The following is a 144,179-nucleotide window of genomic DNA, read 5'->3' as shown; positions in this document are numbered from 1 at the left end:
TCAGTTTTCGCACCACTTCTTTAGGCGCAACGAGCTCCATGGAGAAATAAACGGCAAGGTGTGCTGCGGCGAAGCCGCTCAATCTCCCTACGCGATATCGCTCCGGCAGACCAAAAAAGACAGGTGCAGCATCTTTTTCATTTTACATGAACGCTGACCATTACAACTACCACTACTACGGCGCCACGGCTACACGGTTCGGTAGTATTTGATCTTCAGGCAGGTTTCGACTAGACCTAATATAAGATGGACGCGCAGTGCAGGCGCAATTCCCGCCTTCGAAGTCGCCTTAACAAATGCCTAACAAAGGTGTTCCTAGCGCATGGTGAAATCACGCGCGCGGCATTTTCGTGTATATAACAGAAATACCATGCGCCGGGCGGTTTCCAAAAAAAAAAAAAAAAAAAACACGCACGCCCTGCCGAGAGCGGCTCTCCCACGGACGCACCACTTGAAGTAAAACTGGAAGGGCAAAACATCCCAGAACAGAAGATGATTAGAATTCTCGGCATGTGGCTGCAAAGGAGCCGAAGAAGCAGCCACACACTCAGCCTGTTGAATAATGCGGCAGGGCAGGTAGGCCGAATTATCAGCAGAATAGCACACAGGAGATATGGCATGAAGGAGAAAGACACGCTCAGACTGGTAAACAGCCTGGTGGTCAGCCGAGTGACGTATTCACTGCCGTATCACGTAATTACCAAGGCAGAAAAGGAACAGGCAGAAGCGATTCTAAGAAAAGCATACAAGACGGCGCTTCACCTCCCAAGGAACACATCCAACGAAAAACTCATGCAACTTGGTGTCAGCAACACCTTTGAAGAATTAAGAGAGAGCCAACTTAAGGCCCAAGAGAAAAGACTGAGCAGTACGAAGACCGGAAGAACGCTCCTGACAAGACTAGGTCGCAAGCTAGAAGAACCACAGAGCAGCCGAGTGACAGTACCGGATCTGCTACGAAGAAAGGTAAGCACACAACCCATACCCCGAAACATGGATCCAAATCTCCACGCTCGCAGAAGGGCAGCTAGGGCAGAGCATTACGAGAAAAACATGGGATACAGGGAAGACGCAGTCTACACAGACGCCTCTAGATATCCACAAACACACAAAGGAAACGCAGTAGCGGTGGTAGTTAACCACGAAGGGGAACACATCGCAAGTGTCACGACCAGGGTGTCTGACATAACAGAAGCAGAAGAGATAGCCATTGCTCTGGCTGTAAGAGAAGGATATAGGACAGGGAGACCTCTCCACATCCTAACAGACTCACAAGAGGCGTGCCGGAATTACACTAGGGGCAGGATTAGCAGTGCGGCACTCAAGATCCTCTAAGAGGGTGCGCCCTCGGTGGAGACACCAAAGCAAAACATAATCTGGATACCGAGCCACGCGGGAATCAGGGGCAACGAGGAGGCAGACAACCTAGCTCGAGGGATGACCAGCCGAGCGGGAGCGTCGCACACCCAGGAGGACCCCCAGATCAGATGCGGAGAGAGATATTCAGACCTACTAATCCTATATAAGGGGCTGATGTTCCACTACCCCCGCCACACAAACAACTAACCAAGGAAGAAGCCACGGAATGGAGGAGACTACAAACGGGCTCCTTCCCAAACCTACACATACTAAACAAGATTTTTCCAACACAATATAGCGCCAGCTGCCCATGGTGCGGATCAAAACCAACGCTATATCACATCACGTGTGAATGCAAGAGAAATCATGCATTTCACAAACAGAAAGCACCAAGTGCGGAGCAATGGGAGAGCCGGCTCACCAGCTGCGAGCTAGAGGCCCAGAGGGCACTCATAGCACACGCAAGCGAGGTGGCCCGACTCAGTGGAGCCCTGGACTAGGGGCCCAACCACGGCCAGGGAGGTGACGGACTTCCAGAAGAAGCCTCGACCTCCACCGCTAACAAACTTACAAAAGACAAGGTTTTCAATCAATCAATCAATCTTTTTCGAGATTTTCCGGCGAAAAAATACTCCTTGCGATTACTCAAAGCAGCTCAAAGTTCTCAAAGCCACACCGCAAAACGACGGGTAAGGACAGGCTCAAAAACGCCTCGCAGAACAGAAACGACTGCGCCGCTCAGCTGCCTCGGCATTCCGCTGTTTCGGCACTCCGCCGCGGGCAGCGCTGTTCCACCGAGGCGACGGTGGCGCCATACAACGGGCGCCCAGTCCCTATAGACCAGAGCACAGAGGGTAAATTGAGCGCTGCCATTTTGAGAGTTCTGCAGCGCTTCTGTAGGCGCCGCAGTGAAAGGACGGCACCGATCTGCTAATAGAGGCGGCCACAAGTACATGCAGCACTTGCGTTTTTTTTTACGTTTATTTGATGTTTTAAAAAAGAAGGAAGACTAAGTGCATCTTGGTGGAACGCTTTCTATCTGCCACCTGCGTTTTTTTAGTGTTTTTGTGCGTGTATCACGGGGGCGCCGTCCCTCGTCATACGGCGATAGACCGGGATCCTTCTGGGCATCCGAACAGACTGGCGGCTCCCTCCTCGAGTTCTTCGAGGAAGTGTTGCAGCCTTACTAGTGACTCTGACAGCGATGACACCATACTGTACTTCAGTGAGGACTGTAGTGAAGGAGAATTTGAGACATACCTCAGCCGGAGGACCAAAAGACGATTATTCAGAGCCGCTTCGTCATCAAACGAGTCCACGGTGAAGACAAATAGCCAAGAACAGAACTACACAATTCTCATCCTACCCGTGCATTGATCTAACAACATGAAGCGGCTAAACAGGCAAGCTGTCTCTGTGCAACTTGAGGCTCTCGTGCCTAACGAAATTAAAGATGTTCGGGTGAACTCGCGCAAGAATGTCGTTGCATTTGACATTCGTCACTGGAATCACTGCGGTCCATCACTGAACTTGGAGGCATACCAGTACATACAGTTATCCCGCTAGGCGAAGAGTCTTCTTTCGTAGTCATCTATGACGTCGACGAGGCTATCACGAAAGTTTATCTGCCCATACTCGTGAAGCCAGCAAAAGAAGGTACCGTGATTCTTCGGGTGTAATGTCTTGGAAATTCTCGCTTTGTGCAGATTATCTTCAATGGCGACAGCCTGCCGTCACACGTGAATTGTAGGCCACTTTCGTCACGCTGTACGGCCATTCATACCAAAGCCCCTACAATGTCAGAAATGTATGAAACTGGGTCATGTTAGCGGAGTCTGCAGTAACGCGAAGGTGTGCTCCCGTTGTGCCGAACGGCATGACGCTGAGTCATGTACAGCACAGGTGTTGAGGTGTTCAAACTGCAACAGTCCCCATGACGTCTCATCTCGAGATTGCCCGCAGATAAACATGAGCAGCTGTCCTAAAGCAAATGGTCCGATACAATTTAACGCACCACGAAGCTGCTGCAGTTATTCGCAAGATAAATTCCAGAAAGGCTGCTGCCAACGACAGCCGCGCAAACGCGCAGTTGGTGCCTCCTCTTCATCCTCCTCCGGTTCCACCTCGTCCCAGTGTGACCCGTCCGCTCACGATGAACAATGAAGACCAGGTAGACCAGGTGGCGTCAGGGTCGGATTCTTGGCCGGCAATGTAACCATTAAATCCTCCTGGGGCATCACGACGTAAGCTCCCATCATCGAGCGCATCCACCACTAAGGATGGGCTCCCGGAGCAAGATCGCCAAACTGATCTTAAGGACGGTGGTCAACGCCATTCGACCTCTACAACAGGCTCTGCAATCCCCAACTGCTCGAAGCGTCTTAGTGGTGTTGGACTCCCTCGGTCCAGCAGTTCAGGATTTTTAACCTACAATGGCTGGCAAACTTCCCATGTTTTGTGAGGAAGTCAAAGGCGCAGCGATGTTCCAGTGGAACGCAAGAGGCCTGAAGTCGCGAATCTCAAGTCCTCGGCAATACATCGTCACCAACTACTTCCCGATATTGGTCATCTGCGAGCCTAACTTAACTAAAGTAGTCAGGCTCTCCGGATACGAATCTTTTTTCGCTCCTACATGCGGAGAGCGCAGCAAAGTTCTGGTGTACATCCACGCGTACATGACGTACGTTTGCTGCCTAGTCCCACCTCACAATGAAAATCAGTATGCATGTTTCATGGTGAAGACAAAAACATTACAATTCACACTGATTGCAGCATATGTGTCTCCCTCTTCACAATTGGACTGCGAAAGGTTGATGGTTTTCATGGGGGCAACCCGGGCTCCTTCGATCATTACAGGTGATTTTAACGCCCACCACTTACTAAGGAGAAGTACAAGAATCAATGACAAAGGAAAAAATCTGGCTTTATTTGCTTCCGATAATGACCTCTCTATACTGAATGACGGCAGTCCGACTTACCTACGCGGCTCCTACCGCAGTTTCCTAGATCTCACATTAGTTTTTCGGTCTTTGCACCGGTCTGTTCAATGGTTTTGTGATGGGGAGATTCATGGGAGTGGCCACATTCCTACTTACCTCAAAATAAATGGACTTGGTGCGTCCGCCCCAGCTAAGCACATGCACATCGACTGGACAGTATTCCAAAAGCATATGGAGGAGGCATGCAAAGAAGCCCTCACTGGCAGGTTAGAGGAACTATAGCAAATGCTATGACTGCTGCTAGTAATCAAATCTCGTCATCTGGAATACGCAGTAACTTTGACATCGAATTAGAACGCTTACAGCTCTTCGGCGGCGAGCAGAAAGATGATACAGACGAATCAAATGCTTAACTGATCTGAGAGCGGCTAGCCGTATGCAGAAAAAAAATCAAGCGAAGATTGTATAGACTGGCGGACCAGCGCTGGAAATCATTCTGCCAGCAATTGGATCCCCGAAAGTCCGTGCCCCTCACCTGGCGGACTGTGCGGGGCCTTCGTAAGTCTCCACAGCAAAGACAGCCATTCTGTGCTTTGGCTGTATATCAAGGTCGTAAACATATCAAGGTCGTAAACATATTGAGGTAGAAACTGACTTCTGTAAGAAAATTGTGGGTGCAGCGGCTACCTCGGTTTCCTATTGTGTTCCTCTACCTCACGGGAATGAGCAATGGATGCCACTTTTTCTCGCGAGGAACTCGACTCTGCTCTTCCATGATATAGGTGTTCTTCTTCACTAGGGCCAGATGGAACTGCATACGCTGCGCTGTCCCATCTTGGCAACGACGCACGAGAAGAGCTCCTCAAACATTATGACCACTCTTGGCTCGATGGTGTTTTTCCATAAGAATGGAAATCTAATCTGCTGATACCCCTCCTAAAACCAGGAAAATCTCCGCTCGAACTCACATCCTACAGGCCAATAGCTTTGGCCAGTTGCGTGGGAAAGATCACGGAAGGAATGGCTCTGACAAGTCTTTAGTGGTACCTCGAGCGCTATACAATATAAACCAAAGCAATGGCCAACTTTCGGCGGGATCGCTCCTCTATTGACAACGTCGTTGACCTCGTGCGCACGGTTGAACAACATAAACGAATGAAACGTCTGTCCGTGGCTTGATGTCCAAGGTGCCTATGATAATGTAGCCCATGAAACCATATTTGATACGCTGGAAACTGTGGGCATCGGAGGTCGGATGTTTGCGTGGATATAGAGTTATCTGACAAGAAGATCATTTTTATTCAGTGTGAAGGTGGCTCGACTCCAGGGTATTATACCCACCGTGGTGTGCCCCATGGTGGTGTGCTCAGCCCTACTTTGTTTAATCTAACACTCATCGCCATCCCAGAGAACCTCCCTTCCACCGCCCAGATATCAATGTATGCCGATGACATCTGCATTTAGGCCTCCTCTGTGACGCGTCTCCAGGTGCGTGCAATACTTCAACGGACAGAAACACTAACTTCGTCTTATCTAAAGAAGCAAGGTCTCAGCGTTTCAACGGAAAATTGTGCGCTAGTGGCATTTACACACAAATCTATGAATCAATATCCGGTATGCATCGACGGTCATAACATTTCTTACTACAAACCTCGTCGATTCTTAGGGATTCTGACAGACCGCAATCTATCACGGAACCCGCATTGCACCTTACTGGAAAAAAGCTAGCATCCATCGCTCACTTACTCCGCTTTCCTAGCGGAAAATCATGGGGCTCGTCGGTACAGTCAATGCTGCAGTTTTACAGAGCACTTTTTTTTTTTAGGATTCCTGCGGCTCAGTACCCCCGTACTTTCAAACACGTGCAAGACTAACTTGTGCGCCCTCCAGGCAGTCCGCCAGGGTCAAACCCTTCGCACATGTCTGGGCCTCCCTCGGAGCGCATCAACACTGGGGAGTATTGCACTCGCCAAAGATCACCCGCTTTCAACGTTATTGCTCTAGACTCTTTGCGAATGCACATACGGCTTATTTCAAGGGTTCCACAGTCTCACCTTGCGCAGATGCCTCTGCAGGGACCATGTTCTGCATTTTCAAAAATCATAGCAACGCACCAGTCTTCCATCCCAAAACAGTTCATTCCGGCAGCATGACCTGCGACGCCATTGTGGTATCTGCAGCTCCCATGTGTGCGCCTTGCTATTCCGGGAATACCGAAGAAATCGAAAATATCAACGCCAGCTCTTCAGCGACTGACACTTTTCATGCTACACAATGACTATTGGGACCGTATTCACGTCTATAGAGAAGGCTCAGTAAACTCTACTAGTTCTGCATGCGCCGTCACCGTTTCTGCGAGACAAGCAAACATTTCCATCTAATTTCGTGTAATACTACCTCTACTGGAGCAGAACTGGCCGCAATTCGTGCTGCTGTAAAGTATATTGTTACGGCTCGGAGAAGAGGAGGCGCGGGGAAAGCGCGTGGATAGGAGAGAGCGTGGAGAAGCGAACGATGAAGCCGATGGTGTGCGAGTCTGTCTCTGTTCCTGCGTAATTAATTAATTAATTAATTAATTGTGACTGCGATGTATTTACACATCTCAAAACCTAATATCTCTGCACCCCAATTCTTGGCCTATCCCCCTGTGTGGGTATGTGCCATCAAATTAGAGGAGAACAACAACAACAACGACTGCGTCTGTCTCCTGAGTGTTATCCTATCCTGTAACAATATCTCTGAACAAGCTCCTCAAAAATGGCCTGTGTTCTGTAATTCCAAACCTGCCCTAAAATTTCTTTAATCGGTCTTGAGCCATGGTGACCATGAGCAACTTGAAGTGGAGGTTCGACATCTGCACCACCAGGCATTACAAAGAGGGTCACAAATATACCAGTGGATACCAGGCCACAGTGGAATTGTTGGCAACAACTTGCTGACGATGCCACGATACAAGCAACATTGTCGAGATACCATTTACAAGAGCCGACGCAGCAAGGCACCTTCGACTGATCACCCGAAACGTGACTAGACAATCATGGTCTACGTCTGGAGGCTGGATGTCCCACTCGCACCATGCACTTTGACCAGTTTCTTAAACCGCAGGTACCATTCGGCCTCCCCCGCTGTGATGCTATAATGTTGTGTCGCCTATGGCTAGGAGTGGCGTTTACAAACGCCTATTCCCATCTCATCGAAATGGCAGACTCTCCAACGTGTGAGCAGTGCGGGTGTGATGAAACGATTGCGCAGATGCTTTGTGACTGCCCTCAGTTTGAGCGTTAGCGTGCCTTCCTGGCTGCTACACTCCGCCGCTTGAACTCTCGCGCTCTTACTGAGCTAAGATCTCGACCCTTGGATAGCTCCTTCATCACAAAGAAAATAAGTGAAGGCGCTCCTTAAGCTATTAAATGACTCGGGGTTGAGTTCAAGACTTTAAGTGCACGCTTTCTACCCACTTTCACTATAGATCTCGGACATGTTATAGACTCCTTTCCTTGGCGCTCTTTCTTTCCTTTTTCTCCCTTTGTTCCCCTCCCACGTGTAGGGTAGCCTACTGGGCATCGCCTGGTTAACCTCCCTGCATATCTATTCTGTTCTCTATCTTTCTCTGTCTTGATGTTTTCGTGACTGGCTGCTTGTAAAATCGTCGATAGTGAATTTGTCTTACGACAAGGCTGTTCTGCATATCTCGTGATGGCAGGGGCAAGCACAGCATCCACAATGCAGCATATGGTTCCGGTAAGTGCATGGTACTTTTGTACTTCGGCTGTGGCTTCTCTGTGGCTGTAATAAATTACTGATGCTGTGGCTTTTCCAAATTTACCTGCACGCCCACTAGCAAAACTCTTGCACCACGTAATATATGTTATCTTCGCTTGTTGTCTGAAAAACATTTGTCGCGTCCCGCACCTCACAAATAGGCGGAATGCCGTAGATGCGATAAACACGTCTCATTTGCGCTGGTGCCCAGATGACTCCGCTTTTTTTTTCAGCAGGGAAGAAGAAGAAATTAGCATCACATTAGCCAAGCTAGAGCTAAGAGGAAGCGTAGTTCTTTTAATTCAACCGCTGCCCGCGTGGCATTCCGATTCTGTTAGGATAAGCATCAGCAACCAGTCACTAAAATATTCGTGACTGTGGTTGGTGTTGCTTGACATTTTTGCAGACACCATGCGAAGAAAATGTATTGCGTACTGCGAGGATTTGGCTAGTAATTTGCATATTAATTGGCGTTGAAATCAAATTGGAGAACTCACAGCCGCAGTGTATATGTAGCATATCACTTGCTTGAGAAAAGCAAACTTGCACTGCCCCGCGCCTAAGCTGTCTGTATCGCGGGTCCCGCATTTACTGACCGCGACCAAGACTTCACGCAAAGATCCATACACAAGTATGACCTTAACTTCACAAAATAATCAATTTAGAATAAAATTCAAGCCTTTCTTAATGTTTCTTCATTTTAGCAAAGGCGCTCCTTGGCAATGGCGCTTCCACTGTCACTCATGCGTTCTCGAGAGACGCGAGAAAAATGAACGATGCGCTTTGAATCGGTGATTGCGATGGTGTTTTAGCCATAATCGCAAAAAAAAAATCTTCACAGACGTGATCAACAAGAAGTTTACTTCAGAACCCTGGAAGGTTAACGAATTTGAAAACCATTGTAGTCTTCCATCATTCCCAAAGCAACTCGAGCTGTGAGGGACGCCGTAATGGAGGGCTCCAGATAATTTCGGCCACCTGGGGATCTTTGACGTGCACTGATTGTACATCACACGGGCGCCTCGAGCTTCGTCTCCATCGAAAAGCAGCAGCCGCGGCCGGGATCGCAATCGTAAGCAGCACTTTCCACTATGCTCAAGATTGATTGTTACCAGTACTTTGCACGTCATGTCTCAAACGCTCTTCATCAAGTTTAAACTCAGCGTGACCCAGGGCGGAATGAATTCTTATCTTCTACGATTGCTTATAGCACATTTGCTGCTATCCCCGCAGCTTTTCCTGCCTGCAGTCACAGGTTCGCCCAACACAGTTCCTTTCAAAGCGCTTAGTAAGTTCTTGCCAACCAGAGTGGGGTCATTATCATGAGACATGTGGGGGAAGTGCTCGGTGGCCCGGAAACCGGATCTGCCAAGAACCCGAAAACACCTCGACAGACAAGAACTTTGAAGCAAGCACTTTGTCCACGGGATCCTCCTTAGCACGGACCACTGCAAGATCACACTCGAAATCTGAAGGAGATTATGGCGCAAAGTACAACTGCTCTCGTCGATCTTGGAGCACCCCCGGATTCTTCCAACAGTCAACGGTTCCCAGGCGACGACCCGGAATGCTGGCTAGATATATCCTGGATCAATTGACAACGTGCAACTAGGAAGACGAGAAGTTACGAGATGTCTTCTTCGCGCTCGACGGACCGGTAAAAATGTGGAGTGAGGAGCACGTGCACCCCTTGACTACCTGCTCAGAGACAGATGAAGCCACGTCAGCATGTACATAGCAAATAACGCACCCATTGTAACGACAAAACTCAAACATTACGAGGAAGAAGAAAGTCGGGACCGCAACCTGCCATCGATCGTCATCGAATTAATCATGGAAGCGGCCACGTCGAGAAGATACTGAATGCCAGATCCCGCGAGTACTGCTAAAGCAAACCTTCTTAATTGTCAATTACCTGGACACCAACGAACTCTACTGGATGGCATCCGATATGTCGTCTATGAAGAGCTCCGTAAACTGCCGTCACCGCGCCCTGGCTCGTGGACGTCGTACGTGAAATTCAGCGGGCATTCAGCACTCCGAAAACTTTGAAAGCTGCAGGGGCCTCAGGCGATGAGTTACGCTGCAGCATTGTAGCTAAGGTTTTATCCAAGCAGCTCTCGGTGATATATGAACCGGCTTTGACAGGGCACTGCCCTGCAGCACCTGTCCACTTACCCTACGAGGGACCCGCAAGCCTCAGGAAATATGCGACGCCTGGCCAGCTATCATGACAACCGTCATCTATCAATTTATTGCAGAGGCCGGCCACATCCATCAGCGCTGTACGTCAGGAAGAACGGGGCTTCTCTACGATGCACCATAACCACAGCCGTTACCGCAGAGATGCTTTATTCTTAACGCCGAAGGGCAGAAATCGCGGCCTCGGCGGCCCCGTTTCAATGGTGGCGAAACACAAAATGTACCCGTGTGCTATGAGATGTCAGCTGACATCGCACAGCCCACGTTTAATGTGCACTTGTGCACATTAAAGATCCCCAAGTCCCGCCGGGGTGGCGCAATGGTTAGGGCTCTCGACTACTGTGCCCAAGGATGCGGGATCGAATCCCGGCCTCGGAGGCCGCTTTTCAATGGAGGCTGCTGTGAAATGTCACATGCACGTTATCGATGTGCTGTGCGATGTCAGTGCACGTTAAAGAACCCCAGGTGGTCGAAATTTTCGGAATCCTCCACTACGGCGTCTCTCATAGCCTGAGTCGCTTTGGGCCGTTAAACCCCATAAGCAAAGATCCCAAGTGGTCAAAATTATTCGGAAGCCCTCCATTACGGTACCCCTTCCACGTTTCTTCTTCACTCGCACCTTCCTCACGGCACGGTTGAGGTATTACTGCACCTTGCATTACCTCAAATTTTCAGTCAAGCTTGCCCCCGCAAACACGCCAAAGCTCTCCCTGAAGTCGCCATCGCCGACACCTAGACGGTGTGCTTCAGAACGTAACAGCTACGCAGCGGCTGCCCAAGGAAGGTTGCCCGACCCCGTACAACGACGCATTTAAGAAGCACCCCAAGCAAGTTTTTTTTTCTTTTTTTTCTACATAGGAGAACCATGCTGAACACTATTTTCGAAGCCCAAGAACTACGTAGTTCTAATGTCCTGCTAATGTGCCCCCCCCCCCCCCCCCCCCTACAAAAAATTACAAGGGTTCAACGCTGCTAAACCAAATATTGAGCGAAAGCATTCGCTGCGGGTGACCGAGTGTTCTTCTTCTCTTTTTATTCTTCCTCAGCCCACATATAAATCCCCGCTTTAGCCAACCCATATGAACGTGCCTATAGTGGCCTAAAGGGGTAACGTGAATGCCAGGGTCCTAGCAGGCTGATTCTGACATAACCATCCCATGTGAAACGAGAGACCCAAGTTGGCAGCTCCTGCCAGCCCGTGTGTACAGTGCTCTAGAATATTGGGCAGTGTCTCGTGCGAGGGCGGAGCATGGGCTCTTTTTGCGATGACTGCTGCGCCGTCGGCCAGGGGGCGCTTCGTGTAACAGGTGTGCGCAGCGAGCCGTCCGCTGGCTGCGCTGCCGTGAGCGTCGGCTCAGTGTATCTGCGCTGCGTGGTGCGCTTAATCGCCTATTCGCTTAAGAATTTTAACATTTCAACCATAATGCATTGTTCCAAGGTCTGCGCGGCTATATGGCGCTGTAATGTCAGCGACGATATTGGTACAGTGAACTAGAATATTTCACTGTAATATTGGTGCGGTGCGCGCTATTAGCCACGAGCTAAATACCGCTTAGGTTGCACTTCGCGTGTGTTATGAGTGCATCTCGTGTTTCCGAACCTATGTGAGTCTATTGCACACACTTGGATAAATATGTGGCACAGAAAGAAATTCATTCGAAGCCTGCGGTGTTTCGAAACTCGCGAATCTTAGAATCCTGTCTGAATAGCAAAGTGTTTTAGAGAGCTCTTGCGTTGTGAAAAAAAAAAAAAAAAAAAAAGAACGTCATTCTGCAGACAGTCATTTATTCAGGTTCCAAACATGGCACAACATGCAAATCAGAGCCTTGGTAGGCTGTACCGTCCTTGACCACAAGCGCGTACACTTCTGAGAAAAGAAATTTCCGCTGAACGACGAGCCCTCACCAGCAACTGGTTGTATGCCTGCACCAGCTAGGGCACTACTGTAGCCCACTAACATGTTCAACTACAGTGCCTCCGCCTCTACTGGATTTGAAATGTCTTGGGAAAAGCTTTTCTCTTATAGAAATTTCCGCCACATGAGCTTCCTCACCCGATTTTGTAGCCGACATATCAATTTTGACAGCTTTTTCAGGGCCAATTTGCTACTGTCTCCGGCAGCATCCAACTCACATGCACCGTAGTGGAAAGCTTTTTCTCAGCGTGGCAAGGCGATCCTTGACTACATTTCGGGTGTTTTATTAACCAGGCTGCAGGATCTGCTTTTCAGCCATGGAGTAGTTGATTCATACTAAACTTCTGAAGTTCTAAATCTCAAATGTAAAGGCGAGAACCTGTCCTCACTTCTTAACTAGTTGTGATAAAGTGGAAATCCTGATTGGCTTTTAATACAAGTGAGAAGCAAAACATGGAGTCTGGTTACTTTTGGCAAAGACGGCACATTCGTTTTTCTTTGCAAAATCCCCCCTGTTGGGCTCCTCGGGACTGTCGCCGTCGGCTGCTCTTCGTGAGCTTGTAAACACCGTCCCTGCTTCGCTGCATGAATTGTCTGTTCACAGATGTTCCTCACTTTCATTTTCTTTGGCAGCGACTTTGAAACATATTTTGGTGCGTCCAGAAAGATGGTCGAAACGGCGTCATCAGTAAGTATGTGACCGGCTTCTACTCTAGTTCACCGTTGATTGTTTTATACGTGCGCCGAATGAAAACTTGTTCAAAATAGCGCTCGCACACAACGCTGGCTTTGTTCAGCACTCTGTCTGCTTTTTTGATGTTCTGTGACCAAATCTCACAGCGATCGGCGTCGATGGATACACGGAAGAGAGAGGAACTCCCTTGCACAAGCTGTAACCGCTGTTGCAGCCTGGCACTGTCCCTTGTGTCGCGTCGTCTTTCCGTCGTCGTGCACGCATTGCTTAGATGTTCCAAGTGGAGAGCACAGATGAGGTTTCAACAGCACACCAAGAAAGTGCAACAAACGGCGAAGAACATGCAGAATAACGAAACACGAATTCCTCAAATCAACGCGCGAAGACGGTCTGCGCTCGTTTTCGCATGCAAGCGAATGGAGCTCGGCTCGGCGCACCACACCCCTTGGCACACCTGTTACTGGCAGCGCCCCCTGGGTGTCACGCGCGCTTTCATCGCGGCGGCGACCTCGCGCCTCTATTGTTCCCCGGCGCGGACGACACACTGCCCAATATTCTAGAGCACTGTACCGTGTGTCACGTGGAGTGTGACGTCAATGCATCACGTGGGTAAGACGTAGCTGCGGCCAGGTCACGGCGAAGGCTTGAAAGTGCGAGTAGTATTGCTTTCGCAATAAAAAAATTAGTTGTGGATTAACTCTGGTTACCCTAGTTAAATTGCGAAAGCAACGGCGGAAGCCTCGTTTGCATGCTACATTATTCCCCTATGTGCCTGCGTGTCGTAGGGGGAACGAGAATGCAAACGGTTCTGGCTTGCTGATTCTGATATCGCTCTCCCGTGTGAAAGGAGTGACCCGAGTTGGCAGCTCCTGCCCGTGGCATAGGGGTAGCATGAATTCAAACCTCATGAGGGACCACGGACACGTACACAGACACGGCACACAGCGACGATTGGTTAGACCTGGCGTAGTATTGCTTTCGCAATAAAAACTGCCCCCCCCCCCCCAAAAAAAAAAAAAAGTGACCCGTGAGACGCGGAAGCTGGGAAGATCAACTGGATCAACCTTAGAAGATGAGGTTGCTTTACAGACTGACGCCAATGACTCACGGATGAAGACTCAGCACCGCGCCGTGTCATGTCGACGCCAGCCAACAAAATGACAAAGCGCCCCATCCACTACTCCGCATAACCGACTAATACCCCTGTCACACGAACTTTCGATCCTCATTGAACTCGATCTGCATTCAAGTCAATGCAGACTGAGGTTGTCACACGGCAACTTTCAAGTGCAATCGAGCTCGAGCCTGCTTGACTTCAAGTTGCTTCCTCAATCGCTCTTGAGATTTCAAGCACACTTGAAAGCGGTCGTCGACCCCCGAGTCATCAGCGAACTCTAAAATTTGAAAACAAATAAATACGATTGAACCGCAAATAGTAACATATAAATATATTAAAAGGCATAATAGAACATTTTTAAAACATTGGCAGAACATTCGTAGAGCATTAAACTTGTTTATATTGAGCTAACTTTATAATCTCGACACCACGGTCCACCGGTTGTAAAGATGGCGCCCTCTTCGACTGCGTCAGTGCGGAAACTGTGGAGCGAAAGAGAAGCACTAATCGACTACTGGGAAGATAGATTAGGTGACCAAGTTCCGTACTCCGAGTTTGCGTCATTATATCGAAGTGTCGTTATCTCACGTGACCTCGAGTCATCTGATTGGTGGAAACGCCGGAACATGATGTTGCCACCTCTTCCGGTTCTGTAGTGGTATAGTAGTGGCAACACCCGATTCCGGTGTTTCCAGGGACGCCGAGCCCCCGAACACTGGGAATACGACGAGCGTCTGCAAAATTAAGGGGAAATTATCGACCATTATATAAATTGGGACGTATATTGGTAGTCCCGCCAGATGTTAGCCTAAATAATAAAGCTGTTGCGTGGAGGCGGCTATAAACTATATAATACCTTCATGAGCCCGGTATGGGCGTCTCATGCACTACCATAATGATCAGTGCAAACACAGGGATGAGAGGGACCCTTGACCACATAATTTGGGAGTCCCCACAATCCCCAGGGATAGGACAAAATATAACAAGTAGAGAAGCCGGGGATACCCTGCTGCGAAGCGCAGACCCTGCGATCCAGCTACGCACCGTCCATCTGGTGGAAAAGGCTGCAATTGCACCTGCCAGCCTCTTATCTCTGGGCGCACGATTCCCAGTCTTCCCCGGCACACGTACCCAGGGCGGGGAAGAGGACGCCCATTTCCGATGGAACTAAAAGTTGTCCAACCAATCAACCAACCAACCGGCGTTTCCACCAATCAGTTGGCTCGAGGTCACGTGAGATAGCGACACTTCGATAACGACGCAAACTCGGAATACGGGTCCTGAGGCACCAAAAGCGAAATGGTGCTGTGTACGCATGAAATATCGCAATCATTACCCTAATCTCTCATTTCTTTTTGAGACTCACTGCGACTGATGGCAGACGACAGACCACCGTGCTTTAGATGTCGGTTGAACATTTGGCGTCACCTAGCATATACGAAGGAAATTCCTCAATGCTCATTGAAAACGCCCGTGTAGCACCTGATGCTTCAATCCTTCGTGAAAGCCTCAATGCAGATCGAGTTCAATGAGGATCGGAAGCGTTCATGCGACAGAGGTATAAGACGTGAGTCGAGACCGGCGTGCAATGCAACAGCAAGAACCTCCAACCTGGAAGCGGCCGGCGGCCGTTAGATCAAGTCGACACGGGAGGGGACTATTCTGTAATAAGTGGAACCTTTGCCGCGATGTTCAAGGAAATGACAACCGTATGGAAAAACTCACAGATCCATGCCACCAGAAGCTGTCTGATAATGCCGGCAGAGGGCTAGCAGCAGTAATATGGTTAACATAATTACGTACCCCGCGCGCTATCTTCGCAGTTCTGTAATACTGCTCGATATGAGTGTAGGCATGAACTTTCACGCTGACATACGTTCAAGTTAAGTCGACAGTGCTCTCTTAATTCCGCTGTGTGTGGAAGAGGAAGTGTGTTATTGGAAGTCAGTTATTGTGGTAGAAACATTCGTCGAGAGAAGCATGCAGTTGCTGTTCGACTGTGGAATCGGTACAGCAATTAAGCGGTATCATATCTGTCTACAGAATGGACAAGCTCAAGTGCATGGTTTTAAACTTCTATAAACAATACGAACATCTCTACAGAGCAACCACGCTTGATTTCCTGGACAAGACCGCCGACATCAAGCACCCTTTTCAACACACCCGGAAAAGCTTGAGCCTAGCTCAGGGCACAGACAAGATTACATTTTAAGGAGAAATCTTTTATAGGCTCATGAGTATGCGTTCGTCCGTCCGCAGAAAGTGTCCCACTCAACCTATCAAATGACGGCGAGGTTTCACCAGCCGAGCGCGTTAACCTACTAAGCCACACGCCGGGCACGTGATGATATTCAAGTTCTTGTCTATAGCGTTCCTGTCATCTTCATGGCAACATGGCAAGGTAAAAGGGGTGCGCTCGTGGTGACTGCATTCCAACACGGTTCCATGCATGGAAACCGCCGCCGCTGACGTCATTGGGCGAGAGCCGAGTTGAGTTGAAAGTCTACAGAATAGGAAGGCTCACGGCCATGGATGGGGGTAACGGGGAGTAGGCAGAATCTTCAATGTTCGCACAGGTTGTCATTCATCTCACATTGCTCTGACGAAGCCACATATAGGGAGCCATACTTGGCAAATATCATTTGTGTGTTAGCATCAGACGGGAACGGTAGTTCAGGCGGTAGGGTTCGATCTCGGAGCGTCCAATAGAAAAAACAGCTCAATCCCAGAGTAGATGAGATATGCCGCCGCGCGTTAGAGTCATACAGTGGGGGCACGCAATCATTTCCTCTGTATACTGATACCAGCGGGCCATAATATGTGGCATGTAATCCGCATGGGCGATTAGCTTATTTAGGAAGACTTCTCGACTTCTGGTGAGGTGGGTCTGGTGGGCCACCTGCATGCGATGCTGACTGAGGCTACGAAGACTGGTCCGTGTATAGTGCATAAGGGCAAGAGAAGGGGTGTGTTGCCCGTCCAAGGTAGAGCAAGGATGAAGCAAGGGGGTTGGGGAAGTAAATGTGGACATCCCACCTGCCAAGGCAGCCGCCCCATTGCCCCCTGATTCATCCGATTGACCTCGGGCCCACTGAGTAACGACAGTTCTGGTCGCAAGTTGGTGGCATTTATGGAGGCGCTGTATGGCCGTAGCAGTTGCATCTTGCGAACCCGGAGTAGCGATTTCATTGTAGACTTCATAGGAATCAGTAAGAATAACATATTGAATCAGTTCCGGTGCAAGGCACTCAGGATCCTGACAGCCTTGTCAGGATCCTGACAAGGCTCCCCAACACGCGAGGAGTTCAGCATGAAGAGGGGTACCTTGAGGTAGGTGGCAGGCATAAGCGCCTGAAAGGGAAGGGTTGTCATCGCATACCCAGCCCATAGATGCAAATTCGCTAGCAACTGAAGCGTCGGTGTATATGTCAGTCGTATCAAGAATTCGCTCTTGTCGGTGAAGGGCAGCAAGGCGCTCCCGGGGAATGACAAAATCGCGGTTTATAGGTCGGCGATGGAGGCGTGCGACCACTGGCATTTCCCAAGGGGGAAGAGATGCAAATAGGGCTGGTGTTTTGTCGTTGCTTTGTTCACGCCAGGCCAGCAGGCGACGCCCTTGGACAGTGTTCTCTAGACGTATTCGATGACGCGTCTGTGACTCGGAAACGATGGTAGCGAGCAGTTGCTTAGGTAGACCGGTAATAGTGCGTAGTGTTGCGTGATAAAGGCGTTCGGCCTTAGCGAAGTCAGCCTTCGGCTGGGTTGGAGATCGACGGGTGTGTCATAGTCTCATAGAGGATTTTTCCGACCGCCGCTGCTCAGGCCAGCGCACGGCAGGCATGCTGCCGCGCACCGCAGTGCCGGTTGGACAGGCGACGAATAGTGTGTAGTAGTGGTGGCTAAAGGCGCTACGTTGATGAACCCATTTCTGGGGACTGTTACAGCTTGTGATGGGCAGGCCAAGAATCCGGATTTGCCCATTTGAGAAGGTGATGGTGTTGCCTTCGATGTGAAGATGGATCTGCATACTGGGGTTGGTTTTATGTTTTCCGTCGATACTAATCTGTTCTGTTTTACGTAGAGTGAGTTCGAGGCCAATTTTGGTTAGTATATCTTCAAGACAAAGAAGGGCCGCCTGAAGTTTAGTCTGTATAGAATATTTGTCTACGTAATCCACTGCCTCAGTCCGGACAGTGCATATATAGCGAATCTTGCGCTTGTGCCGAGTTCCAGATTCTCAGCGACACGTGTTATGGCCAAGTTAAACAATATACGTCCGAGAATGGAGCCCTGGGGTACACCCCTATCCAAGTAATAGGTTTTGGGTACCCATCCCGGAGCTTTGCCCAGTATCTGAATGGGTCCAGATGTCAAAAAATTGTAGATCCAGATTTGGGCACGAGTACTAGGGAAGCGTTTGGAGAGTTCTTCCAGGATAACCTCATGGCGAACATTGTCAAAGGCTTTGTGTATATCGACAGCCAGGAAATAGTCAGGCAGGGCTTTACGATCGATGAGCTCTGTTCAGAACTCTTCACAAAAGCCAAAGTCAGTCACGAGTCCCGAGGTTAGGGCGGAAGCCGGCTTGGGCTGGATGAAGTCCAGGACTGACGTATTCAATGTAGTGACTTATTCGGGTATGAAGCAGGCACTCGATGAGTTTACAGAGATGTGAAGTCAGAGCGATTGGACGCAGATTACTATAGAAGTCGAGATCATATCCATACTATCAATGAGGTGATAGAAAAATACTCGGAATATAACCAGCCCCTATACATAGCACTCATTGATTACGAGAAATCATTTCACTGAGTTGAAACCTATTCAGTCATGCAGGTATTGCGAAACGAAGGTGTAGATGAGCCATACGTGAAAGTACTGGAAGATATCCATAGTGGCTGCACAGCAACCACAGTAATGCATAAAGAACATAATAAAATTCCGATAAAGAAAGGTGTTCGGCAAGGATACATGATCTCCCCATTGCTATTCACGGCTTGCCTAGAGGAAGTATTCAGAGACATGGAATGCGAGCACGGTTGATGGAAAATATCTCGGTAATCTGCGATTCGCTGATGACACTGCATTGCTAAGTAACTCAGGGGATGAATTTTAAAGAATGATTAATGACCTAGACGGAAAGAACAGAAAGGTAAGCCTAAAGATTAATTTGCAGAAGACTAAGGTAACGTTCAACACTCTCTGGAAACAACAGCAGTTTACAATAGGTATGGAAACACTGGAAGTGGTAGGCGAATTTATCTATTTACCATGAGTAGTAACCACGGATCTGGACCTCGTAAGAGAAATAGAATAGTAAGGTTGGGATGGAGAGCATTTGGCAAGTACTCACAGCAGCTTACCGGTCTCACTCAAGAGGAAAGCATACAACAGCTGCACTCACCTATTGGGCTGAAACACGGAGGCTAATGAAAAGGGTTCTACTTAAGTTGAGGACAACACAGCTATGGAGCAAAAAATGGTGGGTGTAACATTAAGAGATAGGAAGTGTGCAGAATTGGTCAGACAAATAACTCGAGTTCATGACATTCTAGCCAAAATCAAGAATAATGGTCATGAGCAGGACATAGAGTGTGAAGAGAGGATAACTGATGGTTTCTAAGAACCAACTGAATACCAAGGAAAGGAAAGCGTAGCAGGGGTTGGCAAAAAATTAAGTGGGTCGATGAGGTTAAGAAAGGGTCACATTGGTGCAGCTAGCACATTACCGGGTTAATTGAAATATGGGAGAGGCCTCAGCCCTGCAGTGGGTGTAATCTGGCTGATGATGTAGTAGTAAGAGTGAATGCTCTTTAAAAAATTGAACTCACGTGCGTAGCAATGTAGGTACATGATTCTATGGATAAGCAAAGCACAAGCTATCGTTTAAAATGCTAGCTTTTTGTTGGGAAGCTTTCTGCCGGCTATCCCAACTTTGGAAAATGGAATGTGCTTGACACTCTCATTATCGGTGATTACAGCAGTAATAGTGCCCTGTCTCGCTAGTTTTCATTTCTGTTCATCTGTTACTTTTGCTAATTTTTCCATTGCAGCTGTACCATAAAGTTAAATTTTTCATCACAGTTAATCACAGCACATAATTAGTAAAGTTGTCAGTCATGTGGTCATACACCAGTTCACCATAGCACACTATACAGAGCCATACTTGTCGTTAGGCAGGCTGCCCCCGTTTGAACTCGGCCAAGCTTGAAGGCCATCCAGAGATACTGAAGTGGTCCTCGGGGTTGTATCGGGAGCAGTAGAGCTGTCATTTTAAAACTACCCAATAGCCCTCCAAACGCCGCACCAATAACCATCGCGGTAAAGCGAAGTTCCCCGTGACCAAAAGGATGAGATGCTACACGACGATCTCATCCAGCTGTTAGAGCCCCTGGGCATCGCAGATTTATATATATTAATTAATAATAATTCTCTTTACAAAATCGAAGCCATGCGTGGCGGCACCACAAACTACACTAAGAAGCATCAATAGCATGCTAAACCATTTATTTGCTTCTTAAAAAGTGCTTTGTCGCCACATTAAGAAGTAAAAGTTTTTCTGATGAAAACAGTGGCGATTTTCACACCATACATGCCACCCTACGACTGCGCCGAGGTGCCGTCTACGGAAGAGTCACTCAACAGATTCACAATGCGTGCTGTGCTGCATTCACCTATAAATTTATCAGTCATAGGTGAATGCAGCATAGCAGTCAATGCATAATGTCTTCCGCATCATTATAGTAAAGAAAGCATGCAACCAAAATTTTATGCCCATTTTCCTTTAACACTAATGTCATTTTGGCTCACAATTCCCACATGTTAACATCTAAAATGACACATGCCAGATAGGGCTAGACTTACCATTGCAAAGGCTACTGAAACATTTCAAGCATGTTCAAAACCTCCAGAGTGAAATCGAGACACGAGTGAACAATGGCAGAGTGATTCCTTTGACAAAATAGTTGATTTATGTTGCTTATGGTTTTCTCATCAGAGAACAGGTCTTCATTTCTATAAATGCTTTAAACGGGCAAAAACATTTGAATCAAAAACGAAACTCAAGCACATGCCTCGGAGGGCCCCTTTGCACAAAGCAAGTGATGATGCCACTCTTGGCAAGTGAGCCACATGTGCACATTGGCACGTTGTGCAAAAAGTGAGTCAGCAACAGAATATGCATGAAAACCATCTCCACTTCACAGTCTTTCTTCATGTCATCTGACTGTACCAACACAAGCTGTCTAGCAAGATCCTGTCCTCAATTTCTATGACTCCTAGAGGTTTTATCTATTTCAGACTGCTGCATCTTCTTCCGTCCCTCTCGAAAAGCATGCTAACATAGCTTAAGAATGGATGTGAACAATAACATACACATTGTACAGTAGAACAGCAGAAACCTCAGTACCAATCAAACACTCTTTATCCAATGGCTCCTGACTTCATCCTCGCAGCCCCACATCATTCTCAGTCAAGAATCACGTGCTCTTAAAGGTATTCCGGGCTACTGTGCCCTGCATGCAGCTCATGAAAGTGATTGTGCCCCATTAGTGAGCACTTATAATCGTCAGGACCACCGATTTGAGGCAATTGATGTCCCCTCTCGTCTCGAACGTCACCTCATGGCATTTACACTTTATTCTGATCACTCATCTCACCCTTGTTCCATTCTCAAATTTTATAATCCCCCTACAGAGTATACGCTTTTCAAACTGCTCATGCACTTTACTTCAAGATTGTTTCGAGAATCCGACTTCTTGATAGGTGGGGACTTTAATGCCCTGCACATTATCTGGTGTTACCCATGCACCTTTCGACCTGGCCGCATACTCAACGACGCATTAAACGGAGCTCAAATAACTGTTTATAACACCCCAAAATCCATTACTCGGGAAGGTTACAGGCACGAACAATCCACTATGCCAGACCTCGCAGTGGGCTGTGGAATGAGAGATGTCACCTGGCATGATTCCGTTCTCTCAATGGTAGAGACCTCTGAGCAGCGTCCCCTGTCGACAGATAGCAGAAATATTGTAAAAATGAAGAATTCATTTCAAAGCTGTCGCCCTCGTTGCTTCAGCGGTGCAATCGATTGACACTACTTGCTTGAGTACGAGCGACTAAAGCATCTGTTCGAATCCTGGAAGTGCAATTTTTTTAAGATTTTTTTTTTTAAACTGCAATGTTAAAATAAGCTACCAAGATCTTTCCTGGAGTGTGCTCCTGTTTAGGTTCCATTATGTGATGCTTTTTATCCTTAATAGCCGCTAAACCAGCCGTGAACAGAGCCACGAGGTGACGGCATGACAATGATAACACTATTCAATTACCTGCACCGTATTCAATTCTTGTCTTCAGTGAGTGTATGTTACCTTTAGGTTGTGTTCAGAGGCACCTCTCGGTAACAATTGCCATTTAACCTGCTGAGAGACAACCGATGAGGAGAAAGAAGCTGCAGGACCCAACCGTTGAGAGAACAGAATTACGCTGTCACCTGGCAGGTTACAGATGAAAACCTGATCAGCGACCATTACATTATTCGAACCACTGTCTCTAGCCGTATCAGTCCACGTAAATGTAAAATTACCCACACAAACTGGAATACCTTTTGCACTATTCGTGACACCTCTCCTACAACTGGCACTCTTTAAAGCTGGACAAAAGCACTCAAGCAGGCCCAGAAACAAGCTACGCAGAAGAGTTCCACTTCAGCCCCCTCAGGCAATCGAGGACCCAACCTTGTCCGCATCTGGAAGAGGCAGAAACAACTCTTGCGCACCCTTTGCATTCAGCCCAATCCTTGCCCGTCTGAGCGTGTCACCGAATTGACGCGACATGTTAAAAACACTGCATTAGACTTGACACAAATCAATGGAACGAAATTTGTAACACCATAAACAGTGCACTAAATCAAAAAAGAACCTGGCACTTACTCAGAGAACTCCTCGGGCCTCAACCGGCTCCTGTTCCCACTCTCGAGAAGCACTATTCGCAACTAGGTGCGGATGCCTTCACAACCCAAATCCGCGATCTCTACATTCCTCCTCCCATACCTAGTCTTTATCCTCCGTACACTGGTGCTTCCAATGCAGAACTCGATGAGCCATTTACCCTCTGGAGTCTTGACTGGGCGCTAGAACAGCTAAAGCGGAAGTCAGTCTCAGGTGAGGACCAGATTACTTAATCATTAATTCGAAACCTCTCTGAAAAGAACAAAGAACATTTTCTGAGCATTATAAACATACATTGGGAAGAAAGCACCCTCTCAGAATCTTGAAAACAATCACTTATAACCCTACTGCCAAAGCCAGGTAAAAAAGCTGTGCTTCAAAGCCTCCGCCCAGTTTCTCTAACATCATGCCTGAGAAAAACCATGGAACGGATGGTGCTCAATCGGCTCGAGGCTCATCTTGAATCCACAGATTTCTTTCCTCCTCAACAAATTAGCTTCCGAAAAGGTGTGTCAACTCAGGATATCTTTTTTCTCCTCATGCACAATTTTGACCCTCTGCTCTCTTCCCAGATCCAAGTCATACTGGCCCTTGATGTGCGTAAGGCCTTTGATAACATTGTCCACGACCCTCTCAAACATCCTTGCTTCTACTGGCTGTGGTCCAAAGATGTGCGGCTACCTCACTGCATTTCTCCATAACTGCATGGCCAAGTTCCGTCTCCCCGATTCTGTATATGATCCTTTACCCCTCACACGTGGTACTCCTCAGAGCGCTATCCTGTCACCCACCCTTTTTAAACTTGGAATGGCTCCCTTATCTTGTATTCTAGCGTCTATCCCAAACCTAAAACATACATTCTATGCAAACGACCTTACTCTTTGGTGCACTTCTGGGTCTCCTGGAGCAGTAGAGGAGACCTTACAGCAAGGTATCAATGCAGTCGCTAGTTATCTTGACAACGTAGGGCTATTTCTCGCATCTAAAAATCAGAGTTGCTGTTGATTGCAAAAACTCGCTAACAATGCCAGCATAACCATCTAATCAATCTCACAATGGCAGGTCACCCCATCCCTCGCTTATCATCCAGCCGGATCCTTGAACTTCATATCCATGAGTCAACTATCAGGCCAATGTTTCTACAACCGTTAGTTTGCAATCAACTTTAGCATCTAGTTCGCCACATTGTCAATAAACACGTCGTGCTACGCGAGAGATAAAGTCAGGCAGCTTGTCGACACATTAGCCTTTAGTAAAATTTTATATACAATTCTATATCTAACTCTAACCTGTCGTGAAAGACATCAGATTGAGGTTACGCTTCATATATTGTACAAGGCTGCCCTTAACATCCGTGTATATACGTCCACGGAGCACCTATACTCTACGGGGCTGTTCTTGACCCTGGGAGACTTCATACAACAACATCGAGACCAGCAAATGGCACGTCTTTCTAACACCAAACAAGGACATTGGATACTTCAGCAAGTTGCACTCAAATCTATCGACCTCCCTATCATTACCCCTCCTTCCCTGCTCCCAGATAACTTAAGAGTAACCCCCCTTCCAAAAAACGTTGCACCCGATACTAACCCAGGCAGACGTTCCGCTCACGTTTCCAATCATGTTCATCTTACTGATTCCACGACTGTCTACACAGATGCATCACGAACTAACATCGGAGCCGCTGCTTACTCAATTGAGAGCTGTAGCAAGGTAGTGACACATACCCTAGGTCCTTACATAGATCCTCCTCATACAGTGACTCTCGAGACCCTGCCGATAGTCGCCAGTGTTCAAGACCCTGCACAAGCACCCCCTAACCCTTCAGGATATACCATATACACTGATTCAGTGCGGGCTATACGTGCCATTCATATGGGTCACATTCCTGAAGAACTGCAAGATGATCTACACAAAGCTCTTACCAAACTACGTCCCAACACTGTCACACTGAGGTGGATTCCTGGTCACGCTGGAATCTCAGGCAATGAGGTAGTACATCGCCTTGCCAGCGAACTTCAAAACCGGGCACCTGGGATTCCCTGGCCTTATCCACCCACATGGGATCACTACTCTTCACTACAAAAAAGAAATCAATATTCACTATGACAAAATTAGAGAAACTCTTCGTACACTCCCTCTTCATAATAAATCCCTCACTACCATGCAAATACACATTCTTAGAGGCATACAACTAAATACACTCCTTACTCCTGCCCGATCGTATCTATACCGAATCAGACATTTACCCGCATGCCCAAATTGTTCTGAACACTAAGCAAACTGAGAACATTGCATGTTTTTTCCATGCCCTGTCGCAATTCAATCATCTCACTTTCCACACCCTCCTCCTCCAACGTGGCGGGCTTGGTTAGCCTCTGACCAGCTGAAAAATCAGTTGGCCTTCGCGACCATGGCCCAGAACATTCCTGACGCTTAGTAATGTGTTGAATAAAGTTGTTTCCTCCTCCTCCTCCTTTCAGACAAAATTCCCCTGCCTCAGAAGAGACAGGAAAACACTCGCTGATGTTTATGGATGACACAAGACCTGTTCAAAGCAAAATGCAAAAACAATTTCCTGAAGCTACAAATGCTGCAGTGAAAATCGGGAGACACATTAGCTCCATCTTTCTTTAAGGGTATGATAAAACAGCATTAATGACTCCCGTCTGCTGGCTCCCCTTTTAAATCCTCATTCCAGTACATTGCATTTTGATACTTGCTTAATTAATAATCCCTTAATTTTTTACTCTATTATCTACACACATCAGCATACAATCGTAAGATACTATTTTGTGTGAAAAACTACCCAACATAAAAATAAAGTCCCTCTTTAACCACACCATACGAACGTGCCTACACAGCCTAGGAGCAACACGCCTGACTCAGGATCAGTGGCCTGGAAGGTTCGATTCCCTTCTCATCCTTCTATCTCAAAGGGGAGGCCTGAGTCGGCAGCACCTGCCAACTCAGTCATGCCATGTGGTCTCGTGACATCACACAACCAGCTGACCGATCACTGTCTGGCCATGTCACCTGCCAACTACTGCCTGCCAGATGCATGCTCATTGCTCACAGCGTTGATGCGGCAATGCTGACACCAAATTTTCTAGAGATTGGGACCCTTCACAGTATCGCGTTAAAATGAGATCGACATGGCCTTCGAGCATGCTTTCCAGGTAGGTTTTGATGCCATGCTAGGGTAGCATAGTACCTCACATCGAATACTGAAAGTGCACAAATTCTGCATGTTGCCGATAATGACTTATTCCACAAAAAATACTTCTGAACAAAGCTACATTCAGAGATCGGCACCAGCCCAAACTTACATCCAGGAGTCAGGCAGAACCAACCAACCAACCAACCAACCAGCCTATACAATACTTATTTTGTCGAGTAACAAGAGCAAGACAGCTAAAACTGACAGGCTGCCACGCCTTATATGTACTATCGGGGACAAAAGTCTGTGGACCATCCAAACTGCGACCAAAGTGCATAACTTTCATATCGGCCATTAGTCTCGGACCATACTTGCCGGTTGAAAGTTGCACTTAAGTTCTTTCATGTAAGCTAGTGAAATAAGGTGATACTTCATTTACATCATACTTCTAGTCCAAAATCACCAGACATGCGGTCCAGAGACTTTATTCTCCAATGGTACAAGCATATTTTAAAAGTGAAAAGAGGTCATGACAATGTCAACGAACCATGAGCTGGGTACTCATGGTACCGTCAAATTCATGGTAGACCACTTCATTAATTTCAATTAGCCTATTTCCCTGACTTGGCCATATTTTGTATGTTATTCTGACACCAATAAAGCAGCGGGAATGAAGTTGCCCGAAGACAAAACGAAGAAGGGACAGGAAAGAAGTTTCTTGTTCCTTCCTTGCCTCGCCTTTGGGCAACCTCAGTCATGCTGTTTTATTCATGGCAGAATGGACCAACCAGTCCAGCTAAAAGTTGTACTCTGTATGGTATCCTTGATTTTTCCAAGTACAAAAAATTTCCCTGACAGCTCTAGGTTTTCCATCTCGTTAGAGACCCTAATTGAACAATGACTCCATGGACAGCTTAAGTGTAAATGATTTGTCACTTGCCCTGACCTACTGCCAGAGAGAGGCCTGTTTGGCATGATGCTGGGCAAGCCAGAGCGCTCCTGTTTTCTCTTTCTAAATGGCAAAGGCTACTTTCAAAGTTTAGAAATTAAAGATAAAGCAAGTGCTATGAGCCAGAGAGGTGCAGGAAAGTGTTAAAGTATAAAGCCAACCATCCATAGCCTAGACACAAAACTGTTGCACAGAAATGCGAGTGCCAGACATATGACGAAGTACAAGAAAAGTAACTGGCTCGTATTGCTGTTCCAGAAAGATTAGAAAGGTAAGCTGCATGCATGCCTGACACAGTAAGAAGGAATGATAAAATTTACATAAAGCTAAAATCCTAGTGATACGAGCTTTTTTTACAAGAGTTTAGACATGGTTTACCCATGTTGACACATTGGTACAAACATTGCATTTCACTATATATAGTATCATATGACGTCTACAAAAATAGCCCAGGGACAGAACAAAGAACAAGCAAGGACACACATGAGCACTATAGTCCTTGCTTGTTCCTTGTTCTGCCCCTGCACTATTTTTTGTTGACGTGTTACGAACAAGCCCAAACTACCACCTTAATCATATGACAGTAGTGACCATTATCAAGAGTCCAAGCTAGATTTCATGACAATACACTAGTAATAATAGAAAAAATATTACATTCACAATAAGTCAGCTGCGGTGAGGTCTGCCAATACCCACCACCTTGTGAGTGGATTATCTGTAGTATGGTCACAAGTATATATCTGTTCCTGCTGACTAAAGTTAGAGTAGCACAGTGTGCCCATGAACTTATGGCCATGTCTGTGTGTCACAAGGATGTTGTGTTATAGCAGCATGCTTCAGTGGCCACAAAAAATGTGCGCATCTTACCATACTACGTAGCGCCAAAACAACAAAATCAACAAATGCTCTGATCCTTTGCAGTGACGCTGGCCAAGTTTTATCATATCTATTTATCTTGAAACTACAAGTTCAACAATGCTTTTCTTTTAAACCACTGCTAATGACCACAAAACTTTCAGCATTGATTTCACAAAACACGACTCACATCAATCTTGTGACAAATTTAAGCGAGAAGGACTATGTTTTCCTCCATCAGGGTCCAATGATGACTTGAACAAAGTTAAGGGTGGCAGAAGAGATGGGAAATGTAGCAAAACATGTAACTAACAGCATCGCCTCAACCTGAACAAATGCTATGAACATTTTAAAAATTATTACTCAAGGATGGAAACCCGCAGGAACACAGCACTAATTGACCAGATGCTCGCACACAGCACTAATGTCCAAAACTAGCAGAATAGTCCTGCTCAAAATGAATTTGGTACATATCAATAAATGTCCAAAACCTGCAAGAGACGTTTCCTAATTTTTCATTCAATTCTGTAAGGCTAGCCACTGGATTAGAAAAATCTTATTTCGACGTTATTTTCAGTTCTTTTGAGCAACAGTGCTCTTGTACTACCAATGCCTGAAAAACATTTTATCTGTAATAATACTTAGATTTCATAAAGTCAGAAAAGATTAACTGAATATGACAGTACTGCATCAGTAGGACACTTCAGATGTTAGACGAAAAAAATAAGTAGCCATTAAAAGCTACATCAACGTGCATCACAGGTTCCTCAAATCACCCGAAACAACTTAAAGGCATGTGCGAATAATGTATATTGGGGCTTAAAGTAAATTTGAAGTGAATATAATTTTCCTGAAATAATTTAAAAGCACATATTTTGAACATGTCTGGAACACAAAAGAGGCTGACTAGAACAATAAGCCTTTTCAGAACCACTTATTTTTCTATGCTAACACACAAAGTCATCATATGAAACGAACAAAAAAAAAAAACAAACAAACCTGTGCACTGAACCTTTGCAAGGCACATTTGAAGGTGCATCAACTTTCTGCAAACTGCAAAAATGGTTACTGGAAATTGAGGGTAAACTTACATACACAGCTGACTTATTTGTGGGGTGTGGGACCTAATCTTAAGGTCTATAGTATGGGCTTGAGCTAAAAAATTTGATACTTTTGAATGCTAACTTATTTGGATAGAATCGGACATAAAATCCATTATTATTCACCCTAGCATCAAAATTACAGAACATACACACAGGCTCACTCTCTGATCTGGTACCCATAACTTCTCTGCTAAGATGTACCTGTGCAACATATTGAGTGAGAGAAAACTAAAATATTGTCATGCCATATTAAAGCAAGTCACTTATACTGAATCTTTCAGGTAGGCATAACCTGTGCTATGATGACAAGGCCTTCATTAAGAGTAACTCTGGCAGTTTCTGCATTGCCTCAGATCGAAAATAAATTTTGGATCTATATTCTGCATGGTATAATTTCAATTCTTTATGTCAAATTCCTGACCTGAACGCGGCATAGTTCTTCTGAAATGAATTTTCAAGATAAGCACTCCTTGAGGCAAGCGATACCCCATTGACATTAAGCGTGATACACTTAAAATTTCCTATGGATAAGAAACATCAAGACAGGTACATAAAAGCCACCCACAGTGCCAACAAGGATAAGTCTGAAGTGCCCAGAAAACTTTGCACCACAGCATTATAAAGACTATAATTACATTCGAAAAGCGTTTGGACTCGCTACAGTTGTGTTCAAAGGGAACTTAAAAGCCGGCTCTGTAGCAACATGGTTGAGTACAACAACCTATCGAAGCCGCTAGCTGAACGAGGTAAAGCCCTCAAGAGGGATAGAGCTATGTAAACTCAGCAAAGAGCCCGAATACACTGTCAGTTAAATGAGTACTAGCCATATGGGAACTACGCAGTATGGGCAATTATATATTAGCAATTCTGTTAAAAGCCACATACTCATGTCTAAGCATGTCAGCGTGAGAAGCTGAAAAAAAAGAGCTTATCAAAAAACCCCCGAGCGACTAAGTACAACTTCTGCAACCATGTTTTCCCAGTTACATCACGGGGAACATGGCTCTTAAAGCTATTTATGTTTGACTAAAATTGATGAAACTTGGCATTTTGAATTAGTTTCTTGCATTAATTTCAAATGTGTAACCATTTTTCCAATTGGCCAATTAGTTCAAAATATATATTAAATTAATTGTTCATAATTTGCGGGAACAATTAAAAAATAACCACACTACAAAAAATTCACATGGACCCTTTGTTAGGTACTAGCAAGCGTAATGAATACAATGTTAGGAGCACTTTCTTGATATAACAGATATTAGCGATGAAATAGCAGTTCAAAGTTCACTGTTTCAAATATGGGTGCCTGTAAGGAGCAAGTGCCACACAAGTAGGACGCCGAAGACGATGAAGAAAGGAAGAAATGCGTGGCGTATCAAGAAAGCACCACGTGGAAAATGCTACAAACGCGTGGCGCATTGAGCAAGTGCCACGTGGAGCAAGCAGCAGGTGGAGACGAGAGTGCAGCCACAGCAGGGAGTCGGGACGAGGACATGGGAGAGAACAGTCAGGGAGAAAATGTCTCTTGGTTGCATCTGTCTGCTGGTGACTCGAGTGACCAATAGACCAGGCTTGGGCTTCCGCCACAGACGTCCGGGATTGCAGTCCTGGACCACCCTCGACGACAGATTTTTCTGGCGACCTGAGTGACCAGGCTTAGGCTTCCGCCACATACGTCCAGGGTTCCAGACCCAGATTGACCCGATCCTGACTCCAGACACATCTGCCTAAGCTACAGGACTCAGACGCAGCTGGACTTGGAGCTTCCCAGCAACTGTGATGACGTGGCCGCCAGCCGAGTCGCCGAACGCAAGTGGCCCACGTTTCCACCAGACGCTGCTCCGGCCATCTCAAGTATGCGTACGAGACGCATAGCTGTCGGATACAGGCCAGAGCGCAGAGGCCTGCTGTAGAGTGGCTGTTGACCCGACTCGTAGATCTGGGACACATCCAGAGCCACTGACTCCGCCGGCGCACAGACAGACCACTCCGCCGGACGCACCACCACTTCGAAGGACACGAATACATGAGTGCACATTTTATTTTCTAGTGTAAATTATTTTCCTATTCATTGCGCATTTCTTTTCCTTTTCTTGCTTGTAATTGTTTTTCCTTCATTGTTAAATTAATGTTTTTTTTTTATTTTCAAGTGCTGCCGCCTCGTGTGTTGATTTTTGATCTCCACTCATAGAACCCCTTCACAGTGCCCTACTGTCTGATTTAGAGCAAAATTAAAAAAAATTTTGAACTGCTATAACATAACTAATATTTGTCATATCAAAAACGTGCTCTTAACATTGTATTTGTTATGCTTTCTAGTACCTAGCAAAGTGTCCATTAGAATGTTTTGCAGAGAAGTTATTTTTTAATTGTTTCTGTAAGTTTATGAACAATTAATTTCATTTCTCTTTTGAACTAATTTGCCAATTGAAGAAATAGTTAGACATTTGAAATAATTTATCTGTGTCGTGTTGGGCAACATACTTACATGTATGCTGTTATATTTCCCTTATTGTCGGCATTGCCCCTTTACCTTCTATTTCTAAAAAAGCTAGTCCGCTAAGCTCTCAGAAAAGCACAGCAAAAACAGCTGTAAGTGGAAGTCTCACTTTTACTCTCGTTCTGATGGTCGCATATAAAATACATGCGTGTGAAATTACACTAACACTAAATTCTCAGTTTAACTCTTTTCAGACCACACAATAGGAAATAGGTAATATATATGACCGATAATTTTCGATGCACTGCCAAACGCAAATTTCTGAGCTATAAAATACATAGCCTAAGTTATATGAAAGAGCACTGAACAAGGGTAGAGTGGGGGAAGCCTAAGTTTGTCTTCGCCTGGGTTTCAACAAGCCCACTTGTCGCAACGTTGGCTCGACCTGCGAATTGAGGCTTCCCCCCTTACCCTTGTTCAGTGCTCTTTCATACCGTGTAACCATCTTCTTCCTCTCATTCTACCATAGCCTCATTTCGGCGGATACAGTCAAACCTCGTCTAACCGACGCCCGTTAATTCGGAAAGCCCAATAATTCCAACTAGAACACGGTCCCAGCCGATACTCATGTAAGTCTATGGTAACGGATGTCAGTTCATTCTGACGTGGGTGAGCCTCGCTTCGGTTAATTCAGACAGCTAATCGCGTCACAGCACCATGTGCACAGCCAGCTATCACTGAAATAGGCCTCCCCAAACGTCATTCACATGAAACGGTGGTGCCCATTTAATTTATGCACGCTATGGTAGGTATGGCAACGATAGGAAGTTCCCCCATTTCCAAAATATAGCTTAGTGACAACATTTTAGTTTAGCTTTTCCTAACTTCATACCATCCCATGGCTGTGATCAGACGCGCACATCAGCCAGTCGAGCAGTTTCGGACGCTGCTTGGCATGTCACTGTTCATTTGTTTTTATTCTGGAATGGCATCACACTGTTCTAATGTCTATGCATATGTCCCTTGCATGCATCCTGCATTCAGCGCAGTGAAATCTGCACTGCACACTTCACCACAATTCTTTGTCGTGTTGACTGTGCAGTGAAGTATCCTCGAAATGTGATGGGGCTGTTTTGTGAAGAGTCGCCACTGCTACTGCGTCGCACTGTGAATAGATGGTGGAGGCCCAAATGATTTTGGAGCACCTTTTCTCTATCATTCCCCACAGTGTGAGTAAAGTAAAGCACTTGACTAAGCCTGGAAAAACCGTTGTTCTCACCCAGGTCTGAATTAGACAAATATCACACAGGTGTTCATTAGATAAAATTATGGTGACACTAAAAGTTTTTGCTTTTTCGAGCCCATTCTATAATTCAAACTATTGGTTAGTTTCAACATTTTTCCTTGTTCCTTGAAGGCCAAATTAACGACAGTTTACACTATTATGGCAATTGCACTTTTGACTTCTGAGAATTTCAATTTTTTCAGCAAGCAGCAACGTAGAAGAAATTGTTATTCCAAGCACAGTGTCTCAAACATAAACAAAAATGACGTTGAGTTCAAACCAAGACACACTGCAAGTTCGGCACCTTTCATGTGGCTCCACTGCTTCCCTCATGCATTATTATTATTTTTTTTTGATGACAGCTGTAGCAAAGAGTTCGATGACGTCTTTAAAAGCTGCAGCTTCAGCTCAGGTGACAAATTAAACAAATGTCAGCCTGAAACTAACTAGGGGCCTAAGGAAAGTGTACTTTGAACTTTACCTCACTCATAACCAATTGCACGTCCTCAATCTGCACACCTGCTGCTTTATTTCTATTCTCTAGGGTTTCAGCAACAAGGAAAGTCCAGGTACCTGAAGTGGCTCCTTCTGAACTGCAATAAGTGTAAAGCTCTTTCAGCAGCATCAAGTGAAGTTTGAGCACTTAGCTCTCAGAGAACAGCTCCTAGAGCAGATTTTCAATTTTGATGGCAAACTAGGTTGCACTCTGACCCTCAACAAAATGTGGCGCAAAACATGCCAGCCATAAACCACAAAAAGTTAAAGAACCCAAAAACTGTACAAGCAGAGGAAGACCCAGATGAAGACGAATGTTATTATCTATTTAGCAATGTTATGGGAATGGCAGAGCTTCAAAATGGACTTCATCACATAACATATTTTCTTGGCAATTCGGCTTCACTGCATCTTGTTAGTGGAGTTTGGAGGATGGATACATGAGATTCCCAATAACCTCCACGGGAGCTGAATGGTGGCCACTTGTTAGTGGAATTGGGAGGATGGATACATGAGATTCCCAATAACCTCCACGGGAGCTGAATGGTGGCCACTTCTTCTAAACAGCACTAAAAAAGAAATACAATCAAAGCCACTCATAACAATAATGGTTTTAATGATACTATTGTATATCGGATATAACAATGGGCAGCCACTGCACCACCAGGTTTGCCATGTTGGTAAAATAAACCGCTTATTACAATGGTGTCATATTACATTGCCGGTTATAACCAGCACTAAAAAAGAAATGCAATCAAAGCCACTCATAACAATAACGGTTTTAACGATACTATTGTATATCGGATATAACAATGGGCAGTAGAGTGCATATTTTCTTTCTACGTTAACAATGGGCAGCCACTGCACCACCAGGTTTGCCATGTTGGTAAAATAAACCGCTTATTACAATGGTGTCATATTACATTGCCAGTTATAACAATCAAATATGGTCACTGAAAGTCAACAAAAACACGGAAATGCGGCGACCACAAAAGCGTGCGCGTACGCGGAGATACTGACAGCGCCGATGCAGCGACAATAAAAAATTGGCTGTGGTCTAGCTCTGGTTAAACCGGGTCGAATTGCGTTCGCAATACCTCCATGGCTGCGCGTATGGCTCAGCATGTAGTTTACCTCATTGTGTAGCTTGGGATGTTAAAGCAGGGCTTTATATGTGGGCTGGCAGGAGCTGCCAACTTGGGTCTCTCGTTTCACATGGGACGGTTATTTTAGAATCAGCCTGCTAGGACCCTGGCATTCACGTTACCCCTATAGGCCACTAAGGTACGTTCATATGGCTTGGGTAAAGCGGAGCTTTATATGTCGGCTGGCAGGAGCTGCCAACTTGGGCTCGGCTGTGGCTAAAGGTCAAACGTGGCCCTTTCCGGGACTATGCGACGGGCTGAAACCTGGCGCAGTATTGCTAACGCAATAAAAACATAAGAAATCGAGACAGCGCACATCGAGCTAATGCGTTGGTCGGGTGCACCGGGGAAGCTTCCATGCCGCGGAGACACGGGGAAGACTGAGCACATTCTCATGCGGAAGAGGAGGGAAGGCGTAAGGCGCTGCTAGGCACACCCATTCTGAGGGAGAGCTTAGCGTTCCCCCTCGAGACCGCCCATGGGCTAGGGTGCTCACGTCCTCTCTGCCTCTGCAGTAGAGCCGTCCATTCTGAGGGTGCAATGACCGTGGTCCGCTGCACTATCCTCCCTTATTTGTTTTGCCTAGGCCCCCGCTTCGCAGTTGCACGTTTTGTGGAAGGTGTGCAGCAGCGTTCATGCACGTGTCTTTCTAGCATGGTTCTCCTAGTGTACCATCATCGTTGCCACGATGTTGCTGGCCCTGGATTTTTTGTGAACAGTAATGGAGGATCCTCCTCCAGGAAGCGCGACACAACTGGTGCAGAAGAGGAAGCGAACGACAATACCGCTAGAAGTTAAGCGAAACGTTGTACATAAGCACAAGGACGGCGTGAAAGTGTGCAACTTGGTGCGCAAGTACGACCTGATGCAACTGACAGTATCGACAATCATCTGCCACGCGCTCAAGATTGAGAATGAAAGTGATGCCGGTGTTGCCCATGCAATGGACAACGGCCATAAAAGGGTTCGACACAGGGCCTACAAAGACATAGAACAGGTGCTCTACCAGTGGTTCTTGAACGCCCGTGCAGCGAACCTGCCGATTAGTGGCCCAATTTTAGCGGAGAAGGCGAAGCACTTCACACATCTCCTGCGCAACACCGATTTCCAGCCTGGTGGTGGTTGGATTCAATGGTTTAAGGAGAGACATGGAATAGTCTACAAGGCGGTCATGGGCGAGGCAGGATCGCTCGATGTCGACGCAAGGCAAAAGTGGCTTGAGGAAACACTGCCTTGTATCCGAGAAGCTTACATAGGCCTGGACTTGTACAATGGGGACGACACTGGGCCGTTTTTACAGATGCTACCGTCAAAGATGCACTATGTTAAAGGCGATCCCTGTAAGGGCGGCAAGCAAAGCAAATTACACGTGACCATTTTCTTGTGTGCCAACGACAGCAACAAGCGCCCCACCTTCATCGTAAGGAAATCCAAGAATCATCGCTGTTTTTGTGGTGCCACGAGGATCCCGGTTCGCTACCGTCATGACGGGAAAGCATGCATGATGCACGAACTTTTCCGCGAGTGGCTGGTAGAGTTTGATCAGCGGATGCAGCGCTAAGGCAGGAATGTGGCATTGGAGCTCGACATTTTCACTGTGCACCAAACAATTCAGACGCTCTCGCATGTGGAAGTTTTTTCCTCCCACCTAACACCACTGCAGGCTAGTAGCCTATGGATGCAGGCATGATTGCTTGCTTCAAGGCACTGTATGGTCACTGTGTTTTGAGCAGGCTCGCGCTGAACCTTGAAATTTCTGTCCGAGAGCGTTGACCGGCGCCAGACTTGAAGATATCGCTCCTGATGGCAGTGCAGTTCATTTTTGGAGCATGGGCAGAAGTAAGCTCCTAAACCATCATGAACTGCTTCAGGAAGGCGGGAAGGAAGGGTGGAAGCAGGCTCTAGCTTTTTGAAGCAGCAAAAGCGTGCTTTCAGAGCCCGTTTGGAGCTGGCTGACAAATTTCACATTTCTCTGTTCACAGCTAGAGCAAGTTTATTTAATCTGGCCTCCAATGAAGCAGAAAAAAAACATTCAAACCTAAAGTTCGAATTATCGAATGGGCTTGAAAAAGATTGCCGAAAACAGTTTGCATTACAGTAATTTTATCTGATCAGCACCTGCATGACAGCTGTCTGCATTTCAGATGAAGCCAAAGTGAAAACGACAGTTTTTTCCGGTTTCGCAAGCGTGCTTTGCGTGCATTGTTGAAGAGGTTGAAGGATTGCTTCAAAATCTATAAGCCTTCCTTCCCTTTTCGCAGTGCAACTCAGTGATATTGATGCCTCTGCACAAAATGGCCCAGTCGTGTTTTGAAGATGCTTCGCCGCAGTCACAGTGGAGCATTGCGGCGACGTGCGCAGTGCAAAGAAACTGCACGCGACCAGCTGGAAGTGAAATGTTGATGCATGCGGACACATGCATATGCGTTAGAACAACGCGACACCATCCCAAAACAAAAATAAAAGAACAGGGACGCCCCAAGCAGCGTGTGATGTGCACACCCAATCGCAGCCGCGGGATGGCATAAAGTAAAAGCAAATAAAAAACTATGTGACAGCTTTATTTTGGAAATGGCGAACTACTTCCAATCGTGACACCTGCCACAGCATGCACAATGTGCGCAGGCACAACTGTTACATGTAATTTAGGTTTGGAAAGGCCCATTTCAGTGACTGATGGCAGCACGCCGTACCTCCGTGATCCCTCGTCTTAAATAACCAAGGCGAGCCCATGTTACCCATGTTACCAGGAGAGTCGATAAAAGAACAAGCAGTCACAAACAAAACTTGAACAATGTAACTTTACTGGTGGATGCCTAAAGTACATGACCACAGCTGCATGCCATCCAGGCCAGCTGTGCTGAGCTTTTTGCCTAATCCTAAACCTGTTAGCCAACAAGCAGTGTGGAGTCATCGGTAAACTCATATGGGGGCACCTCAAGGTTCAGAGGCGCTGGGCCTTTGCGGATGCGGCCAGATGCATCGTAGTGTGACCCGTGACATGGGCAGAAGTATCCGCCGAAATCACCCGCGTTGGCGATTGGCACACAGCCCAGATGAGTGCAAACACCTGCATGAAGATGCATAACAGACTAAGCATACCAACTTAAGAAAATTACTAAAAAAAATGAAAACAAGGCATTAGTATCGGACCAAAAATGTGCAACAAAGCACCATGGCACAGTCAAGTCATAAGCCTGTGTTCAGTACAGAGTGCAAAATGGTGGTGCAAGCATGTGGCTAGTAAGAGCAAATGAAAAACAAAAAACTGGCACAAACATAGGTGCCAAGGCAGTTGTTGTGGAAGAATGCTTTAAACTGGCATGTACTTTTCAAAACCCGCAACTAATACTAGGTCCATATCGAAAGCTGGTTTTGAATCTATCATTCTCGCAAGACCCAACAAAATGCAAAAGCGGATGTCGGTTCTGTCGGGACTGTAGGCAGTCCAGGCATTGCAAGTGTCACCATGAAAGGACCAGATGCATACATATATTAATGGTAGCATTACAGCTCTCTGCTGATAAACGAAATATAACCAATGAAAAAACTAGCCAAATCTTTATTTGTGCATCAAAAGCCACGATAAAGAGGTGTTTCAATGCTGAAACACTACACTGCCAGACACTGCATACACATACATCTTACAGGATGCTATAAAACCTCCAAATGGTTAAAAACAGTTGGAACACAACACTTCAAACCTCATTAGGGTGACTTCCATTCACTGCAGCGTGCACCGCTCTACGTCCTGTTATCTGATTATCCGTGTGATGTCCCAATCTGCGTTCTTTGGCATGTTTCACAGCATCCGAGTCATTTCAGTACCAAAGGGCTGGGGTTCAAATCCTGTTCTGTGTAGAGGATTATTTTTCTCTTTTTTCTTAATAAGCACCTATGCCATTTTAAATCTTACAACTCTTTTTCCAGCCTTCCTTTACTCTCATTTTTTCATTTCATTTCATTTATTCATACTGTCAGCCCTGGGCGGGCTATTACAGGAGTGGATATCAAACTTGAAACAGAAAAAGAACACATCAAACAAACACTGAGATCAACACTAAATTTCATACATAATTGTGTTTGCCACTTGAACAAAACAAAAACATTGTCATAGAAATCAAGCAGAACATAAAACATTGTGCAGTTTATCTAAAAAATCGCTAAGTGATTGTGACGTGACAACGGAGTTTGGTAACATATTCCATTCCTTAATGGCTCTCGGGAAAAAACTAAATTTAAAGCAATCATTTCTGACAGGCAATCCCAGCAATCAGGGCCAAAAGCCAGCCCTTGAAAAAACCAGGGCCAAAGCTGCCCGACAGCCAGCAAGAAGATTGAGGCCACCAAGAGCACAATACTAGTTATTTGATGATAACAGTCGCAACGTTTAAAAAGCATCAGTAAAAGTGTTTTTAAGAGACATAAGTAAAAATAATGTGAAGTGTTTCAGCACTTGGCGTGGCTTAATAGTTAACGCACTCAGGTAAGGCTCCGAAAGGCCGAGGTTCAATTCAGTGTGGTACTGTTGTCTCAATTTTTTTCTTTTTTTTGTTCTTTAGTTGCCTAATAAGTACCCATGGCATTTTAAAACTTGTAATTAATTTTGCCTGGTTTTCCTTTTCCCTCTCAGCAACCAGGTTATGCGAGTACATAATACAAGGTCAGTCTGTACGATAGCTCCACCCAGTTTCATGTTAAGTTTATCCTGCCCAATTAAACAGATATACCTAATTCTATACAAATTTCATACCAGATTTTTTAATAGGGAAGCGGAACGGCTTACTGAGGCATGAACTTGATCTAAGGAAAATGTGGACTTCCCCTGATGCTTCATGCTTGTGAACCAAGGCATGTCAAAAATGAAACTGTGGCCATGCTAACTGAATAGCTGTGACTGCAAAGCACCCAAACCGAAACATACCAAAATGAAAACGACTGCCTGTGGTGCCGCAAAGCTCAGGTTTTCTTTGCCTTCCAACATTTCAGTTGTGTTTTTGCCATGTTTGTGCGATAGAAGTGTGCACATAGTTTCGAGACAAAACTTCAAAATTTTGCCACGTAACTGCAATGCACATTAGTCAGTTTCCGGGATCCCTTGCATGTCATGGTGCCTGCACTTGCAAGAATGGGCAGTGATGGTGATGATACCTGCATTTCTGTTCCCGCTCTTTTTCATCTTATAACAACTTTACTGTCAGTAATGGCAAATATCATTTGTGTGTTAGAGTCAGTTGCTAGAAGGGAACATAGTTCGGACAGTAGGGTGCGATCTCGAAGCGTCCAGCAGAAAAAGCAGGGCAATCCCAGAGAAGATGAGATATGCCGCCGTGCTTTAGAGTCTTGTAGTGGGGGCACGTAATCATTTCTTCTGTGTACTGCCGCTAGCGGGCCATAATACGTGGCGTGTAAGCCGCATGGGCGATGAGCTCATTCAAGAAGACTTCTTTGCATCAGGTGAGATGGGTCTTGTACGTAAAAGGTGGGTCAGGTATGGCCACCTGCATGCGATGCTGACTGAGGCTAGGAGGACTGGTCGGTGTATAGTGCATGAGGGCAAGAGAAGGGGTGTGTTGCCCGCCCAAGGTCGAGTAAGGATGAAGCAAGGGGGGTGGGGAAGTAAATGTAGACGTCCCACCTGCCAACAAGGCAGCTGCCACGCGTGCTACCGCATTGCTCCTGACTCATCATGTGACCTGGGGTCCAATGAATGAGTCTGGTCATGAGTTGGTGGCGTTTAACCCTTTGAGGGTCGAATTGTTTTGAAAAAAACTTCCCCAGATGGTCAAATTACTTTATTGCAGATTTTGAAAGTTCAATATAAGTAAAGTCAAGGAAAAGTAGAAAAATATTTGGAACTGTATTTTAGTGTCAACGTTGCTCCACACTGCAAACTCTGGAACCTCAGGAAACCACAAGGAGAGCAGGAATACCTGGTGAGCATGGATGATAAACAAGCTAACAGCAGCCCCAATAAAGATGGAAATGGTTTCTGTGGCCCCTGCACCTGGAGTGGCCATAGAGATAAAAATCAAGTTTCCTCCATTGATCAAGGAGGGTGGGGTTGATAACCGAAATCATGCAAGGGCCTTGTCGCAGAACAAGCTGCAGGAATCAGTTCTGTTTATCCCCAGCACAGAAGCGCCTATAAAATAGAAATCAAGTTTGGGGCCTCCATTGCGATCACACCAACCGAAACCAGGATAGGGCTGCCTGCCGCATTGCCCCAGACCAGGCTGCAGCTAAGAATCACTTCTGTTTATCTTCGCAAGAAGGCAGCACCATAAATTTGAAGCACTTCTTGTAAGCTCTAGGAGGTGGCAGCACCTCCCAGTGAACATGCATCGTCATTAGGGCGCGAAATTTCAAACGGAAGAATTGAAACCATACAGTACATAAAAACCTTGCCGGACAGAAAACCCCCCGCCACCGCCGCCGTGGTGCCGTACATGTACAGCAAAAACCTTCAAAGGGTTAAGGAGGCACTGTATGGCTGTAGCAGTTGCATCTTGCGAACCTGGAGTAGCGATCTCCTTGTAGGCTTCATATGAATCAGTAACAATGCGTATTGAGTCAGTTCCGGTGCAAGGCACTTCTGAAAGGCTTCCCAAATCACGAGGAAATCAGCATGAAGAGGGGTACCTTGATGTAGGTGGCAGGCATAAGCGCTTAAGAGGGAAGGGTTGTCATTGCATACCCAGGCCATAGAGGCAAATTCGTTACTGATTGCAGCGTCAGTGCATATGTCAATCGTATCAGGGATTCGCTCTTGTCAGTGACGGGCAGTGAGGAGTTCCCGGGGAATGACGAAATCGCGATGTACAGATCAGCAATGGAGGCATGTGACCACTGGCATTTCCCAAGGGGAAAGAGATGCATATAGGGCTAGTGTGTTGTCATTGCGCTGAATTCCATTAAATATGTTACTGCACTGGTCTAGCTGCTTTCCTGTGAGTAGTTTTTCTTTCGCGACCTCCAGCCACACTTCTAAACAACTATGAACATTACGTCCGATATACAGTTGAACTATGATATAACAAAGTTCGCGATGCAACAAATGTTTTTCGTTTCACTTTCTTGCTTCCACTGAAATGTATGCATTAGTTCCCTCGTTTTAACGAAGTAGTTCTGCACTGCAGTTTCAACACAATGAAGTTTTTTGCAAGCATAGAAAGCAAATTTCGGCAAACCTACTACTTGGAAAGCAAAAAGAAAATTTTACCGATCCCAAAAACATGAAGTGTGCCTATAAGGTAAAAATCATTCGCCTCTGCAAAGTTCTGAGTGCACAGGCGCTCAAATAGCGCATGTGATGTTTCGAAATCTGGAGTGACGTTCTGACCTGTCGAGCAACGCTGCCTAAAGCATCTCTTTTGTTCACTGGCAGGCGGAGACATGTTGAGACAGTCATTTCACTTTCTTCTACATATGGTACTCACGTGCTTGATATAACTCAAACTCATCTAGCCTCACTGGGGCGGCCAGTGGTTAGAGCGCTCCACTGTTCATCTCAGGATGCAGATTCCATCGCGGCCACTGCAGATGCGTGTCATTGCAGGCAAAACGCAAGGCGCCTGTATACAGTGCAATGTTAATGCACTTTAAAAACCCTACGAGTCAAAATTTACGAAGCTTTCCATTTCGGCCTCCCTCATTGCCAATGCCAGTTTGGGATGCTAAATCCCACAAGCAAAACTGAACTATCCTGCCCATCTCATCACGACATAATCGGTCCCTTGAAGTGCAGACACAGTTTACTGCCGTTAATTACATTTTATGCGCACACCTATGGTAAACATTTTTTAAAATGTTGCCCACCTATGGTCCACAAAGCAAACCAAACCAACTGCGCTCTTCTGCAGAGGCCTGCTAGTTGTATGTCTCGTTCTTACCAGCCTGCAAGAGTATGTGATGGGTCACAGGACTGATTGCACCTTCAATGGGCTCCCACAGTGCCATTTAGTTTCCTACTCGGTGAAAGCACCACTCTATGGTAGTTGCTGCATCAATGTGCGAAGTGACCATCAAGATTTCAAAATATCCTAAACTTGGTCCAACAATATTTTGAGGGCTATGTAAAAACGCGCAGCGCCAATGGGGAGATCTGGACAGACATGACATTTTGAGATCTCCAATTTTAAGTTCACGAAGCTTTATTGTATTGCCCTCGCCGCTCGTTTTGTTTGGTGTTTTCTTTAAAATTGCTTGTATTAGCCTTATGAATGCACATAGGCAAAACAAAGAGGAAAAGGAAGTTTTCAGACATGTACAATATCATATTCACCACTAAAAGACAAAAACCTCAATGCAAGAAGTTGCAATATAACAAAACCTTTTTTTCTGAAAAAGATGATTTCGTTATATCGAGGTTCAACTGCATTAGGTGAAGCTTATGGAACGTACCTAGGCAGAAAAATTTTCTAATTAGCCCCTTCATAACGAGGCCAAACACTGTGTCATCATGACGAATCCAACAAAAATAGAAGTGCCGAGGCAGCTCACCACGCTGTCTGCTCGCCAAGCTGTCTGCTTTGCGATAATACACACCACTTACACACAGCACCCTCTCGTACCACCCTGAGCTTTCGTCGCCGAAACAATTCGCTCTATGCACACAGACAACACACTTCCCATTTCTAATCCACTATACTGCTATTGCAAATTTCCAACATGAAAGATGCCTACCAATGATAACCAACCACTCCGGATTCTGTACACGCTCCTTGTCATGCTGTGGATCTCGAAGAGAGCTCATGTCCACCGCAGCCTCCCTGCTGATCTCATCACTGGTCCGATGACGCACAAACAGTGGCTTTCCACGCCACTTGAAGGTAGCATTCTTGCCTTCTGGGATGTCGCTCAACTTGACTTCAATCTTGGCCATGGCCAGAACATCAGCCGAGGCAGACAAAGCCATCACAAATTTTGTCACCAAAGACTTTGCAGCATATGTGGCTCCCATGGTTCCAGCTGCATATGGATGCAAAAGCAAAAGTTAGCACTTGACTGCGGCAAAGTTTACATGCCTCAAGAGCAGTGCTGCTTTAAATTGATGACCAGGCCTGACTAAACATTTAAATTCCGCACACAAACCAAGACCCCTTATGTAATACCCCGAAAGGGGTCTTTAAGGTAATAAAATGAAATGAAGACATCATTGACCAAACTTTTATATTTACATTTTGTCTCTGAGAGCCTGAATTCAGAAACGGTTGAACACGTCAAGCAGTTATATACACAAGTCATTTCACTTAGTCAGATGGCAACAATACAGCTTCCCTTCCATTAAATTAATCTTTGATATGACCTATCTGTCTTCTATTTCATGGTACTTTTGTCAACGAACCAATTGCTATGCCGTGCCACCATTCTGTTATACATATAGAGTGCTTTACACAGTGTAAATATGCACAAAATGACAAAAATTACAAAGCAGGGAGCATACTAACAAGGAAACAAGAGATAAAGAACATTGCTGCTTTTGGAATTTTTGTATCCAAAAATAAGGCGTCCTTTGAAATATCAACAGTGGTCTGCACATTATTCACTGCAGGATGCACTGTGCAACTCTTGAAAGGAGGGAATATGAGGACGTGTATCTTTCTAGAGCATAAGGCCTTTCACAGTGAGAAGCTGCTACACAGCTGTCCCACTAAATGGATGACAGCAGTCTGTCACTCCTCGATGCGATGTAGAAAAGGTTTTAAGATAAAAAAAGATTCATCCTTGAGCAGGATTTAAACCACTGCCAGTGCAAACAGTGCAGCTTCACTTCCCAATGCCCTAATCAAGTAGGCCATCACCACAGCAGATGCATGCGGAACTGACCTCATTGCCCACAATACATAAAAGGATATTATATGTTGGTAGCATTATGTGGCATTACCCCCATCGCAAAAGAAAAGCATAGTCACGATATGAAATCAGATATGTATGTACATGTACAGCCCTCATCAAAAGTATACAGCCCGAAAGGTTAGATTCTAAGTCCAGCAGTGTTTCATTTTGAATTCTAAATGACCATAATCTCTCCGAAGTGGAAGGGCCTCATGTCCTCAATCCTCCCAGTCTTGGGACTACCAGATGTGCTAGGGAAGCCTCGTTAAGTGCAAGCATATGCACATTTCTTGCATTTCAAACCCACCTAATACTTATCACATTAACAATGTTTCTCTTGACACTGTGCTATCTTATAAATACCTTAGTGTTTACGTTTCTTCTAACTTGTCCTGGGAACCTCACGTTGACCACATCATAAATAATGCCAACCGCATGCTTGGGTATCTTTGCAGAAATTTCTCTCGTTCATTCAGTTCATTAAAATTATTGCTTTATAAAACTCTGGTATGTTCAAAATTAGAATATTCATCATCTGTTTGGAGTCCCGGCATTGATTCACTTGTTTCCAATTTGGAGGCTCTGCAGAACCGGGCCTGTCATTTCATACTTTCTAACTATTACAAAACAAGTAGTGTAACTTCCATGAAATCAAGTTTGCCTCTTCCACTTTTATCTCACCGCAGGCCAGTAGCGGCATTGTGCCTTTTTCATAAAACTTATCAGAACAGCTATCTGAAAGACAGATTACTAACAAGACCATCTTGCATATCGAATCGCATTGATCACTGCCATACAGTTGGGGTTCCATCTTGTCACACAAAATGTTTTCATGATTCATTCATAGCCAGAACTTGTGTCAGGTGGAATCACCTTCCTCATATTGTTTTTACGTCAGATTATAACACATCTCGCGAAGCTACTGTTTCCCTTTGAATGTTTTTATGCTTGTAACTACATGAATATTTGCCTACTTTCTCAAAATGTTTTGTACTTATCCTTGCTGCATTTTTAACATAGTTGTTTTCTTTATTTGCAGCTATTTCTATATGCTTGTATTTTGTGCTTTTATGTAGCCCCACTCTCCCCCTCGGGCCCTGAAGGTAAAAAAAAAAAAGATAATAAACATGCGAGTTAAAACAATTTTCTCTCACGCTTCTAAACCATCTCAAAACAAGACTGAAGCAGAATAATTGAGTCCTGATCACTTACTGGAGGCACTAAATTAAGCGAAGAAAATTGCCTTAAAACAAGGCTGCAACAAAACTATGCAGGTTCTATTACACTTGTTTTTAGCACTGTTTCTCTCACTTATGCACTAACTAGCCCTCAAAAATTCTCTCTTGTAACAGCATTAAAAACTAGTTGTTTAGTGCCCAACCACAAAAATTGTATCAGACGCAGTTACATTTTTGTGAGTGAGCAAGAAGGAGCCATGAGAGGAATTGTGGCAAAATCATGGAAGAATTGATTCAGTGATTTATGAAACACTTGCCAATTCCATAGATACATAATTGCAGCTAAGGCTCACATCAACACTGGCATAAAGCTTTATAGTTTTGAAGTGAAGTATCTGCTCTAGGACAGGGACAAATTTGCAGGCTACTCATGGAGTGGGCACTTGCGAGGGAAGCCCTATTTGGACTATGTGGTTATCGAGAATTCATTAAAAAGATGGGGGCCCAATTTAATTTTCTCACACAAAACTTTCTGTTTAAAGTTAAAGAAGACAGTTGCCTCCATTCCCCCTTCCTCCCCTTCCCTCTTCTGAAATCCGCCCCTGCTGAAGGAATTACCGCAGAGGCTGACCACAGCTAGAATATGGTAGCCGCTCTGCCAATTGGGCTATGACAATGATGGCTTTTCATAGCGCAAGGGCAACTTCGGCCAAAGATCCCCATAACATGGGGTATTTTTCTTTATACGCATCTAGATAAGCTGAGCACCAGGCCAGGGTCAGGGGGAAACCTTGTACCTATTGTATCACAGGTGGGAATCCAGCAGCACTGAGGATTGAACATCTTGCCTCCTGCATGCGAGGCAGGTGTTCGGACTACTTTGTGAACGATGTGGTACTACCAATCGGGCTAGTCCCAGCTGTTAACACATGGGAAGAGTAGGTTGAAATGGCCCAACTTGAGTGGGCACAATACTAATCCTAATCTCCTAAGCACCTAAGATGGAGTAGAATTCTCCTTAGCACACTGAACATAGTGCCCAGTTTAATCCAATTTACAGCAAAAGATGTGATGGCCCACACACAAGTTAAGTCACAGACATGAACCAACGTAACAAAACACAATTTGCTTTTTTTTTTTTTTTTTTTTTTTTATAAACACGTCATTCCGACTTCTACCAGAGGTGTGTAATTATGAATACTAAGTTAATATGCTTCAGTAACTCATATGTAGGCGTTACTAATTTAACAGTGGCATGTTATCGCTTGCAGTATGTGAAGCAGTAATGGCTCAGTTATGTATTACTTAGAGCAGTGATTCACGTCCCGCTAAGCAGACCCAACAACAATCGCATGTGAAAAAAAAAAAAAAAAGAAAAAGTTACAAAGCTTGCTAATTATATTTTCGAACAGCCGACGTACATACGATACCACTTAAAAACATTCAGCAAGCAATTGTAAAGCTTACCTCCGAGAACAAGGTAGGTCTGCATTTTGCTAGACACCTGGACGTCCCGAGATGACTTCGTAGGATCTAAGCTCGCTTTCCTCCGGTATGCGGAAAAATCTGGGACCTTGATGTCAGTGTGGGCCATTCGTACTTGCGCCGGGGCTGTATGAGATTAAAAGAAAGCACATGCCACCACAGCACCGGGGGATCGAAACCCCCGATCAAGGTCAAGAACTTAAAGATCACTAGCAAAACGCTAGGTGCGAATGCATCCTGCTCGGTTGGCATCGCTTATTTGCAGTAGCGACTAATTCCACAAGAAAATGAAATACAATAAACCAACCTGTAAAACTGCCTGAGCAAGCGAGCAGCTCCTTGGTGGGCAAAGACTTCGCAAGGGCATAGTGCGAAATCTTGGCAGGCGGCGGTGGCCTTTTCTCTTCATTTTTCAGCTCAATACTAGGCGTGAGCGGCTGAACTTGTGATGCTACAGTTTTAGATGACGCCTTTACGTAATTAGCAAGGCAAGTGGCGCGTCCTTTAACGCTAATCATATTTTTTTTTAAATAACCAATCCCGGTAACAGCACTGAATGACCCACGAGCGAGTACACCGGAAAAGCAGAGGGAGATCGGAACTAGCAGCTAGCAGCGCTTATGCGCCACCATGACCACCACTACAACTAAACGTCCAAAAACAACAGAAAAATAAAAACTTTATTTTTAATTCTTGCTCAACGTACAATGCACAAAAATTTACAGTTTAAATTTTAAAGAGTAAGGACTTTTGTGTAATATTATATGCCACTAAACGTGCAGCGTGGCCGTCGCCTAGCAACAGAGTCTTTGGATAGTCTTCGGTTATCTTCGGCTACTTTGTCGTCTTTAGCGTGAAGGAGAGGGAAACATGAGAAAAAGGTTGGAAGAAGAAAGAGCATTGGAAAGGGTAGGAAGGGGCGGCGAGGTAGTCGATGTGTGGTAGTTTGGTATTTTCGAAAGAGCGCTGTAGCCGAAACCATAACGCCGGCAGTGCAAAGTTCTGGTAGTAAAAGCCGGCTGAGTATTTTTCAGGTAATAGAGCTTGCACCTTGCACTACTGAATCTCGATTTTGTGTAGAAAGCCTAGAAATTTTATTATAGCGTATTTTATCGCTTTTTTTGCATGCGTTCAACGAAGCTTCATTGCTGACATGGCAACAGGAGATGATCGTTCGAAGAGAAAGGTAGCCTTGATTTCCGGAATCACCGGCCAAGTAAGTGTACAATTCTCATGTCACTTGGCCTAACACCGAGCTTGATTTTTGGGCTTTGTGCCTCATTTCATATGTATACGTGGCTAAGGAGGCACGCAGTTTTCACCAAACCTCTGTGGTACAATTAACGCTAAAGTTTGCTGGGAAGTTGAAATGCTGGTACAGCGCGTGAAGTGTTTATCTTTTGATTGCTTTTTTTTTTCCTCTGGGCCCTTATTGCTTCAACACGCGGCAACGTGCGCCTGGGAATTCGGGGTTTTATGACCTGAAGTGTGAAGCATTTGTAGAAGAGGTGCATTTCGTACCGCCAATGTTATCATGCTCTAAACATTTAAAAGCGGTTCAAAAAAAGTGTTGCTTTCACCAAAGGGTGCAGGAAAGAGCACAGCACCTTAAAAAAAAAAAAAAAAAAAAAAAAAAAAAAAAAATTTACATGTTACAACAAACAAGTCATACTTTGGATGGTCGTTGGTTTAGTTTGGTTTGAGAGGTTTAACATCCCAAAGCAACTGAGGCTATGAGAGACGTTGTAGTGGAGGGCTCCGGAGATTTCGACCACCTGGGGTTCTAACGTGCACTGACATCGTGCAGCACACGGGCACCCTGCTTTTCGCCTCCATTGGAAAGGGATTCGATCCCGCATCCTTGGGCACAGAGGTCGAGCACCCTAAACACTGCTCCACAGCGGCGGATTCGGTCATACTTTGGAGTGATGTGCTAGGGTACATCAATAACAAGTTTTATCAGAGAATAACACTTCAGTTTGTTCTCTTCAATACTTAATGAGAGCCGTAAATTATAAATCCGTTTTGTTTGATATTGCAGTGCTTAATTGATTCCTTATAAAGCTGGATCTTTTAAATTCTATTATAATCTCATGGAAAAACTTGGCCAGTGGATGGTCCTTTAAAAAATTTCCTCTGCACTTACTATGGTGCACCTGAATATCATACGCAAAGTGTCATATTATATTACATTTTGCTGGAGAAATAATTCAGGTTTGGCAGCTACCTGAATTATCAGGAACCATACAGTAGCTTCTATCCATTGCAATTCTCAGTTGTTGAGAAGTAAGCTGAGCAGTAGATTCGACTGGCCCCACCGCTTGCTAGCTAGTAGAGAAGTATCCAAAACAAAACGCACTTGAACTCGTGTGTATGAGCGAGTCCCGTGGTTTGCTTCTTTGTCCAGAAGGTGATGCTGCCTGTAGAATACATTGCTCAGCTTGCTTTGCAACAAATAGCAGTAGCAGTCAAGAGCAGTTTTTTTATACTTGCAGACAATCCAGGCAGTTGCCTGTGTTGAAGTACTTCTGAAGAAAAAAAAAAAGAAAAGAAACCAGACCACAGTGTACCGTTCCATGCACAATACCTTAGTGCGAGTAAGCAAACATTTTTTTAAGCCTTCCAGAAAGGCCCTTTAACTGGAACACACATTCTTCTTTTAGTACCTCGCCGTGGTGGTGCAGCATTTAGGGCACTCGAGTTTGTGCCCAAGGATGTTGGATTAAATCCCGGCCACAGCGGCCGCTCTTCGATGGAGGCCAAAAAGTAAGGCACCCATGTAGGCACCCATGTGCCTATAGGATGTCACTGCACGTTAAAGAACTTCAGGTGGTCGAAATTTCCTGAGTCCTCCACTATGACATCTCTCGTAGCCTGAGTTGCTTTGGGGCGTTAAACCCCATAAACCAACCAACCATCTTCTATTAGTGACCATATTATATTTTTAGCCTTGGGCCCGATTCTTGGCATTTACCTTTTCCTGTCAGTGACATATTGCTTTTCTGTTTGGCTCTCAAAAATGTCAGAGTGGGTTTCAAACTTATGGTGCAAAACAGTCAGGTTTTAGAAAGCCACTTTTTGCATTGATGCCAAATTGACATGGCCGTGTAGATTGATTTGATCATTTTCAAGGCCAGCTGAGCACCAAGAATAGTCATGCTGAAAATCAGTTTTCAGTGTCACGTCATTTTGATGTCAACGCGAAAAATGGCTTCCTAAGCTGGTGGTTTTGGGCCACAAGTTTGAAGCATGCAATTCTGACACTTTTGAGAGCCAGTCAGAGGCAATATGGCACTGACAGGTAAAGACGAATTTCAAGGATTTTTGGAATGCCTATCCTATAACTCACGAGGCAAATTTCATGCACTGAGTGTAGTCAATCACGGAGCTGCTGTGAAAACTGCAACAGTTCAACTGGATCTTACATGATTTTGGATGACAGGTAAACCATCCTTCTTCCCCAATCCAGGTAATGAGATTCGACCAAGCTCTACATGCAGATAACTCATGTGCAAATTGGTCATGCAGAAAACAGTTGATTTGAACAGAAACAGTTCCTTTCCATTTTGTTCCCAAGAGAAAAAGTATCATTCCGGTTTGCATACGTGCACATACAAAAATAAGAATTCACAATCATTTTGTTCGAGATCCGAGGCTTTGTACCTGCATCGTTATCATTCTGCTTCTGAGCTAGAGGTTGTAGTTTTGATACTCAGCCATATTTTGCTGCTTGCACTAAGCTTTTAAGCTTCTGATGCCCCTTTAAAAAAAAGGAAGAAAAAAAACAGTACTGCAGTGCTCCTCGTTGCTAGTATTTGCCCTTCTGGGTTTATATTTTTTGAAGATATGACACTTTTTTTAATGTTTCATTTCTTCTTTTTTTTTTCAGTGAATATTATTTTCACTGAATGAATTACTTTTCTCAGTGATTTAATCAGTGATTTAATGTGGCATTTTTTTGTGGTCAAAAGCCATTTTAGAGTGTTCAAGCATTTTTGTCAGCATGAACAGTTTATTTGCAGGTAATTAACCTACAAATCGTAGTACTTGGAACTGTTCTAGTATAAGAAAGTTCTGGTGTCATTAACGAAGTAACGCAAATAAATTATAGCCACCAGACAAAAGCTCCAGTGGAAGTTCATTGGTAAAAACTGGGTTTTTAGCAGCTGTATCATTTGGTCCTTCTGCCACTGTATTGTTTGGGGTTGTGGGCCTGGGTTGAGTGAGAGGGCGAGGGACCACATGTGCTGTGTGTTGATAGCAGGGGTGGAAATAATGTATAGCCCTTGCCGTTGCCAGCACATGAGACATTTTTGGGAAGTTTATACATGCCTTCGTACCAGTTTTCTACATGCAGTTGATAAGCCTATACTTAACCAACTGTACTAAGCCAGCAATGATGGTGAACAAACAGCGCTTAGCTTTTAGGTGGCGAGGAGGTGGTGTTTCTCTGCGGCATGTAACCTAATGGTGCAGTAGCTCAGATGTCACAACTGCACTACTTACCTGACACTACTGCCATCACATCAGGCCCCTGGCTTCCTTATTTATCTCATTTTCGACTTTGGCTGTGGGTAACTCGTACTGAGTTGACAGCTGTTTATACCTTGCATGCAAAAAATACTGACCTTTTTCGGTTAGAACTGAATATCAAAAACTGAATTCTGCATATTTTTATCAGTTTACTTCTGCAGCTGTATTCTGTAGCGATTCTTTTCACTACCACGATGGATTTATGGGTCACGCATGAAGGGGGGTGACTGGAAGTGGCAAGGCGGTCTCATTTTCATTATGCATTACCTGGTGATCCATAACTACAGCGAATAAGATGGGACAAAGATGAAGGAGGGGCACCACACAGCGCTTACTCATAGCTCAGGAGTTGAGTCAGCGCTGTGTGGTGCCCCTCCATCTTTGTCCAGTCTATTGCGCTGTAGTTATGGATCATTGGAAACACCAACTCGCCCAACAACTGCTTTTGTCAAAATGCATTTCTTACTTTTTTTTGTGGAGAAATTGAGTTTAAGCATGCTTTACCCCTGTAAAATTTGTCACTTGGGGGAGGGGGACTGCACCCTTTGCACTCCCCTTCCCCAAACACGCACACATATATCCGCCCCTGTCCTTTAAATATCTTTTTTTTATTTTCCTTGCCAATAATCCGCCTTCTTTGATCCAGGAGCAGGATATGATGTTGCTCGTTCATTTATTTATTTTCATTTACTATATTACTGCAGACCTTGCTCAGGTCCAAGCAGGGTGGTAAAATTAAACAATATTACAAATAAACAATACATCAATCAATGGAAACAGGCAACAGCGAGTCATTCCAATCTGCAATAGTTCGGGGGAAAAACGAAAATTTGAAGACATCCGTCCGTGCAAAATAAGGTGTTAGTGAATTCGGATTATGGTATCGAGTAAGCCTAGATGTTGAAAGAGGCAGATAAGATGAAGAGCCAAATGCCAAATTTCCTTTGCAAAGCATGGAAAGTAACCGCAATCATAAGTTTTTCCTTCTATGTTCAAGAAGATCAATACTATTATCACGCATTATTTCTGAGGGAGAGTCGTAATGAGAGAATTTGGAATAGATAAATCGTACTGCTTTTCTCTGTGCCCTTTCAAGACGTTTAATATTGCGTTTAGTAAACTAGTCCCAAACCACGCACGCATATTGAAGTTTAGTTGTAATTAAGGAATAATAGGCAAGCAATTTTACGTTAGGTGGAGCACTTTTAAGCTTGTGCCGCAAAAAAATATAATTTACACAAGGCCGAAGAACAGATATTTTCAATGTGTAAATTCCATGATAAATTGTTAGCAATTGCAACACTCAAAGACTTATAATTGGTTTGTTCCTGCAAAGGCGACGAGCCTAACGTGTAAGTAAAGGATAATGGAGCTCTTTGACGAGGGAAGCAAAAAAAGACAGTTTTTTCAGTATTAAGCCGCATTCCCCAGATTTTGCACCAATCAGAAATGCCAGCAAGAGAAGCATTTAAATCAATTTGATTGTTTGATGATGTGATTTCGCGAAAGAGCACACAATCGTCCGCAAACAGATTTTCTCAGTAGAAATAATTGCTTGGTAATGGCATTTATATAAATTAAAGAAAGCAACGGCCCTAGGACACTTCCTTGAGGGACTCCTGATGTGACCGTAAGACAGCCAGATCGTTGCTCATTAATTGATACAAACTGGCAGTAATTTGTTAAATAGTTCGTTATCCATGCGATCAAAATTTCTGGAAGCTCAAGATGTTGCAGTTTTAGTATCAATTTGTCATGTGGAACAGTATCGAAGCCTTTGCTGAAATCAAGAAACATAGCATCAATTTGACCATTTTTATCAAGGCTTGAGGTGAGTGAATGTATTACGGTGACTAGTTGTTTAACTGTCGAATAGCCTTTTCTGAATCCCTGCTGAAAAACACTTAATCCAAAAATTCATTAATCTGATTGGCAACAATATGTTCAATTAGCTTACAACATGAGGATGTCAGTGATATCGGACGGTAATTTATTTATTTTATTTTATTTATTTAGTCATACTGCAGGCCAATATGTTGGCCCAAGCAGGAGGGGCAATACAACAAAAATATTGGAATATAAAGCAACACAGAGCAAAAAGGACAAAAAACTGAGGACAAAAGTTCAACTCTGGTCACTGTAATGAAATGGGCAAAATTCAAGAACACAGTTCAACTTAAGGAGCCTTTGTTCCGAAAAGACATTCTAGTTCTTTTAGGAAGTCGTTTGATTCATGAACATTTGGTGGCAGTTCATTCCAATCGTTCACAGTTTTAGGGAAAAAACTGTTCTTATAAGAGTTTGTTTTTGCGAAAATTGGAGCTAGCGTGTGCAGTGTAGTATGTCTTGTTCTTCTAGTAGTAGCTTTCTGAACGCATTTCGGAAGGTGTAGGGGAATTTTTTCTGACAGACATTTATGAAGAAATAGAAGTCGACTTATTTTCATGCGTATGTCTAACCTGGGAATCTGATAATCTTGCATAAGGAAAGCTGGAGAATCTAGTCTTTTGTATTTGCAATATATAAATCTTGTGGCCTTTCTCTGTATACGTTCCAGTTTATCTATGTCTTTCTTGGTGTAGGGATCCCATAGTACTGACGCATATTCCAATTTAGATCTTATACATGCATTATAAGCTAAAAGCTTTGTACTCACAGGAGCATTTTTTAGCTTCCTTTTCAGAAAGCATAACCTTTGAAAAGCAAAAGCACAGATGTTCGAGGTGTGTGTGGACAATGATAGATTGCTGGTAAGGGTTACTCCTAGGTATTTATAACTCTCAGCTTCGCAAATCGCACTACTACCAAGGTGATAAGTATATATGCTAACAATGAATGGTCGCCCTTCTTGAACATGGGCACAACTCTGGCTATCTTCCAGTCATCCGGTAATTTTCCAGCGATTAATGAAGCACGAAATATAATAACAAAGAACTTTGTAATGGATTCAGCATATTGTTTCAAAAAAATGTTTGGTCATGAAGTCACATCATAACTAGGGATCTAAATTGGTACAAGGCCAAAAAAAATTGATTGGGAAAAGAATTGTTGCAAAAGACTACCTTTTATTCTACAAATGCGTGTACCTGAGACTACTTGCTACTTCTAAACCCTTGGTATTGGTGTCATACATGAGGATTGGACAGCCTCTTTGGTTTGCCTGTTGCTCATTTCACCAGTACAGTTGCAGCCACTCCAGAAATCTGTGTAGTTTTCTTTTTAGCTGTCTAGGTGAACTTTGGCGAGTTGTAAAACTTCTCTGAGCAAGTGTCCATGTGCTTAATGCCCATTGAAAACCCATAACCTTTCTATGGTTTGGCCCAGTAATGATTTGTGTACTGCAACTGTATTAAATAAAGTGACATGAAGAAAATGTCCTATGTTGAGCCCGAGCTTCAAGAATAACCTGGGAAAATCACTGGTTTATATGTTAAATCCCACAAGCAAGCGGTGTCATCATCATGGTTGCGCAGTGCTCAGCGTTGTCTTACATCTGCTTCCGGAAGGGCGAAGAATAGTTGCACCCTTTGGTTTGCATAAAATTCACTCATTCCTTTGCACGAGTAAATTTCATAATTGTAGTTGAGCAAACTTGTTGTGAACGCTTGTTGCAAGCAAAGACATGACATCGTCATGCTGCAAATTAAAGCTATAATAGCACTAAGTCTGAGAATGAACTTCTGCATATACGGTACCCTGTTACAATGAATACGCTGGTGTCACAAACTCGTGCTCAGGGACGCACTGCCCAGCCATGGCCGTCATCAAAGACATAGTCGTGAACAAAAACTTACAGGAAACATATTTTTGGGGAAAAAAAACGAATATCTCTGCAATGCCTTGGTTGCCAGTCAAATGATACTCGTTCCCGCAGTTGATCCTGTTGATCGTGATGTGAGCCTGTTGATCATGAGCATGTTGATCGTGATGCATATTCTGCTTGATTGCGTAGCTTTCTAGGCAAAGTATAAACTGGCAACGACACGAAATTGCACCAGTGACTGTTAAAAAAAAAAAAAAGAAGAACTTTTGCACGTCGCGCAAACAGCACACCATGAAACTCTGCCTTGCAAAAGTCTGATCTATTATCTAGGCCACTCAATACGAATGTTGGGATAGCAGTTTGTAATAAATGAATGCTGCTAATGTCAGGTTATGTACATTATGCTGTCAAACTTGGATATATTGAACTCGAAGGAGAGTATGAAATGTAGTTTGATGTATTGGTAATTTTATATATAGAAGGCACCACATGGGGGGGGGGGGGGGAGGGGGGGCGTCGTTAGGCCTAACCTACTGCACACTGAAGACACAGGGGATGGTGCTTTGGAGCTGGTAACTGCCTATCACAAGATGTTTAAACCTGTTACCCATACACTGCAAGTAGAATAATTGGGTATTCAAATTAAGGTGCAGTTGGTCTCCACAGTGCCTACAGCAGCATGGCGCGGAAAATGCGTATGAAAGGCCACCCTCAAGTACACCCGATGTTCACCTCATCACGCAGTTTCACAGTGCTAGTCAGCCAGTTTCCATGTGAAAAAGTGATTGAACAGCGCTGTTAGCAGTGCTATTTTTCTATCCTTACACAGTGTTTTCAAAAGGGGTACTCTGTGTTCAGTGTAGCCAATAACTAATTATCTGGATTCAATTTGTCTACTCTACTCAACTACATGTGGGCAAGAATCTATTAGGTGGATGGATGTAAATTTGTGCAGAGTTCTTACTTGCTGTTTTTATTTTCTGGAAGGATGGATCTTACCTTGCAGAGTTCCTTCTTGCGAAAGGCTATGAAGTTCATGGAATAATCCGTAGATCGAGCTCCTTCAACACTGGTCGAATTGAGCACCTGTACAAAGATCCAAAGACTCATCAGCAAGGATGTAAGTAGTCTCCTCAAAGGTATTTTTGTACACTCAGTGTAGTGCATGTTAATTTCACTGCTACAGTCCTGGTATGATTTATTTTGTGCAGCTGGAATACTTCAAAAGTATTACAGACACTGAGGGTTAGCAGAACTTTTTCTGTGTTGCTAAGCTACTTTGGTCTAATAGCAGAGAAACAATTGTCATTGAAGATGGTGCTTTTATAAGCTAGAAAATTTGAAAAACGAAGGACAGGCATTGCCATCATTGGCCGATTTCAGAAGCAAAATGCTTATGTGTTGACATAGTGTTTTGAATGTGTGTTCTAGAGGCCATGCTACACTGCCATAAATTTCAGGCTCTCTTTATAAAAAATTGATTGGTAGGAAAATTTTGCAATCCAATGTTCTTGCCATGTATTTAACTGCCAGGCAAATTTTAGCATAGCCAGAAAGAGAGAATCGTTTTTTTCTGAGAGGTAGCAAGCATAACAGACAACTGCCTGATCATATTCTGGCTTTTAAGATGGAGCATTTAGTGCACTCAGATTTGAGGTATGTTATAAGAAAACATTGTGACCCTGCTACTTTTACCTTAAGCCGCGTTCAGACTATGTGCGCATCCATCGTAAGTATCGTATTTATTGCAGTGCGCATAGCGACTGAAACTCCCGTTTGTGTAGCTTGTAGTCGCGCATGTTCACACTGGGCCGTTCGGTAAGATGCGTTCTTTACGACCGGCCAATCACCCCTCTCAAATGGTGCTGGTTAGCGAGTGGCTGATAGCCGAGGTCTGGGCTCTTCAAGCTCAAAATGAGATGTTAAAGAAAAGACTGGACACACAAATAAAATACGAAAAAGGACAATAGCTATATTAACAATTAACCACTCTATTACAAATACACTTTTTCATTTCGCACACGCACGTTCGCACACAGTTTTCAAACGTCTGCTCCTCGTGCTGACGCACCGTTCACTCCTTCGCATATTTCTTCACACGCCCGCTCTCATTGTTGACGCACCGCGCACTCCTGCTCGGTGTCCCGTGATTGCACTCTCCCACACCAAAACAGGCGTGCGGTCCGCCTGTACCCCTGCTTGCGATATCCAGTTTGCCAGTGCCCCGTAGCGATCTTGGAGACAGGCGGAGGTCGTGACTCAAATGTGGTACTACTGACACCAAACAATGAGCCGGGCAGCGCGCGACAGACACAGAACCTCGTCCCCCCTCAGAAGACGCTGTTTTCTTTTTCTTTTTCACGGTGAGCTTTCAAACTTTGATAGGTCCGCGCCAGCTCCGTGCTGCGGCTCGACTGCAACGTCGCCCTGCATCGGCCTTTCGTTGCAGGCCAACTGTTTCCTCACTTGTCAACGGAGCCGATGGGCTGCGAGAATGCACGGGGATGAAGTGGGCATACCCCGCCTTCATAACCTCACTTTTCTAAACTGGAGGAAACATTTGCTTGTTGAGAGCTTGTTCGCACATGAAAAAACGGATTGAAAAACCACTTACTGCTTTGACTCAGCGCACTGGCAATTTGCAGCCAGGCATCGTTTTGCACTTCTTTCTGTGCGATTTCAGCTACTGGTAGTAGAGAGCCGGCCTCTGCCGAACTTTTTTATGAAAGGCTGATAATTCCACAGCGAAGATTCCGCACTGCACATGCGGACAGACACAATCACTGACACAACACCAATAACACCGGCAAGCCGAGACACTGCAGCAGAGTAGGAGCGTTGGATGATGTCGCCTACTAGCTGGTTTGCGCGCGAAATCTGGGAGGACCGGAAACCCCGTGACCGGAAAGGGAAAACCGAAACGGCTGTGCACATTGGTAGCGCCTAACAGACCTATCTGTGCTAGTCGTAAAAGTCGCGGGTCCTCCGACATTTACACTCACGCTGGCTGCGGACGTTACACATGTTACGCTCAATGCGACAGCACTCTGAACAGACACATTACGTTTTTTGCACTTACGCTTACGATCCTTCCAAACGAAACGTGTGTTGCGCACGTAGCTTTAAGCTTTGCATTATAAGTACTTGCTTACTAGTGCACAGTTCACTTCAGAACTGGCTAACTTTGCTGCAATGCTATTTTGACATAGGCTAGGGTGGGGCAAATATTGTGGTTGGGACAAGGAGGAGGCAGGAACCGATAGACATTTGAATGAGCTCTCTTTTGTGGCCACAAGAGGGAGCGGTGGCATTACCAACGTGCAGAGCCTCCCATACGAGTCTGAATGCCTCGCTGCGCCAGCATGAGCTCCTAGTTCGGCTCATAATGCAGCAAAGTTGCAAGTTGATTTAATTGCTGAACATGCAGTGCAGACAAATGAACGCAGGACACAGACATGCGCATGGGCTAATTAATATCACAAATTATGTACAGGGGTATTCAAAAGTTTTCAGGTCACAGGTTCTGTTTCTTGTCGGCATATTCTGGCGCTTGAGATCCCATTAAAGCCATCAATTATCTAAGAGGTTAGAATAATGCTTCTTCTACCCTTCACAGGTATTTGGAGATTTGGGGCTGTTGTTGCTGCCTGACTAGTATACTGCTCATAAGCGACCCTGTGGCTTGGGAACTTTTGATTATCCCTGTACATCCCCTGTCACAAGTATACATCTCAGAGGATTTGCTTCTATACTTTTGTAGTGAAAGCTATACTGCGGTATAGTTTCAAGCCATCGGCGTGGCACTGTAGAAGACGAAGATGAAGAAGTAAAAGAAGAAAAAGACAGATAACTCGGTAGTTGGTAGAGGCGAACGACAACAGCGAGTTGCTAGGAGAGAAGGTTCATTCGAACATTGTGACGGCAGTGTGCTCTGGAGTTCGACGTAGAGATCATGTCATACCACTAGAAGTCTTCTACACCTGAATGGGAATGGTCAACAACGAGAGGCTAGCGATGCTCATACGTGAAGTGATTTGCCTATGTCATAAATAATGCTGAAGCGGTAGAGTAAACTACTGTGTGCAAAACCATGTCTTTACTTTGAAGCCGAACCTCAGCGTAGTCATGCAGATAGCTTTCGCGTAACTCCAGGTTTAATCACAAACTAAACCATAGCTAATTTTTTAGGGAGGCGTTCTAACAATCTGCTAAGCCAAAGCTTTGGGAGTATTGAGAGCCTGAGGCCCTCCTGCTTTCAAGAGAACTTTGTCGCTGAGGGTGCATAACGAAGCACAATGCAGGACTCTGAAGCAAGCCTCTTGGCCTGCATACTTTTGGTGAGGGCTGTACAGTGAACCTCGTGAAAAATTGTGGAGGTTTAAGCATGACTTAAATCCACTGATACGAATGAAAGCTGTGAGGGTAGCCACTATAGCCCCTGTAACACTGCCTTTTCAATCCGCGATTTCTTTTTCATGTTATTTCCTTAAGCTAGGTTTTGGGGAAAGGAAGGCACAGTATACTTCTGGGTGGACACCATAAAATCGTGGACACCTATACTTAATCAGGTCAAGGTCATATCACTATTTTGAAGTTCAAGCGGCAGAGGTTTTAGGGGAAGGAGGGTGCAGTTTACTTATAGCCACACATTATCCTCTGGCTCCTTGAAGATGAATTGCTAGTCCATGCTGACATTGTAAATGGGTTTATAGGAAAGGACAGGCACAGCATCTGTTACATTATCTCCGTGGGCACCTGAACTGCGTTGCAACACTTCGTCTTCTGGCTCCTTGAAGGTTAAATGCTAGCCCACACTGACCTTAGCCCGAGGTGGTGTAGCGAAGCTTTTGCTTCAAAAACGAAGATATGCAGAAGGCAACACCCATAGTAATGCTACCATTGCAGTCCACGCAACATTAACAAATCGCACCTCACTGCCCAGTATGGGTGTATGGGGGCATGGCTGCGACAATCTATTTCTTTTCTAATGATATACACCAACATAGAATCCTGAGGAACTTTCATTCAGCAATCAGAAATGCTAGTTTTCACGAAAAGCATGCAGCCCTCCTTTGTTTCGAATTCCTAAGACTATTGATATAATGCCTTGTCTGATCCAGGTAAAGTTTGCTGAAAGAAAACTTACTCATTTAAAAGAATGCAAATGCAGGGTAGATGCTGTGTCTTATGGTGCATTTGGCAAAAAAAAAAAAAAAAAGAAAACTATAGCTCAGTGAAAGCAGCATTATTACATAGTGAAGTCTTCATTTGGACTCAGCCAGTTGACCTATCAGCAATATGCCACTGATAATAAGTGGAACACTGTACACTGCAGCGCCGCAGCAAAATCTCGAGGAAAAAAGCCTACTGCATGCTGCATGAAAAGCATCTGTGACTTTAAAGAGCTCAAGTACAGTGTTTTTTCAACAATTCTTCACTCTGAAAGTACATTTGGTGGCGCTCGGCGATCATGGTGCTCATGATCCTCTTCTGTACATGTTGCAGGCCAAAGCCGGGCCATCAATACGTTCGGGATTTTGAGCAGTGCCTGTAGCCATCACCTGAAAACCTCTAGGTGCAAAAAACCGAAGTCCACAAATGACGTTTTTCTCATAAGCGCGGCTTATATTTGTCATGTAGTTTGGCAGAAAGGTGGTGTACTACCGTAAAAGCCCGCATATATAATACAAAACCACATATATTATCAGGTGTAATTTCAGGATAGCGAAAACTGGGGAAAAAGTTTTTATCCGTGTACAATGCGAGCGAAGAAAGGTCAGCGAAAATATTTGCACTACATTTCACGGTTGTCCCGCGAGGTATGCGTGCTCTGCACTCTCGCATCCAACGTCTCCCCATGCCAGGCGTCGAATAGCCATATACCTTCATATACCGGTGCTGGTTTGAGCCTCGTCTCGCACCAGCAATCTTGATAGGAGGATCCGCCTCGCATTCAGGAAGTACCAGGTTCGATCCCCGGTGCCACCGGGTACCCACTGGTTTCCAAGGGATACAAGACTTCCCGCGGCATGGTGCTCGGCTCTTCTGGGGTGAAATGCTTGGGAAAAGGGGCCATGAACCAAAATTGCTGGTTCAAAAACAATGGGGGTCACATATGCATCTGTGCTGCACAAGGCGAACTTATCACTGTCGTATGGGCGCAACTATTTGCTCTACCACAAGCGACCATCCAAACGTGCAAAACTTATGAGTGAGCCAAGGCTGGGGTCATGTGGCATTGGTAGGAGCCTAAATGTCTGCCACTAAAACAGCTTCTCCGCAGTGCATTTACGCAGTGCAGCCATGCGTTGGAAGATGCATGGAATGCAAAAGAAATACCAACTACATTCCTTTTTGCCGTTGTAGGCTTGGATACGCTACTGTTTCCTTTGCATTAAGGACAATGTAACTGCTGATATTTGTCTACAAGTGTTATAAGAGCTCTTCAGGTCGGCTGACCAGCATTTACAGAAACATCTTCGGAACTGTGCAGAGGTACGGATGAGCAAATAAATGCACTAAAATTGTGCTGACTTGCAGCTCTACATGTTTTTTTTTTCAGCGTGGCTAATTGCAAGTCAGTGCTCTGTCTGTGGGTTTTATTGCTTCTCTGTGTCGCTGAGCTGCTCTGAAGATGATGTGCCAGCTTGCCCAAGCTTCCACTTTACAGAAGTGTCAATAGATGGCTTCCACCAGGAAGTAGACATTGTATGCTGCTAGTGGGGCTAGCCTTGTGATTTTTCTGCTGGTAGTCGCTCCACCGGTAGAGTAATAGAGGTCACAGCAGGAGCGCTGCACATTATTATACAGTCGAACCCGGATATTTCGAACCCAAATAATTCGAATTTCAGCAATATCAAACTGGTAAAATATCCCCTTGAAAATCCCATGTAAAGGTATAGGAAAGCTGCATCGTATAGCGAACTCTAATTTCATCGGTCGTTCGATATATTGAACTCTGCACCACGCACTGGAAGGTGCTCCTTCCCCAGAGGTGATCCCATCATCCTCAGCCGTTTGCTGCATGATGTTTTAAAGCCACACATGGAAGGAATGAGAGAGAGCAGTTCGGTGACTACTGGTCTGGAGCAGTGCCGTGCCCTTTCCCCAAAGGTGTGCGCATCTGCGGTGATCGTTTGCCACGTACCAGCACGAGTCGTTTGCAATGTGTGTGAAGCAAGAGAGGGAACCAGTTTGGCAACGGCTGGTACGGAGCAGACACAGCCAATGCAGCCATGGTGTTTGGAAGAGGAGAAACAACGCGATAGAGTGAAGCACAAGGGTGTTTCTGCCGAGCTTTCTCTCCACTTTTCATCTCTCTTTCCCGGTCTTCGTTCACAGCAGTAGGCACTACGCATGCGCTGACAAGCCAGCTTAGCCCGTGGCAGACAGCGTCAGATACTTTCTGCAGTATGTGTTATGAACCCTCTGTGTGCGGCAGGTGGCGTGCGATGCGAGTCTTGTGTCATCGTGCTGAACGTACAGCGTAGAAGCTGCAGATATTTTTTTTTTTTTTGCAAGAGTGGTCCATCCTTGTCGCTGGGCTGAATGTGCACCATAGCTTAAGCTATAGCAGCTGCAGACGTTAAGAAGCGGCAGATATTTTCTTTTTTGCGAGAGTCATCCATCCTTGCAATCAACAAAAACACACGGTCAGCTGCGATCATGACACCGGCTTTTAGCATTGTTTGTTTCAAACTGCATTTGCAGCTATCACGCATTGATTTTGTGGCAGTGGACTCCACCCGCCCCAAGCGCAGCGTGATAAATTGAACCAGGCTTGTGCAATCAAGCCATCATGCACTTTGCCAAGTTCGCTCTCCACTGCCGCAGGAGTTACTATCAAAAGCATAGTCAAAAGATAAACACGGTGTGACGTTATCGCTGCGCAGCATCTTTACACACTGCCAATAAATAAGCTGTGGATGTGACGGCTGAAACGCAGGGACGCTCCACTGACTAGCGCTTTTTTTTTTTTTTCAAATTCTCAGCGGCAATAGTGGAGGGTAGGTTCATTATGCGAGTGGGTTGATTATGCAATAAATATGGTATCATGTTTCACAATTGAAGCGGCGTCTCTAGCCGATTTCTGCATATCGAATTATCGATATATCGAGCTATTTCCCAATCTCCTGTGAGTTCGGTATATCCGAGTTCGACTGTAATGCCGTAATTTCCACCTTTCTTGGCCTGCGTCATGGAAACTGTACCTTGTTCACCATCATGACACCCGTGACGCCATGTGCAAGGCATCTATCTACAGTTGAACCTTCATTGCTGTTGAAACTACTTTGTTAAATTGAGGGAGAAACGTATGTGCATTTCAGTACGAGCAAGAAACTGAAAGAAAAAAGTTTATTGCATTGCAAACTTCATTATATTGAGGTTCAACTGTATAAATGCCTTAGCACTTTATTCTTGAGTTGTGCTTTTGAAAGCTGTGATGACTTTGGATGGTGTGTTTCCCTTTTAATGTTTCCTTGGATAGGTGATACTTTTCTCATTTTTTAGCAAATGTATTAACAAGGTTTTACTGTATATTGTTTTGTGCCTTGGGGTGCTCTTGTGTATGTAATGTATCTCTGTGCATTTTTGCATATTTAGTAGCTTAGAGTAGGAGATGTCATTGAATGTAATCCCGGCTGTTGTTTCATGCTCTTTGGTTAAATTTCATTCATCATCGTGTGCTTTTTACCTGGCAGTGGAATGTTCTGGTGCCCTTCAGGTCTTGAGCATAACGTAGGGAAGACCTTCAATTTCGGCTCGTCCAGTGTGGCTGCGGTCATTTGCCAACACTTTGAAATAAGTAACACTTTTCATACAAAGGGACACTAAAGAGAAAAATGAAGTGGGCTTGCATCTATAGAACGCCAGTTCCTGGTTACAAAAAAGCCACTCTTGCTGAAAACAGCTGTTATAAGGTAGTAAAGAGGAAGAACAGAAATACAGGTATCGCCACCACAGCCGAAACGGCCAAGACTCTCAACTACAAATCAGGTGACGCGCAAGGGATCCCGGAGGCTGACAAATGCGAATTACATTGCCCGTTTGAATGCGGTAGTAGGTTTTGTCTCGAATATCACACGTAGATGATAGCGAAAAGACAATGTAAATGTTTCAAGGCAAATATAAAAATATACTTGGCGGTGCCACAGGCGTCCACTTCAGTTTCGGTTATGTTCCGGCTCAGGCACTTCGTGCGTGCTCGGATAGTTTTGTTTTGGACCGGTGGCACCCGAAATACAAGCTCGTATCGAATGAAGATCATGATTTGGCACACACCTGCGAAGTATTCTCCGCTCCGTGCGCGCCAGCAATCGTGGAGTCTCCTCTTGCGCCATAGTGTGCATCATCCTACCCTACTACATAGTAGTAGAAAACAGTTTTAATTCGACCGGCGGGAATAAAAAAAAAAACTCACCTTCTTATTGCAATATTTTCGCAATAATTCTTTTTTTGCTGCCAAACATGCGGCGACAGTGTCGTCAAATGCCATTTATTAGATTTTGATGGCATATTTGGATGTCTTTAGTGTCCCTTTAAGAGCCTCCCATAAGTGTAAACATTTAATTTTGGTGCTTTTCTTCTGTCTGCTGCGTTAAGACCTGCAAAAGCCTCTTCATTGGGGGGAGAGGCGAGTACCTCCTTTTGTTTTTTATGCATGCGCTTCAAATTTTGTTGTAAATGTAAGCCCCAGGAAGAAAAGCATTCAAGCCAAATTGTAGGGATGATTTTTTTTGCCTTCTGTTTCGGAACGTGTTTTGAGCTTTCTCGTAATTTGTCTTTCTTTCTCACATCATTTAGCCATGCAGCTGCATTATGGGGACCTAACTGACAGCCTTTGTTTGGTCAAGCTCATTAGGCAAACAAATCCTACTGAAATCTACAACCTCGGTGCCCAAAGTCATGTAAAAGTGGGTATTTCATTTTGGGTTATTTAGTGTGATGAGAACGTCTAGTTACATAATATGGTTACGTTTCTTTTTTTCCTGTCTAGGTTTCTTTTGACTTGAGCGAGTATACAGCAAACGTTGATGCACTTGGCACCCTGCGTATCTTGGAGGCTATCAGGGTATGTGGCTTGGAAGATAAGGTCAAGTTCTACCAAGCTTCAACCAGTGAGCTGTATGGGAAGGTGCAGGAGATACCTCAAAAAGAGACCACGCCATTTTATCCCAGGTCCCCCTATGGTAAGTTGTCAATCATGGTAGTGATAGCAGCATTCCACTCAAGGCGACATACAAAACCATGAATAAAGGTTTTGTTTATCAGTAATTGAATGGTGCAGGCCTAAGCCCAAGAAGCAGGGGCATTTCAAAGAAAGGTAAATCAGCGCAGAATACGGGACGCAAGGTAGAAAACGACACACAATACACTAGCAACTGACGTTTATTCCACCAGGGGCAAAATATATACCTGGAAAAGGAAGGAAAAATAAAGCAAAATACAACATGTCGGAGGATTCGGTACATGAAATGCAATGGCATACATGATGTAAAAAAAAAAAAAAATACAGCATGCATAATACAAAATTGCCTAAACCATTGCACTGGAAATGCAATGATGAAAAGGTAGGGTAAGTTATAGACTAATAAAGGACAGTTTTAGCCGAGTGTATTTAGCTCAGCCGGCGAGCGGGAGCACTACTGCGCATATGCCAAATGCTCGGATGAGAGCGAGCAAGTGGACCGGTACCTCCGTTCCACTAGTATGCGGTCCTAGCGGAGCAGCCCGGCAAGCGCGCCGCACGTGGGGAGGCTACATGTTCTGCCACTGCCTGGCTTCACAAAAATAACGAACACCTGCTGAAAAGCAGCGTATGTCTCTTGCTTCACATGCCATAAAATGTTTGTGTAAACATATTGCTTTGCAGTGGGGCGGCAAAATAAAGCAGCGCTTTTTCCAAATGTCTAGTTCTGCTTTTTATAACCAGGGTGCTCTTCGTGCAGTTCGCCTGTGCCTCCGTTCGGCCAAAAATAAATTTTGTCACTAACGCTCCGGTTAGGCTCGGCAGGACAGCGAAGACACCAATATTCTCTGCTAAAACCGTCTAGTTGCTCTGTAAGAAACCTTAAATTGATGCCAAGCAAATTCATGTATAGTACACACACACACACGAAATAAAAGCAGGAAAATAAAGAAAATAAATATGGCTGCTAGCTTCTGCTCTATAAATTTTGTGGTTCTATTGCACACAGAGATTGATTGCAGTTATCGGGTAAGATTTAAGCTTGTGACGTATTGAAGTGTTCGCGGAAGGCCAATGACTAAATACATTCGAACCCAGATATATCGAACTCGAACGCGAAATAGTTCAATATATCAATAATTCGATATACAGAAATCGGCTTGTGACGGCGCTTCTGATGCGAAAAAACGATACCGTATTTGTCGCGTAATCAATCCACTCCCATAATGAACCCATCCTTCACTTTTCCCCTGAGAATTTGAAAAAAAAAAAAGAAAGCGTTAAGGCCAGCTCGCTCACATGCAAGCGATTGAGTGATCTCAGCAACGAGCGAAAAATTTCCAACTTGTTAGAACTGCGTCCCTCTCGCCGCTTGAGCCACCCCGGCAACTCAAGGTTTCTGTGTCGCTGCGGCAGAAATCGCGAGCGTTTTCGCTTGCATGTTGATGGCGCGCGCCACTCCGTTTCGGTCGTCTCAGCCACAGCTCACTTCTTGGCAGCATGCCAAGATGCTGCGCAGCGATAACGTCACGGCGCGTTTATCTTTTCGATAGCTACTGCAGTGGCGGGGGAGCGAACTTGGCAGAGTGCCTGTGATGGCTTGATTGGACAAGCCTGGTTCGATTTATCACGCCGTGCTTGAGGCGGGCGTAGTCCACTGCCACAAAATCATTGGAAAGCGTGATAGCTAAATGCTGTTTGAAGCGCAAAATGCTAAAAGCCAGTGTCATGATCGCAGCTGACTCCGTGCTTTCGTTGATTCATACATGTAAGAATAAATGACTCACGCACACTGCCGCTTCTTAACGTGCGCAGCCGCAATATCTTACGCTACGCCGCGCGTACAGCACAACGATAAGAATGGACGACTCCCGCAAAAAAAAAAAAATAAAATAAAACTGCCACTTCTTAACGTGCGCAACCGCCATATCTTGCGCTATGCTGCGCGTACAGCACAACAATAGGAATGAGCCTCGCAAAAAAAAAAAAAAAAAAAGTCTGCAGGCGCCATAGCACGTCGGCCGTCGCGCATAAAGGGTTCGCAACACACGCTGGAGAAAGCGTCCGACGTTCTGTCTGACAACGGGCTGAGCTGGCTTGGCACATGCGTAGCGCGTGCTACTGCGAACGGAAGCCGGGAAATAGAAAGGAGAGAGATAGCTCGGCAAAAGAAGGGGCACACCCTTGCGCTTCGCTCTATCACGTTTTTCCCCTCTCGTTCCCACCGGTTCTCTGTGGTTCATTCGCGCACATGGCTTGCAAATGTCACTCACGTGCTAGCGCGCAGGAAACGATAAGCGCAGATGCGTGTGCGTTTGAAGAGTGGGCGCGGCGCTGCCATAGACCAGCCGTCGCCTAACTGTCCCCTCTCATTCCTTCCGCGCGTGGCTTGAAAACGTCACGCAGCAAACGGCCAAGGGTGATGCGATCGTCTTTGGGGAAGGCACCGGTGAAATTGAGTTCGATATATGACTCGGCTTTCCTATACTTTTACATGGTATTTTCAAGGGGATATTCTGTGAGTTGTAAAACCTCGTTACAAGAGACACTCAAGGGACCCAAAAAAGATCTCTTGTAAGCAATGTCTCTTGTAACCAAAAATTCTAAAAGCACTGTGTTGATCAGTTTACTGCACATCAGCATATATAAATGCATTTACACGCATTAACAGGAAATTGTTCAGGAAAGTTTAAAGGTGTTATTCATACAAGTATGTAATTTTGTGAGTGCACAGTGTATTCCTTCCCAAATTCTGGAGGTAAAGCACTGCACTTTGCAAGCCTTCCTGTTGCTCTAATACCTTTGAAGCACTCTTACTTGCTTGTCACCCTCAGGTGCTGACACTTTTTCTCTCTATGGAAAAGCGTCAGCATCTGTCATTCTCTATGGCCCATGTGCCATTTACTTGCGTGAGAATTGCAGTCTGTAAGCTCTTTGAGAGCACACAAGATCCACATCTGCAAATACGAATTTCTCAAAAGATTCTGGTACCTCACCAGTCTCTTGGATGCTCGCCCAAGCTTCATCTTTAAGGAAGCTTGCCATAGTATCCATACATGGGCCCTCTTACATCATGTCACCACATTTAAAGCCTGCTTGTCTGAAATGGTTTCTCACTGCTTCACTTCTCAGGCCATTCCAGACACCTGAAATCACCTGAACAGCAAACTTTGCATCAATTACTATTGTACAGTCTTGCTGCCTGCCAAGCAACAGATGTTCTACAAACCTTGTTTTGTACAGCAACTTGACTGAGTGCTTAATGCCTTTGTTTTTTGGTAGAAGATAGGTTTGTGGAGTTTAGAACGAAAAAAATAACTGGTGGCTTTGATCACGAGAACTTTGGTGCTGCAAGAAGCATTTTCCACAAAGAGGAATACATTAGGATTCTGAGCTTTCACCTTGTGATCAAATTTTAAGCAGCGAGGAGTTAAAAATGCTGGATTTCATTCATCCATTTTGATTTGCTTCGTAGGTGACAGTAATGCGATGCCAGTGGCTGAAACGACAGGGTCGTTTGGCTTTCAGATCATTAGGAAGCACTCCTCAGTTCCTGACATATACCATCGAACCCGGATATATCGAACTCAAGGAATATCCCCTTGAAAATGCCATGTAAAAGTATAGGAAAGCCGCGTCATATATCGAACTCAATTCCACCGGTCGTTCGATATATCGAACTCCGCACCACGCGTGTGCCTTTCCCAAAGACGATCGCATCACCCTCGGCCGTTTGCCGCGTGACGTTTTCAAGCCACGCGCGGAAGTAATGAGGGGACAGTTCGGCTAGGGCAGCGCCGTGCCCATTCCTTAAAGGCGCGCGCATTTGCGTTTATCGTTTCCCGCGCGCCAACAAGTGACGTTTGCAAGCCATGTGCGTGAATGAACCAGAGAGAACCGGTTGGAACGAGTGGGGAAAAACGCGACAGAGCGAAGCGCAAGAGTGTGCTCATTCTTTTGCCGAGCTATCTCTCTCCTTCCTCTTTCCCGGCCTTCGTTCGCAGTAGCACGCGCTACGCATGCGCCAAGCCAGCTCAGCCCGTTTTCAGACAGAACGTCGGACGCTTTCCCCAGCGTGTGTTGCGAATCCTCTGCGCGCAGCGGCTGACTGACGTGGCTATGGCGCCTGCGGAAGTTAACAAGCGGCAGATCTATTTTTTTTTTTTTCCGAGAGTCGTCTATTTTTATCGTTGTGCTGTACGTGCGGCGTAGCGTAAGATATGGCGTTACGAAGCGGCTTTTTTTTTTTTTTTGCGGGAGTCGTTTATTCTTGCATGTATGAATTAACGAAAGCATGCGGTCAGCTGCGATCATGACACCGGCTTTTAGCATTTTTCGCTTCAAACAGCATTTGCAGCTACTGTATCACGCTTTCCAATATTTTGTGGCAGTGGATGGACTACGCCCGCCCCAAGCGCTGCCCGCCCCAAGCGCGGCGTGATAAATCGAACCAGGCTTGTGCCATCAAGCCATCACGGGCAGTCTGCCAAGTTTGCTCCCCGCCGCCGCAGGAGCTATAAAAAGATAAACACGCCGCGGCGTTATCGCTGCGCAGCATCTTGGCACGCTGCCAAGAAATGTGCTGTGGATGCGACGACTGAAACGGACTGCGACGCTGCGACATGCAAGTGAAAACGCTGGCGATATCTGCCGCCGCGACACAGAAACCTTGTTTCTAGCTGCCGTCGTCAGAGGGACGCAGTTCCAACAAGTTGGAAATTTTTTGCTCTGTCGCTGCCGCTCGTCGCTGAGATCGCTTAATCGCTTGCATTTGAGCGAGCTGGCCTTAACGCTTTTTATTTTTTTTCCAAATTCTCGAGTGCAAAAGTGAAGGGTGGGTTCATTATGCGAGTGAGTTAATTACGCGACAAATGCGGTATCGTTTTTTCGCATCGTAAGTGCTGTCCCAAGCCGATTTCTGTATATCGAATTATCGATATATCGAACTATTTCGCGATCCCCTTCGAGTTTGATATATCCAGGTTCGACTGTACAACAAAAAGGATGCTGATATGGAGCAGAATTTAGTTAAGGGAATCTGAAGTGCATCATATACGAGTTGGCACGCTTCAGCTGCATTGCATGAGCACACCTGGGTTGTGTCTCTTCTAATTAGTGAAGAATTTACTCCAGGGACCTGAAAACGTTGCCCTTAGTAACAGAGTGTCTCTTGTAACCATGTCTCTTGTATGCAATGTTGTTAACATGGCAGACATAGGAAAACCAACCAAACAATTTTCAAGTGTCTCTTATAACCAAGTGTCTCTTGTAACAGTGTCTCTTGTAGCGAGATTTAACTGTATAACCAAAATTCGATATATCTGGGTTCGATACATACGGATTCGACTGTATAGCTGAAGGCGCTTTAATGTTCGCTTTCAAGTATTTATACTCATTAACCTTCGTGAAGCGATTCTCCTGGATGGACTATGAGAACTGAAGGGCATTTTTCCTTAATGCTGCGAACAAAGACTAATTTGTTGATATTGCACTCAGTAGTCCAAAGTTAAGGGGTGAGTTTAAAGTAAGGTTATCATTTTCAAGTTGATTTTGTTGCAATATTATACTGTTAGACTCCATATCTTTCTCTAACGCATACCCAGATAGACAAATTGGGATCCGCTCTACAAAGTGGCCCTCCAACTTCCAATACAAACTTCTGCACAACGTCTCTACGACACCGGCTTATTTCTCCCCATACACTCCCTTCTAATCTCCACCATGACTGTCAACTTGCTCGCCTGTCCTCTACACAGCAAGGCAGATGCATCTTTTTCCAGGCTGAAGTCAACGCAATGCCCATTGCACTTCAGGTTCCTGGGCATCCATACGTCTCCAACCTTTGTATAGCATCAATTCCTCGCAATATCTCCCCAATCCTTCACCCTGGACGCAGGCAAGTCCAGGCTGCCTGACACACGCCGCGCCTACACAGTCACACTCTAGCATACACCAACGCCTCCATACTCGGATCCCTAGGTGCTGCAGCCCAGATCATACATTTCCCTCTTTCCCCTGATCCTCTCTGTTCTACCAGTGGTCCATACCTAGACCTGCCAGACAGTACTACCTTGGAGATTCTCTCGATTGTGCGTGCTGTCCAGGAATTCACTAATCTTCCCCGTACCCAACAATACGTTGTGTACACTGATTCCCAGGCTGCCCTTCGTGCCTTTCAAAAGAGGACCATACCCCTAAATATACAAACTGACCTAGATATGGCGCTTTTTGATCTGAAGCTTTGTACAGTCACATTGAGATGAATACCTGGGCATTCAGGGATTGCTGGAAATGAGTTGTGTAATTAGCTCGCCCGCGAAACTATTAACCGGGCTCCAGCGATCCTCTGGCCCAGCCCATCGTTGTGTGACGAGGGTCTTCTGATCGGAAAGCCATATCGCAATCCTACCTAGAATTTAGGCAGGAGCTCGCCATTCTCCCTGCCCCACACCCCCGTCTCTGTTTCCCAGGCTCATATCCTTCGCAAAATTCAAACAAACACACTCATTACAACAGCAAGACTGTACCTATACCGTTTCCACTCTGATCCGTCGTGCCCCAACTGCCCTGAGCTTTATGCGGATCTTGCACACTGCCTCTTCTACTGCCCTGTCGCCGTCGAATATGTTGTGGCGGTTGACCTAATATGACAAACTCACGGCGCTGACTGTCTCTTAGCTGCTGCTGAATAGTGCATGTTTGGCCGAGCCCCGCAGGTTTCATGATAGTGAAACACAAACTGGTGAGAGAGGAACGTCCGTGATCGCAAAAAACAACCGCAATTGATACAATGCGTCATGTTTCAGTGCCACCAGGGCCTCTAGCCTCCACTGCTTTCGCTTTTGGAATGCGGTACAATAGTTCTTGCTCAAAAGCAGTGAAAAATAACAAGGCAAAGGAAAAATACCTGGGGTGAGCTGTGTCCGCCCGTCACCGCCACGTGGTTACTTGTGAGAATCTGGTGCCAATAGTTTTCGTGCCTCTGTAGAAGAAACAGCGGAGAGCGTTGGTGACACGATGCAAATAGTCTCCTGAGGGCAAAGATATCGGGCGAGCGGGAGCATGCACAAAGACGCAAGTGCCTTCTCGCCCAGAGGTGGAATGGCAACAAACACTCTCCCCTAGCCTGAACATAGTGCCTCCCACCCTCCACTCCCCACCCACTCGTATATGTACCGTTTGAGCTGCACTGTAGCATTATCATGAAACGTTCCACACTTCTGTGATCTTGAGTGATGGATATTTATTGTGAACACCTTCAAGGTTCAGCAAGGATGTTTCTTGGGCTTGTAATTGGTAGAGTACTCATTCTGGAGAAGCCTGAAACTAAAAAAAAAACGGTCTCTCTCACTTCCCTGTCTTTTTGTGCTTCGGGTTTCGCCAAAATAAACTCTCAGGGTTGTTCCCCATATGTTCAATTTGTTCTACATTTTTTTGTTCTACATTATGATTTTGAATCATGTGAAAACTTCTTATAGTGAAAACCTGGACGTAACAAAAAATTATGGACATTTTACAATTTCCTTATAACCAGGTCGGACTGTAAAACTTTTCTGGTTAAAGCTAAGGTTAAGGTAAGTAGGAACTAGGAAATGAAAAAGAAATGAAAAGGTTAAGTGTTTGTAATTACAGAAAGTGTCCATACTAAAATTTAAAATATATATTAAATCCACCTGACTTGCTTTGTCTTGAAAGTAAGGAAATTAACTACTGTTGACAGCAATGATGCAGGAAAACCAGGTTTTAAATCTGCTAAAATAGGATGTTATGTCCATCCTAAAGGTTAGAGTTGTAAATGGTAACTATTTGTGCTAGCATTTCGTAATGTAAAGAAATGAGAAATCAGGCTGTAGACGTGAACAGAAAGGGGATCATATGAAGTTGGTAAAGTTCATGCAGACTTCCAGTGCTGTGGCAATGTCACAGATCGCAGTGATATCTGAGTAATTTCTAAGAGAAATTTGTCTAATACCTGTGCATTATGTTGAAGGAAAGCATTGTATATTCTATCTGGGCCATGAGAAAGTTTGAAGTTAAACCTGATGAGCATATTGCTATAGTATGTTGCAGTATCGAGGCAACAAAGACGTGCTGGTGTGGTGTAGTGAACGACGCTGAAGCTAGGCTGGGTTAGGCCTGATTGTTTGTCCCTGATGGTGAACTGTTGCGGTTACCTCTGCATGCTTCTCCGTAACATTTTGGTGGAAATGCGGTGTATTAAAGTCGTCTCACCAAGCCTCCACCAAAATGTGACGGGGAAGTACACGGTGGTAACTCCATGATACTTTAAAATAATTCCATGATTAGTGATAATTTCATGTAAAATAACAAGCTTTTTGAAAAATGCAATGGGGCTTGCTACCTCAGAATAAACTGAAAAAGTGAAAACTGTGCAAATAAAATTAAAGTAGTGTGCAGTTGCATGGAATTATTATGACTATGCTATTGAGAAAAAGTTTGGTTGACTTTATTTTTGTGATGAAGTTCCAAAATTTTGAGGGTCATCTTTGATAAAGTTCGGGTAAGTGATGTTTTCGAACATGTTAAAAAGCCTCATGCTATTCTATCTAGAGCCCTCTATTATGGCATTTTCCATACCTGGTCATAGTGACGGTACATGCACTTTCATTGTTTCAAGTCATTAAAGGGGTCATGACAGCTAACAACTGAACATAAACTGAATATTGCATTTCACTCCTCACACGTTAAATTATAAATCCTCGAAGTTTGAGCTCATTCCGTGCAATAGATAGTTTTAAAATTAATTTTTATTATTAGTCTCGGAATCAGTTTTTCTGGTCTGGCAACCATTGGCTTCTGACGTCGCAACATCAACGCTAACATCCCCATGTCGTCTGCTGTTCGCGGTGCCGGCTGCATTCTTGCATGCTTGTCATGGAGGGTGGTCACGGAGGTTTTTTTTTCTTCAGCAAAATTATTTTTTTCACATATTCTCTTTTCTTTGAGAAGCCTTCACTATAATATGCGACCTTAGAGATCCTCGAACTTGTTTTGGGCTTCGTCTAGAGATTGCCGAGAAGGCCGAAATCGACGGGCTTATGCTGTATAATTTAGGCATGCAATCAAAAGCGTATTATTATTACGTTATAAGAGTTTGCTTGTTTTAGCAACAAGCACTCCCGCTATAAAAAGGCACTTGTCCAATGTTTCCTTCGGCCGTGTACATGTGTCGCAAAAGTTTGGAGGGGATAGCATTCCTGATTGTTGAGCTATTGCCGTCGCTCTTTGGGTTCAAAAACTAACAGTAAATCTCAAACAAGCATACCTTGCTACATTAGAGGAGCAGCCAAAACTTTTGAACGAATCGCTACCTCTCGTGACTTGCTGTTGTGCATATTAGTCAGACCTAATTATTTTCGGCTGGTAAAGCATTTTTACAAAGTTATGTTCAATCTGACCACGGCCAGCGCACAAAAGCATGTGCCGCTGCCGCAGCTTCAGTCCCGTCATCGCAAAACCCAGCACGATTCGACTGCTCTTCACTGCATGCCCGCACTGAACGCCCGCCTGCACTGCATGCCCGCCTCCCCGTCGCTGCCGTCTCCGTCTCGCCTCCCTCGCTGCCGCACGCGCGATTGCGACGGACTCCCGAGCCTCACATACCTTCAGTTTTTTTAGTGCATCTCCAGCAAATGACTCGTGAGTGCTTCAACGTAAGCATACACCATTTAGTATTTAGTGTGTGAACCCTGAACTCCCGCAGGAATGCGCCGATTCGCAAGTTACGTGTGCACCCTATCTTTTCCAATGACTGGATGTATGCTGCTCATTCGTACAGTATAAAATGCAAGCTGAGCTAGCAATACCAAAACTATCCACTTCTTTTCGCATCAGTTGCACTTTTATTTGTTAACAAACTACAGTGCAGTCCACTTGTAATGATATTCAGAAAACCTGAAAATTCGATCGTTATAACCAATTATCATTATATCTAGACCGGCGAAAAAAAAGGAAAAAGAAGCACACCCACTATTTTCTTATGCATGTAGGATTGCCTTGTTATGATGAGTAAATCAGGTTGAACAACACTAATCATCGTAAAGAGCACTAAACACTTTATTACATTATACATCAATAGCCATAAAATAACATAAGCATACTTGAAGCAGTCGGAAATTCATGCTTGCTTGAGCAGCAGCTGAAGCTTGACAATCTCTGTTAGCATCGCTTCCACTATGTAGCGTGTACACTGGCGGCAGTCCTTTTTGCTTGCACGAAACCGATTAGCGACTGGATGAACTGAAGGACATCCCCAGCCTTGATGATCATTAAAACCGCAGAGTGTGAATGCCCGTATTATTTCATGAGGCTTCCAACCTTGAAACACTGCCAGAAATCTCGATGAATCTGACATTTCATCTCGTGAGCTATCGCACCGTCATCTTCCACGTACGCAGAATCAGCAATGGTGATGACAATACGGCTGCAACAGTACCCTTTGCGCGGCTGCGATTGCGATGATGATAGTGCTCATTTCCTTCCGTTTTTGCCGCATATGTCGAGTTTTCACGTCATTGTCTTCTTAAAATTTATCTTTTATTCAATATTCAATCAAATTTTCATGGTAAACACCTACTGGGCAGCTATAAAGCTATCGTTGTATCCGATGTACCGCCGATAATCGATCATTATATCTGGTTTATTTTTACATAGGGGCAATGGGACAAATGATAAATCTCAAGAATTTGATCGTTGTAAGCGATATATCGCTATATCTAGTATTGTTATAGTGGACTGCACTGTACAACTGCGCAGCAAGAAGTGCCGTGGATGCTACGTCCCCTGCCTGCGCCGGGTGTACACTCAGGCGACGTCGACAGCTGCCAGCTGCGCTCGCTGGACAGGGTCACATATATCGACGCTTCCCGCTCGATGTACATTCGCTTTGTGGTGTAAGCGGTCGTCGATTTGGGGTCGCTACTGCCAGAACTACTCGGTGACCACATGCGACTGCTAAAGCTTGTGAATGCGCACTCCGTAATCGTCGAAACTCTAGACCCGAATGCGCATACTCGCGCTAGGCCTACTTGTCGCTGAACGAGCCGGCAATTCGGCGCAGACTAACATTTCTGGCCAAGGTCATTGCTGATGACATGGGGAAACATATAAAATGTAGCTTCTTGTTTTCCTTTTTCTAACTCAGTTAAGCTACAGACAAGCGCAGCTGTTCAGGCCGTTCACTTGAGTTGGGTGTCAAGTTCTCACTCGGCCTCCGATCCGACCAAAACAGATCGGACGACCGTCCGCAGATTAGTTTGGTTGCCGTCGCGGGGCCGAAAACCTCACACTACGGTGATAGGCGACAGTTGGCCATGCTGGCGTCGTTGCCGGTGTAATGAGAAAGATCAGTGCGTCGCAGCCCACTGACTGTGAGCATGCCTTATGTTAAAGAAAACATGCCTTACTCTATATCGCTTTCGTGTGGTAACATCTTCATCAAGCAGTTCTGCATGAGGGACGACCATTGTGTCAATCGTCCAAAAAAAAAGAAAAGTGTCCTTTGATACCTGCATTGCAGACGACGCTCCGCCTTGTATACTCTGTGAAGTCACACGAGTATTCCAAAATGGCAGTTGCTCTCGGTGGGACGAGCTTCCCAATTGCAATTTCTATCACACTTTTTTGTAATATGCGCCGTGCACAAGGCACTAAAACTTCGTGAGTAGAATCACAGACCTGTATATTATTCACAGAAGTATAAAACGGCAATACATCGAACAACCTTGTCATCGCCCCTTTAAGGGGGTACTCATGTTGAAAGAGGGTAGCCTTTTCTTTTATTAGTTTGACCGTTTGAACAACCTTGATCATTCTTTTTCACATAAAAAAATCGCAGCCAGAAATGATCAGTAATTTATCAAAAAGCGCAGTTAAATGAACTCTCGGCGGCTATGAGGGTTGCGGTTTCACCCATTTTGAAGCGCGTGGTGCGCCAAAGCATGGCGTTGCCTGTAATCAGGCTTTCTCTTTCCTCAAAAACGTTTTCATCATTTCACGCTGTCAGGAAGTAATAATCGTTTAAAAAATTTCACCACCAAAACCAAGCCCTTGCATTGAACCCTCTCAAGATTTTCAGTCATGTTTTTTTTCTGTTCATATTTTAAGCCAGACATGGCCTTTGAGCATAAACTTCATGCAATAATTTTAACCACATAAATACCAAATTTGGCATAGATTAGCTTTGAAAGTGTGCAGAATGAAACTATGTAGTTTTTAATGCAACCAGCGGTATCTTTAGCGAGTAAAACTTTATACATATATACGAACCACTGAAACCAATGTAATGGATATCAAATCTCAGTGTTGCATACTAAAGGAATGAAATTGCTTACTGCTAGAGACAGTTGTTGAACCATTTTGCACTGCCCTGTCATGCTTTCTACCATGCCCAGCAGTTGCACGATCATGCAGTTTCTCAGTTAGTGATTGCATTCAAATCAGGAAAGCATTGAGCTATCTTAAAGCTAAAATATATTTGGAGAGTTGCAGATGGGAGATCAGGCTTTATATGTGCTACAGTATGTATGTAGAAAATACATTTAAGCTGTTTACAGTTGTCTTTCAAGGTTTTACCTGCTTTGATAATAATTAATTTTGGTGATGTTTTATTTTTCTTGTGCCTCCAAAGGGGTTGCAAAACTGTATGGCTACTGGATCGTTGTCAACTACAGAGAAGCCTACAAGATGTTTGCTGTAAATGGCATACTCTTCAATCACGAGAGTCCAAGAAGAGGTAAACATTGCAGTCAGACAGTAAGCGTTGAACTTTTTGGTGACACTTGGTTTTGTTGTGCACTTTGCTTTCAAGGTGAGACATTTGTGACGAGGAAAATTAGCAGGTCTGTTGCAAAGATCCATTTGGGCCAGTTGGAATGCTTTGAGCTTGGCAACCTGGACTCAAAGCGTGATTGGGGCCACGCGAAAGATTATGTTGAGGTAAGGCGCCCTTTTTTTGTTTATAACCTGATATACAGGTGCTTTGTAGGTATACTTGAATTGTTGTCTACTTAACCCTTTCGCTGTGGTGTGTTTCTGGCCATGACTTACCCCCCGTGTCGGCTTGGTTTCAGGGAATGAGCATATCAGAGAACAAGCTTAGCGATTTATTTTTGATTATGATTGCTATACAAATAACATAGTCAATAAAATATGCACATTTCAGTGTTCTGCAGGTGTTATTCATAAACACCATCATCATCAGCCTGGCTATAAATGAGATAAATGAGGATAATATAAGAAAAATAACTGCTCGATACTTCCTGAAAGTCCGAATCCAAGCTCTGCTCATATTCATAATCAGAAGAGCCATCGCTCCAGTCCGCAGTCGAAGGTTTCTCGCGGTCAGCCATCCGAAAGTAACCGCGCGCATGGAGGGCGCACATTGGGTGGCCCGCACAACGGAGAAAAAAGGCACGTTGTGAAATCAAGATGACAGAGGGAGATGAAAAGAGGCTAAAACAATCTTTGCTGCTGCTAGCCGCAAGCAAGGGTGTGGCGAGAGAGAGCAAAAGCAGCAATCTAGTTATGTGTTATATTGGAGAGGCAATGGCGTGCGTCCCTGAACTTGATGCGTGCGTCGTAACAGACCACGCTAAGCAGAATAAAAATAAAAACCTGCAAACCTGCGGTAGATGGCAAAACAAACCTTTAACCCGTAAGCGCACGCGCGTGCTGCACGATCGCTTAGCGCAAGAGAGTAGTGCGCACAGAGGGCCGTGCCCCCAGCAAAGAAGGTGGCCGGGGTGGGCTCGATTTTTCCATACTCTTTAATATATACGTACCAACACAGCACGGGGCAAAAATACGAACTTGTAGAAAGATTTGACAGCTGGCGCAGCCAGTCTAAGCGTGCCAGCTTCGCGCTCAGGCACAAAGTTTTGAACGCACGATAGAGAACGTACCGGTATGTTGATGACACTGTGGGGGAGAAGTGAAAGACAACAAAGGGGTTAATTTGCTTTGCTACTTGCAAGTTTTAGCATACATATGAGGTAAAAGCTATTTGTTTGCATATTTAGAAGGCTGTAGAGCTGCCTAATGCTTTTCTTCTATTAAATATTGTGGGATTCTCTACGAGGCTGCGGCTCCGCTCTCAGAGCAAACAACGCTCCGTTAGCTCAGACCACAGTGGTGGCCCCAAAAACAACACGAACACCGAGGACCAAAGGGTTAACCGATTTAATGGCTTCCTCGGCCGCGTGCGCGCGATCAAGCAATGCTGTTCACCTGAGCAAGTCCGTCTCTTCCTGGACGCATCCGTTCATTTCGCCCGTCTGGTCAGCACTGTCGAGCTCATTGCACACACCACACACGCACTCACTCTCCACAAAACCACACCCAGCCAACACACACAGCGCACGCCTTCCTTGCCACAGCAGTCGAGAAAGAGAGGAGGAAGAAGGCTGCCACATGATGTGAAGAGGAGAGGCCGTTCCTCACCCTCGCCGCCGCGGCGTAGCCAGGAGGGGAAGGAGCGGGGATATGTGCCTTCCCACAATAGGTATCAGCAGTAGGTATGTTACGGGAATTCAGTGATGGAAAAATAACATAAAGTAACATAATAAAAATAAAGAAGTATTTAAAAGGAACAAATTCTGTGTGCAGAAGCATGGAAAACAATGCATATGCCTGGAATGCTAACATGAAAATGGAATGCAAGCAAAAAGCAGTTAGCAATCATAGAAACACGAATTGATAAAAATTCAAAAGGCATAAGGCCTATTTTTTTGCTGTGCTTCCAAGATATGGTGGTGTCATTTGGAAAGAGCACGAATGATTTCGTGCTATGTTTACACCACACTTGCATCGAATGTGCTATGCACAACGTTCTGGCATGTAAAGCAAGCAAAACTTTGCAATCTGATATCTTGGCAGCACTCGCTGTGCTGCTGCTTCCTCTCTGTCAGAAGAGTATGTGGAGTTGTGAACTAAATATGATTGGCAACAAATTTCTTTAATGGGGCATAGCTGTTGCATGCTGCAAGGGGTGCTGCTATATGTCTTCGCTTTCACACAATTTTCTGGTTTATCCAAGGACCATTCTTGGTGTAAATATGACACATTTGCTATAGTAATTATAGGATAAGGATCTCTCACTTCAGCTAGACTTGGTATTCAATTTTAGTTTAAGATCACATTGAGAAGACCTGCTGCAGTAGATCAGTGGCTGAGGTCACGGGCTTGCCCTTGGCTGTGGGAGCCATCTTTCAATGGAGGCTTGAAATACGAAAACACCCGTGTGCTTTGCAATGTGAGCTATGTTCAAGAAACCCACATCTCCACATCATCTAAATCTGGAGCCCCCCGCTCACTGCGGCATCTATTGTTTCCTGTGTGCTGCTTCGGGATATTAAATCCCACTGTGTGCGCATAAAGGACGTTTTAACTTTGATACGGTACCCATTTTTGTTAGTGATTGCTGAACGTAATCAAGAGTTGTGTACACAAAGGTGCATTCTCATCATAATTTTGAAGACATCAAATGATAGTCTTCTGCATGGTTGTGCCCATTTCATATGCCTTGCTGGGGTTGAATGATTTTAAGTTGTTACACGTGCTTTCGTGCATGGTCGGGAAACTTTCAGCTTTTGTACAAGCTTAAATTCTGAGCCTGCGAGGATGTTTTAACTGTTTGAATGTCTGGCTTTTTTGCAGAAATCTGCTAGTTTGTGACAGATATTTTTTTGGTCTGCACGTGTGAATTTGAAGGCAAAATTGGCCATTATTGGCTGTGGTAAAGTGAAGCACCTATTGTAGTAAAATGTATATTCAATTTTTCTCTTCTTTCAGGCTATGTGGCTAATGCTTCAAGAGAAGGAGCCCAACGATTTTGTTATTGCCACTGGCGAATACCACAGTGTTCGAGAGTTTGTTGAAGTGGCTTTCAAACATGTTGGCCGAACTATCGTGTAAGCTTTTGCAGCATTCCCACTGTCCTCACACCTGTGTCATTTCTGGTTTTGTGACCTTAGATTCCCATTTGTAAAGTGGTATGTGTCAGTAGCAGAGCTCCCAAGCTTAGTGTTCTAGATAGGGCGGCATTTTACCATCGTAAAAAATAGTTTTACCACTAATAAGAGAAAAATTCACACAGGATTACAGGGAGAGAGAGAGACGAGGAGGGGGGGGGGGGGTAACTTTATTTGCACCCATCAGAGAATTTGACAGAGAAATTTTTTCTTGAAATGGTCTGTCTGCCAACTGGCCTAACAGTCTGCACTCATTACCCAACCCTTTTTGGTGTGGTGAGTTATTAAATTCATTTGGTAGACACATTGCTGTCAGCCAGGTTGCATTGTTGTTGTGAACATGGCACATAGTGTTCAGAAGTGTAAAGTCTAGATTTTTTTCTCCAAAATGTTGGATTTTACCAAGCTATTGAAACTGTAATATGTGTGAACTCATATTATTCAGCATGGCCAAGAACCTACAAAATGTTGGATTTTGCCAGGCTATTGAAACGGTAGTATGTGTGAACTCATAGTATTCAGTATGGCCAAGAACCTACACAGTGATGGGTCGTTTAGTACAAAGTCTGCAGAAAAGGGAAGTGACGCAGAAAATGAACTTAAGGGTTGCTTACACCTTCCATGTATTTTGGATAACATTTGAGGCATTTTTTCTCTTTTCTTTTCAGAGCCTGATAGGGCTAGTGCAGTAATTTTGGTATCATTGTGATAAACTTTCTCCATTCTGTTTATTTAATTAGAATTATATTTTATATATATACACACAGTTGAACCTGGATGTAACGAATTCCTGAATTTAACGAAGTTTTTAATTTCCCCTATGCCACACCCATTGAAGCCAATGTATTTTCGACCTCTATGTAACGAAGGCGTTGCGGCAGTCAACCTTGATGTAATGAACTCTCGAAGCTGATCAGTCATTATTTTTCAAGCTTTTACTGAAAATTTGACCGAAGAAATGCATTAATTTAGTGAATATTAGAACTCTAAGAACGCCTGTAATCACAGAAATCAAGCAAAATTGGCGATGATGATAGTATTACCATCTAGCGCCGCTCCGTGGCTAACGCAGCAGCCTCCTCAGGCATTCGTAATGTAGTGCAACACCAGGTGGCATTGGTGGCTGCAGTTGATTTCTTTGTAGGTACTGTACGTGCGTGTAGCACATGCAATTTTGGCTCATGTTGTGCATTCGCCATCTTGTCTGTTGTTCTGTGTCTCGTGTGTCTACGGATTTGCGGTGTTGGTTCGCCCGATGTGTTTTGGGAAGTGCTAGTCCAACCTTTCTGCCTGTGTCAGTTCGTCGTGATGAGTTCAACGGCCAGAGAACAAAGTTTTGTCATTTCAAGACAAACTTGCCATTTTAAATGCGGTCTCCGCGGGCGAGAAGAAGGACGTCGCCGCTCGTTTCAACATCCCAGCGAGCACCCTGTCAACAATTTTGAGTGCGGAGAGAAGATTAGAAGTGCAGTAGAGCTGGAACAAAAGCTAAGAAAAAATTGAAACTGTCAACATATGATGTGGACAAGGCAGTGTTCACGTGGTTTTTGGGCACGCGAGCCAGGAATGTGCCCATAAGCGGAGTGATACTACAACAGAAGGCAAAGGATTTTGCGTGCATCTTGGGCCATGATGACTTCAAGGCAAGCAACGGGTGGCTACGAGGTTTCAAGAGGTGACACAGTGTCATTGGGAAAGTTATCTGCGGCGAATCTGCCTCTGCAGACAGCGATGCTGCTGCTTCATGAGTGGCTGACATGCTTCCTGTAATACTGAGTCGTTTCGAAGCAGCTGAAATTTATAATGCTGACAAGACGGCTCTCTTTTATCAGAAGCTTCCGGGCCGCACGCTAGCACTTAAAGGAGATGACTGCTGCGGCGGAAAGCAGAGCAAACTCCGCGTAGCAGTTCTACTGTGCACCAACCTCGACGCCACTGACAAGCGAGTTCCGCTAGTTGTGGGAAAAAGTGCCCGTTCCAGGTGCTTTAAGGGGACGAAGCGTATGCCTGTGAAATACATGGCAAACACTAAAGCGTGGATGATTCGGGCAATAATTTCTGAATGGCTGAAAGACTTCAACCAGGATGTCAAGTGGCAAGTCCGTCAAGTTTGGCTACTTCTAGACAGTTGCGTTGCGCACCATGTTGAAGGCCTGCAGCTGTCTCACATCGAACTGCACTACTTCCCGGCTAATTGCACATCACTAATACAGCCGCTGGACAAAGGAATAATCGACAGTTTTAAATGCTGCTACCGGTGCCGACTGATACAGAAGCTTCTTCTGAACATCCGTCTGGAACGGGAGCTGAAGATCGATGTTTATCAGTCACTTGAAATGCTTGCTGCCTCCTGGCAAGAAGTCAGGGCAGAAGTTATTAAGAACTGCTTTATGAAGGCAGGGATTACAAAAAACGCACAGGCTGGTGCCTGTCCACTCGTACCGCTGGTCCCAGGTCCAGGTGGGGTTCCAGCGCTGCTGGCAGCGTACGCCTCCATCGTGCCCATCTTTTGAACTGCATTTGGCGGCAGTTCGTAGTCTGAGGAGCATTTACCCTGCCTCCGGAGTCCGGCTCGAATAGCCAAGATGGCATTCGTCATATTGACAATCTGTTCCTCTGTTTACATTCGATAACGTTCAGCTGACTGAACACGCGTTCAACTTCTGCGTTGGACCAGGGGCCTGGATGAGCTACGCAGCAAAGGTGGTGTCCCCGACGACGTCGACCTGAGAGACTTTGTTTGTGGACAATGATGCCGTAGCTACGGGAGAAATGAATGATGAGGCATTTGCCGAAAACGTGCAAAATCCCGATGTCTGTGATGATGGTTCCTGTGAGCGAGGTCCGTGAGACGTGCTCACCGCGAAGGAGGTGATGAACGCAATCAACATATTGTGCCGTTTCGTTGGCTTGTGCGATGACGAAGAAGCATTACATGATTTAGCTTCATTAGAGCGCCGTGTTGTGCCTTCACTCACGCGGAAACAAGCAGAAATTACACAGTTTTTTACTGTAAAATAAATGCCTGAAGGGTGAGTTCACCTTCACTGATACCTGAAGCCTTTCGGTTTCGTTTCTGCATCATTCGTGCGAACCTTCATGCAAAACCTGCATGTAACGAAAAATTGCGAACTTTTATCAACTTCGTTATATTCAGGTTCAACTGTGTGTGTGTGTGGGGGGGGGGGGGGGGGGGGGGCTGAAGCTCGAATGGGTCCGGTAGGTCATAAACTTGAAGTAGGTGACACACGGTGAAAAAACAACACTTTAATCCGACGTTTCGGCCGGGGTCCGGTTGACAAACGCCTTCCTTGACAAAGGCCGGACCCCGGCCGAAACGTCGGATTAAAGTGCTGTTTTTTCACCGTGTGTCACCTACTTCAAGTTTATATATATATATATATATATATATATATATATATATATATATATATATATATATATATATATATATATATATATAATTTTTTTTTGTTGTTTCTTGATTCTTGACTGTGCCCTTCTAATCTTCAAGTCAAAATGGGCAATAGAAATCCTGCAAAAAAGTTTTTTGCATTCAGTTTTATAATTCTGGCTTAGTAGACTCTTCTATTAACGAGGTACTGTGCAGAAATAATGTTTCTAGCCCTCGTGGTTCCTGATTAAAAAAAAGTGGATCGATGTTGCAAAAACTTGTTTTGAAGGGTTCAATACAAAATTTTTTCCAATAAATCCACATTTGCATAGCAATCAATCGGGTACCATCAACCAAAATTTCTGCCTTGCTTTTAGGGCCTCTTTTGCGATGAACTATACAGCCCTTTCTGCAAAGTAGTCATTGCTAGTCAGCCTCAAGCAGCCATTGCACCGTATGCCATTCTGGGGAATAACCAAATGGAATTAAAACGTGCTCTTGGGGCAATGGAGCCATTAGATGTAACTGCAGCTTTCATTCTTACTCCCAAACAAACCCGTAGATTTATTTGCTTTTTCTCTATGTATACCGTATATACTCGTGCAAGGGCCAGGCTTTTTTTTTTTTTTTTTCCTGGTTCTGACGAGGTGTGGCCCTTGCTTGGGGCCATCATTTTTTCATTAATGTTTCTGACAACAGCACAGCCCTGTTTACGCACCTGCCCTGTTACACAGCAACATGTATTTTCATGATGAATTAGCACATCCCAGATGAACTCATGAAATAAAGAACAGATTGAAGGTATGGTTGATACAACATGAGCTAGAGGATTAGCATGATTTGACCTCCTGGATTGAAACTGGCTGCTAGCAGTTGCTTGAGCATTGTAATATTTTACTGGCAAACGTCACGTGAACCTAAGTAAAGGTCCTGCTAAGATAGGGTGCTTGCGACGACTAGGAGCAATTTGCAGACATCGGTATGGACCGGCTTCTGCTTGGGTCGCTTTTCTATGTGCTTCGATGTTGAAGGCTGTGCAAAAATCAGTCGCATGCTCATTTTGATTTGAGATTTTTGCCTGATGGTAAACGGTAGCAAGGTTAGATATTTTATGAATGACTTTGACTAGATTCAAAGCGCCTTTTGCCGCTGCTTCAATGCAAAGCATGTTAAGCATAGCGACAAGGGCAACCGGCATGCTACTACGATGCCTGTGCCTGATGCACCATTCATGTGGGTCCACCTCATTCTAGCTTTTGCACGGCACAGTGGTTCATCCTCTGTGGTGCAAAATCAGAGTGCACAAGACTAGTTTGCAGATTAGTTTATCAGCACCTTGTATTTGCAGTTCCAGGCAGGTCCAACACATGGGAGTACACATCCTTGGTTGTACCGAGCATCGCAGGCAGTTATTGGAAACAGTTCCCTTTTTTTTTTTTGCTAACAATTTTCTTTTCCAAAAAATGTGGAATTAATTCTTCTGCAGCAAATTCTTTAGCAGTAGTCATATCATTAACTGTGAAACTCGAGGCCCAGAGCCACAAAGAATTGCGTATACTATTTATTAAGTGGCTTTAGTGCAGGGCAAGATTGTAAACAGTGTGCTTCAGGCAAGTTGCACGGCATCTACATATGTGGGACCACGAAACTGCCCGAAAAAAAAGCCTACAGGACTTAAAAACTGTTAAAAATTCCACCTTCCACAATACAACATTTTTACCTGCAAAATAGGGTAAAAAGCCGCTAAGCTTGCACAGGACTGCACACCTTAAAAAAAGACAAGTAGCTGCTGCCCAGTGGTAATGAGGCTGCGGCTTCATGTGGGACTGCCTGTGATAATGCTTTGAATGTTTTGCTTTACTCAGTTGTGGCACAGGCATCTGACGCATTGTCTCTTAAATGACTTCGACATATCTATTCCATATTTTAGTGCGCCATCTGCTTTTATTTATTTTGTGGAAAGCATTGACTATTATTGGCCTTGGGGGTTTGAGACGGCCTTTTTAAGTAATATCTTTCAATATTTTTGTTCATATCTGAAACTGGGCCTTATGTCACATTTGCATAAATAAGTTAAAGTAGTCATTTCTTAATAGTCCTGGCATTCTCACTGATGTCTGTAGCAGTGGTAAAAAGAAATAAGTATATTCGTACTAGCAAACAGTTCTGCAAAAAATGCTTAAATCTGACATTTTTCATGGAACTGCAGTAAACTGTGGGCCTTATTCATGGCGCATAATTATGCGATGACTTTTGATTTTATAGCCGCTCATCTTTTTCTTGGGAGAAATAGTACAGTGACATGTCAAGCTGCAACAAACATTTGAAAGTACTATAAGAATGGTCATGGCCAAATACTCCATTGACTCGCGCAACATGAATGTCGAATTTCCAAACGGGGTATGGCTAAAGTTTCTTGGAGGGATTTGTCTACCCTTAGTGGCTTGCACTACATTATCTCAAATGCCCAGAGTGGAATGTTCTTGTAAATGTATACTCAAGGTTATAGTGGTGAAAATGCTGACAATTTACTTAAGCATTTATTTCAATAAAAGTGATGTGCACAAGGTGGATGTTTATGCTCGTATAAGGGTGTGTGGTACATTCTTAACTGGATATAATTGACACCCTTGTGCTATCGTACTTCACAAATAGCTTTTACCTGCTAAGAAAGACAAAATTGAGCACTAAATTATCTGCTACATGGAAGTAATATTCAACCAATAAATTATTAAGAGGTCTAATCGACTAAGGAAAAAAAAAAAAGCACTTTTACCAGGTTAACATCGCTTGCAAGCCTACCTGCAGAAAACTTTAGTGGCAATGGAGTAGAGACATCAAAATCTTTGCTCATGCTTTTTTTTAAATGTCCGCAAGACAATATTATGCATAAACGACTACTTTGAATTCATCTGCAACAGCTAAATAATTTATAATTTCTTCCTTGTGCATTTTTCGTTTCAGCCACCAAACAATGGCTTTGGTCACATGAGTCATGGAAAAAGCTTTGATATAATCGCTGCTCATTCATCTTTTGTAATTTTAAGGTTTGGGCAGGCTTGCGTATGCATTGGTGCGAATTAAGGTGACAAAGCAGCAACCGTATTGCAGTTCTTTTTTTGCGCCTTCAGCGAGCTAAACGCATCTGTAACATCAGAGCCATTGTTCAACATTTGAAACTGAAGCAGATGCTACATGGGAGGAAAAAAATTCAATTACACGTTACATACTACTTTTTCGCGTAATCCATGTTGCTAATCATGTTCAGTAATGTGCTGCGCACCGTTCCACAGACATAATACACAGCAAAAATTTGGCGTCTCTACCCCTTAAAGGCTTATTGAATGTATTGTAATGGCTGAATGATGCGACCTTTCTCTGTCTTTTAAGCCCAACCATTATGATTTGACAATGCAAAAGCATATTTTTAAAGTAACAAAAGAAAAATACAGCTTCTGCAAACAATTCACTCTGGTTCTTTAGTAAAATTTGTCATGAATGCAGGGATAAACTGGGTTGTGTAGTTAAGGACTACTTATAATTAGGAGAATAAAGCAGGACATAAGTGTTAGAAATGATCCACTAGAGCTGCATCTGTTGTGAACATTCTGGTTTCTATGATTACGTATGTCTTTTGTTTTTTCTTTTTGTTTCCGCTTTACATGCAGCTTGGTGGTTGCAGCTCTTGTATTGCTCCTCATGAGTCATGCGTGCTTTCTCAATACAGGGATGTTACATATTTGTTTATGACTTTTGTCGCAGGTGGGAAGGCTCAGGCCTTGAAGAAGTTGGAAGAGAGAAAGAAACTGGCAGTGTACGAGTGAAGGTCAACCCCAAATATTTTCGGCCAGCTGAAGTGGTGAGCTAACTTGAGTGTATAGCAAAGGAGCACATGGTTAAAGGGCACTCCGGAGGTTTTTCAACATCCGTGTATTCTCATAAAAATTTTACTGTAGGCCTTCCTCTCTGCCCTGACGCATTCTACCAAATTTAGATGCCTTGCAATACTTCATTCGCGCGTAACTTTGCTTTAAAATCAGTAATTTTCATCGCCACAGTTCAGGCAATTTCTGCAGGTAACACTGCGCTTGTGATGTCAAAAACATTATACCCGGATTTCTGCCCGCTCACAGCATGATTATGAAATTTTGAGGTCTGTATTAGGCTATCTGTAATAGGAGACCTTGAACAGGGCGCTACGCCGTCAACAGCCAGTGGAACATTCGGCGATCAGTCGTAGAACTTGTGTCATCACACGCACGAGCGTCGAAGCGAGCTTTGTCGTCGTTTTCTTTCCTGACCGTCACGCGTTGAACATGGTTGTAGTCATTCTTTTCAGCATCAGGCGCTGAACATATCAGAGCCAAATACCTGTTTTACAGCTTCCCCCGGCCGAAAAGACGCCGTCCTGGCGGCTTATGGCGATGTTACGATGGCAGGATCGTAGTAAAGTTTCAGGCGGTTACTGTGTACTATTTCACGATTGCGCGACGGTGGTCAGTGGATGGCATAAGGGGTTCGATGAGGTAACTGACGGGGGATGTTTGCTTGACATTACGGTAGGGGCCCTGGTACTTGCTCAGAAGTTTGGATGAAAGGCCGGGACTGGAGGAAGGCCATAGCCAGACTCATAGCCAGACTAAAGAGTCTGTACGGTAAGTAGGAAGAAGTGCAGATTGATCTCGGGTGGTTTTCTGCTGTTGCTGGGCGTGAGAAGTGAAGGACCGGGCAAGCTGGCGGCATTCTTCAGCATAAGTTGCAGCTTGTGAAACAGTCGTGAATTTGGAAGAATCCGGTCGGTAAGGGAGAATGGTGTCCATGGTACAAGATGGCTCACAACCGTACAGGAGGAAGTATGGAGAGAATCCGGTGGTTGCTTGAGTGGCAGAGTTATAAGCGAATGTGACGAATGGAAGAACGCGGTCCCAGTTGGAGTGGTCTGCAGCGACATACATTGCCAGCACGTCGCCCACGGCGCGGTTAAAACACTCAACCATTCCATTTGTTTGCGGATGGTACGCGGAGGTGGCACGGTGAATGATTTTGCATTCTCTAAGAACAGCTTTGACAATTTCAGCTTTTGTCAGGGTCCGACTGGCGTAAGCGAAACTTCCGCTGAGCAAGTACTGCGCTGAGGCCAACGCTGCTGGCATCAGTGTGGATTTCCGTGGGAGAAGAAGGGTCGAAATGACGCAGGATTGGCAGAGTGTCACGAAGGCATCATCACAGTGCGGAGACCAAGCTGAAAGATCGTGGCTGGACAGAAGCTTGGTGAGAGGGTTGATGATTGTGGCGAAATTGCAAACGAAACGGCGGAAGTAAGAGCAGAGGCCAATGAAGCTTCGGAGTTCTTTCACATTAGTGGGCTTGGGAAATTCTGCTACAGCGCGCAATTTTGCCAGATCAGGAAGAACGCCATCCTTGGAGACGACATGTCCGAGAATGGTTAGCTGCCGTGCCCCGAAACGGCACTTCTTTCAATTTATTGGAGGCCAGCGTCGGTCAGACTTCGCAGAACTGTCTCAAGGCACTGGAGGTGAGATGGAAAATCCGGGGAAAAGATGACAATGTCGTCCAGGTAACAAAGGCAAGTGTGCCATTTGAGCCCTCTGAGTTGGTGTCCATCATGCGTTCGAATGTGGCAGGGGCATTGCACAGTCCGAATGGCATGATATTAAACTCGTAGAGCCCATCGGGTGTGACGAAAGCAGTTTTTGGGCGATCGGCCTCTGCCATCGGCACCCCTCAGTAGCCGGAACGCATTTCTATTGAAGGAAAGAACTCAGCTCCCTGCAGGCAGTCAAGGGCGTCGTCGATACGAGAGAGAGGATAAACGTCCTTGTGCGTGATCTTGTTCAGTCGGCGGTAGTCTATACAGAATCGGATGGAACAGTCTTTTTTCTTGACCAGGACGACCGGAGACGCCCAAGGGCTGTGCGACGGTTGGATCACGTTGCGCTGGAGCATGTCGGTCACCTGTTCATCAATAATGCGGCGCTCAGCGGCTGAAGAAGGTACGGATGCTGGCGCAAAGGGGCATGGGTGCTGGCATCAATGCGGTGTGTAACGGTAGTTGTGCGCTCCAACGAAGGGTGCTGGGAGTCGAACGAAGCCGCGAAACGTTGTACAAGCTGGGCTCGTTGTAAGGGCGTCAGGCCAACGTCGATGGACCGGTGGAAAACTTTGAGGGAAGATGGAGTGGCGACAGGAAGAGGCGTTATGGCGCTGATGTGAAGGCCGGCAGTGGTATCGACGAAGGGATAAGTGGGAGTGGAATCGAGCAAAGCAACGCTACCCAGTGACTGGCCACGGAGCAAAGTGGTAGGGCAGGGGCACGGGTTACAAACAAAAATAGCACTTGAGCTGCGAAAAATTGTCAGCACGGCATGGAGCAGCAACACAGATTTTTGGTCAGCGCATCATAACGAAGGTGTGTAGATAACAGTGGTGTCGGAAAAAGCAGCACAATAAAGAGGCACAAGCACTGAGGAGAAAGGCGGAACTTCAGTGTCCTCTGTGACGTGCACGGTAGCGGCAGCAGCACCGGATGCATTGAAAGAAGTGTCACTGAGGGGTGATAACTCAAGTTGAGCACGGGCACAGTCTATAATGGCGTTATGATTGGAGAGGAAGTCCCAACCTAACGTCGTGTGATGAGCGGGCGAGGACGAGGAATTCTATTGTGTATTGAATGTCGTCGATGACAAGGCGGATGGTGCAGGCGGCTAATGGTCGAATGTCCTGAGCGCTAGCGGTGTGAAGAGAAACGGCAGGAAGCGGCGTCATCACCTTATGAGTTTGCGACAGAGGGTGTAATTAATAACTTAAATGGCTGCGCCAGTGTCTACAAGTGCTGGTACGAAAACAGCTCTTGTGTTAGTCCCTGATGGCGCAGTTCTTGCCTCCGGAACTGCGGCCATTAGTTTTCTGTGTGAACGGCTGATTGGCGGCAGAGCATCGGAGAACGGGAACGACGGCCAGGAGAAGGCGAGTGGTGGGAGCGGCAATCGTAACTTGAAGAGGACTGCGGAGGAGGCTCAGGGAACACTGGCGAGGGGGATGGGGGAAGATTGTACGTCGGCAGCTCACGTGTATACGCGATGCGCAAAACGCTGACAAAGCCGCCTGTCGCCAAAACCGCAAAGCGTAGGCGGGCTCAGTCGGGCACTGTTCATGTCAGCCTCTATGCGCGCGCGTCGTGTTTTCGTCTTTGGTCGTGGTTTAACAGATATAACGCCTCTGTCAACCTTTAGCAATGTCCGGGAAGAATTGCTGCATAGTTGGTTTTTCGAACAGACAAAACCTTGCCAGGAACACGTTTGTATAAATTTCCTGTGATGCTTCACGAGAACGACGGCGGCCGTGAATTGCGGTTTTTCGACGCAGAATGCAAGCAATTGCATCGAATGACATTTGTTCAGGTCAATGTCATTTTTTCGACGCGCTGCTACACGACCAAAGCTAATGCCATTTCCAAAGTATGGTAACTGCGATTGACATGCAAATGTTGGTGCGCCTTCAATATGTTGCGATAGGTGACTGCGCTGTAAACTAAAGCAGCCTTTAAATTGACATTCATGTCTTGCATGCCTTGTAACCAGCCTGTTGATTAGGACTATCAATTACGAAGTTAGCGGCAGTGTCGGCGGCGTTTGTTTATGAAAGGGCACAGAAGGTGCGCACTTCGGCGCTCGACTGCGAAACGCGTACGAGTTTCAACAACGAGTACACTTTGCACACTAAAGCAAGTGTCAAGAACAACACGTAAAATAGGCAGTATCTAGTGTACTGTCCGAGGGCGCTTTTATAGAACCTTTGAATATCTCTATACGACGCAGCATACTACATCCCTGTTGACTCCTGTATATTTTCGCCAGATCGTTCGCTCGGTGGACGATTCGTAAATAGTTCATAGCAGCAAAAAACGGCGTATTAAAGTGAGGTGCTTCATCGTGAAGAATGCAATTTGTGCCACCACACAACTTGTTTCGAAAAATTCCCGAGCTTGGCCTCATCAAGAAAGCATATGGTAAATTCGTAACGCTTGCCACATCGGATACCGCGAGCTTACCGCAATGACGCTGACTGCGAAAGCGGCCGACGACGGTACTCTGGCCGTGTGCTAGGACCTAGTCGTCGCTATGCCTAAATGCCTAAATGGTTTCGCATCAAAGCCGTAGCTGGAATTTCTTTGGAAATAGTAAATTTCATATTCGTAAAACTGCCGTAGTATCAGTTCAATTGTCTCACAAATTGTCTTACAGTAAACGGAAGGTGTAACTTCGGTAATGCCTTAGCAGCGGAGCTAGAGAACAAAATCGGATGAGCTGCGTCTCACCGGCGGCAGCTGCTAATAGCAGAAAATTGCTTGTATTGCAGTTCTCACTTCTTCCAAAATCTCCTTATATAACAGTGATCGTCAGTAAAGGTATTTTTTTTATTCCTTCGTCAAATTAAACGCTTATTATTCTGAAGGTGGCGAAAGAAATTCTCTGTGTCGGCGACTCGGTGCCGATGGACCCTCGCAGCAGGAGCGACCTGTCCGCCCGCGCTGGGTGCGGTGACTGCGGGTTGGCTGGCAGCGATGGATGCCAGATTTTTTTTTTTTTTACAGTAGTATTTGGCATATTTCACAAACATGGCTAGCTGCACAATTATAGGAGCACAGTATATTTAATGCAGGTGGCACGTTTGTAGTTTATTTTGAGTGTATCTTCTCATCGAGTCTCTAGTGTCGAGATAACACATTTCCTCGTTGATCGCATTCGGATAAGTACCTCAAACTCATTCGATACCTAATGTTTTCTTTGAATGTCATTATATTTTCTCGTGCAGCAGCAAACAAATATCATTTTGATCATTCGATGGAAAAGGTAATAAATTTGCCATGTGGCAGGGCTGAATGATAACTATGTTTTCAGTGTTTTCTGCTTGTCATTGCACCTTCCGTGAACACTTCTTGTTTAAACTTGGTTGCCTCCACTGCCGGGAATATACAATACGCATTAGATTTATGCAATGCTTAGCCAGACAATCTTTAGCGTGCATCGACATCTATAACTCGATCTCCCTTAGTAGCCTGAGCCGCTGCGGCAGGTTATTGAACAGACGTTTTGCAACATGCGTTTTGAAACTTCCCATGCAATTACTTTGAAGACCGGAGCCAGTATTTCTGTTGGCTGGCAAGATTACGAAAACATAACACGTCGCTGTACTTGATATTCAGTCTAAATTCAGTCTAAAGGTTCTACAGCTTGTTACAAAGCGCACTGCAATTATGCAGTTGGGTGCAAGGATGATACAAATGAAATGAAGATGATACTACAATAATAAAATAGGATATAAAATTTAAATCTAATATGCTCTTGGCTATCCTGTGTTGAAGCTTTTCATATATTTCCTCTGCTGATATCTCGCTTCCCCATGAAATTATCTACCCGATCTATCTTTTTGACGGCAGAATAGGTGAAATCCGTCCTGTACAGGCAGTGGTAAAAAGCAAGCATGAAAAATCTGAAGTCTTGCTGGAGGAGCCCAATATGCGCGATTTTTCTGATGCTCAGAATGCTGGTTTGCAAGCTCGCTGGCTTTTTCTGCGGTCGCACCGGTAGGAAACCGCTCGCAGTTTCGACGACGCTGCTTAGTTTGTTGTATCAATTTATTGCATGTAAATGAAGCAAGCGTGTACCATTAAGCAAAGAAAGGACATTCGTTCATAGGTCAAGGAACGAACGAATTAGCGTGGCGTTGTAATAAAAGCGGGGCACTCAAAATGAGCTCCACTTCGTACGCAACCTTGTTGACGCCAGTCTGCAGTAGACACTTGATGCATGTGGAGGCGATGTAGTTTCAGACGGCCGTGATATCGAACACATGTCCACTATTATAAAGGGCAATTCCCTTGCGCGCACTGTCATCGCGGAAGTGCCCGCGAGACGCGCACAAACGGCAGATCGCACGCGCGCACCACGGCCACGCTTGCCGCATGAGGCCGCCTCGGGTTCCGACGGCTGCTGCTATGCGGCTTTCAGTGATGCCCCTATAGGCGCTGCGCATGGTGCATAGTCGTAGGGACGAGGGCCACGATTGCGGCACAAACGAGCCATGTCCGGCGACTCCACAGGCGTAGCAAATAGGTCAGTTGTCTTGTGTGCGCCAGGGGTTGGAAGGCTGTGGCTGTGATTGACGGCGGAGAACCAGACGATAAGCGGGGATTGTAAGTTGCTGAGTTTGCTGAGGTCCCAGAGGCTCGTAAAAGAGGGGAGGCCAGCTGTACAAAGGGGCGACAGGGAAGGGCCGTGGCCGCTCCAAAACATCAGCATACGTGAGAGGAGCCGCCAGCAGGGGCTGCTGAGGAGGTGAAGGCAGAACCTCAGCGACCTGCTCTTGTTTGACACGCTGAAGAGTGGGAGTGAGCGGCGGCGCAGGCACAGGCGGGCAGGTGGACAAGGAAATCTGGTGTGCGACTTCCTCACGAACAAACTGTTGAATGTGCTGAATGAGCGACTGCTGGTCCAGGGTACCGTCCCCGTAAAGAGCCAAGCTGGAAAGGGTGGCCTGCTGAAGGCCAGCACATCTTGTGGAAAAGCCGCCTTTTGTGCAGCTCATCGAAGCTTTGGCAGAAGTTGATAACATCGGACACAGTTTGGGGGGTTTTGGCGACGAGCATCTGGAAGGCGTCAACGTCAATGCCTTGCATAATGTGCCCGATCTTATCGATGTCGCTCATGGTAGGGTTTACGCGCTTGCAGAGGTCGACGATATCTTCTATGAAACTGGTGAGGTTTTCGCTGATTTGTTGTGCCCGACTTTGCAAGCGTTGCTCGGCGCGAAGCTTACTTATAGCGGGACGGCCAAAAACTTCGATCAGGCTGGTCTTGAGAGCCGTCCAGGTAGAGATGTCACTCTCATGGTGGCGGAACCATAGATTGGCAACGTCGCTCAAATAAAAAATGACATTTGTGAGCTTCGCTGTGTCGTCCCACTTGTTGTACGCACTTACGAATTCATACGACGCCAACCAGTCTTCCACATCCGTGTCATCGGTGCCGCTGAAGATGGCTGGGTCGTGCTGACGTGCTGCGCCGGGACAGATGACAGGCGATGGGGTTGGCGGTTGGTTGGCGGTCTCGGGCATCGCGGAAGTGGTAGGCAACACTCTGCTGCGAAGCTCCAGGTTGAGGGGATTGCTGTCGCCTCCACCACTTGTAATAGAAGACCTTGAACAGGGCGCTACGCCGTCAGCAGTCAATGGAACGTTCGGCGATCAGTCGTAGAGCTTGTGTTAGCACACGTACGAGCGTCGAAGCAAGCTTCATCGTAGTTTTCTTTCCTGACCGTCACGCGGAGTTGCCCTTTAAAGGGGAAAGTACAAAAACACATACACAAAGTACAAAGGGATGAATTACAATGACAGAGAATAATAACCGCACAGTGAACCCCAACTGACATGAAAAAAAAAAAAACATTTCGAGGACAAACTCAAGTACAGTAGAATCTCGATGATACGAATTGCAAGGGAGCACGCAAAATATTCGTATCATCCCGAATTCGTATGATTCAAAACAAGTCAACATCCACATGGGAATGAATTGAAAATGAACCAAAGTTTATTATGGCGAACTACTTGCGGCCGAAAAAGTCCGTAATGCTTGTCTGCACTTTTTTGCTGTTGATGTCGCGGACAAGCTCCGCCTGAAAGGCATAAAACCGTGCCGCGGTTTCGTCGCTCACGCTGCTGGCACTTACGTTGCGGCGCAGAACATCCAAAGCGTGAAAAGTATCTGCCTTTGACGGCGGCTGATCACACTCGTCATCAGCGTCACCATCGCTGTCAGGCTCACTTTCGCAATCATTCGCTTCATTGACCAAGTCTTCAATAGACCTCAGCCCACAGGTCGCGACATTGTCGTCCGCGGTAACGAAGTCCTGAACCGAAGCTTCAGTTTCCAGATTGTCCCAGCCATCAATCGTGAGGTCTTCGTCTGGCTCTTGACAATCTCCTGCCGAAGCCGCAGCAAGTCCGATGGCAAATCCGCACTTTCTAAAACAGTTCGAGATTGTGTCTGAAGTTACACTATCCCACGACATGGCTAGAAAGTGCAAAGCATCTAAGAGACTGATCCGCAAGTTTGCTTCTTTACGGTCAATTTTTGCCAGCAGACGCCTCACTAGAAGTCCTTTGAAATGATGTTTCACATTTCTAATTATCCCAGCGTCCAGTGGCTGAAGATGGCTGGTAGTGTTCGCCGGCAGGAACCTGACTTTCACGTTATTGAATGTCATTTCCTTTGGGTGGGCAGAGCACTGGTCCACGAAAAGCAAAATTTCCCGGTTTCTTGACGCCATTTTCCGATCAAGGCTTGTCAAGAACTCGCGGAAAAAATCTCCAGTCATCCACGTCTTTCGGTTGCCTTTGTAAAAGACAGGCAAACGCTCCGCTGATCGGAAACACCTCGGTTTCTTCGACTTACCGATGACGGTAAGCTGGAGTTTCTCTGATCCATCTGAGTTGCAGCAAAAGAGTACTGTTACTCTCTCCTTGCTTTTCTGGCCGCCCTGGCATGCCTGGCCTTTTACGCACAAACTTCTTTCTAGTTGAAGGTTGAAAAAGAGGCCCGCCTCGTCGGCATTAAATATGTCACGTGGCGCGTACTCCGAAATCAGCGCCGGCAGCGTGTTCAGCCACTCATCTACAGCTGACTGATCCACTTTCTTGCCTTCACCTGAGACGACCCGGCAGACAAGTCCGTACCGCTCCTTAAACCGGTGCAGCCATCCCCCAGACGCTTCGAAATTTTCAATTCCAAGCGAAAGCGCAACGGTGTCGGCTTTTTCACGTAGCACCTTGCTGTCCACGTTGACGCCGGCCGCTGTCACTTCGCGGAACCAAGTCAGCAGAACCTCTTCCAGCTTGACATGGGTCGCTGTTTTAGCCTGCTTCACGTTCGCACCGAAGTGCTGCACATTCTTCAAGATGACATCTCGCTACCCAACAATGGTGCAGAGTGTTGACGGTGCCAACCCTAGCTCTTTTGCTAAGTCGACACTCTTCTTAGGGTTTTTGTCGACCCTCTTCAGCACTTCAAGCTTTTCCTTAAAAGAAAGGGCTTTACGCTTCCGCGACATTTCGGCAGCAGCGAACGCTTGCGTCTTTCTAACGTTTGGGCAGGTCACGTCACAGGGAACAACAGAAAGAAGCGGCGAACGGAGAACCGGAGAACTACTGTAGCGGCAGCCAGCGTCACAGTCCTCCTGGGAACAGCCGGCGAGACAACTTTTCGATAGACCAATGAGCTGCCAGCGAATGAGTGACGTACACGACTGGGCACGTGCTTCGCCTTGGCCGTCCTTGTCTAGTGCTCGTCGGTTTGCTACGAAAGGGAGGGGGGAGTAGGGTGGCTAGTGGGGTGAGAGGCGTTGGAGAGGAGAGGCAGCGGCCGCGGTGGGTACCCTCTCCCCCTGTGAGCTCTTGCGCTGAGCTGCTCGGTGGCTTTGTGCCTTTGTACAACGTTCGTTCCTATCATTCGCGGCGATCATTCGCGACGGGGGGAAGGGGGGGGGGGAGTTGGCGGCGGCCGCGTCGGTTATGTTACCCTCTTGAGGACAGCCGCGCCGGCCCGCTCGCATGCACGACTGGTTTGCACGTTCGTATCAACCGCGGCAGGTTCAGAAACTCTTCGTATCACCCCGAATCTTAACGTATTCTATACAATGTAGTCCGTTCAAAGCATTCTTAAAATTCGTATCATCCCGAAATTCGTACCAGCCGTAATCGTATCATCGAGATTCTACTGTAACAAGTGATAAGTGATAAGGAGAAAATGTATAGAGAAACGTGTGCAGCTTATGCTATTGTGGAGCAGAATAGAGTGTACATGTGTTGTGAATAAACTGTACACTTAATGCGATGTGGTATTGTTTTCCCGAATAGTTATGATACAGAGGTAATACAGTCGACCGATTTTTCGGACCCTCTGGGGAATGCAAAAACGTCCAAAAATTCAGGCAGTCCGAAAAAATGAATGCATGAAAAAGACGTACCATTTTACAAATATTTCTTGGATCAAAACAGTCAAGGACGAGGTATTAGGCTTCCAAAACACCAAAGCATGAAAAAGAGCCGTTCAAAAACTCTATGCAGCCGACAGCCTGTTTATTATGCATGTGTCGTCACGGCAGCCAGCGTTATTGCTGCAGTGTCTTAAAGAACTTGTCGATCCTTGTTTGGACGGTGTTCCGCTTGCATGCGGTCATATTTGCCTCGATCTGAGCAAGAGTCATGTCAGCGCCGTACACCGATGAAAGCGTGAGCAATGCTCGCGTCAACTCTGAGCTCGTAGGCGGCGCAGATATTGGCTCCTCATTCTCAACATCGGAGTCTTCCGAATCCTCCACAACCTGTCGGACTAGCTCCTCATCAGTCAGTTCTGCACAGAAGTCGAGCTCGTTGTCAGCATGGACAAACTGTTCAAAAGTTATTTTCGTCGGTATGGAAATCTCAGCAGAGCGGACGTCGTTGATCGCGTCGTTCATGAGCGGGCACATGTCAATGACATTGTCACATTCAAGCAAGTCTGCTGCCTCTGTGGGGAGTGCGAAGCCTGCGTGGCAAAAACAGTTGGGAATTGCATCTTCCTTCACTGTCTTCTATGCGTCCACAAGCATTCCGACAGCAGACCGAAGGTCAACGTTGTAGCCTTTGCCGCTTTCCGCACACAACACCATGCGGTTTAGTACCCGTTAACGGTACAGAAGTTTCAGATTGCGGATGACGCCTTGGTCCATTGGTTGGAGAAATGCAGTCGTGTTGGGCAGCATGAACTTCAGCTGTACAGCCTTCAAATTGTTGATGCGACTATGAGCGGCGCAGTTGTCAACGAAGAGCACGACACGTCTGTTCTGAAGTTCAAACTTCCTGTCCAACCTGCGAACGTAATTCTCATGCAACTGCTGAATGACCCATGCCTTTTGGTTGGCTTCGTATACACACTGGCAGCAATGCCCCTTTAAAGCACCTCAGGTTCTTCGACTTCCCGATTACAAGCAAGGGAATCTTCTCGCTGTCAGACATGTTGCTGCCGACGAGAACGGCCAGCCGCTCCTTACTGTGCTTGCCACCGTGGCATTGGTCACCAGAAAAAGCAAGCGTTCTTTCCGGCATGATCTTATAAAATAAGCCAGTTTCGTCGCAGTTGAAAAAATTGTCAGCAGAGAACTGCTGCAACAAAGACTGCAGTTTTCCGTTGCGGTGCTGCTCAATAACTGCATTGCCGACGGCGCCGCTCTCACCGCACACCTTCTTGAACTTGAGGTCATTTCGATGTTTAAAGTTTCTCAGCCACCCATCACTAAACTTAAAATTGTCAATGCCCATTTGAAGCGCGAGAGTTTCCACTTTTTCTTTCAAGACGCCGCCCGGGACCGGCAACCGCTTTGCAGTCATTGAATTAAGCCAAACGATGAGGGCTTCCTCAAGCTTTGGGTGAATACCTCGCCTTGCATTCTTTTTTTTGGCACCAGATGGTTTTTCGGTCGCTTCCAGGATCTTGCCCTTGTTCTTGAGAAAATCCGAGACTGTTTGCTTGGAAATGCCGAACTCCTTACGCACGTCAGCCTGCGATCGTCCGCTTATTACTTGTTTAATACGGCTTTCTTCTCCATCATTAACCGACGGTACTGTTTTCCGCGCTTCAATGCCATCAGCGAGGACAACGAGGACGGAGTGGGGGCCATCGCGGGCAAGCAAAATCCTTTTGTTGCGAAGTGTCGAAGCACCTAGGTCTAGCGTCGCAGAGCACACTTGACACAATACGTAGCAGGTAGCGAAACCATGCACCAGCTTAGCAAAACACCATGTGGCCTGCGATGAGTCTACGCAACGAAAAGGCGAAACGGTCGCGGCGTCAACGGCACTTCCGGAAACTCCGGAAGAGGCGCTGGTGAACATAGCCAGAGTGGCCAGACCAAATCGGTGTGTGACGGCTAGGTACGGCTAGTTGTTCAAAGCTGTGACATGGTTCGCAGACTGGGAGATAGCCAAAATGGCGGCCTTGTATGACGCAGTTGCGGTTTCAGATCTTCTGTCGCATCAAAAAGTCCTAAAAATTGGATGGCGGTGGTTCGAGCATCCAAAATTTCAGATGCCCTTATACATTGATTCTATGGGGCTCGTGGCGGTGCCGCGAAGACGTCCGGAATATCGGGCATGTCCGAACATTCGGTCGTTGACTGTATACTTAAGGAATTCAAACGTTCCTTTAGAGATATTTATTCCTGCTAGCTCCAATGTTTATATATTTATAAATTGGATATGCCTCTCTATATTTTCTGCCCCTTGCAGATTTAAAGCCTAAGTGGAGAATATATAATTTAATTTCTTCGAACTTGTGGTCTGTCTGATTGAAATGCTGGGAAACTGCTTTCGGGAGGTTTTTGCTTGTGTCTGCCCGATGTCCATTAAGCCTTATGTTCATCGGTTGCCCTGTCTCTCCGATGTACTGTTTATGACAGAAGGAGCATTCTAGAAGGTAGACAATGTTTGCAGATGTGCAGTTAAAGCCTGAATTTATGTGAAAAGTAAAATCGCTTGCATTACTTTTAACCGTGGTGTCTGTTTGTATATGACTGCACGTCTTACATCTAGGTAGAGAGCAAGGGTGTGGTTGTGTTGGATGCTTGTTGTTGAGTTTGGAATATACTAGAATATCTCTGAGGTTTGCGTTACGTTTGTATGTTACCCTTGGTGCCTCCGGAAATATTTTCTTGAGACGTTCATTACACGTTAGCATGGAATGGTATTTCCGCAGAATATTGTTTGGCATTGGAGTATTTAGTCACAAAAGAAGGCTGGCGTTCAGTGTTGGCCTTTGGTCGTTTCATGAGCACGTTGTTGCGGTTTAAAGTGCTTGCTTTTTCGAGGGCGATATTAAGGGAGTTATCGGGATAGTTCCTCTGGATGTGTTGCTTTCAATGAATGTAGTTCGTTTAGGTAGTCATTATTATTGCTACATATTCTTCTAAGCCGTGTCGCCTGTCCTACAAATACAGTCGAACCCGGACATATCGAACTCGAAGGGGATCGTGAAATAGTTCGATACAGTCGCAGACTGATTTTTAGGACATACTCGATTATTCGGACTGCTTCGCGGCACCGTCACCCTTCCCATAGGCCGTAATGCATAACAAATACCGAAATTTCGGACACTTCGCAACCTCTCCATTTGATTTTTCGGACGCTCCTCGAGCCAACTCGATCGACAGCAGCTACCCACACTGACGCTGACTGAAGCATGAAGCGCCATTTCTGTTTTGGAATGAGCCTCCTTGCTGCCCCAAGAGGTGGCGGTAGGAGCGGAGTCTGTTCATCATCATCGTTTTTGTGTGTTCCGGCACAATGGCTAGTTTCGGTCTCGCCCATCCAAATCCAGTAGCCGCTAGCCCGGTTGTCTCTTCTTCCTTTGTGACGGCATGCGGTGTAGTTATAGTGCGCAGTGTTCATTCTACTTGTGTTCCTTGTGTGTTGTGTACGCCTAGCAGTGAGACCTTTGAAGCACACGGGAATGGCGCCAACATCAGGGCAGTCAGCGCCGGGGAATTCAGCTGAGAAGCGCGGCAAATACGCAACAATGACAATGGCGAAGAAGATCGCTGTGATCCATCAAGTGCAGAATGGCTACCTGCAGAGCGAAGTTGCCCGGGAGTTCGGCATCTCGAAGCAGACTGTGTTGGACTATATGAAAAACAAAATGAAGATTTTGAACGAATCATTGAAGTCTTCTGCAGTGCTGAAAAGAAAAAATTTCAGAGAGGGCAGCCACCCAAAGCTTGAAGAAGCGCTCCACATGTGGCTGTGTGTGACAGTTGCAAAGAGGATCCCAGTGTCAGGCGATCTTCTGAAACAAAAGGCGGAGGCCCTCGCACTGCGAACGAACATCAAAGTCTTTAAGTTTAGCGATGGCTTGCTCCGTAATTTTAAGAAGAGGTACGACCTCACTTTCAAGAAGATGTGCGGCAAGAGTGGTGCCGTGGACCAGACTCTTGTAACAGATTACCGCTCCGACAGACTGAAGTCGCTGCTGGACCGATTTTCGCCTGATGATGTCTTCAATTGTGATGAAACAGGCTTTTTTTATAAGATGTTACCCAAGAAGACACTGTCCGTGTCTGGCGACCCCTGCCACGGCGGAAGGCATAGCAAAGACCGGGTCACAGGGATGGTTGGCAGCAACATGTCGGGAAACGAAAAGCTCCCGATTCTTGTGATTGGGAAATCAAAGAGCCCGAGATGCTTCAAGGGGGTAAAAGCATTGCCCGTGTGGTATGAAGCCGACTCGAAATCTTGAATTACGCAGCATCTTTTCGCTGCCTATGTACGCAAGCTGGACCAGAAATTCAAGACCCAAAATCGCAAGGTGTTACTCTTTGTGGACAATTGCGGTGCACATGGCCACATTGATGACCTCGAATCCATTCAGTTGGAATTCCTGCGACCAAACACGAGCATCCTTCAACCTATGAACCAGGGTATGATTAAAAATTTGAAGGTGCTATATAGAGCTCGCTTGCTGAGCCGCAGGATTCTGTGCATTGGCGGCGGCAAGCAGTATGCTGTAACTCTGCTATCGGCGTTCAGCATGCTTGCTGACGCCTGGAAGGCAGTGACTGCAGCCACACTCCGAAACTGCTTTCGGCATGCTGGATTTGTTGGAGTTGGTGAAGCGGATGCCGCGGCCCAGGATCTCCCGTCTGACATGCTTCCCACAGATGGCGAACATGTGCTGTAAGACTTGCGCAGTGGCGGCAGGGTGATCCCATACGCAGTCACCTTTGAAAACTTTGAGCACTCACATGCGCGGAGCTGGACGATGACGAGATAATTCGTCAGGTGTCTGCTGTCCCGTCTGACGACGAATCTGAGTCAGAGGACGACGCACCACCTGTTCCGCTGCTGTCGCACGCGGACCTTGTGAATGCGGTGACGATGCTTGCAGCTACCTACAGTGACAGCATGACCTTTTCCGAGATTCAAGCCGATCTGATTGCTCGCAAACGGAGGAGCGTCCAGCAGCATATTCACGATTTTTTCCAGTCAATTGCGGGGCCTGAATAAGTGCATGGGGCATGCCAGTGCATAGAAATAAAGATTTCTTTTTTTCTTTTCTGATTTTGTTTTTTTGGACTCCTGTTCATTCGGACTTTTCGGCGGTCCCCGTGAGATCCAAATAATCGGTCGGCGACTGTATATCGATAATTCAATATACAGAAATCAGCTTGTGACTGCACTTACGATGCGAAAAAACGATGCCGTATTTGTCACGTAATCAACCCACTCTCATAATGAACCCACCTTCCACTTTTTCACCCGAGAATTTGGGGGAAAAAAAACCGTTGAGGCCAGCTTGCTCACATGCAAGCGATTGAGTGATCTCAGCGACGAGCGGCAGTGACAAAGCGAAAAATTTCCAACTTGTTGGAACTGCATCTCTCTTGCCGCTCGAGCTACCGCGGCAGCTCAAAACACTGTTTCTGTGTCGCCGCGACAGAAATCACGAGCGTTTTTGCTTGCTTGCAGAGGAAGCAATCACAGCTGCGGATGCTAAGAAGCGGCAGATTTTTTTTTTTTGCGAGAGTCGTCTATTCTTGCATCTGTGAATCAACAAAAGCACGCAGTCATCTGCGATCATGACACCGGCTTTAGCATTGTTCATTTCAAATGGCATTTGCAGCTAACATGCTTTCCAATGATTTTGTGGCAGTGGACGACGATGCCCCAAATGCGGCGTGTAGAATCAAACCAGGCTTGTGCAATCTAGCCATCATGGGCTCTTTGCCAAGTGCTCTCCCCGCCACCGCAGGAGCTAATATTAAAAGTATAGTAAGAAAAATAAACACTCCGTGACGTTATCACTGGGCAGCATCTTGGCTTGCTGCCAATAAATGAGCTGTAGATGCGACCCACGAAAGGAAGGACGTGCCCCCAACTAACACTTATTTTTTTTTTTTTATTCTCAGTGGCAAAAGTGGAGGGTGGGTTCACTATGCAGGTGGATTGATTATGCAACAAAAACAGTATCATTTTTCACAGTCACAAGCGGTGTCTCAAGCCGATTTCTGTGTATCCAATTATCAGTATATCTGACTATTTCGCGATCCCCTTCGAATTCGATATATCCGGGTTTGGCTGTGTAGTACAAGAAAAACGGTAAGCAGTAAGACTTTCTCAGTGTGCATCAACTTTTACTGCTGAGTGACTATTTGTGCTGCTTTTGAGGAAGTAATGGATGAAAACATTAAAAATAGCATCATTTATACAGACTCTTTAAGTGCTTTCATGGCAATAAACTCCAAAAATGCTGTCGAACCAATGATAGGAAACATAATACTGAATATATTAAACATCACGTCACAAAATTGTATTATAATACTCTGCTTGGCCTCTAGTCACGTTGGGAATAGCAGAGGTGAAAGTGCTGCTCCATTTGCTCCATTCTGCTCCAAACTGCATTTCCTGCTCCATCCTGCTCCAAAGCACAATATTGCTTCAAAACTGCTCCAAACTGGCTGCTTCCATTTTCTGCCATCAAATTTAGCAGAGCAGGGGAACATTTCACTGCACCAGGGCCAAAGATATAGCGTATCTTGCACTGGGCTTAATAGAAATAAAATTTTTGTAAGGGAGGGAAGCATGGAGCATAATAAATGTTTGTTAGCAAGTAAATTTAGTATGAGCCACTGTTGATTGGAGGGAATTGATTGCAAAAAAAATGCAGTGTGCATGTGGCATATACCACCTCATCCCAGCTTCTTGAATCGCCAGTGGAGGTGAGAAGCAAGAGCAGCAAGCGAAGTAGATAGCACAAACTACTGTGAGCCATTAGGAAACTTGTCCAACTGCAAAGACTGCATGAGTTATTCTAATACTTTTGATGTGAAAACAAGCAGGTACATCGCCATCAAGCCTCACTGTCATTTACAAGCATGTCAGGCCTACGGCAGACAAAATCATACTTGAAGCCTAATGGGTTGCTATGCCAAAAGTGTCAATCACCACGAGGCTTCCATGAAGTGCTGGAAAGCCATATAGGGCTAATTGCCAAGACTGTAAAAATGAGCCCCAGCATTTTTCAAGCAAAAGAATAATGAACTATTGGCAGGTGGCAGTGAAGTGAAGAAGCTGAAGGATGATAAGGCTACCCTTCAATGCCATCTATCTTTCCTGAACACACTACTGACTAGTGCTCAGGAATTTATCAGCGCAAGATAGATAGAGAGCGGAAATGTCGTTCCCAATAATCTGAACTCCAAATTAGTGGCTCTGCTTGAGGGCATCAGAGTGGTAGACTTGACAGATTTCTCGACATATAAATCTATCAAGTCAAAATAGGCAAACAGTTTAATTCAGGCTGCTAGTCTGTTGCAAATTGTTGCTTAGATTAGCATGTTTTATATTATACATCTTTACATGTTTTGGCCATTTGTCTTGTGAGAGATGAGTGCAAAGTTGGAAAAGCATCTAACTTATATAAAAAGGAATCAGATCGGGAATTTTGTATATCAGAAAGAGAAAACCACAATTATCAAAGGCGTTTGACCCTAGAAACATGCTCCAAAACATAATTTGAATGCCTCTCATTTCATTGCTCCGAAGCTGCTCCAAAATGGCGTTATTACTGCTCCCTGAACTGCTCCAAAATGCCCGAGCCTTCTTCCACCCCTGGATTAGGGATAATGAGAGAGCAGATGCATACGCCGCGCAATCCAGAACCATGAAAATAAATCCTGCGAACATGCCACACAGGAATTGCATGAATTTAGTGCATCGCAAACTGAGAGCCAAGAGGCAGGCTGCTTGGGAAAACGAAGCAAACAAGCTAAATTTTGTAAAGCCCATTTTAGGAAAATGGAAATCATGTCACCATCAGGAATGTTTCGTTGAAGCAATTTTATGTCATCTACGCATAGGACACACACACGCACATCGCCCATAGTTTCTTGCTAACAAGAAAATACAAACCTGCGTGAAATCTGCTGTGGTAAGTGCACAATTCACATTTTAATCACATGCTCACAACTTGAAGACTAGGAAAAAAATGTTTTGCTGTGTTTTACAGTGAACATATTTCATTTCGACCAAAAGTGGCTACACTGAATAGACCAAAGACGATAGTATACAGTCGAACCCGAATATATCGAACTCGAAGGGGATCGTGAAATAGTCCGATATATCGATAATTTGATATACAGAAATCGGCTTGTGACGGCACTTACGATGCGAAAAAACGATACCGTATTTGTCGCGTAATCAACCCACTCCCATAATGAACCCATCCTCCACTTTTGCACCCGTGAATTTGAAAAAAAAAAAAAGTGTTAAGGCCAGCTCGCTCACATGCAAGTGGATTGAGTGATCTCAGCGACGAGCGGCAGTGACAGAACGAAAAATTTCCAACTTGTTGGAACTGTATTCCTCTCGCCGCTCGAGCCACTGCGGAAGCTCAAAACAAGGTTTCTGTGTCGCCGCGGTAGAAATCACGAGCGCTCTCGCTTGCATGTGAAAGGCGCGCGCCACTCCGTTTCGGTCGTCTCATCCACAGCTCATTTCTTGGCAGCATGCCAAGATGCTGCGCAGCAATAATGTCACTGCGTGTTTATCTTTTGTTAGCTCCTGCGGTGGCGGGGAGCGAACTCGGCAGAATGCCCGTGATGGCGGGATTGCACAAGCCTGGTTCGATTTATCACGCCGCGCTTGGGGCGGGCGCAGTCCACTGCCACAAAATCACTGGAAAGCGAGATAGCTAAATGCTGTTTGAAGCGAAAAATGCTAAAAGCCAGTGTCATGATTGCAGCTGACGGCATGCTTTCTTTGATTCATACGTACAAGGATAAACGACTCCCACAAGAAAAAAAAAAAAGAAAAAAAAACTGCCGCTTCTTAATGTCCGCAACCGCCATATCTTACGCTATGCCGCGCGTACAGCACAAGATAAGAATGGACGGCTCTCGCAAAAAGAGAGAGAGATCTGCCGCTTCCACGTCAGCTGCCGCACGCAGAGGGTTCGCAACACACGCTGGAGAAAGCGGCGTCCGACGTTCTGTCTGAAAACGGGCTGAGCTGGCTTGGCGCATGCGTAGCGCGTGCTACTGAGAACGAAGGCCAGGAGAGAGGAAGGAGAGAGATAGCTCGACAAAAGAATGGGCACACCCTTGCGCTTTGCTCTACCGCGTTTTTCCCCTCTCGTTCACACGGTTCTCTTTGGTTCATTCATGCACATGGCTTGCAAATGTCACGTGCTGGCGCGCGGGAAACGATAACCGCAGATGCGCGCACCTTTGGGGAATGGGCGCAGCGCTGCCCTAGACCAGCCGTCGCCGAACTGTCCCCTCTCATTCCTTCCGCGCGTGGCTTGAAAACGTGATGCGGCAAACGGCCGAGGGTGATGCAATCATCTTTGGGGAAGGCACACTTTCCAGTGCGTGGTGCGGAGTTCGATATATCGACCGACCGGTGAAATTGAGTTCGATATATAATGCGGCTTTCCTGTACTTTTACATGGGATTTTCAAGGGGATATTCCGTGAGTTCGATATAACCAAAACTCGATATATCCAGGTTCGACTGTATTTGCGCCCAATGCACACCTGCTGTGAAGTTGTATCCACTTGTTGCATTGTTCACTGTCTGTTTTTATTCACTCAAGTCAGCCTAAGCCTAATTGCCAGACGATTGGTTCTTTTTATTAGATAAAGCACATAAATGCTTGAAGGTTGAATTTTTTGGCAAGGACATGGGGCAACAATGTTCAAGCATTTTAGTTTCAGTACTCTCTGCCCATGAAGATCCGTGTTGAGATACAGCCGAATTGTGCAATGCCATGAAAGAGGTTGGTAACAAGCACGCAAGGAAAAAAAAAAGACACTTGACTGGAATGTTCAGACTCTGTACTGGAATACTGAGTCTTATGCCCGAGTATGGCGATGATCAGAGCGGTGATTCTGAGTGCGAAGTGGATGTCTCTGCAGCGCTGCCGTCAAAAATTTGCTAACTTCTTTTTTTACCACATTGGAAGACTAACTCATTGAAGGCTTTTGAGTAAAAACATTGTTGCTGCTCCGCCTGCATGACCTTTTTTTAGGCGTGATTGCTGCCTATTCTTTTCTATCATTTCACACTGTGTAAAAAATGTTCTAACCATTTTGCTGTACTCGCACAAGCATCATATACTCAAATCACATTGTGTTACTTGGGGAAATTGAGGTGCGTCTTATATATACATACTTTTTTATTGAAAGCCTCTAAGGTGCGTCCTATACACCAGGTATGTGTGCTTGTACATTTTTCACTCTCTAGCCTGTGTCTCGCTCCATTTTTCCAACTTTGTTTTCCTTGCCAGGACTTCTTACTTGGAGATGCTAGCAAAGCCAAGGAGAAACTTGGTTGGCAAAGGAGGATTTCATTCCAGGTTTGTTATTGCTTCTGTATTGATACCCTAACAATTACACTGCAGTCCCAGTGAAAACGCTCAGCACAATTCTTGTGTGTTACTATGTTTAAAGGAAGGCTTCATAGCTAACTTAGAAATAGCTTCTGCTGTTAAAGGTCCACTGAAAGGGGTCACCAAGAAGGGTAAACAACACCATAACACTGATAGTTATTGAACCACCCATCATTCTTCCGCAAATATTTTTGATCTAGCTTCTGCAACACCAGAGATATAGGCGATTAAAAATGACCCTTCCAATTTTCTCTCTCAACTCGTATGCCGAAGGGAGCCATAAAAAAATTAAGAATACAAGCAAGTTCAAAGCTCCGCCCAGAAATACATCACTTCGACGAACTTCCGGTTGCCGTGCGCTCGCTCGCTGGCGTACTCGCGTCAACCCGTCCTCGCTCGCACACGCCTGAGGAGTTCGCCGGTTCGCACAGCGACGGTTAGTGTAACCGCAAACCCGTGGTTAGCCTATGTTACATGGCGGACCAAACCATGGTTACACCACTAACCGCGGTTATCGCAAACTGAGCTTGGCGACCTCGGTTTGCGTCGTTAACCGAGATTATGACTGCGTCTGTTGACGGAAGCTACTCGTCGGTGCCCGAGTGCGCGAAACGTACGAGCGGGTCTGCTTCACAAAGTTATTCATTTGCCCACTGTATCACGTTTAAAGATCAATGTATAGAATATGGTGCCACCCGACATCTTAGATTACGGCCGACAGCGCAGCGACTGCGTACTGAAGCCTTGTCTTACCTGCAGTATCGTTTGAACGGCTTGTTGCTGAGCAGAACGTCAAAAAATGCGTGGCCTCAGCTATGAAAGTACACGAGTTTGCAACGCTTGCAACACGGGATGCCACGAGCAGGCTGATGGACGTTATACAATTACCGCGGGAGTGGGGCGCGCGAGCGCGGCGAACGACGGCACCATGCGTGACCGTCCCTAGGCCTAAATTGTTTCGCTTCGAAGCCGCGGCGGTCGACGCTTTGGAACATGATCAATGCTGTCGTAAATCGTCTATTTAAGAAACTGCCTTATAGTGAATCCTACCCTGCCATAGTAAAACAATTATAGGATTAACTCTGCCGACGCATTAATCGCAGAGCTAGTATGAGCAGATCGGATCAGCCGAAATGCACCAGCGACAGCTGGCTTGAGCAGAAACTTGCTCGTATCATGGCTATCGCTCTAACCAGCAATTTGCTGCTGGTCAGCGATCCTCACGAGGGCTTCATACTTGATATTCGGCTCAGTATTCCAGACGCCAACAAATTTTAGCACACTTTATTTCGGAAATCGGTGCTAACGATCCGCCGGGTTGTTCGCGAACGGTATGCGGGAGGAGGGGCCACAGCGGTGGTGTTTACGGCGGTCGAGGAGGTGCTGCCATCGTGCGGTGCTTGACCGTGCTGTTGACGCCTCGTCGGACGACACTCCAGTACTCCTGAAACCATGTTATATAAATAAGATATTTGTAAATGCAGCTTCGTTCTGCCGATCCCTGCGTCGCTTCGGTTGTTGTACTTAATGGGCAATGGCCACCTAACCGATAAGGGCGGTGAGCTGTGTAACAACCCGCACAGAGTTCGAGCAGCGCACGAGCAGATGACTTTCGCAGCTACCGGAAGTGTGTCCGTGACGTCATGGCTGCAGTGGCCACAGGGAATGGCAGCTTCTAGCAAGCCTTGCCAGTCAACTCACCCGTGACGTCACGGGTTAAGGAAATATTTCCATGCGACACCGCCAAGCGACATTCTCTCTGCCCGCGAATTTCAAAAAACACTGTTTTTAAAAATTAATAATAAATCGCTGGCTTTGTTCCAAGGAGTTATACTTTGCGTTAATGCTCAAAAGGATGTGTTCTACACACTGAACACGTTTATCAGTGGCTTCTTGGGGGCCGTTTCCGTGGACCTTTAAGGTGGTTTTTTCCATTGGAGAGAGTAGGACAAAAAAATATCCTTGCAGGGCACGCCTGTAAATGCTACACAATATTTAGAGCGTAATGTATGTAGATTATTAGATCAAGCAAGCACAGAAAGAATGAGCTGTCACTGCAATAGTTGTCTTGACACCAGTCTTGCAGTGCTGTGACATGAAAAGAGGAACCACAAAGCTGCGGGGCTATTTCTAGTGTGGTTACGAATGTATAATTAAAATAGGTCCATTCGATTCGGCTGTACTTGCTGCACCAGTTCCGTAAAGTTCTGTGGCAGTGCCGCAAGCGTGAAATGCCAGTTTCAGCAGTTCAAATGCAGCATCAGCACCAGCTGCTTCCTAGCCGTGGCGTCGCCAACAAGCTATGGTCGAGTGCCACTCACGTCATCCGATGCGAGTGTCTCGAGTAACGTGACGAATTTTCAAATAACACATGACAACAAAGTTTTGCCTTGGTCAAGCCACTATACACGTGGTTTGTACGTTGTAAGATAAACTGCGAAGACACACGAGTTATTCCACTTGTCACCGAGAACGCGAGTTCACCAAGGAAACTGCTGTACTATGCATGTACCTCACATCTAAGTAAACATACGCATGCAGTGTGATGCATGCTGATTATACCTGTCATGATCATGTGCGTTTCTCGCCCGCTACAGCAATTGTGGTGCATGTATATGCATTTAATTGACAGCACGTATATTTATTGCGTTGTGCTATTCGAAAACCTTCATGTTCGGGATGTTAGCGCCGGTGTATGTGAACGGCAAATACAGAGCCAATAGAATTCATTCATTCGTGAATGCGGTGCACAAGTAAGTATATAGGCGGGCCACACTCTCATCAACCGGCGCCAACATGCCAGTGAAGGTGATGAATTTTTAATTAGCACATTGCAGTGAAGTGTTGACACAAACTAGCTTCGATGCATGTGCACCTTGCTGCAGCTGGCACGAAGCGCACATCTTTTACTGACCACGAATGAAGTCAACATATGCATCATGCATCACACTGCATGCGTGTGCTTGCTTTTGAGATGTGGAGTAGGCATTACCATTTCCTTGACGAACACGGGCACCATTCTCGTTGACGAGTGGAACAACTAGGGTCTCTTCACCGTTTGTCACAACACGCAAGCCATCGTTGTACAAGCCGTCATCTGCTTCCATGCAGAGACAGCAGCTGCATCATTCCAGCACTGACAGCTGAGAAGGTACACGGATTTGCTGATCTTTTCTTGAACTGGACCTGCACGACATCTGCACTTTTTGAAATGAACGTAATCATGTAGAGGACGCCATGCTGCAAAAGCTGAAACGAATGGCGAAGTGCAGCACCCCATAGTTTACGTAGGGCAGGTGAATCGAATGGACCTTGTAGTATTTCCTTATGGACTTTGTGGTAAACTTGATAGTAGTAACCTGTATCGAAACTGCCAAGCACCAACCCAAAAAATATTTGTGTCCATTCTGGGATAGTGGTCTACCAGATATAGAGCATTGCAGATTAGTGAGCCAACAGTTTTATTATTGGCCTAATGTAGGCAATCCTGTAGATTGTTTCAATCATTTGAATAGTTTCTTCTACTGATAATTTGCTCAAGGCACAAATTAGAATGCCAATTTTATTTTGTGACTTACATGAATAATTCAAGTAATTCCTCTTTAAAACTACTAGAACATATACCACAGGGAATAGCACACATGCTATTCCTTGTGGAATATGTGCTATGCACTGCTGTCATTCAGCAAGGTTATGACATTCAGCTGCTGCGTTCATGAATTCAAACCCACACTCATGGCAACCAAATTTTAATGAAGGCGAAATCCTAGAATGCCTTTGTTCTGGTACATTGTCACATTAAAGAATCCCGGATTATTGAAAATCATGTGGAGCCCTCTACTGTTCCTCATCTATAGCACTTTTGCTTCGTAATGCAAAAATTATTTTAACATTGCACGGACACTGCAAGCTGCAGTTGTAATGAATAAGTTGCGCAGAGTGGGTGCAGCACGTTTATACGGCCTGTTCTGCAGAATGCCTCGATTTAAAGGAAAAGGAAATGCCCTTTCTGCTATTATTTTTTTTTTAGGGGTAGAAATAACTTGTCAACGATGCTTGGGCACTCAGTATATCACTGTAGCCTGTAGCCCATGAATGATTTAGTTTGTGGCGAAATTAGTTGCTGAAGGGTTCACGTAATACTTCTGTTACCCACTTGCCGGTAATTTCGTTTGTGTTCCTCTTTTATTTATTATCATAACCATCTTTTTCACCTTCACTGAGTCTGGGAAAGAATTTGTGATGCCACATTTCATCTGCGTGATCTCCACATTCTAGTTTCTCACCTTGCCATGGTGGGACAGTGGTTAGGGCTCTCGACTGCTATACCCAAGGGTGCGGGATTGAATCCCGGCCGCGGTGGCTGTGCCCGTGTGCTGTGCGATGTCAGTGCGTGTTAAAGAATCTCAAATAGTCGAAATTTTCTGACCTCTCCACTATGGCGTCTCTCATAGCTTCAGCTGCTTTGGTACATTGAACCCCATAAACTAAACAAACTAAACTTTCTAGTTGCCTAGGCTGTGTGAGAATTGTTCTGACTTCAAAATTGCATATATCAGTATTACGCCCACTCGTTTTAATATGCGATGCTTGGTGGGTATATTTCTATCTTACTTCTCAATCTCTGAGCGGGGTGGATGTAGTGCACATTCTACATTAATGGCGCTTCTTTAACCAGGTTAAAGAAGTTACTGACCGGTTTGTAAAGAATTGCAGCAAAAACAAGCTTTCACGGCCTGCACTGTGGCTTTTTGTAGGATGATGTGCAGCTCTTTAGATGTATGCCATTATGAAAATAACTCTCAGTTCATCTGTACCCATGAAACACATGCAAGTTGTTGAAAGTTGTACATTGCTTTCAGCCTGCTTGGAATTGTGTTAACAGCTTGTCATGCCCAGCACACTGTACCCCACTGCAGTTGCTCAGTGGTTAGGGCACTCAACTGCTGATTTTAAGGGTGTGAGTTCAAGCTCAGCCGAAGCAGCTACGTTTCGATGGATGCGAAACTCTACGCGCCCACGTGCTGTGCAATGTCTACGCACACTAAAGATAGCAGTTGGCCGAAATTTCTGTAGCTCTCCACTGCGGCATCTCTTCTAGCCAATCTTGCTTTGAGTAGTTAAATGCCGTCAGCTAAGCCAAACCATCAACTAACACCACCTTCTTTGCAAATACTGCAGGAGCTAGTCAAAGAAATGGTGGACTCTGACATTGCCTTGATGAAGAAGAACCCATCTGCCTAGGGTCCTTCACGAGCTTACACCTGCCAAGACCTGATGCTGTTTACACAGAACCTTGGAAGGACATTCCCATGGAAAACTGAGATGATGATGCAGTTCACACGCCTTCACAAAGGCACAGTCATTTTTATAAGCAAATTGTTTTTCTTAGTTATTCAGGAACCTGAGCACCTTCTATATATAGGTGCCAGCGTATTGGGCGGGGCTACATAAAAATTAGTGCAGGGAACTTGTGTTTTGTTCTTGTTGTACTTGTTACATGGGAGGGCATTATTTTTAATATATCATTGAAAACCAAGAGTGGGTTTTGGGACCTGTGTTGGGAACAAGCGAGAAGATTTTCTTTGTGCCGAATTTTCTTTGCATAATAAAAGAGCAGTGAAAGTAAGGATGTAATCGTGTGCTTGACTTAAATAATTTGGGGTTTTTGTAATTGAGCTTTGTAATTATGTGTCTGGTACATAAGCAATCCTTACTAATAAATAACATGACTACACCCGAGTTTTCAGAAGGAAGGAAAGTTTGGACTGGCTCTACTCGCCTGCTATGCTTAGTCTTATGGGAGCTTTTGGTCGGGTGAAATTAGTAAGGAGTGACTGCAGTAGCTCTTTGGTTGACCAATATCGGAATAGATATTGCTGAATTGGTGCAGAGAATGCAGGGATGGGGTGGCTGCACCATTTTGATGCAAATGCACTTTTCTGCGCCATGCTGCATCAAAAGCACTTAAATGGCTGAAATTTGCCAACTTGGGCCAAAGAGGCTAGACAAGAGCGACATGATCTTTCCCCACATTTCATTTTATCCGTTCTTTCAAATAGTTTGTGGTAGCACTGGCTGTTTCACTTGCACCACAATTTAATGTTTTCGATCAGCTTGAATACAGCACTCTCAAAGTGTGACCGCCAAAATAGGTTTGTAAATTTAATGGAACAGTGGTGCTCGTGCAATTCGTACGTGCTATGGCAGCCACAACGATGGTTGGCAGTCCCCATTTTCGAAATACATTTCAGTCACATTTGTTCTTTCCTCAACTTCATATCATCCCACGGCTGCAATCGAGCGTGTGTCAGTGGCCTTTTATTTATTTTAGGGTAGCGTTTGGGATGAGATTTTACTGTATTCAAACTAGAGAACTGTGTGCTTTAAGCCACCGAGCACATAAAAATAAAAAAAAAAATTCGATGACAAAAAATAAAAGGTTTGGAGCTAGCCCCACGTAACTCCGTAGCAACTCTGGTGCATCTGAGGCATAGTTTCGTTTAGCCGGCTTCAGTAAAAGTCCATTTTCACCCCATAACGTAGCAATCAGTGTTGTCAGACCAATACTCGAAGGCTGGGCAGCTTTAATCCAGTCGAGAATGGCATGCATTGCGCTCTGCCTTTAAGTATCGTGAAAATATGTGGAAGGAAGGGTCTGGCATGCACTGTTACCCAAGGTTACATCTCTTTTGTTTCTCAATGCATGTTGCATTTAACTGTACTGCCTTTATAATCACTTCGCAAATATCTCTCTAGTGTCATGCTGGAGTAGTAGTCGGCGTGCAGCACGGGGTCTGCGTGAAGCTACGATTTTTCATTTGTATAAAATTGTGTACTCTTGTGAGCATGATTAATGCCCTGCTTGCATGACTCGAAGCCCTTGGTTGCCATTATAAGTTGTGCGCCAGGAGGTAACAGGACTGAGCACCACTCACAACTTGTGAGCACTCAGTCCTGTTATCTTCCTGGTGTCAGTGTGATTCGCGCCTATAACCAGAGATGAACAGTCACCAACTAGGCCAACATTATACGCCTATGAGCTGTAAAGTGGACAGTTGCCAATGAATAAGTCGGGCTGAAAACCATCAAAAGAACACAATCAAAAAGTGTGATTCTCAATCACAAACGAGTCGACACCCAGAGATTGGCTTATTATGCATCTCTCCCAAGTGTTCATCACATCGCACTGGTGTGATGTGACAAAATTCATATCTCCACTTTGTCCACCTTTTCGATTTTATGCCTTGAGAAGGCTAGTATACGTGCTGCTGTAATCAATAGATTGAAGCAAAACAGCATTTATTAGCATTTAATATAATTTAAAAATTACCGCATACTGCATTTCTTGCAGTAAACACGCACACAAAAAAATGCAAGTTGCAGAAACAGCTGCCAGTAAAAAATACAACATATTGCACGTTCTCAGAGTTAAGAAAAAAAATGCAAGTTACAGAAATGGCTGCCAGTAAAAAAAACTTCTGCACATTCTACAGTTTAAAAAAATATATATTTTCGATTTTATGCTTTGAGAAGGCTAGTACACGTGCTGCTGTAATCAATAGATTGAAGCAAAACAGCATTTATTAGCATTTAACATATAAAAACTACCACATACTGCATTTCTTGCAGTAAACACGCAAATTTACAGAAACAGCTGCCAGTAAAAATACAAAATATTGCATATTCTTAGAGTTAATAAAAAAAACACAAGTTACAGAAACAGCTGACAGTAAGAAATACAACATATTGCACATTCTTAGAGTTAAGAAAAAATACAAGTTACAGAAACGGCTGACAGTAAGAAATACAACATGTTGCACATTCTCAGAGTTAAGGAAAAAAAATGCAAGTTACAGAAATGGCTGCCAGTAAAAAAAAAAACTTCTGTACATTCTAGCAGTTAATTAAAAATATATATATATAATTAATACATTCCGCCAGCAACCCTGTGAGTAAAGTCAAAAGAAGTAGGGTAGAGTGGATACTAGTTACGTTCAAAGAAATTCTAAAATGAACCTGCTAAACAGAGCAAAAATAACCAAAGTAAAAAACATGGTAGCCTTCTTTCGCAGATAAAAAAAAAAACTGCATTCTAGCAGTTAAAGGGACAGAACACTGGAATTTCAGCATTGAAGTCTTTTCGGTGCAATGGAATGGGTGCTTTCTAAAGTGTTCGATTTCATGGCAGTTTTGGTAGAAACGCTGTAAAAAATGTTTACCAAGAGGTCTTTCAGTCTGTGCATGCGCCCATTTTTATGTAATCTGATGCTGGAAACCATGAACAACAACCACGATGACGACTGGTGGTCGACAGAAAAGACGTATTGAAAACAAATATAAATTTCACTTGCCAGACAGTAATTAGTAGACATTTTTAGCATAGGGTAGCATCCTTTTCAGTTTCCACACTTGAGGCTCTTACGGCATAACAACATACGCCTTGTCGGCGAAAGTTTTATGGGCATTATCGCCATTTCATCCACAAAATTCGAAACACCGTGGCGTCATCTAGTGACAAAAACTGAAAGCATGCCACTCGCAATGCGAAAGGAAAGGTAGCTTTAAGAGCGCACTGGAGAGAGCACAAAATATAATAAAACATGACATGCACTCCTAGAAGAAAAAAAAAACAGTGGGCACTAAAGAAGAACGGTGATATTTTGTGAAGATGTAGTCACGTGGGATACTACAGCGATAGTAATAGTGTTTCTCTGCAAGATGGCACCTCAATTGTTTATACGCTGTCAGTGCCAAATTAAAATTGCAAAGCTTCTCTTTTTTTTATATTGTCGTGCTCAATCTGGTACTATATGCGACATGATCTTTTCATTTCTACCATAATCTCAAGACATATTTTGTTCAGAATTTGGCCCCTTTAACAAAAAAAAAAAAAGGTTGCCATGCTTTAATGCACAGCATTAATGTGTTTTGCCAGGTCTTCTATGCTGGCATATGCATGGTTGCAGCCTCTGCAGGCAAAAAACCCCAGCATGGTAGTAGCACCTGGCGCTCCTCGACCATGTCTGCCGCTGCCGTTCCTGGACCTACACAGAGAAGCCAAATTTGTTTTTTTTTTACTACTGCAGCCTCGCAGTAAGGCAGGGATGGGGCGAAAGTAGCAGAAAGAATCACACATCACAGATCAGCAGCTCCTAAAACTTTGTAGGGGGACACAGAAATTTCCAGGTAGTGAATTCCTAAGTTAATATGTCAAAAGAAATTAACTGGACATGATCTGTACCAATGGGGCACTAGCAGCAATCTTGCATAGCAGGGCAAGTATGTGGGTCCTCCTGCCCTAGGAGCAAAGTGCACACAATAGCTGCAGCATTTCAAAAGACTCCAGTCATGTTATTCTGTTTACTTCCTGTTAGCGAGTTCCTGCAGTGCACATTTAGATCACCTGTTTAACAGCTGGATGTTGTTTGTTCTGCCAGCGTAAAACAGGCTTCTCAATGCCACATGTCGGTGAATGAGCTCTGTGCAAGCTCTGATTTCCATCCAAAAGATGCAAAGCTAGAAAAGCACGAATACTTACGATAAGGATGGGAAAAAAAGTGAATGTACACTGCGGTGTGTGTGTGTGTGTGTGTGTGTGTGTGTGTGTGTGTGTGTGTGTGTGTGTGTGTGTGTGTGTGTGTGTGTGTGTGTGTGTGTGTGTGTGTGTGTGTGTGTGTGTGTGTGTGTGTGTGTGTGTGTAAGGGGGGGGGTAAGCATTAAGGAAGAATTTTGCTCGCGGAGTTGATGCTAAACAGTGCAACAAGAAGCAGCCTAAAGTCAGATCTCAATATAACGAATCGCACTCAACTGACAAAAATCGTTCGTTATTTTGAAATGTAATAAAAAACTTGTGGCTATAAGCCAGTGGCCAAATCTAGGTATGACAATGGCGTACCTTGGCAGTAAACCTGAGCAGACTAGCAAACTCTGAAATGAATATGTGGCACTCGCTTCAAAGCCCATTTATTTAAAGAAATCGGCCGTTTTATTCGGTTGGAGATGCATTTATTGAGTATCGCAATGTTTTGCATCGATTTTCGAACAGCTTTTATAGCATTGGTGTTAGTGCCATTGTTGGCAATGTAGAGGCCCAAGACTTTGAAGTTTGGAAGGGGGTTCCATCCAGGATGATGCAAATTGCAGGGGTTGATGTTCTTTAAGATGCATTACTAAAAATTCCGATTTATATGTCAAACAGGATTTTATTTTACCGTGATTACCCGTATTAGTCCAGATTGTGATGTCAATGATGTACAAAGAGTGCTGAATCGCCGGGATTGCTGCCAATTTGCTTGCTAGTGGAATGACAGTAATATTAAACAGAAAGGGGGATAGGACTGCCCCCTGTGGGGTTCCTCTACTTCCCAGGGTGCAGATTTCGGTCTGAGCTATTCCGAGTTGCAGGCAAGCCGTCCTTACATGGAGGAATGCAGCTATGTACCTATACGCACGGGAGTCCACATTCAGTGTGCTCAGGGACTGGAAGGTGGAGGTGTGATAGACATTATCAAAGGCTTTGGTAAGACCCAGAGCCAGGACAGCTCCGGTAAGGTGAGGGAAATCAGGATTGAGTACTTCCTCCTTTAGCTGAAGCATGATGTCCTGAGTCTAGAGGCCTGCTCGAAAGCCGGACATGGTAGGGGGGAATAGAGATTTTTTTTCCATGTAATGGTTTAGGTGACTCAGGACCACATGCTCCATGAGCTTCCTTGTGCACAACGTCAAGGAAATGGGCCTCATGTTCTTCAGGTCAAGAGGCTTATTTGATTTAGGTATGAAGGTCACTTTTGCGATTTCCATTCAGGCGATGGGTGCCTGTCTCGCAATGCTGGTTTATAAATTCGGTGAAGGATGCTATTGGTCCTGCATCCAAATTGCGGATGGCTTATTAGTGATGCCGTCCAAGCCCAGGGCAGATGTGGTGCGCAGCTTGTGTAGAGCAGCCCACACCTCTGCCTCTGTTATGGGGGCATCCAAGACTGGATTTAAAGTTCTGGTATACGATGGTAGTGACTTTTGCTCTAAATTTGGGAAGTAGGTGGTAATGAAGGTCGATTTGAGATACACACCCTGCCACTCGACTTTATGTAAGAGTTTAGTAATTTGCTTGCTGCTCTCTGCACGCGAGTAGCTGGGGTTTAGCGTATGGCGTAGCAGTGACCAGGTATTTTTCGCGTGCAGCCTGCCGTCAAGACGGTCAAGGGCCTGTCACACTAGCACGACACGGCGCCGATTTGGTCGGCCAACAGAGCGTCTTTCTGATGTCTGCGTCTGTCACACTGCGGCGACGGAAACAGTTGGCCGACAGTCAGTGTCGGCGCCAGCGCCGCGTCGCTCGCAAGACGGTTGTCGGCCAACGGTCGCCCAACTCCTATGTCACACTAGCGAGACAACGTGCGAAACCTCCCCACCGACTAGGCCCTCCTATCCCCAGTCTCTTCTCATGTCATTATACTATTTCTTTTCTTAATCCTTTTATTTTTTCTGCCATGCGAGATTCTCTTTTCTACACCTACTCCCATTTTTATTTTACTTGGTTTGTTTTCATAAAACGAAGGGACGCTTTATTTTTAATCCTATCGCATAAATTCGACCGTACCAAAACAAGCGCTTCACCAGTCGTGATTATGGGCCGAGACTGAATACTGCCCAGTATTTTATGGCTGCGGTTGCCGGATCAGAACAACGACAGTGTTCGAAAAATAAAAGCTGTCCACGGCGAATAAGAGACAGTATATTAAAAGCAGAAAAAAAATTTAAAAAAAATCTCTGCCTGTGGGATCGAACTTACCACCTCCTGTGCGATAGCTAGCTGCGCTAACCACTGCACTACAAAAGTTTGGCCTAACCGGTGCTTTCAGAGGTTGAGATATGGTTTTAGCAGCTGATATGCTGTCTTGCAGTGTGAAAGTCGCGAAGGCAGTAGTAGCGTTTACCGCTTAACTGACTGTCCAGCTTGCTGAGAGTAAACTGCAGATAGTTTGAATCATGCCATGTAGTGCAGTAACAGGTAAAACCTTCGGTGGATTTCATAAAACCTTAAGGCCCGTTGACACTTGTGACTAGCAGCGGTTGCGCGACCGTTTTGGTTGAAAAGCGACAGTCTCAAATGGTCGCATCGGTCGAAAAGCGACTGCCGCGGGCCGATCGGGCACTGCTCGAATTTCCAGTCGCGCGACTACTAATCGCAAACCATTTCGCCAATCAGTGAGGTCCCGGAGTACTCGATCGAGCACCTTCTCAATGCAATTAAAAAATACCCCTACCTTTTCAACAAACGGCACCCGGAAGTCAAAGGCAGGGAGAAGGATATGGCCTGGGAGGAGATTGGAAAGATATTTGGACTATCCAGTAAGTACCATGAACTTTTGAGAAAGGGGTTTTTCACGCAGGCGCAACATTTTATATTGACACCACGGTGATTGACACAGTCTATTCGTCGTCGGTGTTCTCCTGGAAACACGAGAGCGCAGCATGCGCACTGGCTCGCCTGAAAAAGCTGAAGTGTCTGGTAAGCGGCTGCTATCGACGTTCGCTGTCATCGCCCATCAGCTCTCCTACTCTCAACTGTGCCTGACGTACTGAAAGGTGAACCTAAGGCAGGTGGCGCTGATAGCGCTCAAAAAGAATTTTTCCAAGGCCGTCGTCGTTGTTTCTGCGGCTGCAACTGCTCGCGCGGCCGCAGCGCACATCAAAACGGCGACGACGTCCTCCTCCTCACTTGGATCTTCAAACATCATGTTTTGCGGCCAAAATTAGAAATATGCGGGACGAGCGTAACGATGGCGCAAGCGTTTCGCGTTGAAGCAGACGGAAAACGCGCGCGAACGGCGTCATTCCCAATGGTTCTCGTTCGGAACGAGAACAGAACGAGAAGGCGACAGTGGCAAGTGTGAACATCGGTAGTGGCGAGCTCCTCTCCTCTGGTCGCGTGACTACCAGTTGCGTGACCTCATCTAGTCTCAAGTGTGAATAGACCTTAGGTGTATTACGCAGGGCCACCTGCGGGACCATAGCTGCTGTTGGTTCTGTTTAAGTTTAAATGCAAGGTGTGCACTTTTTTGCGCACACAATTTTTGAAACACGTTGAATTATGGAACAAAGATTTATTGCGTGATGCGTAACAGCGTTAAAATTGGCTTGCGAAGTAGCAACACAGTGACTAGACGTTATGAATGTAAACACAACGATCAAAGTGTGCAGGAGGATCGGCAGCTCTGCTGGCTTCAGGAAAATAATCACTTCTTTTCATCATTTCTTTGTCACATACTATGTTCATTTTGCACTATTCTGTGCAGTTCGAAAACGCGGAAAGATTGCTCATGGTCCCGACGCGCACCGCAAATCTATGCGCCCCGAATTCACCCCGAAACGAAACGCTGCCATTGATATTCCACACGCATTCGGCGGCCCCGAGTATTTTGGCAGCTCACGCTCACGTTTTGGTCAGGGATTATGCATTGATTCTACTTTTTTACGTATATTAGTGCTGAAAGGTATTCGCCGTCGACGTGGTGCACTGAGTCGGCTTTGCGTTTCGAGAAAGTTTTTGCTCGGTGGCCAATCTCAGAAAGACTCTGAATCTCAGTCACTGAGAGTCAGCAGACTGGTTTTATCGGTGTCCCCGGCCTCAAAGCCTGTCACACTGGGAAGACATTTGGTTTTCGGTCGTGTTGGTGTCGTCGTCGGCCTAGTGTGACAGCTTGGTCGGCCGCAGACACGGTCGGCCAATGAATTGTCCGAACGTCGGTGTCGTCGAGTCTGTGTCGGCGTCGTGTTGCGCTAATGTGACAGGCTCTTTACAGAGCTGATTTCACTGCTGCGAGGTGAATTTGGCAGGGTGTTCGATTATGAGTTGGAGTATGTGCGCCATTTTACGCTTCAGTGCTCGATTATGCTTTTGTAGCGAGGGCTCATTGGCCACAGTTTCGCCATTTTGCTGTGCCTCTCTGAAGAGCAAAGAAGACAGATAACTCGGTAGTTGCTAGAGGCAAACGACAACAGCGAGTTGCTAGGATAGAAGATTCGTTCGAACGTTATGACGGTGGTGCGCCCCGAAGTTCGACGTAGAGACGATGTCATACCACTAGAAGCCTTCTACACCCGAATGAGAGTGTTCAGCGATGAGAGGCAAGGGGTGCTCATATGTGAAATGATTCTCCTATGGGTATAAATAAAGCTGAAACCATAGAGTAAATTGTGCAAAAACCATGTCTTTACTTTCAAGCCGGGCCTGAGCATAGCCATGCAGATTGCTTTCGTGTAACTCCAGGTTTAACCACAAGCTAAACCACAGCATAGTTTTTGCTTGAGCCAGTGCTTTTCCAGATTTTGATACGCCTCCCATAGATGGAGGAGCCTGCCATTGACTGGGTGACTGTTATGCTCTGCTGGGGTGAGCTTTTCGCTTAGGGCCATGTCCCGTTTAATTTGAGACGTCCACTTTGTGTAGCTGAGGATGTTGTTTTTCGGATTCTGCTCACAGATTTTGCTAAATTTTTTCCCCATCAGTCTGCCCGCTAAGGGTCTTAGTAAATCAGAAGAATGTCACCTTCGAAAGTTGCAAACTGTCATTTAATAATCCAGCAACACTTCACGCCATTGAGCCCGAATCCTTTTTGGCGCAGTGCAAATTTTATGGCCAGAAGGCAAACTTATACCATATGGTATGGGCTTGTAAACAAAATACCAGTATTGATATAATAAAGCAGCCAACGTGGGAAGGCTGGGAGGCGGCCCTGTCCAGCTCGGACCTCAAGGACCAACGAGCCCTCGTCGAAAGAGCACGGGCAGTGGCTTTTACCAACGGTGTCCCGGACCTTGATCATCATCATCATCCCCATCAATAACGCGTTTCATTTTAAATTGCGGGCGCAGATTGTCGCTTGGAAGAGTGATCTCTAGTGTCCAGTGACCGCTTCCTAAGATTAAACTCGCGTGTCTCCAATCTGCCTGTCTAACGTTCTTCGTTAAAGTAAGGTCAGGGCTGGTGTTCCTGCTTAGGCTGTTGCAAAGCGCGTTGCTTGTGCGGCATCAGTGACAAGAGTTAGTCTGTTTTGCTAGATGTATTCATATAGTCGTTTACTCTAGTGAGCTTAGGTCCTGTAGCCCCAGTACTCGTGCGGCACATTAAAGTCACCCATTATGACGGTGAGTGCGCTGCCTGCTATCTCAAGGGCTTTATCTATTGCTAGGAAGACATTAGTCAGGTCGTCCGTGGGATGGGAATAGATGTTTAAGACAAAATAGGTAGGTAAGCCCGAGCGGTGCGGAAGAAGCTCTAGGAGGAGGCAGTCAGGGTAAAAGTCGGACATATCATGCCCGATGTTGGCTATGTGACGATGAACATACGTGATTACCCTAGGTGAGGTTGAATGGCGCTCCAGTTTTCTTCATGTGCAGCTGTCCGTACTCTTCGAGCACTGGTAGCGGCAGGCCTCTTGTCTGCCTTAGCCCTAATGTCTACCATATTTTTCAGTATTGTCACGTGGCGGTGACCAGGGTCGATGACACAAATGAAGACACAGGCTTGATGGTACAGAAATTAACTCTTTATTGGGCTGACTTGCGCAACTCGGCAGCGGCGATAGCAGCAAACGTGTTGGTCGATCGTCGAACAAAGAAATGCTCGTCACACTCGTCAATGCTCAATTTAAAGGCTGCACAGAACAATCTAGATAACGTCGCAAACAGCTACCAGCACGGGCTGGAACATTGTGGAAAGACACACGAGTGGCCGGAATCTTCGAGATAGATCTCGGTGCATCTTGCACTACAATGAAACTGATAAAGGTGTGACTCGCGACATCGAGCATTAACAAACAAAGATTACGGCACTGATACACGATCCAGAATCGGAGTGATAAGCCTGTATGCCGGCGGCTGTTGAAAAACAACAAATACAGTTTTGAAGGTTTCGCGGCATTACTCCCCCCTTAAAAAAAACATCGCCTCGATGTTCCAAAAGAAAGCAACTTAAACATAAACACTGCAAAGTTTAAACGCCACAGATTCTTTAACGCGCGTAATATGGCTTCAGTCGTACAACATGTACAATTTCTGGGCGTGCGCGTCGCCATTGTGATGCTGACGTTTCGTCGGGAATGACTTCATAGTCCTGTGGTCCAACGCAGCGAATGATTTTGTACCGCCCAAAGTATCGACGCAACAACTTTTCACTTAATTCGCGACGGCGCTGGTGTCCAAACTCACACTTGGTCTCCTGGATTGTACTCTGCGTGGCGTCGTCGTAAGTTGTATCGTCGGCTGTCAGTGCGCTGTTGGTCTTTAATACGTAGTCGTACGAGTCGTCGGACTTCCTCTGCACGCTGCAGGTAGGCGGCGACGTCAAGGTTGTCCTCGTTGGTTATGTGCGCTGGGGTAGTGGCTTGAGTAGTCCGGTTGAAGTGGTCGCTCGTAATGGCTCATCCGGTTGTCCAACGTCTTCTCGATGGTAGACGCTTGTTTCAAATTCCGCCACAGTTCTTGGCGGATTTCGCACAAGACCCGTAAAGAGCGACTCTTTAACGCCTCGCAATAAAAGTTTGACTCGCTCACCTTCGGTCATATTAGGGTCGGCGCGGCGAAAGAGGCGCTTCATCTCCTCAACGTATGCCAGGACAGGCTCGTTAGGGAGTTGAAGTCTTGACTGAAGGAGGGCCTGGGCTCTTTCCTTTCGGACGACGCTTGAAAAGGCAGTCAGAAACGCTTCCTTGAAAGTCTCCCAATCCTTCATAGTGGCCTCATGATTTTCGAACCAAACTCGGGCATGTCCTTGAAGAACAAAGTAGACCTGCCCAAGTTCCGCGGCGTCGTTCCAGCCGTTGAATTCTGCCACACGATCGAAAAGGCCCATCCAGTCTCCCGCATCTTCATCCAGTCGTCCATGGAAGCAGGGGGGCTCACGGGGCTGGACGAAAACAACCGGTGCTGTAGGCTGGGCCATTGTCAGCGTCGATGCCTTCCGAGATCGAATGGGGCAGGCAGCAGACCGTGTTCGGATTGTAGGCCTTGGAGTCGGCGGCTGGCTCGGTGACCTGTAGGTTGGTCTTCCAGGGCGACAGGAATAAGGCTGAGGTCTTCGCTTGAAGGATCAAGGGCAGCACCTCCACCAGATGTCACGTGGTGGTGACCAGGGTCGATGACACAAATGAAGACACAGGCTTGATGGTATGGAAATTAACTTTTTATTGGGCTGACTTGCGCCCGCAAAAGAACTAAGCAACTCGGCGGCGGCGATAGCAGCAAACGTGTTGGTCGATCGTCGAACAAAGAAATGCTCGTCACACTCGTCAACGCTCAATTTAAAGGCTGCACGGAACAATCTAGATAACGTCGCAAACAGCTACCAGCACGGGCTGGAACATTGTGGAAAGACACACGAGTGGCCGGAATCTTCGAGATAGATCTTGGTGCATCTTGTGCTACAATGAAACTGATAAAGGTGTGACTCGCGACATCAAGCATTAACAAACAAAGATTACGGAACTGATACGCGATCCAGAATCAGAGTGATAAGCCTGTATGCCGGCGGTTGTTGAAAAACAACAAATACAGTTTTGAAGGTTTCGCGGCAGTATTGTACTCAGCGTGCTTCTAGGGATGCTGTACGCTGTGGCGACATCCGACATCTTTTCTCCGCACAACTCTTCTGATTATCTCTAGCTTTGAGGATATTGGCAGCTTCTGCCCTTTTACATCAGCGTTTCCACAATGCAGTAAAGTATACTATCTTCAAAGTGAGGCAACTGCATGCAAGTGCTCATGGCTGTGAGTGAACACGAGGGACAAAGAGAGTGGTCTAACCACTTTTGCTATGGGGTGGCTGTCTGAGGGAGCAAGAGCAGCGCAGTTGGGCTAAATATAATGGCGATTTAACAGTGCAAAACAGACACAACCGAAGAAAGAAATGAGACACACGAACCGGGTGGTGTTAAACCACCATTATGAAGCAACACCAACTAGCCCAATCTACAGTTCTTCTACAGGGCTAAACCGATTTGTAGGGGGGGGGGAGATGCTAATGAAGGTTGTCCGGCCGCCAATCATGAAAGCAAACTTCTGGGGCAGTTTTGCGCTGCTTGAAGTTCAGCATATTGTGCGCAGCCTTTGTTTTTGTTCGATTTATTCATTTTTGCTATATATTCTCACTGTAACATTACTGTGTTCATAAATTGTTTGACATACGGGGTAATTCGATCTAAACGGGTTCAATATAGCCGGGTTTGACTGTGCTATGTTTGTAAAATTTTAGCCAAGTTTCTTGTACCATCATTAGCTTGGGTAATATACATTAGAGTCAGAAATGTGCTTCATTATGACAAGAGCTTTGCTGCATCGACTTCTACAGCTAGCTAATGGGGAATTTCAAATATTTAATTGAAGTGGTGTTTGTTGTAGTGAAGTTCTGCCACTCACTTTGGTAGTGATGCACGCCATCCAGCCATGTATTTTTCAGTTGGTAATTTCTGGTAGTTGACAAAGCGCTTTTGCAGAACCTGAGTAGAAGAGCGGAGGTGGCTTAGTGAGGCTCCCTGTGAGCGAAAAGCACATATCCCACCCAGAAAGCACTGCTGCCAAGGGCCATGCACAATGGTGTGTGTACTTTTGCTTGCAAATAAGCAGTAATCAAGAATCTATATATACAGCAGAGCATCAATTATATGACTTTCAGAGGACTGTGCCAAACTGTTGTTACATTAGTTTCCTCTGAACTTGATGGGACCAGGGATTCGGTTTGCCTTATCAGAAGCTTGCCTTGACAGAACGGCTTTAAAAAAAAGACATGTTAGCATGCTATGTGTATCCAAACGCACCGCATGGAAACAATGAATAAAACAGCTTCTGAAAGGAAAAAAAAATTAGATACAGCCATGTGAAAGCATTAGTAGTCGTTTAGGGAGGAAAATGTGGCACCCCTTCATCTGCCACAATCTATTAGACAAATTAACATTATAAGCACTGTTGGTAGCAAAACGTGGCATTATTAAATTGCCTGCCACTAGCCACAATAATTCGTATCAATTACTGCAAAAGCATCAGAAGCCCCCAATTGGGAAGGAGACCCAGTGTCCCTTAAAAGGTAGCACCATAAAACCACCTGCCAACAGTTACCAAAAGATGACCGGAAAAATCGCGATGTGCTAAAATGACGGTGACATTTGTCACCAACATTACGACAAACCTCACTTTAATTTTAGCATGATGCTTGGAGAGAAAGACCAAGTTTGAATTTTGAGAAGCATTGCCACAGTCTCTCCTCAGTCTCTGTATGCCTTCATGGGAACCAATTCCTAGACGAACAGCATCTTTCTCGGCACCTGCTCAACCAATTAATTGCAGTTGTCGTCTATGAACCTATATTAATGATGGAAGCTTATGTCAACACCCTAGCGCCAAAGCAGTGTAGGCCCAGAGAAGTGAGAGAGGAAAAATGTCACCAAATGTTGCCAAATGCCTGGGCTGCTAGTACCGATACTGCAGTTCAACAAGTATAATTTGACACAGTCATAGTTGGAGGGATGTATGCGACGATGTAGCCGAGGGCTCTGGTAAGTTAGATTACGTAGGGTTCTTTCACTTCCACTTGCAAAGATGTTGATTTGCCATTGAGTGGTGAAAGGATTAAAGTGGAAAACGATGGCAGAGTGCCACTTGTCAATACTGCTAGTACCAATACTGCAGAGAATGTGCAGTTCAACAAGTAGAATTTGATACAGTCATAGTTGGAGGGATGCATGCGACGATGTAGCCGAGGGCTCTGGCAAGTTAGATCACGTAAGGTTCTTTCACTTCCACTTGCAAAGATGTTGATTCGCCATTAGATGGTGGAAGGATTAAAGTGGAAAATGGTGGCAGTGTGCCACTTGTCAATAAGAAAAAAGTCACATGATAGTTTCTACACCATGTGGCAATAGTTGTTCACTAGGCTCTCAAATATTTGGGAAGAAAAAGGAAAGTTCAGTCCGCCAATTTCTTAGTCACACATGATACCGAAAACAGGCAAGTGTCTCAATAGTTTAGAGATTGACACTCTTCTTTTTGCCCCTGCAATAATTCAGATTTAGATGATCCAGAATTTATAGACTGCTTGCAAAGTAGTAATGCAGACAGTCACAACGGTCAGGTGGTGCTCGACTAGAACAAAGGTCGTGAGAACTCAAAGCTGGCTTTGTTTTTAACAACACAGAGATATGCCAAAGGCGAGAGAAAAAATTGTTATGTGATGGATTAGACTATAATAGCTTGGCCTTCTACAAAAAAACAACTGGCGAAAAAATCTACTACACAGACTGAACGTCATTCTAGATGGAAAAATGTTTGAAGGGACTGTGATGCCTGGTTAAAAGCGCAGAGTAAACCAACTGATGCTCCATCTCCAGTGTGCTTGAAGGCCTGTGTTTTTCTCACAGATTTTTTCTCAGCAGATACCTCGTAATGCCATGAAGCAGAACCCATCGTGAAGCACGCACAAGAAGCAAGAGCTTTTGGCAATGTGGAAAATGCAACATCGCACTGCACATGGCTGAATGCTTCAAAAGTTTCTGCATACAAAAGCTTGAATAGGCCTTTTGTGTGTCCGCATGCTCTAACAAACAGACAAATATAACAAATCTGATGCACTGGGACATTTGTTGCAGGAGCAGTCGAACCCCTTTGTAGTACTCGGGCTGGCAAAAATTTGTACTAAATTAGGGTCTTTACTATATCAGTTGTTGGTGATGACATAGCCTCGAAGATGCTGTCTGGTAATTAAGTGGCTACTTACTAAACACATCTTTTTGCTGTATGAAAAGAAATGCTCTAAAACACCTTTCATCCCCTTTAAAGAGCAGATATTAGTGCCCAAAATAGCCAAATTTTGCTATATTTAAAAGACCGCCGATCAAATACAGATGAAATAAAACTGAATTTTGCTGTACTACTCGGAAGGCAAATACCCATTCTACATGTAGGCCAAACGAAACTATCCTACGTACACTAGTTTCTTCAGAAGAGTTATTCGAAGTAGGATATATCAGTGACATTACCGAATTTGTCATCTGCAATACCACCTCTTGTGCAGTTGGTAACGCTGACACATTAGAGAAGGGTACATCATTTGACAGAGCACACGTTAAGCTTTTGAATGATGCCTACTTTGTAATGTTTGAATGAGGACAACTCACAGGATGCTCGCGCAAATATAGCCTGAAATGGAACATCCCCGCTGCTGGAGTGGGACCCCCACCTTTATTAATAACCAAACCATGTTTTTTAAAGTTCCCTTTCTCTGGCAGAAAAAAAAAAGTTTTTCAATAAAACAGGTAGAAGTATTTTAAATACAAAATAACCAGGAAATTAACAGAAGCCAAAACATGGCTCCGCCGAAGCAGTGACGTGACAGACTGGCCAACGATGTCCCAAACACTGTCAGAACCTAAGGTGCGTGCATTGTTTGGGTGAATTGGCAATGGCTAGTAATGGTTTGGGTCACTTGTTGGTAATGACCAAATTCAGCCATTTAGCTTAGTTACCCAAATGTGAAGTATGTGTGCTAGCAAAACTTGTTGCATTTCACTTCTGGTTTGAGGCTAGAGTTTCAAAGTTACACTTGAGAGAAATATCAGTGGAATTGTTGACTGGGGACCTCCTAGGTGGTACCGTAGTATGAAATAGTGGGACCACTTTATGTACCTTAAGGGGACAATCTGATAACGGTGTGTTTGGATCCATTGTGCGCGAATGGAAATTGATAAAAACGATGACATGCAATGCACACTGTGAGAGGGTGGCAGTTATCTATGTGGTGATAGTATCTATAAGGCTCTGTACTTGGTTCCAGTATTTGAATCCACTCTGATGGAGCTCTTTTTATGGAGTTTCTTTTTCTGCTTCAACGCTTGAGAACACACCGTTATCACTGAAGTCGCTCACCACAGTCACATTAATGCGCATTAAGAATGTTAGAGTTGAATTTTAAGGCTTGGCTTTTGTTTCCCAAGTGCAGTAGTGAGCATGCCCCTGAAAAAAAATTCCTGAACTTCTGCTAATTGATGACCCTCCCATCGACACTTGGCAGTTGTCACATTCAACTAAGGACATACTTCCGGTTAGAGCAAGACACTCATGGCATATACTCACCGGGACAGCTGGGGGGGGTGTTCTTTTTTTTCTTCTCTTGACACAAGGCATCTGAACCAAGGCCAGCGTGCGCCGACCGTGCACCCGCCTCATGTGCTTCCCTAGGGCGCACCGTCTTTTGTAGCATTTATCACACAATGGGCACGTCGTCAGGAGGCTGGCTGGTACTACTGCGAAGCACAGTGAGACCCACTGATTGATCAAACCCACCGATTTATGCCAACATTACGCATACCGTATATGCTGAGGGCCAAGGAGAAAGAGCCTCTTATAAGGGGGATGTAGCAAATAACAGGATCCACTTGGCCTAACTTATCCTCAAATTTTATATCCAAATATGCTACATAGGTTTTAATATGCACACTGCAGACCTTGGCAAATATACTGACATTCAAAACTTGCACACTTTCTGTTGAAGTACAATTTTTATCTTGCTCAACAACTATACAAGCCGCCTTAGAATAAAATAGAATTCTGAAATCAGCATAACAAATTACTCAACTATGCCAAATGTGGATGCATTTCCGACTTATATAATGGAGATAGATTTAATTACCCGATCCCCCCATAAGATAGGCTTGAAAAGGTTCTCCCACTGTCCTCTGTAGAGATAGCTCAGATACAAGAGGTGTCACTGTGAGCATTCAACCAATTCATGACATTTTTCAGATATTGTGCGAAAATAACATGAGTCGTTTCAGCCCTTTAATCCATGCATGGCGCACAGAAATGGAAACAGCTGCTTGCGCCGAGCATTGCTAGCTTTTATAATTCATCAGGAAAAATGTAAAATCATATGCAACATACAAATGAAATTTATTTGTTACACATGATTTTGCATTTTAACACCGCATAATCATCCAGCATTAAGCTTCAGCACTGACCCTTTCAGAGCCAAAAGAGCTCAGTCACACTTCAGACCACCGCATTTCCGAAGCCAGACCAAGAGAAGGCATGGCTAGTTTACAGTTCTCACAATTCACCACGACAGAGTATTTTACGCACAATCCAGGCAACGTTCCAAATCACAATGAGGGGCAGTACACTGAAAGCACAATACCGACACTGGATACGATGAGAACAATGAGAAAGTTCACTGCAACAATGCTGCCAGGCAAGTGGTTATCCGTAAGCTCCAGAGAGCAGCACATCCTTACAAGACACCACCCTTCCTGGATAGCACATTCAGGCACACTCTGCACTCACTGAAGGCCCGCATGTACAATGAACGAGAGTATTTCTCAATGCAAGGGAATCTATCACCAAGCTCTGCGAGAAGCTCCAATGGGATGCACGTGGGACAATGTAGAAATACATTGTTAGTAACGTGAAATACATCATCTCAAATGATATCAAATATTAAATGTATGTGTATGAAGTATATAGGCGTGTAAAACAAATTCAGCAGCAAAATTGCACATTGTATAAACATGCCACAAAAACAATTTTTCTCAGAAGCTTAGGGTCAAGTGTGATATATTGCATGTACACTTTGGAGAACACTGTTACTGTCAGGTCCATAACGATCACTCCAAGCAGACATGCACAAAGTCCTGTGCTGTAAACGAGTGAGACATCCAGTGCGAGGGAATCTGTCTTCTTTGCAAATGCAAGGTTCGGCATCCAGAGCCTGCCTCTTGCGCTGTTGCAACTGTGTCCATTTGTTCAAACCAACTATGGTGCCTTGGGGGGAAGAAGAAAACATGGTCAGTACAGGCAACAGAAATTTGACTAGCAGGTATACAATTACAGTACGCAATATGGGTGGACATTTTAAAGGAGACAGTTGAGCCCCAATGTTAGTGCATGTTTTATGGCACACAGGAAGCAAGCTAAGAGTATCCTCAGAGTTAAAAATTTAGGAGGCACTTGACCCTTTCCCTCCCGCTGACGAGTATATTCGTCATTAGATTCTGTACCTATATACCCAATGACTACTATAGTCGTCATGTGCAAAATTTACTCGCGTAGCGAACCAGTGATAACTATGCTCGTCCTATTGCATCTAGTTGTGGTTTGTGACACTAGATGACCATACTTGTCCATGCTTATCTATTTGTGTGTTGCCTTTCGTCATATTCCCACCTCTAACAGCAGCGCGCAAAAAATGGCTGCCCCTGTGCCACACGTGAGTAAAAGCTCGAGCAAAAGAAAGTATTGTGACGACTCCTCATTGGATGATGACAGTTCTGTAGAGTTGTACTCAGATACGGAATGTGACGTGTTGCCATTTGAGAACTCTGAAGATGAAGATCCTGTGGATGGACCAGAAAATCTCGCGCCCGTGAGTGGTGGCCCATAGCTTTATCAAATCCGCCTGCTGCAACGCCGCGTTTCCAGTTCTCTCAAATGCCTGGGATAGCTGAAGTTCTATCTGACGCTGAAGATGTATTGGCGTGGTTTGAAATGTTTTTTCATGAGGAAAGCTTCGACATAATGCTTTTTCGCAGAATACTGGTGTCTTGCAGTGAAGCCTGCTTTAAACACTTTTTTATGGAATTTGTGCAATAAAGAATCCTGAATGCATCGAAAAAATGGTGCCATTATACTCAGAATAGAAAGCTTTATGAAATTAGCAAAAAAATAGAAAATCGGTATATTTGGAACAATTTTCCTCTTCTTGCGCGGGAAGGAAAGGGTTAAGCTTTAAGGGTATGATGCAATGATGTTAACGGTAGTCATCTGCCACTTCTGTCGCTAGTTCTTTTATTTATTCCATACTGCAGACCTTGCTCAGGTCCAAGCAGGATGGTAAAATACAACAATATTAAAAATAAACGATGCATCAGTCAATGGTAACAGGAAACAGCAAGTCATTCCAATCTGCTATAGTTCGAGAAAGAAACGAAAACTTTAATACATCCGTCCATGCAAAATAAGGTGTTAGCGAATTCAGATGATGGCGTCGAGTAAGCCTAGATGTTGAGACAGATAAGATGAGTCAAATGCTAAATTTCCTTTACAAAGCATGGAAAGTAACTGCAGTCGTAAGTTTTTCCTTCTATGTTCAGGAAGTTCAACGCCATTATCACGCATTACTTCTGAGGGATAGTCTTGTCGAGAGAATTTGGAATAGATAAATCGTACAGCTTTTCTCTGTACCCTTTCGAGACATTTAATATTTTGTTTAGTAAATGGGTCCCAAACAACGCCTGCATATTCAAGTTGAGGTCTAATTAAGGAATAATAGGCAAGCAATTTTATGTTATGGTGGAGAATTTTTAAGCTTGTGCTGCAAAAAATATAATTCACACAAGGCCAAAGAAAAGATATCAATCTGTAAATTCCATGATAAATTGTTAGCAGTTGTGAAATTCCATGATAAATTGTTAGCAGTTGTGACACCCAAGTACTTATAGTTTGTTCCTGCAAAGGCTATGAGCCTAACGTGTAAGTAAAGGATAATGGAGCTCTTTGACAAGGGAAGCGAAGAAAGACAGTTTTTTCAATATTAAGCCGCATTCCCCAGATTTTGCACCAATCAAAAATGTCAGCAAGAGAAGCATTTAAATCAATTTGATTGTTTGATGACGTGATTTCGCGAAAGAGCACACAATCGTCCACAAACAAACTGATTTTCACAGTAGAAATAATTGCTTGGTAATGTCATTTATGTAAATTAAAAAAAGCAATGGCTCTAGGGCACTTCTTTGAGGTACTCCTGATATGTGCCCCGCCGGGGTGGTGCAGTGGTAAGACGCCCGACTACTGTGCCGGAGTTCCCGGGTTCGAACCCGACCGCGGCGGCTGCGTTTCGATGGAGGCGAAACGAATAGGCGTCGTGTGCTGTGCGATGTCAGCGCACGTTAAAGATCCCCAGGTGGTCGAAATTACTCCGTAGCCCTCCACTACGGCTCCTCTTTCTCTCTTTCCACTTTCATTCCCACCCTCCTCCCTTCCCTTACGGCGCGGTTCGGGTGTCCACAGAGCACGTGTGACAGTTACTGCGCCTTTCCCTTCCTGTGAACCAATTTAACTTAACTCCTGATATGACCGGAAGACAGCCAGATTGTTGCTCAATAATTGCTACAAACTGGCGGCGATTTGTGAAATAGTCCGTTATCCATGCGACCGAATTTCTGGAAGCTCTAGATGTCGCAGTTTTAGTATCAGTTTGTCATGTGCAACAGTATCAAAGGCTTTGCTGAAATGATCAATCTGACCATTTTTATCAAGGCTTGAGGCGAGTGAATGTATTCCGGCGATGAGTTGTGTAATTGTTGAATAGCCTTTTCTGAATCCGTGTTGAAAATGAGGCAGTATTGAGTGTTTATCCAGAAATTCATTCATCTGATTGGCAACAATATGTTCAATTAGCTTACAACATGAGGATGTCAGTGATATCGGACGGTGATTTTAACAATGAACGGTCGCCCTTTTTGAATACGGGCACAACTCTGGCTATCTTCTAGTCATCCGGTAATTTTCCAGCGATTAATGAAGCATGAAATATAAAACAAGGAACTCTGCAATGGATTCAGCCTATCGTTTCAAAAAATGTTTTCAAGGTTGTCAGGACCACATGAAGATTTAGTTTTTAAGTTTGACAGCGTAGAAACTATGCCAGGGTGTGAAATAAAATTTGCCTCAGATGAGTGAAACATTTTTTCATTGGATGAACAAATGCCATAATTGGAAAATACACTATGGAAATAACAACTGAAATTACTCTCAATACCCGGTGATCGGTAATGATTAAACCATCAATGCAAATCTGGGATACTGGTTTCTTTTTTTCGCTGATATGATTCCAGAACTTTTCGGAGTGTTCAGCAATAAAGTTTGGTAATACTGTATTGAAGTAGCATTCCTTCGATATCCGTACTGCACGCGCAAGTTTTTCTATCATTTCTATAATGTAGTCAAGTTGTAGGGGTTTTTTCTTTAACCTTTTTATTTTGCGGGTCATGTGAATAATGCCATGTGTCATCCACAGATTTTGTTTGCCAATTAGTTTGGATTTATCAGGCATAAAATTATCAATACAGAACTGACAAATGTCTTTAAAATGGCGCCAAACTGCTGTCAAGTCACTGTCGTTAAAGTCTGCGAGGCAGGTTTTCATATGATCTATTATGGCTGCATCATTTGCACGTAAGTAGTCCTTGAAGGATCGTTTTACAGGTTTTTCATATGGGGCGGAAGTGACAATGGGTACATCGATACTGACTAGTCTGTGATCAGATATACCTTCTACAACTGCAACAATATACTGAGTTAACATTCTGGTCAAAAATACCAGATCAAGCACAGATTCGCAAGGTCCTTGTACACGTGTTGGCTCCTAAACTATTTGAACTAAATCGTGCATTAGCATTATGTCAAGCATGGTGTTTAAATGTTTACTGTTCCGTGAAGGTGCTTGTAAACGCTCCCTATTGATGTCAGGTGAATTTAGGTCACCTACTAGTAACAATTTATTCGAATAGAATTGAGACATGTTTCCTTGTAGCTTGATTAAATACTCAGATGGCGCATCGGGAGGTCTGTAAATGGCAAACAAAATAGATTTGTGGCCCCAACACGTGATTTTTATGCCTAAGCTTTCAAGACTTAGATCGTCTTCCAGAACAACAGCTTCTATGTGGTTCTTAATAAGGACTGCAACGCCACCTCCCCTAGAATTCCGATCCTTGCGGAAAACTTGGTAGCACATGCACTTTGACACTCCCTTAATTTCTGCTGTGTCACATACTCATCAGCACACCTTCGTCAGCTACCACATTATGTGAAGGACATTTCAGACCCCGTTTTTAACAAGCCGTTCGAATGTGCCTACAATGCCTAACAGTAGTGTGTTTGACTTGGAGTCCAAAGGCCCAGGAAACTTCCCATCTCACCCTTTCATCTCTAAGGAGCTACCTCTACGTTTTCAACTGCCAACTTCTGCCATGTCATGTGTTTCAAATTATCCATAAATTCAACGTAATTCACAGGAACTTTCAGGTAAAGAATGGAAGCGTTTGTTACAAACATTTCAGTACTTAGCTTTGTTACATGCCAGAGCGATGCCCGTGGCTTTTCTCTCACAATGTAGACTCAGATAATGCTGACTATGGATTATCTGCAGAAGAATTTAATGTGATTATGTCAAAATTAAAATGCCTATTTCAGAACTACCAACCGCACAGTGCTGAATCTACTATAGAGGATGCCAAAAAATACTAAGATTTGGTGAAAAATACTAAAATCTCTTTATTGCTCATAATCTCTTTTCAATGATGAAAAGCAGAGCAGTCTAAAGTAGAGTTCTGAAAAGTCACGTAAACAAAACTTCACAGACGTATTTGAAGGGAAAGGCTGGGACAGTACTAAAGAGCTTACTGCTTTTGCCTTCCACAGGAAGTCCTTGTCGAACACCTGATTGTGAGAAACTTCAGACTCCTTTTATTTGACAACTAACAGTTCTTCTAGGCCCCTTTTTGACATAGAGAGCAAAACCTGGTGCGCGTCTTCTTGACTTTACTAAACACTCACACTCTGTATTACTGCGTGGGAGAGCGAGAATGCCTAACATAACTTTTGAGAGCTTATCATACTTTAAAGTACGATCAATGTCATGAAGACTGGCAGCAGAGTGCTGCGCTCATCTATGCACTCCTGAATGGTTACCTCTACTCGATAAAAGAAACTGTGAAGAGACACTCGGCTTGAATAGTGGCTTGGTCCACTTCAGAATAAAAATACCCACTAATCTCGTTGGTGTCAACGCTACTCGCTAAATCCTTATTCTTCTTTGTACTGAGATAGAGCGGAATTTCTCGACGACCGACATGCGCAATATTCACATCAAGCGGCAGTAGGCAGTAGGCACTCACACTCGCGGTGGCCGTCCGTCCGTTACATCCAAAGGTGGAAGAAGTCGTGGGAGGTGGTAGCTGGCAGCTGACATGGCCGAGCACTAACTGGACATAGGGCTTCCTGACATTATGTTTGGCAGAAGCTGCCAACTCTGGCCTCTCCTTTCATATGGGAGGGTGATATCACAATCAGCCTGCCAAAAGCTTTGCTTTCACGTTATCCCTAGGCCACGCAGGCACATTCATACGGCTTGGTTAAAGCCAGGCTTTATATGTTGGCTGGTAGCTCATGCTATCACGTCATCAGAAAGGTGGGAGTGAAAACAGAGAGAAAGAGGTGCCGTAGTGGAGGGCTTTGGACCAGCGCTCGAAGCTTTCGCCTCATCGCACTTTAGTGATCCAAAGTGCCTCTAGAATTTTTTTTTATTCAAGGAGCTATTGTCAAGAGCAGCAAATACTTAGTACCTGCTCCTCTTACTTGCTAATTTTCAGAATAAATAAATGAATCACAAGCAGACGCTTGTGCAGAGCAGAAATGTCTACTACCTGAGCAGGAACCAGTGGCACAATACATTCCTCTCAATAGACTAGCTTCTCTGGCTTTCACATGCCATTCTTGCCCTTGCCACATCTTGTCCCACAGGATTCGCTAGCAGATGCACTGTTTGGTTGGCTGTGTATCCAGCCCGTCTAGGCACAGCAAGGCACAGTTCGAATTATGGGAGGCACAACGCATCGGTGGGCAATATTTACATCGCCCAAGTTGTGAAGCTTTAAAATTCAAAGTAATGAAGTTCAAATTGACAAGCTTTCATTGTATTGAGCAGAGATTCCAAATGTTCGCTAAAAATGTTTCAAGACATAGCCAGTGATTCACCCCCGTTTGGCATAGCGAGGTTTGCCTGGGCTACCAAGTTTGTGCAGCGAGTCAAATACTGAAGCACACAACATGATTCAGATTGTTCAAGTTCCACTGCAAAACAAACTGTGGGCATGTACATCACGCACAAACAACCAAGACCAAACACAATCTTAATATAGAATTTTGTTTCTTAAGCAAGGATACAACTTCTGCAGCAAGGATACATGTTCCAGGCCTTTCCTCAGGTTCAAAAGGCGGCACTTGTGTGGCGGCACTTCCTTTCTTGCGGCATTTTCTTTTCTTCACCAGCCACGCTGCATCAACCTGCCCAAGACAATACACACACAATCAGTTACAAAGCACCATTCCTGCAAGTGTCACTGCAGCTGTTTTTTCCAGCTTTGTATTCCTTTTGGTATGACAATAAAACAGAATAAAACAGAGCACTTTCAGTGGAAAACACTGTCTGGACACTGCTGTTATAGCCCAGGCAGTGCATCATGATTTGAAAATGCTATATCCTTGCTACCAGTAAAGGTCAAGAAAGTCTCCATTACCACTTTGAGTATCAGCAAGGCCCTGCACAGCCTCCTTTTCCAACGAAAAATACGCCCTGAACACGCTACAAGTTCGCACATGAATAGTGGACCTTGTTGCCTTCGTTGTGTCTTCTGTTGACAGCACTCCCAAAGCGAAGATCAGGTCTAACTAGTGACCACAGTAAAACCTTGCTGCTTCGAATGTTACTGCTGCAAGAATTTCATCAATGATATTTCTCATAACACATGGTGTCTGATAGTCATCTCTTGGAAGCCTTCCGTGTCTGCAAGCATCAGTGTTGCTCCAAGAGGACACAGAACCATTTCAGCTGCCACATGGCATTCCTAAAAAAGAAAAAAAAAATGTCAGAAACATTGTCTTCAAGTTTACAGAAGCCTAACAAAATTTCCTTTGTAAAAATAAATATCTCTTCAGTTCTTTTCTTAAGGGTTATTATTGGTGCTGCATGGGAGGGGATAATGCAAATAACTTTGCAGCAGTGGCATTTTCCTTCTGAGACAGCAGATTGTGCAGGGCACCATCCACAGTCTTCCTTCTTATCTTAGAAAATCGTTTATATCCCCTTAGGTCTCCATGTCCCCATATGTGAACGTGAACTTTGTGTGGCATGCTGTTAAAAAAGGCAATGAAAAAAGCTGTTTTGAATGTTTCAAAACACACAGCCTGAGCCACTTTATGGGACTACTGGCACCATCTTTTCTTCTGCGAAGTATAAGAAATCCTGCCTGAAATGCGCAGCTAAAAAGGAGAGAGCTACTTTCTAGGAAGCTAACAGTAATTGCTTCTTGTTTTTGTCATTTTGGACTGTTATGAATCTGCGGTGACCAAAATGTTAGCATTAATTGGAGGAAGGGCCCGTGACTGTGAATGGCTATTATCCTTGTTACGAGCGTATTCAGCCTTGCATACACTTACGAATGTTAGTGTCCCTGTTCGGGAACAGAGCGCCTCAAAGCCGCTTCTGCCGGCACACTTCTTTTCTGAGTGACTGGTATCACATTCTTAATTTGTGAGCCCTGCTGTGCAAAAAGGCAATAAAAGTACCATTTTGGATGCTTCAAAACGCGTCAAACTCGACTTCCTTATGTCAAGGTCAAGAATCAAAGTGGCTGATGGGGGTAACTTCTCACTTTCTCTCTTTTGCGCTCTGCAACAGCTGAATAGAGTGTGTGACGCAACGGCTGAGGAGCTTGCACAGAAAAATACTTTTATGTATTATGGACAGAAAAGTATTTTGGACATAACGGCCTTCCAAACTGACGTTGCGAACAGCCTCGTGTGCAGCAGAACACCTCAAAGATAGCACAGTCGGCCAAGTAGTGAATACCCAGAGCCTATTGTGATGAAGGCTAGACCGTATTTGCTACTGACAGCTACCATTAGTTACGACTATAACCACTGGCCAGAGCATGTCAACACACCGATCTCGCAGGACTGCCGCCGCGAAGCATGCATAGCAAAGTATCGGATTTGCTGCCAAAAGTGGCACATCATACCATGCATGCCGGCTCAGAGCAATTGCTTTTACCTTTTTCACAATAAGTATACTGCGAAGCAAATAATTAAATTAAGAAATCAAGCAATCTAGAAATCAACCATCTTTTGTGCCCGATATCTTGCTAAGGACACTAACTCTCTGCTAGTAGCATGCATTTCTTTTTCTGTATTGATGCGCCCTGTTCCCAAATGGGGACATTGCAAAAGACAATGAAAAAATAAAATTTTTCTTTCAGTTTCCTCAGGACACCTCCTTTGAAGCAAGGAGAACAGAAAATTGCCCTCGGATGTTTTTTTTTACTGAAGAAATTTTTTTTGCTCCTGAAAGGGATGTACTAGGCAGCTTGAGACTTCCCTTTTTCATATATTCATGTTAAGCAGACAGGTGCAAGTTTTCAGAGGTTCTTCCTCCACTGCTCCCAAAGGTGCATATTTCAAGATTTGTGTATGCTTTTCTCAGGAATTATAAAGCCAAGCAAAATAATGCACTGTTTTCATTCAAAGTCTTTTACATGTCTGGAACTATAATGAATCTGATCAATAAGTTTATTTTCATGGCTGAAAAGGAATAAATATACATTCACGAGCAGCAATTTTGTAGCACCTAAAAAGATTATTTTTTCATGGAGTGCATAATTTTAGCGCTGACTGTAAACATAACCTTGTCTACTCATGCACAATTTCTGCATCCAACCGATTTTAAGAAATATACAAAAGTGAGGGGAGGAGGAGGGGGATAAGACAATTCAATCTACTTCTGAGCTAAAATGCAACCTGCATCTATATTTAGAAAATTGTTAGACAATTTCATAACCAAGGATTTTATTGCAACTACTTGGAAAACAATTTCCGAATGTCACCCCCTCTTAACAAAACAGTGTCTGTTTGGGTCTTCGTATCCGTGGCATAACCCAGAAATGTTGTGGAATGTTCATGCGAAACAGAAAGGGTTCCTCTGACAAAACACGCAGCTGACTTCCGTCGGCATGAATTACGCTACGGTATTCTAGAGCACCGTAATTACGCCTAAATCCTGACCGCTCCGTCGCTTGCTGCGAGGAAATGCGCGCCAAAATATTCAAACATGTCCCTGAAGACGCGCTGGCCATGAATAGACGCACTGACTGATGACAACGACAAGTCCGGTCGGAAAAGCTTTTCAGCATAAATAAAGCACTGAAGAGCACAGAACACGCACAAAATGGCACCGGTCATAACAGAAAAGTACTGGCAAGCTACGTCGTGACGCCGTTGGTGACGCCATTGCCGTTCCCTAGGCTTGGCGCGATTTTTCCCCGAACACAGTTCACATTTCGCCACGGGGCACTATTCGAAGCTAGCGCTGTACTAGTGCTTTATTTCTTGTCTCCCGTTGTATGTTCTAGGCACAAAAGCGTTCTCAACCCTACGTTAAGTTCTAGTTACTTTACCTAACCACTGTTCGCATATTTTTTTCGCCGCCATTATATAGTCTTCAAAATGTTGCACAAATGCGCGTGCGCGATCAAATACATAGTTGTGGTGCAAAGGAAATGTACTTTCGCAGTGTTCTAATTTATGCCAAATTACAATAAACCATTGCTCCCGTTAATATGTCTCTCTCGCTGGACGCCGCAGAGGTATAAACGTCCCGCGATTCGGGTCCTATATGTGCGCCAAAGCCACTATATCGTCAAACGTTCGCAGGCTCACGGTGACATTAGATTGCTTTCAGCATTAGATGGGTTGTTTCAACATTGTTTTCTCTAAAATACACACTGTTCACAACGCAAAACAAACAGAAGGTAAAGTATCGCTAGTTGAGAGCTGTCAAGGATGCAACAGGCACCCGCGCTTCAGATTGCCGCACAGATAAGGCTCGCTTTTTAACATTACAGCACAGCGAAAAGAAAGCTAGGTACAAGCACCATGATTACCTTTGGTGACAGCGGCGGGTCCTTCTAGCTGAAATTTGCCAGTAATGGGTGACATAGCCCGCCAGTCTCGAACAGCCTCGCATCCGCCGACCAGCGCCGCCGACTACTATAGGGGAGAAAACCTGTGCCAGGGGGCGCTGCGCCGCTCTGTGCGTCAGCGCCCTCCATGGAGACCCCGTCAAAATCTACGCGCAGCCCGGCCGCGTCGTCTGCTAGCCGCCGCATAGAAAAGCATGTTGTCGTCTGCTCCGCGCTGCTTTCTAGCACGCGTTTGCGCGCGCGCGCTCGGTTGTTTCTCTCCTCCTCCGGCCGCATTGTGGCCACCGTCGCGCTCTAACAACGAGGGGGGAAGAAGAAAGAAAGAAAAGAACTAGAAGGAAAATAATGACGGCGCACTTTTTTCGCGAAGCTTGTGTGGAAACGGTAACGGGATGGTTGTGGGCCTCTTTTTTTTTCTTTTTTTTTTTTTTGGGGGGGGGGGATATCTCGTACCGTTCGTGTGTCGTACTTCTCTAACTGGCGGTGCTGAAGCAGCCATCGTGGAACCGGGTCGGCCTCAAGAAACAGATATTCGTCATTAATGTGATCACTTTACGTCAATCATCCTATCCTCATACGCGATCCTGCTTCGGGAGCTCAAAACTGCGCGTTCGCTATAGGAGATAACTGAACTAGGAATTGCGCAGCGTAACAGTGGAATTAAGAAGACAAAGATTTCCGTGGAGAAATGTCCCCGTCTGCATGGAAAGTCGTCAGACATTTCCTCGCTGTTCGTCTCGTGGAGAGGAAACTGCCGCAAAAATGGCATGCCTCGGCTTCTGGGGAATGACCCAGGTCGTTAAGAAACCCCTCATCGTTAACGGTAGCTAGGTCATTGATTTCGGATGGCAGCGCCGCAGCAGTGAACTTCCCCTGGCCGGTGTCGGCAGGAACCAAAGGGTAAGGCGGCATGCTTTGTGCCTTTGTAGGGAACGCATCCTAAACGCGCCGAAAACAGGCCCCACGGCGCCGGCAGCATTGCCTAAAACGTTTGTCCCCAAAGAGCTGAATAGGCCCCTTTCAAGTAACCAGTCACAAAGGGAAGGAGCACTCGAAGGCTGGACCCTTCATTCTGTGAACATATGGACAGAGGCATCAAGAGGTGCCGCCTCAAGTCTTTCAAGATACCTGTCGTTTGCATCAC

The 144,179-nt window shown here is 45.1% G+C and overlaps 2 protein-coding genes across 5 annotated transcripts; one reads left to right on the top strand and one right to left on the bottom strand.

The window, feature by feature from the left end:
* Nucleotides 1–37,161: 37,161 nt before the first annotated feature.
* Nucleotides 37,162–47,478, bottom strand: RFeSP (Rieske iron-sulfur protein). Its single transcript, XM_084590314.1, has 4 exons — nt 47,182–47,478; nt 46,857–47,000; nt 43,060–43,344; nt 37,162–37,444 (listed from the first exon to the last, which is right to left on the bottom strand). The coding sequence occupies exons 1-4, from the start codon at nt 47,390–47,392 to the stop codon at nt 37,263–37,265; spliced, it is 822 nt and encodes a 273-aa protein (XP_084446440.1). The 5' UTR covers nt 47,393–47,478; the 3' UTR covers nt 37,162–37,262.
* Nucleotides 47,479–47,744: 266 nt separating this feature from the next.
* Nucleotides 47,745–114,864, top strand: Gmd (GDP-mannose 4,6 dehydratase). Of its 4 annotated transcripts, XM_084590310.1 has the most exons (13): nt 47,745–47,908; nt 48,015–48,090; nt 54,079–54,157; nt 56,158–56,290; nt 64,975–65,084; nt 65,168–65,360; nt 78,009–78,113; nt 78,189–78,316; nt 81,170–81,288; nt 88,505–88,601; nt 89,306–89,397; nt 109,134–109,202; nt 114,417–114,864. In XM_084590310.1, exons 3-13 carry the CDS (start codon nt 54,122–54,124, stop codon nt 114,421–114,423), a joined length of 1,089 nt encoding a protein of 362 aa, XP_084446436.1. In that variant the 5' UTR covers nt 47,745–47,908; nt 48,015–48,090; nt 54,079–54,121; the 3' UTR covers nt 114,424–114,864. The 4 variants fall into 4 exon arrangements, with proteins under 4 accessions (XP_084446436.1, XP_084446435.1, XP_084446439.1 ...); XM_084590309.1 differs by lacking the exon at nt 54,079–54,157 and having other exon boundaries at nt 47,746–47,908; XM_084590313.1 differs by lacking the exon at nt 54,079–54,157 and having other exon boundaries at nt 47,747–47,908; nt 56,177–56,290.
* The last annotated feature ends 29,315 nt before the right edge of the window (nt 114,865–144,179 follow it).

This window comes from Amblyomma maculatum, chromosome 1, assembly GCF_055883805.1.
Source record: "Amblyomma maculatum isolate TAMU_Amacu chromosome 1, ASM5588380v1, whole genome shotgun sequence".
Classification (NCBI taxonomy): Eukaryota; Metazoa; Arthropoda; class Arachnida; order Ixodida; family Ixodidae; genus Amblyomma; species Amblyomma maculatum.
Note: the sequence above shows the minus strand (reverse complement) of the source record. Positions and strands in the feature narration are given on the sequence as shown.

Bases quoted from the DNA above. Each gene is read 5' to 3' on its own strand.
- RFeSP (XM_084590314.1), bottom strand. From the start codon at position 47,392: ATGATTAGCGTTAAAGGACGCGCCACTTGCCTTGCTAATTACGTAAAG. The intron at 47,001-47,181 runs GTTGGTTTATTG...AATCTCATACAG, and splicing joins TTGCTCAGGCAGTTTTACAG to CCCCGGCGCAAGTACGAATG. The intron at 37,445-43,059 runs GTAGGCATCTTT...ATCTTCATGCAG, and splicing joins GGAGTGGTTGGTTATCATTG to GTGTTTGCACTCATCTGGGC.
- Gmd (XM_084590309.1), top strand. From the start codon at position 48,028: ATGGCAACAGGAGATGATCGTTCGAAGAGAAAGGTAGCCTTGATTTCC. The intron at 48,091-56,157 runs GTAAGTGTACAA...ATTTTCTGGAAG, and splicing joins TTTCCGGAATCACCGGCCAA to GATGGATCTTACCTTGCAGA. The intron at 78,317-81,169 runs GTAAGGCGCCCT...CTCTTCTTTCAG, and splicing joins ACGCGAAAGATTATGTTGAG to GCTATGTGGCTAATGCTTCA.